A 143,119-nucleotide genomic window follows, 5' to 3' on the forward strand; every position below is an offset into this window, starting at 1 on the left:
AAGATTTATTTTTGGCAGGCTGTTAATAAATAAAAGGACAGTGAAAATACAGGTCACAGAATTCAACAGTATCCACCCCTGTTCTTCTCCTCTGGGCTCAGTGGAGTGATGCTAATCCGGCCTCTTTCTCCTTCCTCTGCAGTCTTCCATCTCCAAACCAGTTTTGCTCACGTTCAGGTTGTATGTAGGGATGTGGGAGCTCAATTTGCTCACTTGGCAGCTCTGAAACCTGACAACCCCTTCAGAACCAGAACCGAAACCTCCTTCTCTGTTTCCTCCTACAGATTCCTGTTTTCAGCCATGGGGAACAAACCCCTGTGCATTTTAAAATTTTTTTTCCGCCTCACAAAAAAGACACCTTCCCTGCCCTGAAAGTCCTAATGATATTAAAGCAGGCAGGGAGCTCAGTGCCATGAGCCTGGCTGCACACACAGACCTTGACTGTGATGTCAGCCAAGCTGATCCCTGCAGCTGTGCTTCAGAGGCTTAGCTTGTTGTTATCAGGGTCCAGCAGGCAAATGGCACCCTGAACTTGGCTGCTGCTCAGCTCCATCTCTAAAATCCTCTTTCTCACCTACCTCCAAGTTAGAACAATTCCAGCTCCGTGCTAGTCAGGAGTGCAGGTAGAGGAGATGAAAAGTTTGGAGGTAGACTAGAGCTAGCCCACCTACCTACATTATTTCTTAAAATGTTTAATTGCCCTCTGGAAGTGCCCTCATTGTGCTAAGTCACATCACTGTTGTTCAGCTTTCCCATGGCACCTGGCTGATCCTTCTGCATCAGTGGCACTGTCCTTCCTTCCTTCCTGCCTCCCTCCTTTCTGCACCATGCCTCTGTGACTTCATTTGCTATCACGTATTCTGGCTGTTGCCTCTCCCTCCCAAAATCTCTCATCCTGTGGTATTTTATTATATGGTACAGTAAAAGAGGAGACAAAGTGAAGGAAGAAGTGAATTTTGGCAGCATTGTACCAGACTTTGGTAGGAAGGGGTGATGGCAAAAGCCCGGGTGGGTGGAAAACGTAGGACAAGGGGACAGAGAGAAGGAAAAGGAGAAAGTAATTGTAACCTGCCACAGAAGTGACAGATAGCAAAATCAGGCTTACAGTGCAGCCAATTATTCTGCCAGTGAAGATATGAGAGCAACTAATAGAATCTTTTGCCCCAGGGTTTATTTCTCCTTATTTATATCACCATTACCGAGAGAGACACGACATTGCAGAACAATTGCTTGCTTCATTTCATGAGCATGGAATGGTGAGCTGCTCTGAGGAGGAGGAAGAATCCTCAAGTGGGTTATGAAAAATTGGGTTTTTTCAGCCTGAATGAAGGAAAAATGTGATTAAAAGAGTCTTAAGTGGACACAATAACTAATTTGAGATAATGATGTTGAAAGAAGCACTGTTTTCCAAATAATTTTCATAATGAAGGAGGTAAATCCATGCCCAGTCCTGGAATCTCTTACTTAGAAACCTTCTAAATAATCTATTACTGACAATAATCTTGGTTTTGCTTATTTTAATGAGACATCTCCTGATGAATGGTTGGGTTTTGGTTTATTTCCTTCTTTGCTTTCATGGCAGAGTGGTCTAGATTTTCCATATCATGAGTTTTCTACAGGAAAATTATTAGTTACTTACACTTATTAAAGAAATTTCTCTGCGAATTTCGGGGTAGTAACTGAGAGCCTCTGATTTCTATTTTGAACAGGGAGGAGTCAAGAATATTTCAGATATTGCTCAGCTTCCAGGCAGGATAAAATATCAGATTAACAATGTACTGGGGATGTTAATGGAGAAGCTGGAGAGTGCCAACAAGCCCTGCACTCATTTCTAACACTGTTTGAGCATTCATCAAAACACTTTTTGCAAAAATAAATTCCTCTAGGATGTCATAGCTGGTGTCGTTCTTCCTAAAGACTGGATCTGTTGGCCACATGAGGCCATGGGGCAGCTGGACCACCCATGACTCTGCGTCCTTTCCAATCATTTTTTATTTACTAGAGGGTAAATTTTACTGTACTAGTGTGTAGGAAGTCCATTCTTCTTCAGGCAATTTTACAACTGTCTCTTTATAGAAATGATACCAGCTTTAAAGTAATTTGTTCAGATTGGAAGTAATGCCATGAAAGAGGAAGTTTTATCAGCTCTATTGCAGTGGCTGATAAACCCCTCTAAGTCAGTACAAAACCAGTTGTAAGTTAGTATGGACTGTGTAAGAAAAGTAAGAGCAATGCTGAATTGCCAGAAACCAAGTTCTCTCAGATGTCTCCTGCGCTTTGGAGACGATACCTGTCTGCCCCAAGTGCATGTCCAATTTGGGGCTTTTTTTAGGAATCCAGGATGAAACTTGATTTTTCAAATGCTGAGTCTCAGAAGCTCATGGACTCCTGGTGGACTTGCAGTCCAGACAGAACACGTTGAGTGACAAGGTTCTCTTTTTCTCACACTTTCCAAAGTTATGACACTGAAGAATGCAATAGACCACCCAGAATATCCACCAGCCCAGTGGTTAGGAAATTCATCTGGCTCCTTTGGTGTGACTCCTTTTCTCTGTTTCTGGTTTTGAGGAGAAATTCATCCTGAAGCTGGAAGCTGGAAGAATATGATCAAGTCTTACTGTGACAAACAGCATCCAAACATGGTAATGAAGAAGGGGCATGGCAAGTTTTGATGGTAGCAAGGAAATCAGAAGTTTATTTTCTGCTGGGATTGCTCAAGTTTTACCAACAGTAGTTGAAACATTGTAACTCTGCTGCAAGAGGCAGTATGTAAATGTCTTTGCAGCTGTACCACAGATCAGTGGATTTGCTGCCCAGTGTTAGTGACCAGGCTTCTGAAAACAGGTGACTCTGGAAATCAAGACACCTCAAGGTGGCCAGATTGGTATAGTGAATTAGTGCAGAGGGAAAGTTAATCCCTGTGGTCCAAGACGTGGCAGTTGGGCCAAGATTCACAGAATCACAGAATTAACCGGGTCAGAAAAGACCTTTGAGAGCATCGTGTCCAACCTGTGACCGAACACCGCCTTGCCAATAGACCGTGGCACTGAGTGCCACATCCAGGCTTTTCTGAAACACCTCCAGGGACAGTGACTCACCCACCTCCCTGGGCTGCCCATGCCAATGCCTGATCACTCTTTCTGTGGAAAACTTCTTCCCAATGTCCAGCCTAAACCTCCCCTGGTGCAGCTTAAGACTGTGTCCTCCTGTCCTGTCTCTGGTTGCCTGGGAGAAGAGACCAACCCCTCTGCACACGAGGTTCCCTGATAGAAGAACAGACAGAGGAATTAATGTTGTTATGCTGAAGTGCAGCTTTACCACCTGCAGTCCCCTACAGTGGGAGAAACCAAATGGCCTGGATCACTACCAGGATTTGTAAGGAGCAGTCATGTGTTGTGTTGGAGATTATCTATACTGGTTTCTACACTCTTCTTCCCTTTCTCCAGCTCTCCTTCCTGTAAATCACTCCTGCACACATTTCACAGCTACCCAACATATATGGAAATAATTGAAACTTTGGAGAGGAAGTGTTTCTTGTGATAAATTGGTACTTGAGCGCTGTGGAAAATTGACAACAAATTGCCTCTGACGGGATTAGGGATCCCTGGTGAGGGATTGCGTGGAATCTTGAGAGACACCTGCCACCCCTGCAGTGCTCCTCTGCTGCCCCTGCCCCTAGCAGCACTGCCTGCTTCCTCCTGTGGAGCAGCATGGAAACAGCTTAGCAGGACAGAATGAATGTTGTGTGAGGCTGCAAGGACTTGCTGAGCACCAGCCAGTGTCAGAGCAGGGTCATTGCTGGCTGTGCCAGTGCAGGTCGAGGTGCTGGCCAGTGCTGTTGGACAGGAATATTGCTTTTGCAGAGATTGAGTAAAAAAAAAAAGCGCCATTGATTCATGCTTTCTAAACCTATAGCAGTGACAGACTTTCCTTTTTTTTTTTTTTTTTTTTTACTTTCTAAGTCAGAGTGTTGGGAACCTGAAGGAAATAACATGAAGACCAATAATGCTATATGTGGGGAGGGGGAGAGCAGTTAATTTTATCACAGAGCCAGCCTCCAGGTCTGGCTTTATGTACTTGTGTTCAGCCTTCTCTAACCAGAAGTGCTGGATTTGGATTTTTAAGCATTTTTTCCCCTTCTCTCCTCAGCACCAAGCTCTTCCAGAACAAAATCCCACTGTTTGTGTTGGATTAATCTCCTTTATGAAGTGAGACAGGCTGTAGCAAAATTTATTAGACTGCAACATAGAGGGGGTGATTCCCTTGGTAGATTTGAGTTCATATAACCAGGAAAGAGCTGGAAGGCAGTGGCACTATCTGCAGCTTAATAGCAGCCACCTGAACCTTGGAATCACTAGCCACATGAGGCTGGCAGGGAAATAAAGGCTGGTTGCCCATCCCTGTGACAGCTGTGAGAAGCCAAGGTGTTTCAGGCCAGCAGAGCTGGGAAACACTGGGTTGCTCATCCTTGACTCTTTGCAGCATCTCAGTGCTGGAGCTGGTGACCAAAGGCAGTGAGCAGTTTGATCTGAGTGAAACTTACTGCTCATGCCAAGTAAGATTTTTTTTAATGTTATGGGCTTCTTTTAGTCCTGATGTTTTCAAACCTGCTGGTGCATCCATGCTCTTTTATCCCAGCAGAAAATACCCAGGGAAAGGCCTCTGTCTTCTGCAGTGGTTATCTCAAACCAAAGTCTGCTCATTTTGGCTGGGTTTTACCTCTGCAGCCAGAGAGGTTCTTGAGTGCTGGCCTGACTGTGGGAGGGCAGTAAGTGGTGTTGGGAGGGGGTTGATTCCTGCAGTCCATTTGGGCCTGGAGAGTGAAGCTGGGACTGGCATCCTGATGTGGAAATAGTTACTGTGTGTGATGGCTTTGTGATACAATGCCCTATTACAAACCATTTTCTCCTTGCATTGTAGTTTCTAAAGGCTTAAAGCTTTAAAGGCTTAAGGTTTGTTGCTATTATGTTTGACTGGATACATGCCTAATGTCTTAGAAAACTTGGGGACAAAATTACATCTGCAGAGGCTTCGCCTGCTGAGTCTCTGTTTTAGATGTTTAGTGTAAGCTGCTGGGGCATGGGTAGCCAAATCTGGGGCTTTGTTTTCTCTCAACAGTGCCAAACTAATGCATTTGAGTGTGTTATGTGTGAACTGTGGTCATTTGCTTCTGCTGAACAGATTGTGCCTTGCTTTCCTTGCTCTGTAATTCTTCTGTCTTGTTTAATTAGGAAACCAAAGTCACCTTGGGTGCAGTGTAAGTAACCCAATCCATGTAGGATTTGGGTTGACAAATCTGACAGGTTTTCCTGGGATTAGTAACTGCTTGGTTTTAAAGTTTGATAGAGAAAGATGTTACTAATAATTTTAAATAATTGTCAGTACTAACCTTTTTGCTTTCACCTGTGAGAGCTAGAGGCACCCTGATGGCAATGGAGGCTGCTCTGAGGGTCCTAAGTTTGTGGTTTCTCCTTGATCCAACTCTTATTGAAATAATAATAAATAGTAATTAAACAAAATGAAAAAAAACTAAAATCAAAGCATCTCCTGAAAGATATCAGTGCAGTGGACTAAATCTGGTGTTTGGGCCTTGTGTCTTTGTTCTCTGGTAGATACCAGAGAACTGGTGTCTACCTGGGCATGGATGCCAAATGTGGGGTTTCCTTGACAGGGACTGTATCCTGTCACTGGTGGATTCTTCTGGGGTCTGCTGAAGGTTGATCTTGCTCTGCCTTTGGCTCAATGAAGGCTGAGTATGCCTTTTGCTCTTCCCTTCTTCCCTCCCTCCAATATAGATTTTTAAAATTTTTTTTATTTTTTAATTTTTTTTTACTGAAGGCTGCTGGGGCTTAGAATTTCTGGGAGCATTTCACTTGTTTATAAATATTTGATGGGTTCAAGACTGACTGCTGGCAACACGAAATGGGTTGAAAACTGACTATGCGAAAATACAGAAGAGTAGAAAGTAAGGGAAGTAAGAAAAACTAAAAATTATATTAAGGTGCTATTGGGTACCAGTGAGAGGTGATATCAGAGGGTCACTTGTACTTTTGCATTGCAGAAGTCCCAGCAGAAATACACTGACCTCTGTAGTGAGGAGCTGGATTTGCTGGTGTCGGCCCCTGCGATGAGTGTGTGTCAAGGAGGAAGACTCTGCAGATAAATCTCCTGTAAGTTAATTTTTGTTGGGGTGTTTTGGAGCTCTTGTCAGGTCCTGGATCCAGTAAGTCCTCACTGAGCAGTGGGTATAGATGTGCAATGGATCTGTGTGCCATTAAACCAAAACCCATGAAATAAGCATTTTGGGAGAGGGCCACAAACCCAGGGCTGGGGTTAGAGAGGATGCCTTCTTGTGGTGAGGGATCAGAGGTGGAGGGGAGGCCTGGGGGCAGTGGTGGATGGTAACTGGGGGGAAGCAATGAGGAGAAGGTAGAATAGAGGCCAGTACCTGGCAGCTGAATTCAGCAGAGTGGACATCAGGCACAAAGAGATAAGAAAGCAGTTGGCCACTGGGATCAGCTGCCATGGAAATTGTGGACATTTTATCTTGTTCTCAAATCATGAGTACCTGCCTAGCTGGAGGATGAATTTTAGCTTAATCTGTCTTTGGAGATCAAAATCAGTGTATCTGTTGGTGAAGTCTGAGAATTTGTTATAGGCTTGAGGTAAATGCCATGAGCTGATAGCACAGCTGGGTTATGACAGGCAATTATTCCATAATAACACATCTCCTGTGTTCTGCTGTTTGCATGGGGTGGCTGCAGCTATTCCAGAGTCTGGTTCATGGTAGCAGGATGTTTATGGGCCATGGAGTGGGACATCTTCCACAGCAAAAAACACTGCCATGGTTTAAAATCTGACTATTTTTGCAGGATAATACCTTTTGTACTCACAGCACATGAAGCTTTAGCTAGTCAGTTGAGTCTGCCAAAAATCTGTATTTATGAATTACAAGCTTGTAGCCTTATGATCAAATTTTCAATTAGAACAATGCAGACTTTTGAGAGTGTTTTGCATCTGAAAGTCCTTATGTCTGGAGGAGGAAGATGAAGACCAGAAAAGCACAAGCACTCAGGTCAATTCATCATGTAGCTCTTGCTTCTCTTCCCAAAAGAAAAATGGGAAAATTGAAAACATGTTAACATTTGCAAAGGATTTCTGGTTTTGTTTTTCTTGCTTTGAAAATACATGTTCACTGCAATTTAAAAGAATTAACTTGTCTCCAGTAAAACTTTCCTTTTGGTGTTTTGTAAACCTTTCATTTCATCTGGAGATTAGGATTTCTGTTTTAATAGCTTTATCTGAGGAAAGTATTAAACTATTGTTTGGAGGGGGAGTGTATCTGGATCTTGAAAATGGAGAAATCAGATTTTTGAACTGCTTTATGTCCAGTTGTCATTTTAATTGATGGCAATTTCTTTAAACAATTCCTTAAGCCTTTTTTCTTTTCCAAAAATAAAACTATTATTGAGGAAAGGACCTGATAGGAAGGATATTTGTCTTGGCATAGGCTACTATTGATTCTGAAGTGCTGAAAAGTTACTTTGCAAGGCTTTGTTGCATTTTCACAAAACTGAGATGAAATGTGATCCAAGTACTGGTATGTTGTGCTCTCAGATGGGTTTACTTTAATTGCAACATCTTTTTTCCCCTAGTTTAATCAGAAAAGAGATGATAAAGAACATCTTGGAGTAGATCAAAGTCTGTCGTGCTACACAGCCTGGAAGAAACATAAATAAGGCAATTAAGGTCTGTTAGTACTGGCTTTTTAATAGTTTGGCAGGAAAGCTTATTTACATGGAGAATGAGGTTCATGGTGTTGGATTGAAATGGCTTTCCTGCCACCTGTGATGATTCAGTCTCAGTAGGCTGCTCTTGGAGTAGTAAAGGTTGGTTTGATTGTGTGCCTTGGTCATGGCAGCAGCAGAGTTGATCGAGTCCATGTGAAACCCTGGGTGGATTTGAACAGGGAACATCCCATGGCCTTTGGCAAAGCTGGCTTCCCTTCAGGCAGGACTGAGAAAAGGCAGGGCTTGTAGGTGAGCTGTAGCCCTGGAGAAAAGGGTCTGTGTGCATCAGGCTCTGGCTTCAGATTAAATATCCTTCTGTTGCTGAAGTTCCTTTGCTCAGTGTAGGCTTCATCAGCAAGGAAACTGTCCACCATAAACCTCCTGCAATCCTGATTTCAGATGGTGGCAGGTGGTGAAATGGAAGACGGTGCCAGTGGAGACCATGGTTAGAAACAGCCACTATTAAACTCCCATGGCTGGCAGGACGGAGTTTGCCCTTGGTCAAGAGGAATCAAATTAGGTTGTAAAATACTGAAGCAAATAAACTGAGTGTACAGAGCCTTTCCCCAGAATGATGTGTCCTGTGCTGTACAGTGTTGTTGCCCCCTGGACCTTGCTCCCATCTGCCTGCTGAGGAACTGCCCTCTGTGGGCACCTGGTATCAGTGCTATTGAGTGATTAACCTGGGAGTCTGTCCATCACTCCTCCATAGGCCCAGAAACCCCTGGCCTCAGGCTGTCCTTCCTGGTATGGTGAAGAACAGCTGTAAGCACAGCCTGACCTTAAATCAAAATGAAAAGCTTCTCAGTTTAAAATAAGGGCAAAGGGCTGAGTGATGGATCCATCCTTTGCTACCAGGTTCGTGCCAGGGCTCTCTGTCCTTTGTGTTTCAGTCAGTGCCTCGGTGTGTTGTATAACCGGGCACTAGTGTGCTGCTAGAAATTACAAGAGGCTGGTAGCACTGCTGGGTGGAAAAACATGACATTAAAAGAAAGGTGACAGCAGCTGGTGACAAACCACAGCAGGCAGAGTATTTAGCGACCCGGGCCCCCGCTGTGCAAAGGGGTTAAGAGGCGGGAGAGATCATTCATAAAAGAGCAAGAAGGTCTTGCTTGCTGGTAAGTCATTTCTGTCAGATTGTTTCACACAGAGCATGCTAGAGAGCATAGCCAAACCACAGTGGAAACAGTAGATGAGTGTGGGGTGACTGTGCAGACCAGGTACTTATTAGTCTCTCTTCCTCTCCCCACTTAGTTGTGTCTCTGAGGAATGTACACATCTACTAAAACAATGCAACTGATAACTTCATTTTTAGTAGTTAACTGCACTAAGTGCCAGTGATATACACTGTGTTCTGTCATTCCATTTATTTGAGCAGGGTTTGAAGGTTTTTTGCATCAAGGCTGTAGTTACCAACTGCATTTAAGATCACATCATAAAGCTGGAAGAAAAATTCTTCATTGCTGTACCTGTGTTTTCACCTGCCAGACAGGTTTATCTCCTAAGGCACAGCCTTTGTGTCCTATTCTGAAAGCAATCAATTTGTGGTTACACCTATCCCTTCCCTGTGCTTTTGGTAAAATGAGTGCCCTGGGTGTCAAGTAGCTTGGAGGTAACAAAAACACCAGGCTAACTGAAGCAGCTTTGTCAGTGGCTATAGCATTTTGAGGCTTAAATCCATAATTGTCATGCTTAGAGCTCAGCACTAGAGTGCTCTGTGCAGTGAGGGGTTCAGAAGTGTCCCTTTCAGGATGTGCATTATGACTTCTGTCTCGAACCACCTGGTGAATGGTGCTCTGGGGATGAATCACAGTGAGTTCCCCGTGTGGGTTCCCTGTGTGGGTCTCTCTGTGGCATGGGGTGAACCAAGCAGGATATTAGGGGGTAAAAAGCCCCTGTAACACCCACCAAAGGGCTCTTGAAAATACTTCAAAGAGCAAGCTAGGAAGTGGTAAGTTGCTTAGCAAAAAGTTGAAAGTGTAGTTGGATGCTTCTGTTCAGCTGAGTAAAAAGTCACAGTTGTAAAGGAAGATGCTTGTGCTGAACACAATTCTACCCTTTGCACGCGTGCTGATTGGTTAAAATCCCTCCACAGCACGTATGGAAAACTTTGGAGTGGCAGTAGCCAGCCCTGATAGTAGTGTCCTTCCACAATATGAATGTGTTTGTGGTGGAGGCTTCTTTTGTGTTACCCTGTTTCTCAGTGTTCATGCCATCTTTTTTTCTGCTTCCAGTCCTTTGTGCTTTGTTTTTATTCTCCACTTACACTCCCCTTGGTCCTGTCCTAAGTTCACCTCCCTTGAAGTGGAGATTTGTCCTTGGATATTGCTTGACCTGTTTGCCAAGGTGTTTATCTTCTGCAATGCAGATACCAAACTTCAGTTTAATGTTTCCCCAGGCAGTTTGTTGGCTGAGGCAAGGCGTGGGGAGGTTCCTTGGGCAAGTGTGTTTGCCTTCCCTCCTGACCCCTCCAGAAATTTGGATAGAAAGGTGCAGCAAAGTGGACCAGGAGGTGAGGAGAGGGAAGAAACAAGCAACTTTGTACTACCAACAGGCATTGTGAGTGCTGCTGCTTCGTGAGGCTTAACATGAATTCAAGTGGGCATCTATTACTGGTGAATAGAAAGCCAAGAAATACTTAAAAAAAAAAAAAAATAAGAAAAGGATTTTTTTTGCTCTTGGGTTGTGAAATTCCATGATCACTTAGAAGAAATTGAAACATTTTCATCCAGTGGTGACTTTGAACTGGAAGGGGAGCTTCATATTTCATGGGCTGGGGTTGTGAAAGCATCTTGCAGCCAAGCAGTCAACTCCTTGTAGGAGCTTTTAGCTTTATGCCAGAGCCCCCTGCTCCGTAATGTTGCTTCTCCTCATGGAGAAAGATTACAGAGGAATGGTAGTAAGTGATGTGGTGTGTCTGCAAATCACTGGTTTCAGGGGCAGTTGTTCCCATTCCAGTCACTATTCCATTGCTCAGCCCTTCATGTTGCATAATTCCTGTTTCATTTACTGCTGCTTATAATAGGGGAGCTCAGCCCAGCAGTCAAGGATGGTGCCAAGAGTACCTAATCAAATCTGGTCATGCAGATCCCTGTCCACGGGCTGGGCAGAGCACAAAGCATTCCAGGGCTGCAGCAAAACTGGACTTGCTGTCCTCTTCCTGGCTTCAATAGCAGCTGAAGGAAACGGATGCCCAGGGCCATTGCCTCTGCTGGTACACCACCTCCCTCCCTCTGTCCCTTTTTTACTGGATAGTGGTAGCCCAAGTACAGCATCTCTGCTGTGGGGCTGTTTTTCCTAATTATTCTCCCCACAACAGGGTGTGCAGACAGTGAGAGGCTGCTCAGACCCTGATGTCTGGGAAGCCTGCTGCAGGCAAGACTCCCTGGAGAATTCTAGTGACCAAAGAAAGAAAAGGGATGCTCTTTGCTTTTGGAGGTCTATGTGGTTTTGTGACTGTCCCTTTCCAGTGCACAGGATGCCAGTAGGAACTAAAGCTTGGGTGACCTGTATCTCATTGCTCAAACTCCTGGAGAAGGAGCTGAGCCACTGCCATGCCATCAGTGTCTGAATTACATTCCTTTGTTGGCCTCCTATACTGTTGGAGTGAATACATCTTCTAGCTGGTCATTCTCCATTTATTTTTGGAGTGGGTTGGGAAGAGGGCTGGTATGAGTGTGTGTCTGAGCCACTGAAGTGCAGCAGTGACAAGCTAAAGAGACCAGAAGCCTTCACAAAGCCCTGATCTCTCACTGCACTCTTGGCTGACCAGGAGAAAACCCTTTGGGCTCTGTGGCATTTGTGAGTTGTCTTCAAGTCATGGCTCCAGACTGCAGTCTTGGAGGTTGGGTTCTCCTCCAAACCTGACCTTGAGTCCCCTACAAGGGAGCTGATCCGTAGGAAGTGCTGGGTGCTGTGAGCAGAGCAGCGCATGCAGCAGGCGGGAGATGAAAAGGGATGCGCCCGGCTCTGGGCTGTGCTTGTGACGCACACTTTGCCTAACCACAGCTGCTTTGTTCTCAAGGCCACTGCTGCAAGTTTAACCCAGTCTATTCACAGCTTCTTCTGCTCATGTGTCCTTCTGAACGCTGTTGTCTGTGCTCTGCCCCAGCCCCAGCTGCTTTGTACCTTCCTGTTTCTCCCCAAAAGCTGGCAAGAGAAGGTGGTGCTGAGAAGGGCATTGGGGGTAGAGTTAGGAGCTGCAGAATTGTGTGTTAGCTGTCCTAAGTGTTTTCCTGAGGCAGGTGCCAAAGAAGATAAATCCTTGTCAGCTGGTGCCCCTCCCTGGGAATATCAGAGCTTTGGTCTGTCTTGGTAAGCTGGGCAGTGGAATGGAATTGGAAAGGGGCATCTCTATCGCAAAAGTATGATACCCCAGCAGGGAGTCATCATATGCACTTGCCCCTTCTGCTCCAGACTATTTCCCTGGCTGCAGAAATATTGCCCCTCTCCTACCACCCATCATTGTCTTCCCAGATCTTGTCAAGCCTCTGCAATGAGGGCTTCTTGAGCAAATGTTTTTTTGTCCTTTCACATCCTTCCAGCAGTGCAGCTCTATAGCACTGCAAACACTCACTGAGAGCACCTGGGAGTGACAAACTGCTGCTGTGTGAGGCTGGCCAGGAAGAGAATGATGCCCTTCAGAGAGGAGAACTAATAAAAGTTTTGAAAGAAAAGGTTCAGGTGGGAGAGTTTGTCAGAGCTTGGGAGTAGAAACCAAATCTACCTTTCACATGGGGATTCTCTTCAAAATTATTCTGGCTTGCACTGGTTTGTTTTACATGAATGGAGGATGCTTTGACTTTACAAATTAATTTTTATCTCTGTGACCTTCGGTTGTGTCCTTACAACTGAACTTACCGCAGTGTTTTTGCTTGTATTTGAGGATCATGGCTCCAGGGTGCCAGGCACTGCAGGATAAGCCCCATCAGCAAAATTCTGCAGGAAAAACCAGCTGCCTTAGCTGGCAGCTGCTGGGGGAGCTACCTACGGACTACATGTGAAGGAGAAGCAGCCAAGCCATCAGGCTCATTTTGTAGCACAGCTTACAGCAGATGTTGGAGCTGTGGTGTGCAATATGGTATCTCACCTCCAACACAAACTGCACCTGCTGCCTGGAGAAAGGTGGAGAAGGTGTAGTTGCCAGACTTGCTATTCATAGAAGGTATGGTAGTCCCATATATGATGACGCTCAGAAAAACTTCTACACAGAAAAAATGCTTTCTGACCTTGTGCCTGCAGGTGCAGTTTTAGGCTTTAAGGCATATTTTAATTTAAGGATATGTACTTCTAGAGAAAGAACTTGGCACGCATTTTAAAGGCACAAACATAAGAGCTCTCAGACAAAGTACATGATCCTGTGCTGTCTGCTTCGGCATTCATATCTGCTTCATCTGTTTCATGCTGCCAAATTCATTTGTTGTCTTTTGCTGTCAGTGGAGATAAACCAGTGCTAATTTAGTCCACAATATTGTTTTTGTTCAGTCCTATGCTATGGAGCCAAATGCTCTGCTGAGATAAATCAGCACCCACCTTGGTTGTTGGCCTGGGAAGCAATGGAATAAACCAGCTACTGCCATGCTGGGAATTATGGTTCTTCTGCACCCATGCCATGTTTGGCCTGGGAAAGTAGAAAGGGAGGCAGGAAATTAGCAGCTGCTGGACTTGTTGGTCATTCTGCTGACAGGAGTGTTGTATGATTTTGTGTGGGTCCTGAAGAACCTGAAGATCCTTTTCTGGTTTAACAATGAGGGTTGGGATTACAAAACACTGAAGAAGCAGCACAGCAAAGTGTGACCTTGTGACTGGGCTCCCGCACAGTATCAAAGATAACTTAGGTGTTTTTAGAGAGAAGCCAACAAAAAATTGAAAAAAGCAACCTAAATCAACAAAACCAAACCATGCTCTTGTGCACAGACACAGGTTTGCTTTATTACCAAATCCAATTGGAAATTGTAACCTTTTAGTATGAAATTTCTTTGCTATGGAAAAATATTTCAGTCCAAACTTTTTTTTCAGCTGAGTGTGTATTGTGAAGGAAGGCCCCTAAGAGATGGGGAATAATTTCCACTCCACTAGGTAGGTGGAGAGGCCGGAGCATGGAGGAGAGGGAGCTGGCTTCTTCCATGGTCACACAGCAGCCACAGCTGCAGTTGGAAAGTAGACCCAGACCTCTTGATTCTGTTTTCTTGCCTTTCTGTTTTGATGTTTTCTGTCACTTCCTAATAATTACCATCCAGTCCTGCTGTTTCAACAGAGATGATCTTTTAGAAGCCACAGTAAAAAGTAGATGGGGAAGGCATTAAAGGTGCCAGGTGGAGTTTCCCCGTGTTCTTTCGGATGCAGTTCATAGAACAGGGATGAGGTTCCTGACACTGGAGTTTCCCCTGCTGTGTGTATGCTTACCCTACTACCATCCCAGGGACCAAAATATGGTTGGGTGGCATTTTTGTGTCACCAGGTATCTATGAAAAGAAAAATAACTAAGTGAAGACAATGTGGGAAAAAAACACAACACAACAACCCAAGGGCAAGAAATAACCAAAAAAAAAATATAGAAATAACCCAATCCAAACAAACTGGGGGTAGTGGAAAGCAATTTCATGTTAGACAGGTTGCTTTGCTTCTCAGTGGATTTTGTTCAGGAGTTGAACTAGTTGCAATTACAAATTTTAAGAAAAGGAAAGAAGATAAATATCTTATGGGTATGGAAATAAATGAAAACAAACGCTGAACTTGAAGATGACTGTGAGAGGTGTGGGGGATTGGTGAGAGCAGTGGTATTTTAGGTCAGGAGTCATGGAAATTGAGGCCTTCCCTAAAGTTGTTGGTCCTTTTGGTTTTGTTCTCTGCATCCTTCACCAAACTGAAAAATTTCATGTTTTGCATGACTGTAACAGTCTTGGTTTGGAGGTGATTTGTACTAGTAAGTGTTTGTCAGAGGAAAATGAGAAGCTGTGACATTCTTGACTTACACTAGGGCTTCACCTGCCCTCCAGCTTGGAAGATGATGGATGTTTCTTCCTGTAATTTCTGAAGGTGAATCTTCCACCACCTGCCTCTGATATCTGAAGTCTCTGAGATCATATAAGAATATGATTTATCCAGGCTCTTGATTAAGTGTTCAGGCTGGGCAAGTATTGATATTGATGAGCAGCTAGCTTTAGTTTGTGTGTATATATATATAAACAGATAGGCATATTATATTGAAATAGAATTATTATTAACTCATATGCTTTTTCATTAATACAGTAATAAAGTCTATATTTTTAAAACATAAATCTTCCCCTCTCAGGCATGGGAAACTAATGCTTTTGAATATATTACAGAAAGTTTCAGGAGTTACTGAGGTGGTTTCTCCTCAGATCAATAAACAGATAAATGGATCTTGCCCTCTTTGCTCTTGAATTTTTGAAATTGATTAGCAATATCCCTCTTTCTAATCTGGCCCCTTAATTCAAGCTCATCACTCTGCTTCAGACTGGCTTCTGATTCTTTGAATGATCAAATAGGCTTCCTCTTTTTGTTCCCCTGCTAAGAATACAAACTGTTCAACAAAGCTGCAATTAATTTTTTCCAGTAGTCATGTCTTTTTCTTTATCAAGGCTTCAGATGAAACATGAGTACTAAGACATGAAGATGTTTCATGATTTTACCCTTTTGGTTTGGTGGCAGTTGGGTAGGAAAAAAAAAAAGGTATCCAAAAGGGGAAAACTCAGCAATGACATAGCGTTAGCAAACCTTTTGATTAATTTAATTAATTAATTTAATGTTTTCTGAGCTTTTTAAAAATCAGAAATATGAACTTCTGGAGGCTTTCATTTCTGAGGATGATTCTGAGGAGGTGATTCCTCCTCAGTGTAGCTTTTCAATTTGCTGGTCTGAGCCCTTTAATAATGTTACTGTATCCTAATTGTAAGTCACTTTAAGGCAGACTTACTAAGGCAGATTGTGATTGATTTAAGAGATACTCATTGTACCTGGTCTTGAGAAACGTATCTTACCTCGGTGTGAAGCCATTAATATGCTCTGCTGAATATTGCTGGTCCTTGGAGGGGGTGGAGGTACAGTCCTCATGATTTAATTTGGCTCTGTTGTGTCTTGTGGTGGTTTATTCTGAAGCTGGGTGCTGTCCTGGAGGAGAGGGCAAAGGTTTGTTCTATGGGAAATCCTTGTGGGGCCAGGAACCACAATGCCAGCAGCCACTGCTCCGTGACCTGGGATCTGGGGGCCTCAGAGCTGCAGCCTCCTGTTGCTCTATCACTAGGGCTGGATTTGCTTATTTGGGGTGAACCTCAATGGGCTATTGTGCAGCCAGGACCCTCTGAAGATATCTTTTGAGACATGCTTAGCTGGTATTTTTCCTCTTCCAGGCCTTTTTGGATTTCTTAGTACATCTGTAGATTTTCCTTGGACACTTTCCACTAGCAGCAATGCAGTTGGCTTTACAGCCATTTAGAAAGGGTCAGAATTTGGCCCATTTGCTGTGTACAGAAAGAAAGTAGGAGTTACTCAGCTTCCCTTTCTTCACACCCTACCAGAGCACAGAACATTACTGTTCACTGGCTCAGTTTAGCTGCAGCCTAACTCTGAGCTGCATTAATTTTAGTTTATGATGGGAGTCTGAGTGCTGTGATCTCTGATGGGCTCACCTTTTGAGGCTTAAGACTAAGACATCTTTTCAGAAACTCCATTACTCCATTCAGCAGCAATGGATATTAAAATGCCAATCTGCTTCTTTTAATTATGTCTGTAGCAACCTGGGGCAGCTACTGATTTAGTTTTGAGAATGCTGAGGCTTTGACAGGTTAGAAAGAAGCCTGTGCTGGCAGGATGCCTGACCTGCAGAGGCACCAAGGTGAGGGCAGGCTTGGTGGGATAAACTGGCCCTTGCCCATTGTAGTCCACTGCTCCTGGCCCAAATCTGGAGTGGCTGTTACCTGAGCCAGCACAGTCTAATGGTAAAGACATGTGTTACCTTTTGTGCCTTGTGAGGACAGGGATGACCCAAGAGCCCCTTTTCTTGGGGTGACCAAACGTGGCTGACCTCAGGAGATGCCACCCACACACTGTGGAGCAGCTCTGACCGTGGGTGTGATTCCCAGAGACCTGAACTTTCCCTCATGTGGCATGGGACACACTGTTTCAGGCTTGTACGTGCTGCCAGGCCCCATGAGCTTGTTGTTCATCTGCCAGCTCCCTTAACAGCTTGCTAAAGCTCATTCTGTTTTATTTTCCAAGCAAGGGAGTTTGCTTTCTCATGATGTCAGAGAGCAAACAAGTTGTGTGAGGATCCTGGTCCTTACCTACAGATCAAGGAGCACGTCCTGGTCCTCAGGAGCCTTAACCAGGTTCTTCAGTGGATGTGAGATTCATGTGTCTGAGCTCTGATGCACTTCATGCTGGCAGATGCAGAGAGATTTCCCTCGCACACATCATGAGTTTACGCTGCTTGGCTACACATCACTTGCAGTCGTTCCTCTTCCAGCTGTCACAGAGCTCTTGTGCTGTGCCAGGGGTACCAGCTCCTTGGTGTACTTCTCCAGCTTTGGAGAGGCTCGCATCTGTCTGCCCCACTTTTTGCACTGGCTCTTTTGTAATGGCACTAAATGAAAAATGTAGAGTGCTGAGTCACAGGATAATGGTGACAAAAATGCTGTTTGTGCTGGACAAATTGATCCTGTGTTGCCTGTAGCACGATGACTGACCTCCTGCTCCAAGGTCTGTCAAAGGCAGTGAGTGTTCTGCATGCTGACGTGGTTTCCTTGCCCCAAAGCAGGTCCTGCAGCATCACACTGCTGCCTGTGTGCCCGAGGTGGTCACAACCAGCATGACCAGCTGGCTCAGGAGCTGAGGCTGCTCCCTGGGGCTTGCTGCTGTGGCGCTTGCTCAGCCCCTGACAAAGGGTCCTGGCCACCTCTGCCACATCTGTGCTTGCCCTCTTCTGCCTCTCTCCTGGGAGCTGTCTCTGCTGCCCTGGAGAGGAGTTTCATGGTGAATCACAGGACTTTGTGTCCATGATTCTGGCTGGGTGCAGAGTGGGAAGATGCTGCGAGTTCACCAGCAGCATTATGGTTTGTTTTCTGTGAAAACAGTGACTGGCTTCAGATGCTCCCTACCAGCTTGGTGCAGATGCAGCATCTCAAAACACTGATCTCTGTGTCCTTGGGGGTGGTGTCACCTCTAGTCCAGCTCGTTCCCTGGTACTAGATAATCAGATGACTCATGATGGAGAGCTGATTTTGCAGCTAGAGAGCACTGGGATACTCAGCCATGGACCATCCTGTGCTTGCATAGCATTGCTCCAGCTGCTTGCTTGGAGCCACAGTGACTCAGTCAGTGTGTCTGATGGTGCAGGAGAGCCAGGAGCCCCATTGCCACTGTGTGACCCCACAGATGTGGCACAGATGTCCACAGGAAACCTTGGAACGTGAGAGTTTGGGGATGTAGAGGTTAAGGGCAGGGAATCAGGGAAGGCTGAGATGTTAGCAGTAAGGGAATGTGTCATGGGAATGGTCAGAACGAGAGTGATGATGTGCATCCCTACTGACAGAAGTTCAGCCTCAGAAAAGGTGCAGGGAGAGGGAGCTGGCAGACCTTGCCCAGCCACAGGAAATGCAGGTGAGGTGAAGTGATTAGACCTGGTGAAAGAAGGATGCTTGGGAAAAACTAATGTGTCTAAGGACGAGAGTTGGCTAAAGGTGGTGCTGTGACATGTGGCACAAGGGCCAGGCCCTGCCCCACCCTGCATGGCCCTAGTGCAGCAGCCTGGGCACGGGTATCCTGAGCCTGCAGCTGGGTGGGACAGGCAGCCAGGTGGACACCGTGGCTGCCCTCAGCACTGGCATGGCAGGCAGGACACGGAGAGCTCCTGGGGACATCCTGCAGCAGGGCTGGGGGTGAGGCAGCAGTGTGTGTTGCTCATCCCCATGGCTCCTTCTCCCTTTCTGTGGGTCTCTGCTGGGCTTGTTCAGCTGACTTACTTGGAAGGCTTCCTCCAGGACTGGGATGTGACCTGGTGAAAGAGACATTGCTGACATCACCGCAGCCAGGAGCAGACAGTGACAATTCAGTCATGTTCTTTGGAATGAGGTGCCAGGGAGCACTTGTTGGGTTTGCTGTCTGTATTTGTGCTATTAAACACAGCTGGCATTTGAAGGTCAAGCAAAAAAAACCCAAAAACTACAGTGGTGCACTGTATAGGTATTCACACAGAGGAAACAGCACTAGAAAGAAGTTCCTGCAAATGGTTGGAGTGCCAAAATGTTCATGTGAACCAGCAGAAGTTTAAGATGGACTGAAATGAAGAGTTTGTTCCTCTCATGCTTGGAACAATTCTCTAAATGTAACAGGAGTGCCTGTATACTGTATATTTGTCAGCAACAAAACCAAAATCTTCACCTTCTAGTTAAACGAGGAGTCAAAATCTTTCTGCTTTTCCAAGTTTTAACCTCCTTTGCCAGAGACACGCTGGGTCACCACCATCACGTTCTGTGCAAGCACCTGAGCTTCAGGAGCATCTTCTCTTCCCAGGAGAAACATCTTTGAGGATGTAAAATCCCTGAAGGTCTTTAGTTTTTATTCTTTTTTTTCTTTTGTTTGGTTCTGTGTTTGTTTTTTTTTGTGCAGGCTTACTTTGCAGTTATGGGCTGTGACTTTCAGCATGGCTGTGCCCTGGATTGCCCAGTGCTGGGGGGAGGTTTTCTACATGAATTGCTCTGTATAAATAAACCCATGACAACAATGATGAAAAATGCAGGCTTTTGCTGTAAAAGTGCATCAGCTGCTACTTATTCTTAAAGAATCCTTCCACCAAATCATCACAAATCACAGTAAAGAGGAAGGAATGATGTAGTCTGACAATAGAATTTTTTTAGACGGACAAAAAGATGTTGTGCAGAGAAAAGCAGTAACTATACAGGATTCTAAAAGTCTGTTGAGCAATTGCCCTCTGGAAAGAATAGCTTTACAGCATATGCACAGAAGTTTTAACTCTTGGCTGCCCTTTAAACTAAGATAGTGTATTTGGTGTCACTCTGGCTTCTTTTGCCTTTTTCTAGGATGCTGAAGATCTGCTTTTATCCTCCCATGATGTACATTGGCACAGGCTGCTTCGTTGCACCATGATGCCTTAGAGCCAGAGGGGAAAACTGAGGATGAGAGGGTGTTAGGCTGAGGCTAGAAATAAAGGTTGTGTTGGTAGCTTGGGGTATAAGGTCTGGAGCAGGATCCTGGTGCAAAGTAAAATACCCAGCATGCAAAGAGGATCTCCATGGCTGCAGGTTGGGAAAGGGCCTCAGCCAGGTCCCCTGGTCCAAATGCCTGGCACCTGGGAAGCAGCTAGGTGAGGGTTTGGTGTTTTCTGTGTCTGTCTGTGCATGTAGCACAGTTATATTTCACTGCTGAGGGCTGAGACAACTTTAAGGGTACTTGGCAAGAGGTGCTTATGCCTTGCCTGGATCCAGCATTCTTCATCAGCCCTGTCTTAAACCCTGGAGGATGCTGTCACACTGCACCCCTCCTCTGTTCAAGTGCTGCAAGATTTACTGGCTTTCCAGCTGCTGCTAATAAAGATGCAATGTGCTGTTTAATTAGCACAGAGCATGAATCACAATGAAGAGAAGTGAGGTACATGTCAGTTGATTATACCATGTTATAACAATGTCTCTGCAAACATAAAATAGCTCCATATTCCAGCCATGCAATACAAGAGTCGCTGTTACTTCAGCCTATGGCTGAATAAACACAGGGAGAGCAAGGCTTCCTTTTCCCTGCAGGCACAAAGAGCAATGGATTACCTGACCTTGGAGGGATGGATTTCTTTTTTCCCCCTCTAGACTTGACACCTGCCTGACATTTGATACCTGTTATCACAGGAGGACAAACAAAAAGCTCATTGCCTGTCTTGCAGAACCAAAGCCAAGGGCAAAGCCTGCCATCATCTTCCTTGATGTGTGTTGGCAGTGCTTGACGCCGGCTGGATTAGCTTGTTTAATTTGCTCCCTGTGTGGCTTTCAAAGCGATAACCGCATGAAAATGACTGAACTTTGGTTAATACCGAAGGGCTCCTTATTCTGCCATGTTGATTTGGGATACAGCTGCTCTGAGGGGTGCACATCAAGCCCCTGTTAGATGTTTGGCTTGCTGCTGATTGCAGATTCGGTCAGAGATTGTCCCTGCCTGATGTTCTTCAGGTAAAGATGAGCAAACATTGCATCCCTGTGCTTCAGAGATGATGGGATGAGCCAAGTGCCCTGATGTCACATGGCAGATCTGTGGCAGCTGTCTCCTGAATCCCAGATGGGCCCGTGGTTATTTTCTGTCCAGGCACCTGGCAAGCCAAGTGATGTGGATGTCTTGTGGCTTGACTTTGACTTGTCACTGTACACAGAGCCCTGCAGTCTTCCTTCTCCCTGCTTACAGCACCCAGCTCAGAGCTCCTGTCTGTGCCTCCTCCCTTTCCAAAGTGCCAGGTCAGCTATGAGAGAAAAACTCCTTGGCACAACAGCTGAGGAGCCAAGTTCTTGGTGGTCTTTGTGCTGGGATGTGTCAATTCAATACTAGAAAAGAAATAAACTCCCCAAAATGTTCATGTGAGGGTTGTGTTGAGCTTTGCAGTGCTGATGACTGGTATGTTAGCTGGTGCCTGCAGTTTTGCCTGCACCTGAAAAACCTTGGGTTTTGCACAGAGGATGGATTTGCATAAAAAGAAGTAACAAGGCTGCTGCCAAACTGTGGGTTTCAAATGGCTTTAGGAAACATTGTCTTTTAAAATGATGGACAAATATTGTGGGTAAACTGGTGATATTTAAAAAGGTGTCTGAGTGAAAGACCTAAATGTTTTTCAAAGTATTTGGTGGAGCAATCTTCTCTTATAATTAAAGCATTGTAGTTCTGAAGACATAATACTGAATTGGTAGAGGCTAAAATGTTGTCTTTTCAAGGAATCAGTAGGCTCTGGTGTGGCTGCACCTAGTTTTGTACTCAGTTTTAGGTCACTCACTACAGGAAAGACATTGAGGGGCCGAAGAGAATCCAGAGAAGGGCAATGGAGCTGATGAAGGGTTTAGAACACAAGTTCTGAGAGGAACAGCTGAGGGAGCTCAGGGTATTTAACCTGGAGAAAAGAAAGTTCTTGGGGGGACCTTATCTCTCTCTACAACTGCCTAAAAGGAGCTTGTAGCCAGGTGGGGGTTGGTTTCTTCTCCCAGGTAATGAGCAATAGGACAAGAGCAAACAGTTTCAAACTGTGCCAGGGGACATTTAGATTGGATATTGGGAAAACTTGCATCATGAAAAGTTGAGTCACCATTCCTGCAGGTTTTTAAGAGATGTGTAGATCTGACACCTGGGGATATGGTTTAGCAGTAGCTTGGTAGTGCTGGGTTAGTGGTTGGACTTGATGATCTTGGAGGTGTTTTCCAACTCAAATGATTCTATGATTCTCATTCAAATCCTGCCCTCTGTCTTAGCCCTGTCACTCTAGCTACTTATCTCAGTACAATTAATCCCCGATTAACTTTGTGCTGAAGGGTTGGAGACTTCTGAGATGTGTCACCACCTTGGGGAGAAGTAAGGAGTGACTTCACTGGATGCCATTGTGGCACTCCGTGTGTGCCACCTTCCTTGTTGGCTGGTATGTGCAAAGCAGATCAGTAGTTGCTTTCTGTCTCTCAGGAAAAGGGTGGTGTGCTAAAGTTATTTTTCTTATCCTTTAGCTTCATTCATTCAAGACCTGATAACCTTATGCTAGTGTAAATTTGATTGCACAAAGAATATCAGAGAGCCTTTGTTAACTCTTTGCCCACTGCAGCTTTTCCCTCTGAGGAGGCAGCTCTTGGGTCTTGCTCGGCCCAGATTCAGGTCAGGTTCCTGCCAGTGCTGCTGTGTCCTGGACAGAGGAGGAGCCCTTGCCCAGGGCCCTCCAAAACAGAAGCACCTTTAGCCATGGGGCTTTGCTTGTGGGCCACCCAGGGAGGCTGAACTGCCCATCTTCTGGTGGGGGTGCATGGACAAAGTCATAGGTCAGCTCCTTGTTTTGGGACTTGATGTCCTGCCAGCTGCAATTAGGGAGCTCAGCAGGTAGTGCCAGGATGGGACATTTGGTCTTTGTGCTGTGGTGCTCATGGGATGCCTGGTGCATAGAGACAATGTTCTCTGCACATTGTGGTGGTGCTGGTAAACACTGAACCCAGCCTGAACAGTCCAAATACTGTAGCACATTGCAGAGCACTTGAAAAATGACATCACATGCAAAGCAGTGGCCAAATTGGGAAGTTAGACTTGCTTTTGGCAGGCAAAGAGGGCAATGAAACAAAGCACAGAAATGAGCTTTTAAATAATTTTCTAAGCAAGACTGGCTTGGGTAACCAGTTTTGTCAGGGAAGATCCTTTCATGTGTTTCTAGCTGGAATATTAAATAATCTGATTTTAGGATGAAATTGCTTCCTTCTCTGCATCATGTTCTGTTTTGGTCCTTTTAATGCCGTCAGGAGTGGGAGAAGGGAAAAGCTTCATCATAAGTTCTTTATTTAGGCTGTCTGGTCTCCTCCGCAGGGGTGGGCTGGCACTGTCCTGACTGCTGGTCTGTGCCCATGTAATGACTTGCTGAAGGATGTCAAAGACAAGCTCTGTTCATAGCTCCCTTGGGGCTGCTACATCCCACCCCTGAGGACTGCACAAATGGACAGAATTACCAGTGAGTAGGTGGCTTACAGAATCCTCTTGCTTCTAATTCTCTAGTCAGTGCTCAACAGTGAGCCAGAGGAAGATGCAACCTGTCCCACTCTTCTAAGAGGAAGATGGTTTTATCATTTATGCTGCATTTTTTGTGTTTTGTCTCTCGTGTGGAAGAAGTTTGGATATATTCTTTCATAAAGCTTTCTTTCTGAGCCACAATCAGGCACAAAGCTAAATTTCTGGAGAGAAGTAATTGATGTGAGGGTTGGAGGGGATGTGCACTTCAGATTGACAGAATTTCCTGGACCCTGGTGCAGGCTGGCTGGATAATCATGTTTGGTGATGGCACATTTCTTTCTTGGAAGTTGTGATTTTCATGTGCTTTCTTTTCCAACATACTTTCATTTATCGTTATTCATAGGTAACACACGCAAACTCCATAATGGTTTTTGTTTAACGGCATCAATTGTTAGAAACAACATGACTAAATGCCCATATTTTTTCATTGCAATAACCTATTACCCTCTAATTTTTTCTACTGTGTAAGAGATTTGGAGCAGGGGCCCACTGTTTTTCACTGGTCTTAGAGGAGCTTCATGAATTTTCATATCCGGTATAAATTAAACCATGCTCATGCAAGATACGGCTAAACACAGTCATTCAGAGAAAGAAGGGTTGAAAACCCCTCACTTCTCTAGCAGAGAATTTGCAGTCCCTGTAAGCAAACTCCAGTGAAAAGGAAACTAAGCTGTGTGAAAAGCCATGAGTGGGATGGGGCATAAACCACTCAGTCTATTACAATCCCAGTGCTTTACGAGAGCTGATTGCCAGATCAAACCTGCTCAAGAACAAAACAAACAATGAAAACAAAAAGATGAAAAATGTCTATTGCACATTCAGCTGCCCCACAGCTCTTAGTTGCTGTAAAACCTGCCAAACTCTACCCAAAGAGACCATATAGTCCCTTCCAGTAGCTCGAGAAAGCTGAAAAGGGACTTTTTACAAGGGCAGGTAGGAATAGGACAATGGGGAAAGGTTTGATACTGAAAGACAGTGGGTTTAGATTAGGTATTGGGAAGCAATTCTTGACTGTGAGGGTGATGACACACTGGAACAGGTCACCCAGAGGACCTGTGGGTGCCCCATGCCTGGAAGTGTTCAAGGCCAGGCTGCATGGGGCTTTGAGCAACCTAGTCTAGTGGAAGGTGTCTCTAGACTTGCACAACTTTCTTGGAAGTCTTGGAACTAGACAGTCTTTAGAGTCCTTTTCAATCCAAACTGTCTTCTGTGATTCTGTGTTTGTGCTAGGGGCTGTACCTGGGATCTGTTGCTGTTAAAAATGAAACAACCCCAGACAACACTGGAAAAAAAATCACAACTAAACAAAAGTAACTTTTTTTCTTGATCAAAATTGTATTCCTTCCTTTCATTGTTGTCTTTTGTGTGGCCAGGCCAAGAGCTACTCCATGAGTCATGCCTGCCCCGTTGGAAACAGCAAAGGGAATACGTGATGTCTGTCAAAGGCACCGTGAGAAGGCATGGGAGGGTGGTGCAGTGATAAGCGACGTGGTGACCTCTGATCTCTTACGTAGGTCCCAGTTTGTCATGCAGCATTAAAAGCTCCTTCATGGGAGTCCTGGACTGGCCACAAACCCTCCCGGGGCATTAAAGCGCCTGTGGAGAGATTAAAGGAAGAGTCTGACAGGGATATATATTACTGTGGGAAAAGTTATGAGCCAAAATTAGCGCTAGAGTTAGGCATCCTACGAGAGTTTCACAAATTCAAATGACCATCTTCCCACTCTGCAGGCTCTCTTTAGCTCGTGATCACAGGCGTGGTAGGTGAGAGATGCTATATTTATAGCTTGAAAGTCAATTACTTGGGGATGTGCCTCACAAATGGCACATCTGCTGAAAGATTTGTGTTCTTAAGCTGAAAATGTAAATACTTTAATAAAAGGGACATAAAAAGAAATGCATGGATGTTTACAGGGTTTTGTAGCCACTCTGAGTGTAACTTATGTTTTCACTCATTTGCTGGAGCTTTGCATCAAGCAGGTAGTCTAGAGCTTGAAGATTGCTGAAGTCCCTGATGTGTTACCCATATTCCTTCTCTCCCAGACTTGCTCTTCAAGCCTGCCCTTTCATCTCAAAGGCAAAATAAAGTAGGTGTTCAGAGGCTGAAGAAGGTGCTTAGAAACTTCCACATTGACAGGGTTGTAGCTGCAGCAGGCAGCTGCAAAGGGAGGTTTTGGGTCACTCATCCAGGATGTGATGAGTGACCCAACTCGGGGTCCAGCCAGGCAGGAGAGGGATCATGGAGCCACCTCTCTGCTTCTGGGCTGATAAACGTAGGAGAGCAGTTGGTGTCCTTGTAAAATGTCTGGGATCTCTGTACAGGCAGCACCGTTGGCACTGGTGGTGATTTGGCTGTCAAGACTTTGGGGTTCCTTTTGGCACAGCATCTTCACCCTGCCGTAGCCAGCCCTGTGGTCCCTGTGGCCATCGTGGCCATGCTCCCAGCAGAGCTGCCAGGATAGCTCACCACATATTTTGCCTGGGGCATGGCTGGCAGAGCATGGTGTTGAGGGAAACCCACAGCCCTCCTCCTCCTACAGAGCTCATCTCCTATATGTCACTCTGTCACTTTCCCAACAGCATTGCTTTTTCTAAAAGTAGTATAAATCTGTTTATAGTCTGTATTTAAAAAAAGAAAAAAAGGCAACGGAAAATACAGTGAATTCATGGTCTGTAATCTTACACATTTTTTGGGTTTGTGATAGTGTCTGTGGAAGCACCCATCCTACGACGAGTCCAACACTGCCCTCTCCTCCTGGGCAGTCCTTTACTGGGTAACAGGTTTCACTGTGAGGTGCTTCTTGAGGACAGATGTGCCTCTGAAGTAAGTTCCTCTCATAAGGTCTTCTCAGCCATCTCTCCTCCCAAAACAAAAGAAAAAAAATTTAAAACCTCCATCTTTTCACTTGATATTACAGGGAGAAAAGGGGAAAGGATAGATCCTCAGCAGATATCAGGGATTCTGGAACCATGTGATAGGGCAGCCCTGGTGGTTCCTTAGCTGTTGCTCCTGTGCTAGCCTTATGCAAGTGTGACTGCTCCGGAAGACAGAAGATCACATATTCATGGCAGTGCCATCATATTTAAAAATAATGGTGTAAAATTGTGTATTGAGCTTGAGAGCTCAGGCTTATTCTCTTTTTATATAGCATTTTGCTTTTTATGATTTCATGGATCATATAGCAAATGTAGTTTGACTCCCTGGTAAATATAAGTAGGCCTGTAGGAATTGTACTATTTGATTGTGTTGACTATATTTCAAAGAGATTTTTGAAAATAAAGTGCTTAGGCCTAATGTGGTTCCTGCTGACATCAACAGCAGAAGCCCTCTCTGGATTTCAGCTGTGGAGGGTAAGAGACATTTTTGCATTTGCAAATCCAGTTTTTAAAACATTGATGGAGAGTAAATATCCACAAATATGCTTAAACTAATGCTTCTCCCACGTTTGTGCCATGAGCACTGTAGCTCACTCGCAAGAACTTGCAACAAAGTGCTTCTGTTCTCCAGCCTTAAGTGTTATAGGTCTCCCTTTCTTTTCTCCCCCACCTTAACCCATGCCTTGTTCTTTAAGTCACACAGGTTTTTTCTCACCACGTGGCTGCCATACTGGTTGAGTGACTTTTTTGTTTTCCCATATTTGCTCTGATGATTTCACTGAGGGGCTGAGTAGCTGACACCTCATATATGGCACTGCTTTGCCAGGTGTTGCTCAATAAATGCAAATGCAGCTCAGAGGTCAAAGTGAAGCAAGGTTCTTGTGGCTTAAATCAATAGAACTTGGGAGGTATGTGGCATGTGTCATAACTCTTCAGGGTCCTTTATTTCTCCTTCATGAATTTCTGAGCAATAATGCTAGAAATAAATTTAGGGATTTCCTCTCTATTTTCAAGTTAAGCAAATACCACTTTAGACACAGCACTGTGGATCTGGGCTGCAGGTTTGAAAAGGAAGTGGGTGTAGATTTGGATTTTTCTTAGTTAATACTAAGATATTTTTTTGTTTTATCCTGCAGAAATATCTGTGCTGGCCATCTAGCCCAGCATTTGGTTTCTGACAACAGCAACAGGAGAGGTTGCCTAGGGAGAATAAGAGTTTGGCTGCTGCTCACATTCCCAGCCCTTGTACCCTCCCAAGGGTCACAACTTCTGGGTTAGAGCTGTTGAGCCTGGTAATCTGTTTAGGAGCTAATACCCTTGGCTCTGTGAAACCAGCCTCAGGTACCTGGGCATCACAGGCTTCATTTTGCACAGTCATGCCTCGAGTGGCTGGTTTGAAACTCTCTGATGTAGAAGCCAGAGCCACGTTTTTGCATTCAAAGCTCACATCTTATGTGAAGTGTAGCTGCACAGCAAGTGCTCTTGGTGTTAACAGTCCACTTCTTTCTTGCACTGTGAGCTGCTGACAAGTCCTCCTGCTGGTCTTTCAAGGGAAATGGAAGAGATTAAAGCTTAAGTATTGAAAAAAACCCACAGTCTTGGAATATATGAGAGGTGGCAGTGTTATTGCAGAGCGTGAATTCAGCTGCTGTGAAAGAGTGATGAGCTAATGCTCTTACTTTCTGGTCTGGGAGGTGACAAGGAGTGAGACAAGTGTTATTTGAAAACACTTGTGAAGATGGAACTGGCATAGCTCCTGTTTTGTTGCTCCTGTTTCGTATCTCCTGGGTGATGAATGAAACTGCTTACAAGTATTTGTCTTCCTTTTGCACATGTTTGTGGGGTTCTTCTGTCCTCTACAAAGACGGTCCATAAACCATTCTGGGGGCAGCTCTGGGAGCAATGCTGCTTAAAATACTGGTTGAGGTACCTAGGGGAGCAGAGTTTTGCATCCAGCACAAAGTTTTATGTGAACAAATAACATGTATCTTGAAGAAGCATTTGCTCAGGACCTGAACTGCTCCTCGTGGTCCCTGGACTTGAGCACTGGTTCAGTGCTCCCAGGTGGGCAGAGTTGAGGTATGTGACTCAAGTTTAAAGCAGAATAAAAACTTACCTGCGGCTTGGGCTTTGTTAAAGACTCTTTAGAGTTCAAAGGGGAGGTTAGATATGTTAAGTATTTTTCTTGTCAGATCAAAAGGGATTAGAAATGATAATGTGTTGTTTTTGTCATTCTTAGATAATTGTTTCTTTAATCTTCATTTGGGCTTTCTTAAAAAGACCCTTTTAAAGTCCTTTTGCCTTTGGCTGATTTTGGATTTACTTTGTAATGCTCTCTTAGTGAAATGGGAACCAGAACATTCACAAGATCCATGAATGTGCTGGCGGCCCCACTGAGCACTTGTACATAAATGTGTAACAAAAGGCCACCAGAAGCTCCAAAAGCCAATAATTGAAACACATAATCCTGGGAATTCTGCTGCCCTTTGCCATCTGGGAGTGAGAAGTGGTACCAGCGTATGTAGGTCTGTGACAAAGTTGTGGTTAGCCATAGTTATCCTGAGCCTCATTTTCATTTGGAGAAGGATTATTTTGCAAATTGGCAGCCTTACTTCTTGTGACAACTCACTCCATGGGGTCTATTCTGTTTGGGCCCTCACATCTTGAACAACTACCATCTAGTGAGTCCTGCTCACATTAATCTAAGAGTAGAGGAGGGTTTCTCATCAGCACTCCTTAGCAGAATGTTTTTCTCCTCCAGGTTGATCAAGTGGTAAAAGGAAGGAAATATGCTAATTGGGAATAGAGAAAGGAAGAGGAAAAAGAGTTCTACAACACCTTACAAAATCAGTTTTTCTGCCCACAGAATACACTTTTGCTGGAAGCAATGATGAGGGATTAGTGATTCATGGCCTGGTCTGATCCTTATGTTATCCCCTGGGTGATGCAGTTATGTGTGTCAAAACACATGCCTGATTAGCATCTTTCTTCAAGCTAGGAAAATTCAGAATGACTCTGATGAGGATTTTATTTGAAAATAAAAAGTTAGCTGCTTTCTTCCCTGAGTCTTGAGATACTGGTAGGGTTGACACTAAGCATCACTGAACAATACACTGATTTATAACTTAAGTATTATCACACCAGCTACACTGAAATGCAATACAAGACTAACTGACACAACTTGCAAGAATCTTAATGAGCAGGCAGCACTAGAAGGGTAAACAGAAACAAATAGTGTAGGATTTCTCACTCTGGAAACAAGCATCATCACTTGCTGATGGTCCACAGAATTGGCTGAGTTTCTTGAGCTGGCTCAGCTCCTTGTCACCAGCTGCTAAACTACCTTGAAAACAGATTAAAAAGATGTTGAAGATATTTCTTATGTTAGTTTCCATATAAACAATGGCTTTTCCAGCTTGCTAGGGAAAAGCTACAGATGGTACAAAGATCGGTAGAGGGGCAAGTGATGGAGCTCTGGAGAAAAGTGATCCTTTTTCATAGAGGACCAGGACTTCAAAATTTGTTGTAGGTTACAGCTGGAACACTCTGAATTGAAATAAAATGCATAACTTTTTACATTTCTCGTGCAGGAAAGCAGGGATGAAGACCCCTCTAAGGCCTGTGGTTCCCATTTCCACAATATTGTGCCTGGTTTCTATTACAACTTTGCTGGAATCAAGCTGTTTTCCCAAAACATTTCAATTATGGAAACTCCATATTCCAGTTCAACATTCTTTTCCTGACTAGTACTGGTGAATTATGCTAAGGATTTTTTAGCTACACTGAGTAGTGTGAATTAGCTTTTTACTGTGCCCCAATGAAACAAAGGATGTTTTTGCAACCATTTTCAAAGTAATGAACACAGAGAAATGTAGACAAACCTTACAGAATGACTAATAATATTGTGGAAAGCAGCAAGCTTTAAAAGGATTTAAGGGGTAAGTGAACACAAGCTCCAATCTGATAATGTGGCAGAAAATCAAATGAGGCTCTTGAGCATATAGATAGGGAAATTAAAGAGTGGACAGTGGCGATTTATGATCATAGAATGGTTTGAGATGGAAAGGGCCTTAAAGATCACCTAGTTCCAGCCCCCTGCCATTGCCAAGGATATCCTCCACTAGATGAGGTTGCTCAGAGCCCCACCCATGATGGCCTTGAACACTTCCAGGGATGGGGCCTCCACAGCTTCTCTGGACAACCTGACACCTTCACAGTCAAGGGCTTCCTCGTAAGATCTCACCTGAACCTGCCCTCTGCCACTGTAAAGCCATTCCCCCTTCTATCACTGCCTGCCCTTGTAAGTCCCTCTAAGGTTTCTCGTAGGCTCCTTTAGGTACTGGAAGGTGCTCCAAGGTCTCCCTGAAGCCTTCTCTGCTCCAGGCTGAGCAACCCCAACTCTCAGCCTGTCTGCACAGGAGAGGTGCTGCAGCCCCCTGAGCCTCGTTATCACCCTTCTCTGGACTCATTCCAATAGCTCTACGTTGTTCTTATGGTGATGGCCCCAGAGCTGGACACAGCACTCCAGGTGGGGTGTCAGGAGAGCACAGGGGAGGGGGAGAAGCCTCTCCTTCGACCTGCTGGTCACACCTCCTTTGATGCAGCCCAGGACATGTTTGGCTTTTTGGGCTGTGAGCACACAGTGCCAGGTCATGCTGAGCTTCTCACCAACCAACACCCCAAGTCCTCCTCAGGGCTGTTCTCCATCCATTCTCCACCCTGCCTGTATTTGTGCTTGGGATTACCCTGACACAGGTGCAGGATCCGGTCCTTGGCCTTGTTGAATGTCACAAGGCTCACACAGGCCCACCTCTCCAGCTGTCAAGGTCGCTCTGGATGGCATCCCTTCCCTACCGTGTGTTGACCACACCCCATGGCCTGGTGTCGTTAAACCTACTGAGGGTGCCCTCCATCTCATTCTCCATGTCACTGATAGAGTCATTAAACTGTGCTGGTTCCAATTCTGACTCCTGAGGAACACCACTTGTCACTGGTCTCCACTTGGCTATGAAGCTGTTGATCACAATGTCTGATCATCCAGCTAATTCCTTTTCCACTGAATGGTTCATCCATCATGTCTCACAAGTCCAGGTGGATGATGTCAGTTTCTTTCCTCTTATCCACCAACACTGTAGCTCCATAATAAAAAGTCACCAAATTTCTCAGGCACAAATTGCCCTTAACAGAGACATCTTATCTGGCAGTAAACACATCCTTATTTTCAGTGTGCTTTATGAGTTCCCAGGAGGATCTGCTCCATGAGCTTGCTGGGCACTGAGGTAAGACTGACTAGCCTGTAATTTCTTCTTTTTTTCCCATTTTAAAAATGGGAGCGTTGTATACTCTTTTCTCATCAGTGGGAACTTCAGTGGACTGTCATGACTTCTCAACTGTGATTGATAGTGGCTTGGCCACTTTATTTGTCAATTCCTGCAGGACCCACAGATTTGTCTCATTAGACTCCACAGACTTGTATTCCTTCCTCTATCCATCTTAAGGTCTCTTAGGTGTTCCTGAACCTGATCTTTTCCTCCAGTGGGTGGCTCTTTATTCTTGCAGTCCCCATTTGTGCTTTCTGTGACTTGGCTGGTGTGGGTGGAGTGCTTCCTGGCGAAGGCTGAGGCAAACATGTTACTTCAGCCCCCTCTTCATGTCTTGGATAATCAGGTTTAATCTCTTGTTTTCTTCTGGAGATGGCTTTCATTTTCCCTAGGCTTCCTTTTATCGCAGATGTACCTAGAGAAGTTATTCTTGTTGCCTTTGACATCCCTGGCCAGATTTGATTCCTTACCTAATTGTTCAGACAATTTCTCTGTATTCTTCCCAAGCTGCCTGTCCTTGCTTCCACCCTCTGTAGCCTACCTTTTTGCATTTGAATTTGTCCAGGAGCTCCTTGTTCATTTACCCTCCTACTGGTTTTCTCCGACTGCCTCTCTTTTGGGCTTCTCCTGGGCTTGGAGGAAGTGATCCTTGAATATCAGCCTACTTTCCATCCAACCCTTCTTCCATCATGGGGTTTACCCCAATGTTCTCTACCATGAGAGGGTCCCTGGTGAGGCAAAATCTGCTCTCCTGAAGTAAGGGGTCCTGCTTGCTGTGCACCATTCTTGCTGCCCTAAGGACCTTGAACTGCTCCATTTCACAGACACTGCAGCCAAAACTGCCTGGCACGAAGGGCCACTTCCAAAGCATTGGGATCGTACCTTGTTTTTGTGTAGCCTCAGTACACAGCAGACATGCTTTTGCTGGTGAGCCTCACCAGTCTGATCACCTGTTTTCATCACTGCTGGTTAGACAGGGGGCAGCGAGACAGTCAAGGACAGACAGCAGTGGGTGATGGAGATTTACCCACCGTGACCTTGAGACTTGCAAATGATCTTCTGCAAAGGGTAAGTGCTTCTGCCTCTTGGGGAAAGGACAGAGATGGCATTGTTTTATGCCTCTTGATAACTTGCCAGTGGGTTTTGTTAACACTAGTCTCACAATGAGGTCAATCAATCAATTTCCATATTTGCGGTATATTTGCCAGAAATGCCTTAAAGCATTTTCCAAAAATACAGATGTCCCTGTGAAATCTTTACATAAACAAGAGGGCTGGTGAGGGGGGAATCAATGCAACTTTTATGTGTGTATTGATATTTCATACTATACATTATCTGTAAATGGGTAGACAGATTTTATATAATAAAAATGACCTTATAAAAAGCATGCAGCTGTGATGCAGCCTTCTACTTGCCCTTTCTTTTCCACCTGCTGAAAGGTCATTGTGTAATTGCTGAACTGCACAAATCACACTTCCTCCTGGCTGGAGAAAGCAGCAGAGCTCTTACATCTCAAATGTCCTAATAATGATGCAGTAAAACAACATTTAGGTCTTTAAAAATGCTTGTCAAATGGGCAGGCTGAGGTCTCAGATAATATGCCAAATAAACCTTCATATTCAAATTATGGGTATTACCCATATTTAAAATATGGGTAGAGTGGTACCTTCCATGAAGACCATGGTGGGTCTTTAACCAAAGCAACAGTATTTTGGGAAATAAGTCAACTAGGACTTGTTAATTCAGATATGTAAAAAATTCAGATATGTAAAAAATAGTGGACTCTCATACACGAGTAAAACAAGAAACTAAAGGAAGGGCATTAGATTCAGGCACAGGAACATCCTGTTTCTTGTGAGGTCTCAGTGATATCTATCATTGTGCATATCCAGATTTCTGAAAGAGGCAGGAGATGATAATTGAGTCATATATAATAGAAACAGGGAGTTGAACAATAAATTCTATGCTCAGTCAAGCATGGCTTAGTTTCTGCCTGAGTTTCATTTTCAGCAATTGCTAGACAGTCAAGATTGAACTCCAGACAAGCAGAGGTAGGACCTGGATTGCATCAAGAATTATGTATTAGTCATGAGAATTACAGCGTGATCTATTATTAGAGCAACAGAAAATAGCCTTGTGAAGTAAAGGAGAGGCTGGGAAGCAGGGAAACAAGACCTGAGAGGTATCTCACCGTATCAAAATTAAAGGAAAATAGCAATTTTCACTTGTGGCTAAGATATTTTTAGGCTTTTCTGGTGAACTTGGCAGTGTTAGGTTTATGGTTGGACTCTGTGATCTCAGAGGTCTTTTCCAGCCTAAATGATTCCAGGGTTTTATTCTGCAAAATGCTGCCTCACAAATAGGAAGGCTCTCCTATATCCAGATGTCTCTGGATTTCCTGCCTCTTCCTGGAGGGGGATGGCCCTGAGCGTTCCAGGTTGGTGAGCATGGATTTGTTCCCTATCCTTAGAGGCATCAACTCCCTTTGCTTGGGAGTACCTCTGTAGCTTGCTGTTGCACTTGGCCAGGAGCCCTGTTGATTGAGGGCCAGATCCTCACCCCTGGGCTGGACTTTCCAGCTTGACCTCAGAACAGCCTTGTCACTCTCGACTGACTTGGTGGTCTGGACTCTCTGCAGACCCTGGTTACAGCTCCTGTGTGGTTGCTTTCAGGGCTGGAGTGCCAGGCATGTTGTCCTGTAGGCCTCAGAGCACGCATGGCTCGCTGTGTGTACAGGATGCTCCAGCACCGCGCCATGGACAACAGTGACAATGCACTGGGACATGCCGGACTCACTGTGACATAACCAGCTCTGCCAGCACTTTGGCTCCCTCAACTCATCACAGGCTACCCCCAGAGCTCCTTTCCAATTTATCTGTGCCTCTCCAAAACTCCTCCCAGTTCTAAAGTGGAACATTTTGGTGGGATCGAGTTTGGGCCTGCAGCATCGCTGTCAAGTTCATTTTCATCAAAGGCCAGATAGAAAACCTTGAGTTAAGCCACCTTTGAGTGTGTAATCACACATTTGTGTTGCTAGGCATGACATTCCAAAACTGAAGGCTGACCTAGCACAATGAACTTCTCCAGTGTCCCTTTGTGTCTAATGGCAAAAAGTGCACTCAGTTCCAGAACTGCAGGTTTGTGGGTTTTGGGGTGTTGTTTTGTTTGGGTTTTATTTTTCTTTTTAAGTATAAATGACTACAGAAATATTGTCCTTTCTTACTTCTAGAAACTTGTAAATAGATTTTGGACAACTTTTGCCTTGGAATGGGCCAGGAATTGGCAGTCTGATACGGGTGCTGTTGTAATGGGTATCTGCTATGGATTAGGAAGAAGTAATAGTTGAGGCCTTCAGACAAATGAAAGAAGCCTCATGTTCATAGGCCCTCGCCCCATGGGGGACCCACACAATAGCTGTGTGGATAGCTGGAATAATAGAGCAGGGCACAAGCAATTTGGAAGTTTCTGGAGTATCCTGATGATGTTTCTGGCACAAGTAGTCAGGGAGCCAACAGGGAAAGGTGGTGTCCTGGACCTGATACAGACAAGGAAGAACCAGACTGAGACAGAAGTCAAAGTCAGCCTTGGCTGCAGAACTGTGAGATGGTGCAGCTCAGGACTCTGAGAGGAGGGAGCAGGGCAACAAGTAGCCCTGGATTTCTGGATAGCAGACTTCAGCCTAAGAGAGCTGCTTGGAAGAATCCCATAGGACATGGTCCTGGAGAGATAAGGGGTCCAGGAGAGCTGTGTCATATTCAAGGATCCCCTCCTCCAAGCTCAAGAAGGGCCCGTTCTGAAAAGAAGGAAAACAAGCAAAGGACAGCAGATGTTTTTGCTTCAGACTTGACCAGTAAAATTATCCTTTGGGAATCCCAGGCCCTTGAGGCTAGAGGAAAAGTCTGGAATAAGGAGGACTTATTCTCAGAGGAGGAGACTCAGCCTAGGGAGCATTTAACCACACTGGACGTTCACCCCTGAGAGCTGAGGGACCTGGCTGATGTCATTGCAAGGCCATTGACTATTTTTAATATGTCAAATGGTCATTATGACTGGGACAGGTTCGTGAAGATCCTTTAGAGCTTCAGTATCAAGAAAGGCAGGAAGGATCTCTGAGAAACTGAAGGCTAATCATCCTCACCTGGATGCCTGGGAGGGTGAAGTAGAAAAACTTCCTGGAATGTATTTGCTAACACATGAAGGGACAAGGTCATTTGGGGTTGTCAACATGGATTGATTATAAAGATGAAATCACCCCTGAGCAACCAATTTGCCTTTTACAAGGTTATTACTACCTTGGTGGACAAGGGGAAAGGAGTAAATGCTTGGTTTATTTGGTTATTTTGGTTTTTTTTTTAACTGTGAGGGTACTTAAACAGTACCTGGGACAGGTTTCCCAGAAGGGTTATAGAGTTTGCATACTCCAAGATACTCCAAACCCTACTGGACACAGTCTCAGGCAACCTGCTGCAGCTGGCCCTGCTTTAGCTGGGGGCTTGGACTAGATGTTCTCACAAAGTCTCTTTCAACTTAAGCGATTTTGTGTGAATTTATTCTCCCTATGTAGATTTTGCAACTGAAAAATATCTCAGTCTATATTGTGACAGTCAGCAGCAACAATGAATTAAATAAAATAGGTTATTTTCTAAAGCTATTATACAAATTGCATTGAAGTCATTAAAAAATCCCATTGATTTCAAAGGGCTTTGGCTTAGTTCCAATAGTCCTTATTTAAATAACTATCTAAATGGCCTGATTTTCACAAATATAGGGAATGCAGCTGCTCCAGAGGGCTTCACTTGGCTTTGATCAGACTCTAATTAGTTGTACTTGTTTAAAATGTTTTTAAAAAGTTTGAAAATTTGGTTGTTTTTTTTTTTTTTCTCCTCACAGCCAACAAACTCCGTAATTCCTGGAGGGGTATAGCTTAAATTTTCCCCAGAGCTCAACCTTTTATATAAAATAACTTCATACAAAATATTGTTACAAAATACAACTCTGAGTGTGAAAAACCAGCAGCATGGTAGAGAGACTATTCTGTAATGATAGAAACAGGCCAAGGATTTTGGTGTATCAGGCTTGTAAGGGCAAAATTCTGGGGCAAAGGGAGTTGGAGGGTGTCATCCAACAATGTGTTCCATGTCAGGTATCAAGAGATGGGAATGACTGGAGACTGGGAAAGAAGCACAGGATCCCTGTTTCTTACAAGTGACAGCTGTGTGGGAGACTAATTCCAGTGACGGATGGTTTTGCCTTCTACTTAGTCAGTAGGTGCAGGATGTGTGAATGATGATGTTTCTGAAGAAGATTGGTAATATAATATTCTAGGCTGACTACAGATCTGAGATTTGTTATTGAAAAGCTCAGATGGGAATGCTGAAACTATTTTCTGAACACCAGGAAGCTGAGGTGCCAGAGGGAAAGTGATAGCAGTGACATTCTGGTGCAATGTTCATCAGCTAATGTCATGCTTTATTAAAACAAATTAATTAAATACCCTTAACAATTACAGCAGTTATTAACAGCTTAGGTATGTGAAAATCTCATCCTTAAAGAAGGTCACCTGGGCAGCGTTTTCCTGTTCTGCTACCAAAATGTGTGTAATATCTGTATAAATTATTTTGTCTTTTCTACATCTGAAATTATTCATCGGTTAAATGACTATATTAAAACCCAGGCCTTTAGCTCACAGGGATATATTGTTATGAGCCATACTGTAGTTCCTACTAAGAGGTCAACGTTTTTCTTACATAAGTACAAGATGTTATTACTTGGGGCTTTTTTAATACTTTATAGACCTATATTCTGTTTCAAATTACCACATCTTAAGGCTGATACAGCCAGAGCCTCTTGTGTGGTGTTGATTTCTTCTTTGGAAGCATTGGTGAGCATGGCTCCATCTATATTTCTTCCCTATCTCCTTCAGAAAGAATAAGAAAGGCTCTGATTGATGCATATGATTATGGAGAAAGACAAAGGGGGAATACCCAGCCTGGTTAAGTGCAAACTGGAAATATCAAACCAGACAGCTAGCTAAGCAGAGAGGCAGATAAAAAAGTTATGGATAGCCACAGAAATATACTGAGAATTACACTTAGCTCAACTGAGGAAAGATAATAAAGAGCTAATATACCTCTTGAAGATACCTGAATGTCTAGGCATGAGATAAAGGACAGTAAGATACATCTCCCCACTGCCAACCTTTTTAAATCTCCTAGTGAAAATTCACGGTGTAAAGATAACCTTAAAATAGATACTTGTGGGTTTCTATTGTAATAACAAGAAGTGGAAAAGATAACAAATGCCAGAAGAGGAAAAGGTTTGTTCTTTAAATGGTTAAAGCAGATTGTGGTGTGACTGGGACCATCCAGAAGGGTGGTGAGCAACAGTGAGTGCTTCCTTTTCCCCAGCCACCCTTGTCACTAGAGAGCCATGCTGTTATCCCACAGCAGGTAACTCATCTGAAACCCACCCTGAATCCATGTGCAGTAGCACATTGAAAATCCACGTGATTTGATGGTGTAGCTTGAGAAGTAACTTCTGAGACTTCTCAAGAGAAAGCATATTATTCTGTGAAACAATTTGTTCTTGTAGAATTAAAAAAAAAATAAAAATTCCAGCATTCATCATTTTTTACAATTGTAAACTCCAATAAAGCTATACATGTTTCAAATTTACATGAGTGTCAAGGAGGGAAAGATACATTTTTGGCTCATAGACTTTAAACTTGTTAAAAAGGCGCAGATGCAATGACTGATAAAACCAAAGCCTACGCTTTCTTGCTTTGCTGTGGAAGAGAGGAAGTGGTTTTTCATCTAAAATGCAACATACCACAAAGAACTAACTTTTTCCATGCCTGAGTTGTACAGTGTTCTTTGTAGCTAGATTCTTGGCACCTATGAAAATATGACTAATAAAAAGACTGCAGTTGAAGAGATATGTGCAGGATCGAGCTACTAAAATGAAGTAGCCATCTCGGTGGGGACGTTCCTCATCAGAGTGCTTCTAAGTTTCTTCAGATGGAGTGCTGTTCCTCCTCTCTACCTGGCTTATCTGCTGTTGAGGTGCAGCTGCAGGGTACAACTACATAAGGTAGCTGTCAATACCTTGAACTTCCAGGAATACCTGAATCCATGGGGTACCTGTCTGCTGCCATAAATTTCTGTACTTCCATTGCACCCACTCACTCCACCCCAGAAGGGCTGGTTCTAGGTGCTTGGCCTCTCTTTTCAGGAGCACCTAGGATGTCTTGTGGGGTGAAGCTCTTGGATTTAAGGAGAAAGAGGGTGCTGTGCCAGGAGTTTTTTGCTATGATCCTGTACCTGAAGGTACCAGCTTACACAGGAAAAATTTTCAGGGAGGATGGACTCTCAGATGTGGCCGTCTTTCTGCCCTTTGGCTTTGGGAAAGGGTGGTGGTTCGTGCAATTTAGGGAGGGAACCACAGATCAGGGATTGCCTGGGGGATCTCTCTTAGCTCCCAGAGCCAGCAGGATTCACCTTGACTGCTTGTAGCAATCCCCACCTGCTGTGTGCTTGTGCTACTGATCCCCCTTGAGTGATGCCTTCTTCCCACACATTGGCATGGACTGGAGAAGCTGAGCTTCTGCTCTGGCACAAGCACTTAGAGGGCCTTGGCTGAAGAGGGGGGCAGAAATGCTCAGCAGGTGCCCTGTGAGCCTGGCTGGATGGAGCATGCTGCAGCTGCCTTTGGCCTCTGATCTGTTTCATTTCACACAGAAAATAAGCTGTTGAGAGGGAGAAGGAGAGAAAATCCCACATACCTGGGCCACTTATAGTATGGAGGTGGATAATATAGCAGTCTTGCAGTTTAGTTTGAGGCCAAAGGGTAGGTAATATTGAGGTCTTTTATTTAGCTACTGAAAACCTATTAGGTCTAATTTTAATTGTAGTAAGGCCTCATTGCACTAATCAGAAGGGGTAAAAAGGTACCTTTTAATGGCATAAATTAGTTTCAGTTTTAAAGCATGACTTGAATTGTGTTGAAGAGTGAAGAATAATTGCATTGGCTTCTTGTTATCGCTGCTTGGTATATTCAGACCATCTGTGTGCATGTTATTGTAACTGGGCAGTGGCTGTAGATCTTTAGTGCATGCAGCAGATCTGTGGAGCCTGACTTGAGGCTTCCAGAAGGCACCAGGATTAGGACTTTGTCCCTGTGAACACCATTTAAATTACCTTTTAATTGATGTTTTGAAAGAGAAAGTTTTGAAAGATGCAAGTGGAAACTTTCTAGAAGCAAAAATCCCCTGAAGCCCCATACACCCGCTGTTTCTCAGGTTACCTGTGTTTTATTTATTTATTTTTATTTATTGTTCTTACACCAGCCTGCAGAAACAAGGCATTGTAAGAGCTCTCTCCCACTTTCCCTTTGCTACTCCAGCTCTTACAGGAGTCTGGTGATGTTTGGTATTTTGAAGTGCTTTAAGATCCCTGATCTTAAAGGTGCTGTATAAATGCTAGAACTCTGTGTATATTTGTAGGGAGATCTTATTCCTGTGCCCCAGCTGCCCATCTAGAATGTAAGAAAAAATGATTTCCCTCTGTGCCACTGGGCAGGGCTGGGAGAGCAGGTAGAGTCATATTGCCACAGCTGTCTGTATGATTCAAAGAGCAATAAACCTCTTTACAAACAGCACAAAACCCCACCCCCACCAGGTGCAAGGTTTGCGTGTGTAGGTGACCTGCCATGCTAGAGCCAGGTGGGAATGAAGGGCTGCTGGTGGCTGGATTGCAGCAGCCAGGTGGCTGATTTGGTCCTTAGTGATGTGCTGCAGTCTGCTTTGGCTTTGTCTCAATGCTGGGGTGACCCCCACCTGGTGTGGTGGCATCTCTGGGTGTCACTAGTTGGCACTGTAACTAACCTGCCAAATAATCAGGGAGTTCTTCCAGATGGGCAAAAATACATGTGGAAGTGCCACGTATCCAAGATGTACCATGCTAGCTGGAAACAACCCACAGGAATAACCACCCTGGCAACAGCCTGAGCGTGTGCATCAGACCTTTGTGTGCCAGAGAATGATCCTGAGGTGATGGGGAAAGGCAAAGCAGTGGGAGGTGTGCTAATTGTCTGTGTGTCATTACCAGCCCTTCATCTTTATAATCAAGAGACCCAAGTGTTCCTGAGTATCTGCTGGTATCTGGCTTTCAGGAAGTTGGGGTACTGGGATGCATAAACTGAGGACTAGGTTTGTTTCCACCAAATGGCCATGGAAAATTCATGCTCCAAGGGCATAGAGGGTATAAAATAGAGTGATTTACATGCAGGAGATTTCTCATCTCTGTCTCTTAGATTTTAGCTGACTATGTAATAGATAAGGGTGTAGGAAAAAAATAATCAGGCTTGGATTATCTACTTGCAGGGAAAGCATGAGCACCGATTTTGAAGATGAACTACACCCTGCACTATGGTTAACCACATCAACAAGCAAAAAGTCCCCTTGCTTATATTAACAGTGAGATCATGCTTAGCATCCTACTTGATAAAGGCATGTTTTGCTAAGCCTGTTTTCTATTTCAGTTTTTTACAAAGGATGTTGGGCCTTCATACATTGCTAGAGAAGCCTTGTACAGCTGCTGCTGTAGTCCTTGGCCTTTTCAAACCAGGGAGAAAAGCACAGTATGAACCCAAGTGTCCTGGGGGTGAGCCAGCTGCTGGACCATGGTTTCTTCAAAGTGGGTGGCTTTGGGTGCTCTGATAATTTTGCTGTTTGCTGTATTTTGTGTCCTTGATCCTAAACATAATAGTCATTATAACATCTGGCATGTGTAATGTGCTGTACATAGAATGCAGGAATCGTTTTCTTTTCTGCGCTGGCAAGCAGCCTTCCCTTAGGATGGAGGGACTGTTATTCAACAGCCCATAGAAATACATGTGGGAGCTGGAAAAGAAGTAAATACGAAACAGGAAGCAAAGCTTTTTCAAGAACTGAAGTGGGAGGACTATTATTTAACACTCAGGGATGCTCTCTATCCCTCGTGATGCTCCTGTGGGGTCTTCTGAATCTGGGCTAGCCTTTCTTTTCACTTTAACAATGGCTGGGTGGGTTCTGATGCAGAGAGTCCCCAAGAGAGTTTACAAAGGCTACCCCAGAGTGTCAAGAGGGAGATTGCAAAGAGGCGTTTTTAGCCTCGGTGCCTGATTTCATTCAAGCTGGCACCACACCTGTACATGGGAAGGAAAATCAGCCAGGCAGCTAAACTTGTACTTCCTTTTGATATAGCAATACATTTTGTTAGAAACAATCAGTCAGTTATAATCCTTATACAACAGCTGCAGTTTCTCCTCTCAGCCTCTCACACTGTGCCATTATAAATAGATTGTCATATTCCTTGCAGCATTAAATTGCTTTCTACATTCCCAGTCCCTGGGAGAACTGATTGACTTGGGAAACCTGCCATTTTGGTAGCCCTCCAGAAAAAGTGATTACTTATTTTTGCATCTGTTGCCAAACCCCTATAAGTATGTTACCATTAAAAAGTCAGTATTTAACCACAATTACCATAAGGGGGTATTTGATATGACAGTTGTTTCCTGCTGTGTTATGTTCCTCTGTACACAAAAAGTAAATGGGTGGTTTTAATTAGAGGAGGGGGCCTTCCTAGCTATAGCTCCACTGCTTTGAACACACAATACAGTCTTGCTTCTTTAACCAATGCAGAGATTAAGGATTTAGAAGCTCAGCCCACAAAAATCCCCCACCAAAAATCCAAACAGAAATATACCTGTTGTAGGGAACACGCAAGCAAATAAATGTGAAGTGCCTAAGGGTGGTGCTTTAAGTGGCATGGTCATGTGGCTTGGGGATGCCAGAAGAATAACAATATTCCCCATTTGCCTGTCCTGTGGCCCAATGCAGAAATGTAAGCATGGCAGTGTGCTGGGCACTCCAGAATCAGGGATGTGTCTCTGTGTTTAGCAAGATCTATTGCCATAACGACCTGATCCTGCTTTGGTGAGTCAGTGAAAACCTCCCCACTGAGGTGAATATGATACCATAACCCTTTAAAAACCTTCCAAGACAAGACAAGGTGTCTCATGCTTAGCTCTGCAAAATAGGACATTTTGTGCTGCGTGGTTCTTAATGAGGCAATGTCTGTTGCATTTTAATAGCATTCTCTTAGGCATTGGCCCAGATTGGAGCTCCTTCAGTGGCTGTTTATACACTTAATGTTGAGTGCTTATTGATTAAAACCCAAACACAGCCTCAGAAGTAGGGACCAGTCCAGCCTGACCAGGCTCTAGACTGATGCCCCCTGACTGGTTCTTTTCTCCCTCTTTCTGTCTAGTGCCATGAACAGTGGATTTTTTTACCCCAGAGGGAGAGGTGCAGAGCCGTACTTGTCTCTGTTTTGTTCACCAACTCTCTTTCAAATCTGTGTTTGGCAATTAAATGCCCCATGAGAAGTTATGAGGTGGGCTGAGAAAGGAGCTGAATCTCCCCTTCTAGACCAGCTGCTATAAAAATACAGTTAATACTCAAAGTCTGGGGGAGGAGGGGACATCCCTAAAGTGTCATTTTTGGGAGTTGATGACCTGAGAAAGCCTGCTGGACTCATCCCTCAAGAGAAGTGAAAGATGGAGGAGACATCAAGTTTATAGCTGAGGCTTAGGGTGGGTATTAGCAGGTTCCTCTGGGGCAGCTGTTATCATGCAGAGACTTTCTGGTGAACCTGATGAGCTTGTGATCTGACAGGGATCTCATAAATGTATGTTCCTCCAGGGACTGGTGGCAGGTACAGCTCTGGTTTGGGTCATGGCTTTACACTTGGATGCTTTTCCTCTTCTGAAATGCTTCATTAAAGTGAAGTCTAAACCCAGAGACTTCAGAGTGCTTTTTGGAATAGGTAAATATAGCAATTTCGTAGTTTTGGATAAGGGCAGGATTTTCTAAAGGTAGCCATATGTCTACCATCATCTGCTGTCTGTTCTTCTGTGAGGAATCCTGTTTGACATGTATTTTAGCGTTGGTTTATAGACAACAGACTGTTTCTTGATTGATGGTAGAGGAACATGGGTCAGAAATCATTTGTAATTGATGCTCACAAAAAGGTAGAGATATACATAATTCTATTCCTTTGAATTGAGTAAGAAATTAAAGTTAGTAGGCGGTAATGGTCTGAATACCATTTTACATCTGGTCTGTGGAGTGTTTTAGCAGGCTCAGCCTGTTTAGATTGAGCAGATACTTTTTGCATGCTAATCAGAATACCTGATTTAGGGCATCTAATGTTTTTCATCTAGCTAATAGAAATCTCTACAGTTGTTCTTTCCCTTCATAAATCCTTCTAATGTCCAGTGCTCTTTTTTAATATGCAAGTCCTTTCTCCTGAATGTGAAGAGCAAGATTAAATAGGATGCTTACAATATCACCTATAAAGAAGTAGCTCTATACTACTGAAAGTAGCTGGCTAGTAAGTACTGTAAAATCAGCATCCTTTTGTACTTTGAACCAGAGCATTAGAGAGCTTCATGCCTTGGTGCACCATCAAATCCAGGTCTGGGATAATATAAATGCAAAGATCCTGGGTTTTTTTTCCCAAAGCAAGGAAAATAAGAGATCACAAACCATTACATATCTACTGTATTTTCCCTGTACTACCTTATTGCTGAGCTGCAGCAGCTTATCAGCACTTCCTTCTGTCATTCCCTGTTGCCAAACCTCTACAAAATGCCTGCAAAGCCTTCAGTGTGAAGTAGGAAAGATGAAGCCTGTTTCCAAGTTATGAAGATTGTTTACAATCCAAATATTTGAAGATGTTGCTAGTTATATGGTAACCAGAACCCATGTAACTCAATGCTTTAATTAAAGGTTTCTGTTGACTGAAGCACAGATGATAGCTGATTTAAAAGCTGTTGCTGCAGCTAGGTTTTATCTACCTCTAAAGCTGATACCAGAAAACATGTAATTCAGAGCAAATATAAATTAAAAAAAAAAAAAGTGGCTGGCTGGTTGCTGTGCAAATTCAGTCAGCTATGAGTAGTCTGACATAACAGGAAGAATATCTCTGATGGTGAAAACTGCACTCTCTGAGAAAGCCTCCAGCTTTTATTTTCTTCTGTTTTGTGACTCTCTATGGTTTTAATCTCTCCCAGGACAATTTTCCCACAGAAAATACCATCTGAACAACTTTCTATGCACTGTTTGCAGCTTCTTGCCTCTTCTGTGGTTTGACCAACATTGTTGCTATTGGTGTTGGATTTGGAGACTCAGTTATTTGTGTAGTAGCAGGTAGTGAAGGAGTCGGATTGGCAGTGCAAAGACATGAGCTCAAACCTAACCAGCTTCCTAGTTTCTAATAAATGTGAGCAGAAATCTTCCCTGAGGGGGATTTTAAGAAGGCATCAGCTGCTCTGGAGATGTATCCAAACCTCTGGACCTTTTTAGGTTTGCCCATCACTTCTTACAATTGGGAAAGAAATGCATGACTCTTTGAGGAAGGTATTTTAAGCTTATTTTCTTTAATCTTCTGGGTTCTGTGGTTGTGACTCCCCTGAGGTCATACAGATATTTTTAAATGAATTCTCACTGCTTGAATAACAAGAAAATAACATCTTGGTTTTCAACTTTTTTATTCTCCAGCTTCATAACTTTGGGCACTCCTGAAGTGAAGCTGAAGTCGTTGGGCCATTTCAAGAGTCCTTTTGTATTTACACTAATAACAAACCTTCTCCCTCAAAGAACATTTGCCATACTTCAAATGTTTATTGTTCAGCTGGGCCAGTGAACAGCTGTATTGAGCAAAGCCCCATGTGACTCCCATTGCATTCCTGGGTGATTATAGAGTACTGCCAGCGACTGTTTAATGTGTATGTTGCGGTAGAATCCGCACGGCCCGAAGCACAGAGAAGGGGGGGAAAAAATCCCTTGCAATCTGAGTATGAAATTGTTACACAAGGATATGAAAAGCAAGGAAGAGGTCGTTGCACCCCTGGTAAAACGTCTTTTGTGCCTCCTTGAGCTGAATTTGTGCCTGTTTTTGACAGGAGAGCACTCAGGTCAGCCTGGGTGTTCATGTGCCTCGGCACGGAGCCTTTGGAGCCGTTTTCCCCAGAGATGGCTCAGAGCTTTTCTCCAAACCACATTTGCATTGGAAAATGGAGTCTGTCAAAATATAACATGTTGTGGGCTCACACCAGCATTCAGGGGATAGAAGGAAGAACACATGGCTGCTTTGGGCATCTTCATCTTGTTCTGAGTGGTGCCAGACTGGATTGATGTGACAAGAGGAAGGCATTTTGTTTCAACCAGCAGTGCTCCTATTGCTTTTCACTTGGTTGATTTAAGTTGAAGGGAATGTTAACATTAAAACCTAACAAAGGCAGCAGCACTTTATATTGTGGTATTGTAGAAATGATGTATTTCTGCACTTTTGAATTGATTTATTTTAAAACAATTTCTAGCTAACAGAAAAACTTAAAAATTTGGACTTTATCATGACAAAGAGTTGGAAATGCTGGAGTTGAATGTGTCTCTGAAAATACATCATTTCTTGCTCTGACCTGTGCCAGTATCTGAAAAATTAACTTTCCAGACCAAAAAGCTTAGGAGAATTTTATTCTCTGATTCACTTATAAGCCTCTTTAAAATTTTTTCCGTAAGTAAAAAAGTTACTCAGCTTTGTTAATAGGGGAAAGTTTTTATATCATCCATGGTGCTTAGATTGTTGCCCTGTCATGAGCTACTGTCTTGCTAATGTCATCCAACAGGCACAAAGGAAGAATGAACTACTGAAACTTGTTAATAAAAATAGTTTTATTGCTTGGGATTGTTTCAAACATGTTCTGCTTGGATGGATTTTTATGCTAAGAACAATGTTTTTCCTCACCCCCAAATCATCTAAAACAAAAGAAAGGGCCGTGTAGCTGTTGATTGTCTTTTAGCAGTCCCCAAGTAAAGAAGGAAATTATATTCAGGCAGGCCTTTTAAATTGATTTGGAAGTCTCATCTGGACTTGTCTTGCATGAGAGCCCTCCAATTCACTAGCCCTCTGCTGTGTGCAAGCTGGCTCTACTCCTCAGCTTGGCAAATAATAGTCTCAAACGTGGGTTAAACTGACAAGTGGCTCCTTAAAAAAACCCTTTTTTAAATGGCTCCGTGAGAATTTCCAGCAAGTCCGCAAAATGTTTCAGGAACATTGGATCCAAAATTAGCTCCTTCTGATTAACTTCCATGCAGCAGGCTATTGCGGGGCCACCTCGATTCTTCCTGTTAATAAGGCTTATTTAAGGGGCAGAATAATGATAGTCTTGCAAAATGCCTGCTTTTGCAGGATTTTTGCTACAGTTTTGATGACTCATAGTTATCAGATGTGATGCTTTTGAATTACACGTGGCCAGTAACTGTTAACACTTTTGCAGGGTATTAAAAATTTGAAACTGTTTCATGGTAGCATTTTTGTTAGGAAATAGGAAATGAGGCTTTGCAGGCTGTGCAGAAATTTAAAGCAGGTTTTGGTTTCCTTTTTTTTCTGATGCTATTTTCTACAGAATTAAATACTCCTTGAAAGAATGTTTTAGATTGTGTAACATTAAAATAGGTTTTCATTTGGAGCAAATAACTTATCCAAACCCTAGATTAGTCTGTGTCTAATGAACTTAAAGAATTGATTTTGTTGGGAGCCAGTACCCCAAGTCAGATTCTTTGGGACTCACTTTGATGAGACAGAGGAACTGGGAATGGAGCTGCTAACCATGGTACAGCCCACATCCCTGTTTTTATTCCCAAGGGGAATAAAAAAAAGTCACTTTCTGTGTACAGCTCTTGGTCTCTGTCTGCTACTACCTTGCTAAGAAACTTCTCTGAATGTTTACTCACTAGCCTGATTTAAGTGGAGGTCTGTTCAATGCCTCCCCCATATTTTCCCCCATTTTTTCGTATGAGGTGCTGACTTCAGAGGTTGTTTTCCCTGAGATAGAGGGGAGCAAGATACAGTTTTCTCTTAAATTGCTTCCTAATCCTCTTCCTACCTAGCCTTAATTAGCCCAGCAGGATCAAAGGATGGCCATTTGTGTTTCCCAGTTGGGAAAGGGTACAGCCTGGAACAGCAGGAAGGTGGTTGCCTGTGCAACTGGTGCTTCTGATGCAGAGCAGGGAGACAAGAGATGGAAAGGGCTGTGACCTTAAAATTAAGCTATGAGCCCACTGAAAGTTTAGAAGAAAGATTTTAAGCCTTTTGCTGACTCTCAGATGAACTCTTAGCTATAAATGATCCATCAGACCTCTGAGTGAGGAAAATGCCATTATTTGGAGAAAATTCTCCATTGCAATGGAGCCACAAAACGCAATTCTAGGGAAGGGAGCAGGGATGCCCTTGCAGATCCACTGGGATGCCCTGACACACCCTCCCCAAGGCTGTTGCAGGAGAGGTGTGGCTGCAGTGGAGTCTCCGCTCTGCACTGGAGCTTGCTGCATGGATAGTGCAGCCTGCACTTATTTTCTGCCTATAACCCTTAGGGGGAGGTGTGGTGCACTGATGGGAAGCAGCTAAAAATGAGCAGGCTAAATCTGTTCGGACCTGCAATGTATTTCAACTTTGACCTTTGATATCTCTGGTTGCCGCTGTCTCGCGTCTTCTTTTATCAGAGACTTCCAGTCTCATGTCAATTTTAAGACATGGGCTGAGAGCCTTGGGCAAATATTCACTGGAGATTAGGAGGAGACTTTAATGAGTGCAGCGCAGCAGAAGCGCCCACACGACAGTGGCTTTTGAAAAACCTATCTCAGGGCAGTTGAAGCAAATCTGGAGCACGCCCTGATTTTGTTCACTTGAGATGCCAGCTGCAAGGCATGTTGTTCCATGTGAATTTTCTTTCGCATTTCACCCGCTAAAAATGTCCTCTCTGCGGCTGCTGGGGGCTTGGAATGAATTTGGGAACGCGTCCAAAAAATGGTGGGTGGGTGGGTGCATTGCATGGGTGAAGGGTAGTGGATGGAAATCCTTGTCGGATGAGGGGATACAAAGAAAAGATGATGCCAGTGCACACCCTGGCCAGAGCTGGGACAGAGGGAGGGAGGGAACATTTATTTCCACGGGGTGCCTCAAGATGCTGACCCAGATTTGTGATGCCACGGTTGTGGGGTTTTCGCAGCGCTGACTGCACTGGCAGCAACTCAGCAGGAAATATCTGGTGCAGCATGAACCTTCCATCACATCCCTCCCAGGGTGCTGAACCAACTACCTGGAAGTCTCTGAAGCTTGATGGCTGGATTGGAAATTGCTTCCCGCTTCCTCCCCTCCTCTTCTCTGTAATTACTAAAACTCTGTAGAAAAGCTGAGCGGTGGGATTTGGCTGCAAAATCAGCTGTGTCTTTGAGGTGAGCCCTGCTGTGAGCAGGTGATCCCAGAGATCCCACCTGGATCACCAAAGTCACTGGGTTTGTAGTGGTATGAGTGTGGTGTCAGGTCCCTCAGGATATACACAGCAGTGCAGAGCTGACTGCAGGTGCATCCACCTGCCTGTGAACTGTTTGAGTAAGAGTTTATCCCTTTCACCTGCACCCTAATTAGTTACTCAGTGACCAACAAATGATCACAGCTTAGTCTCAGTGTTTCCCCACCATCAGTCAGGTAAAACAATGAGTATTCTTCTATGTCTCATACAGTTCTGTTGAAGGAAATGGTGTTATTCAAACACATACAAGATGCAGAATTTGGACTGACATAGAGCTTATTTAATAAAACTCTGTTGAGTTTATCGCCTTCTTCTTTCTGTTCGAGTTATAGAACCACATCCTCCTTTCCTTTTCATCTGCCTTCAGAGTTCCAAGCTCAGACCTGTAAGAAGCACCAGGGAAAAGAGGAAGGCTGGACTTGCTGGTAAGGCAAGTCTAAGGTCTAACACAGTCCTGCTGAGATCCATTTTAACTGTCATGGACTTATGCTTCCTGCTTGTGTCCCCCTTTCTCCTTCTAGAAAGTGGGAATGATTCTATTGGCCTGCCATCAAAGTATTAAACAGCTAGAGAAGCTGAGGCTTAGAAAGAACTTAGAAAGAGGCAGACAAAGCACAAACTGTGACAGCATTGTGCAGTCCTCAAGGAGATTGTATTTGCTTCGCCACAAAGCAAGGCCACTGGGAAGGTCACGGCAGTTTGGCTTCTTGCTCAAACCCCCTCCCCAGGATTTGGAGGACAACTCAGCCTGGCTGCAGCTGTGTGTGTGCCCTTGGGTCTGTGGATGTGACTGTAAGGTAGCAGTTCTTGGGATATTTCAGGGTTTTTTCAATTTCCATTTCTGATGAGGTAGCAAGAGAAGAGCTGGAGGTCTGCTCCACGTACTGAACCCCAGAAATGTCACTACTCCTCCAGTTTTGGCAGATGAGTCATGACCAATGTTGTCCTAAGTGAAAATCATCTCCTTATGTCCCATGAGGAGCTGTGATGGGTGTCTTCCTGCAGGCCCACTTCTGTAGCAACTTGGCCAAGCAGGAGTTGGGTCCCTTATGTGGGACAGCTTCAGGCTGGCAGCAGGGAGCTGAGTTTTGGCACTATTCTGGGCCCCCTCCTCATGCATGAGGTGACATTGTTTTAACCCTTTGTGCAGGGAGGTGTCAGCCTCCCTCACTGCTAAAGTCCAACAAATCACTGCTGTGTGATGCCAGCCCTGTGTCTGCCCTCAGACATATTCATTATGCCTGCCAGCATCGATTTCATTAAAGGGAAGCCCTCAATTTATTGTGCCAAGTTTTTTTTTTTTTTTGTGCCAAGATCTCCTTGGCACAGGAGAGAGGGGTATTTGTCAGGAACTGCAGCTATTCCTGAGGTTTGCTAGTAGTTTCTTGAGGTTTGCTAGTAGTTTTTTGAAGTTGCTACAGTCTGTGAATGACCATGGTGGCTGCAGTTTCCAGGTCACCCAGGAGGGACTCAGTCACCCCAGGCCACAGAGCTCTGCTGGGCTGCTCCCTCCAGCCTGCTCAGTAGGATGGATGAAGGAATAATCCTGCTAGCACTGTGCTGGATAAGACCATTCTCCATAGCAAAACACTTAATGTGGTCCCTGTGGCCAGGATAAGTGCCCTTTGCCTGGTTTGGGCTGCAGAAAAGCTGGGAGCATGGAGAAGACCTGGCTCCAATCCATGTGACTCTCCCATTTGCTGCCTCTTCAGCTGAACTTTCCCCTGCCCCTGGTAGGGGAAATGCCAACCGAGACATGTCTAATTCTTCCCTATCTTTCTCAGCCTGGACATCTTTCCTTATCAGAGTGGCCAAAAATAACCTCTGCCTCCTGTCCAAATGTTGTTCATGCAAGATTGGCCCACTACCCACATAGGAGAGTAAAGTGCACAGCTGGGGTTTTGTCCCTGGGCAAAAAAAGACAGTAGTGCAGTGAGCAGGGGATTTCCAGAGGCGAGGTTTGTCTGCAGCTACTGGGGATTTTCCAAAAAGGACGATCCAAAGCGGAAGCCTCATTGCATCTGTTTGGGTAGGTCGCATTTCACAGCCAATCTATCACAGGACATTGAAGGAAAAAAAAGTGTTTTGGATTCAGAGGGTTTTTCTTTCTTCTCTTCTGCCATAGATTTCTTCCTTTAACTGCCCTCTTATTTTGATGTGCCTCCTTGTGGTTACTAGGTAAGGGAGTGACTGAAGCACGGGTGTAGAAATGCCCTCTATGGAAACAGCGACCTTGATATGGGTAGCTAGAAAGGGGTCGGATCTTCAGCAGAAGGTAGATGGGTGCAGGGACATCTGATGGACTCAGGTCGTTCCCCTGCACAGGTGAACCTTCATGGAAATGGCTAGGGTAGCTCAGACACAACGTGTCCCATGACCATGAGCACACTGGGGAGATGTATGGGCGTGGCAGAGGTTTTACAGCAGCTGGGGCTCTGAGTAGAAGGGGGTGATGTGGCAAGAACCTGCGTGGTGCAAGTGCTGCATGTCTCTTGCATGTTTGGTGTATGAGGTATGAGGAAGCAGGGGGAAAATCCTCGAGCTTTGTAGGCAATTTTATTCATATCATATGTTATTTTTGAAGGCTGTTCAGCCATCTCCATTCAGCAGGGCACTGCTTCTCCTGGCATACCAGCATGGGGGAGAATGGAAACACTGGCTACACTTTAGGACTAACAAAACTGTCACTTGAAAATCAGGATTAGAGACAGGCTTTTGACATAGTAATTTCCCAACGTGACACTTAGTAAAATTTTATTTTTGCCTTGCTCTTGCATGATGTTCAGCTCTTCCACTTTTAGCTGGAGACCAGAGGTAAATCTTTGGCACCTTCAGTAGGGTCAGGATGTTGATTTCACTGCCAGACTTGGAATAGAGATTCCTGGATGCTGGGCACCACTTATGCACCATTAAATAACCCTTGTAATGATTTCCCAGGGCTTTTCTTCTCAGAATTCATGTAATCCAAGCATATATTAATTTTGCATGTAAACTGAAGGCAATGGCTCTGTCATCAGCTTCAGGAGGCAAGCCTGGATAGACCAGTGCTGCTGTTAATGCCCACCCCTGCTGGCTTCAGATTTGCTCCATCCATGGCAGTGGAAGTAGCTGGAGAGGGGAAAACTCTTCCCTGGGGCCAGGGTCAATGTATCAGGACATTGAAGCAATATCAGAGTCCACCCCTTGCTTCTCTGAGGCAACAAAATGTTTAACATTTGGCCCATTGGAATGGCTCGAGGGATGTACTTATATGGAGTGAAGACTTCAGTCAGCAGGTTGTTACTAATGGGTCTGGTAGAAATGGCAAAATATCTGCCTTTCTTGGGTATTATTAAAGGGATTTCTCGATAGCTTTCACTATCCCTTTGTAAAAAGGACACAAGCCCCAAATGGCATAAAAGCTACACAAAACTACCTTGGTGTCATTGCAGCCATTCTGCCCAGTGTGACTGGGGAATGTTGGCCTCACTGTTACTGTTTGCTTTGGTTACTCATTATTTCTGATTTCCACTCAGAATTACTCACACCACTTTTTCAAATGGGATGTTTGTGGTGACTAAGCAGGGTTGAATAAGTCTAGCACAGTTCATGATATCTTATGCTAACGTAAGATCTTATTTTTAATGTACTGATATATGAAAAGTATATATAATGGGGGAGGATGGGTATTATATATGAATATACTATATACAGGATCTCTCCTTGTAGTATCAACTTTCAGGCAGTTCATAGTGCTTCCTATTTTGTATGCAGCCATATAGAATTGGATTTAATGCTCCATGGAGCTATGTAAAACGATGCATTAAAGGAACTGGGACGTAAAAAGGCATTTAAATGCACTGTAATATTTAGCTCCCAATGTCTGTGCAGAAAGGAGTGGTCTGAGACATTTGCCAACACTTGTCCACAGCTGTCCCAAGAAATACTGTCCCTGGTGCTCCTACTGCGTGGTGGGTGTGCAGTACTGATGGGTTATTGTGCTCCTCTGATGCTGGAATATCAGCTTTAAACCCTTGGTGGGAGCAGATTTCTGGTATCTATTCGCCTCTGTGGACCTAAAAATCTGTGAAAAAGTTAGTCAGCAAAGAAAAAGCCTAGGAATCCTTTGTTTTTCTGCCAAAAGAGAGGTATCTTCAGATGAAAACAAAAGCAAACTGGCTGATTTTGTCACATAGATCTGAGCTGGTAAATCAAGAGCCTGATATCCTGCCTGTGAATTTGTATTTATGCATAGCATGTGCTCAGGAGGTTATGGAGCTGCAGTACTGTACCAGCAGGAAGGTGTTCTGCAGCTCATTGTTCTCAAAATCTCAAATCTCAGGGGGGATTGCAGTGTCCATAGGGAATGATTGTGTTTTATGGCACATCCTGACTGCTGATAAACTGTGGCACCATGAAACCCTTGGGTACACGTCACATCTTCCACTGGAGGTGGCATTTCAGCAAAACCTCTCCTCTCGCACCCAGAAAGGGTTATTCTTGGAAAAGAAAATCTTCTCTGTGCAAGGTGGTGGTGACCTGGCAGGGTGTGAGCTGCATGCAGGTTGGAGAATAGTCATTGAAAGTTTTCACCACCTTCCCAGTGTAATTACCACCCCGTGACAGTTTTGATTTTAAATGGTTAAAGCTTATCAGTCACCTTCTGTTTCCCTTTTCCATAGCTTGATAATGAATGTTTTTTCCTTAAAGTCTAGCCATGACTGATCAACTCCAGTCATCACTGCTGTGAATGATTGCAAATTGTGCAATATTGTCCCTTGATGAAGATTTGTCCCTTGATGAAAGGGGGTGACCTCATCGTTTAGGGCCCAGCGTGACTCTTCTCCCAGGCATTTTCTTCATTAGCAGGGGTTAAAGTCACAGAGGAGGAGGAAGCCTCCTGTAATGGGAAAGATCAAACTCAAAGATTAGGGAATGGTTCACTGAAACTGCCTGAGATTGTCACAGCCCTTTTCACGCAGTAACTAGCACGTGAATCGGGGAAGTTAACTCACCAAATTTTTATGTGCTTCTCGCAGTGTGGGAGTATCCCAGAAAAATTAAGAGGCAGTGAGTGTGTGGTGGAGTAATAACACTCTGTTTTACCCACGGCATAATTAACACGTGCAAATTCCTTTCAGAGAGAGTCTCGAGGTCAAGAGGCAGAAGAGAGGGATTTAGAGGGTGAAGGAAACGCTTAGAAGGCTAATGAGACTGCTCCTAACAGCTGTGTTAGAAGGAATCAGAAGCACTGAGGAGTTTTGCCTTCAGGAGCACTGGCCAGGGCTTGGATATTGTAGCTGTTCCTTGGTTGTCCATTGAGGGGTTCAGTCACCTTTTTGCTGGATCCCTTTGCTGTCAGAGGCTCATAACTGAGTAGCCGGTCACAGGGGTTGTCCATAATGCCAATTTGTTTGTGTAGCATGGAGGGAATCGGCCAAAGGCATTTTTGTGTGTGCAAATGTGCCTATGCACACAACATTAAGTGGACCTATTTAATATTCAGAGTTGTTCAGACCTCACTAAGTTTTACGGCCAAAAAGTCTGAAGCCATGACATTGTCAAGGAGAAATGCTGCATTTATCACCTTTTTGCTGGCAGTCTCTGTTTTATATACTGACCTCAGCAACTGTAGCAATGAAGACAGCAATATCAAGGAAAAAAATCAAAACAAAGCCTCCTGGCTGCTTACACATGCATGTTCCCAAATCCTACACTGTGCTTTTGCACAGTTTGCACAGGTTTGAGTTTTGCAAAATCTTTTCTTTATAATGGGCTGAATAAGCAATTATATTAAAACAACCTTCTTTTCCCTTCCTCTCCCCACTCCCTACCCAAATGTGCACTAAGATCCTCTCACCAAAGTTTGCTCTTTAAACCAAAATTTCTGAGCTCTTCCTGATATCTGTGTTTCTTTAGAATATCTTAGTGAAACGTGCATGTCCTAATCCTCTGAGCAGTGGCTCGAGGTCCCTGCTGTTCCCCAGCAGGCCAGGCTGCAGGACATTGAGCCAGCCAGGATGACAGAATGCTTGGAAGCTCCCATAACTCTCCTGAGCCCAAGCTGAAGTTTTATTTACACAGTTTGCCAGAAAAATGTTAGTCATGAATTAAATATCCATAAGATCACTGTCCTCCTAAGCTTTTATTTAATCTATTTTGAAAGGATGTATAACCCTATAATACAATGCAGTCTTTTAAGAAATGCTGTGGATGAGAGATAACTTGTATTTGCAGTGACAAATGGAACAGATGAAGAGACCTGTTGTTTATGGCCCATGATGGCAGTTACATACATCCTTTGCCTGATGAAGCAATTCCTTATTTGTGTATTGAGCGTTACTTGTTTGTGTTTGCTCCATGTATAACACAGAGGACATTGCTCACTCCCCTGTCATTTACAATGACTGCTAATTATGAGCAGTGGAGTCAGACTACCACAGTGAGTGGTAGACAAAGGGCTGCTGATTTTGTTAAACTTTGAGGTGGGAACATCTCTATTACCTTCATCAGGAGCAGACTTTATCCCTGCTAGGTGTCCTGTTCTATTTCAGGCCCTCCTGGGAATGAAGGTGTGAGTCAAGAGTTGGGAGGGGGCCAGCCAGAGAACAGGACAGACCTGGGATACCTGGGAACTGCAGGACGCCTCTTCTCTTCTGGTCTTGATGCCCTGATGAGAGAGCGGTGGGAGGACAAGGGTAGAGGAGAAGCAGTTCTCTGGCTGTGCTTGGGATTAAAAATGTGTTCACTGGCAGGGAAAGCTTTGGTGATTCATTATCAGAGCCTCCATGGGTCTGAAACAATTTCACCGCACATTTCTCAATCCCTGTTCTGCTCATCCTGCAGATAACTAGGCAACAGGCAAATACTTTTGAGAAAAAGAAATAAAAATCAGAAGTCAGAAGCAGCATCAGAGCAGCAGCTGGCAGAGATGCTGCAGATAAGGCTTGTGACGATTTCCATTACCCTGTTGCTCGAGTGGTTACGGTTCAACCATTAAAATCAGTTCAGAACTAAAAACTGACATAGAATTGATCATCTCTAAAACTGAACTCACAGAAGGAATGGTTTCTATAGCAAAGATCTCTCATTTTTGGCATAATTAGTAGTAAATAGACTTGCCCCCCTCTGTTAGCTGCAGGCACAGACTTATACGTATGGTTTGCAGTTATGGGGCACAGACCTTCATGGGAGATTATCCAGGTGTGGATTCAGGGCTTTGTCCTCAAAACGTGCAGGCAGCTGTATGGCAGAGTGTGGAATGCACCCCAGAGCTTCTCCCTGTGTGCCAGTGAGAGCAGCACACAAGCAGACACCAGTGGACCTAACTGTGCTTACTGCTGCTTCTGGACACTCAGCTGGGCTGGATTGTGGTATTTGCTGGCCCCTGTCCAGCCATGATGAATATTTTTTATTTGAAAGAAATATTTTTTTTTATTTGAAGATAATGCAAACCCTGTTTTATTCCTTTACGTTTTTAGATTTTGAACCTGCTTAGGTGATGAGCTCTTTATTCTTAAAAGGGTAATGGAAGACCAGTTCCCATCCCTTTCTGTCCTCCCTACAGCCCTTGAGCAGTGTTGCTGCTGCTAATAGTTGTGTTGTGAGGCTTCCCTTGTGGGCAGGGAAGTACATCTTTGGTATACAAGAAGAAAAGTCCCTTTGGAGGGCTTATTTCTGAAGAGGTCATCCTGCACTGTAGGAAGTAAAGAAATAGAGAAGAAAAATCTTGAACGTGTTGTGCCTGTACAGACACACAGGAATCTGGAAGCTGCTGTTGTCAATGTGTGTGTCTACTGCAATGCCTCTGGAAATACCTCTTGGAACAATTGTTTTTCCTTAGTGATTTTCTGTGGGGTTTCTGAAACACCAGGTGTGCTTGATCACGGGATGTGGGGTGGATTTTCTCTGGCCAAGCAGTGAAGCAGAATGAGAATGGGATGTAGCAGGGCCACCGGGATATTCAGGCTGAGAAAGTTAGGGATGTTCAGGACGGAGAAGAGAAGGTTGCATGGAGACCTCATAGCAGCCTTCCAGTATTCTGAAGTGGGGGCTCCAGGGAAGCCACAGAGGGACTCTTTGTCAGAAGTATAGTGATTGGACAAGTGAGAATGGCTTCAAGCTGAGAGAGGGTTGGTTTAGATGAGATATTTGGAAGAGGTTCTTTAGTGAATCTCTTGTGAGTGAATTGGTGAGGGTGGTGAGGCACTGGCACACATTGCCCACAGAAGCTGTGGATGCCCCATCCCTGGAAGTGTTCAACGCTAGGTTGGATGGGGTTTGGAGCCACCTGGTCTAGTGAAAGGTTTCCCTTCCCATGGCAGAGGTGTTGGAATTTGATGATCTTTAATGTCCCTTCCAACCCAAGCCATTCTGTGACACCTTACACCAGAGAAGGGTGTAATCCCCTCTGTGAGGGTGGTAGCTGCCCATCAGGGTACATTAATCTCATAATGGCTACAGGCTCAGCAGATTAGGCTGGGTCTGTTGTCCCACCTGAAGACAATAATGTAGTCCCAGCTCCCACAGGGCCTGTGTGACCATGACTTAATTAACACTCATCAAGAAAGAATCACTTCATTATATCATCACTTTTTATTTTTACACTCCTTCGATTAAAACCTTGAGTAATTACACACACTGTTGACTTTGGCATCTCCTCTTAGATCTCCAGGGATAAGCAGTGGACAGGGAGGTGACTCAGAGCACTGGAGTTATGCGGGGGTGGTGGCTAATTTAGGCAGGGACAGTTGGGTGCCTCATCTGGGTGGTGTGGCTGCTTCATCTGGATGGCATGGCTGCCTAGTAAGGAAGAGGACTAAAATCCTGAGTGAAAGTCCTGTGATAGGATTTGGAGCACACTCATATGTTATGTGGAATGACAGTGTTCACCATGGTATGGCTGCACCTGACATGGGGAAAAAAAAATAATCTGTTCTTTACTTTCTTGCTGGCCAGATAGGATTAGTCTGGAAATTAGGAAAACTGCTTTAATCAGACTAATAGTAAATGTACACCCTGATCTAGGAAAAATCCTTTTTATTTTCGAGGAAATGTGCTTGATTTGCCTGATGCAGTATGAATGATTAGCACAGCCCAGAAATATTTACACAGTGCTCTGTCTTGGTGTACAGGTGATTGTTTTACTTGCTTTTGCTATCAGAACCTTTCTCTTCTGCTAGGTTACAGCTACTTACACTGGCTTCCGCAGCATTTTAAGGCTGAGTCACCATCTCATAAATAACATACAAAGTCCTGCAAGTTTTCTGTACCCTTATTACTATATCTCTGTAATTAATTGCCTTATTTTGGAGAAGAAGGAGGGGAAGCAGTGTTCTTTGCGAATGCTTATAAAGGCAAAATTGATCAGCGTTTTAGGAGGAAGAGCAGAATTTGAACAAAAAGGTGGAAAACACCAGGCATTGTTTATGCCATCAGCCCATCTTAGCATGTTGTTGTTTCTCATAGAACTGAAATTCTGATGGGCATCCTGGCATGTTCTTGTTTGGTCTTGGGCCTGCCCTGGATTCTTCCTTCTGGGATTGCTTCTCACCCTTTTATGTCCTAAACAGTCTGGGTTTAAATCACCTGGGATCTCTGAGCTACCAATGATCCCCCACTTTGGACAGGATCTGATCTCTCAGATGATCACTTTGGAGCCTACAAGGCCACTTGTGGAGTATGGCACCCTCTGACTGGATTGCAGAGTACCAGGTTCTCTTTCCCTTGTTTCTGGCAGGCAGCACAGAAGACTGGTCAGCATGCTGACAATGCTCTTAGGATGGACAAGATCCATTGCTATGACTCCACACAAAACTGCCTTTCAGTGGTAATGGAGGCAATCCTGGGGGTCAGTGTGGTTGCCATCGTGAGGGTGGCATGGGCATTGCTGCTTCAGCCATGGAGGACTGGCACCACCACTGTTTTCATCTGCAGTGACTCATTCCAGACAGATCTCATAGGATGAGCCATGAGTTAGAGATCACCTACAAAAGGCCACCATGGTGAGGTGATGGAGCAATAAGGTATTGCAGGGTGATGATCCTTAGGGTAGTGACAGCCTGTCCCACAGCTGCCTGAATATGGCATCCATTGGTTGAGGTGCTGCTTTGAGGCAGGGAAGGGGCTGTGATTAAAGCTTGCCCATCTGGCTCCTGACATCTGCAGTTTGCTGCTGAACATAGAAACAAGGGCTGAGCTGACCAACGCCACACACAGACACTGAAGTGGAGCTGCAGCAGTGCTCACTGAGAGACTCCCATGGGCCAAGCAGAGCTGTGTAACCCAAAGCTGGGACGTAAAAATCTCACTAGGAGACGTCTTTCCAATACGTTGCACCTGCTGAAGGGCAAAATGCTTCTTCTGGGATCTGGAGCCAGTGCCACTGCTGCTGGCAGGGATTTTACAGCCAACTCAGGAATAGCCATGTGGCTGCCTAGTGAGAACAGGATACTTACAAAGACTGAAGGAGCTCATTAGAGGTCAGGAGAACTACAAGAATTGGCCTGGACCAAGAAAAAGGACTGGTCAGGTGGTGGCTACATGCCAAATTGCTTTCAGCAAGTAACAGGGGGGAAAATGATTATTGGTCCAACCAACACATTAATCTCTCAAGGAGGTATCTAAGTAGATGGTAGGTGTGGTGCTAATCTTCAGTGGGCTGGGGAAGCAAGCCCACAGTGTGTAATCTCCACTGCTGACATCTCTTGTCCCTGCACCCTGGTTTCACAATCCATCAGCTGCAGGATCGGCAGCGTGGGAAAACAGAAGTTGTGAGAAATGCCTGGGACATTAACATTAAACCTAAAGAAACTTGGGTTTATATTTAGAGCCTTGCTATATAAGAAAAGGGCACTGTGATTTCCTATTAGGAACAGTCAGCCTAACCCTAGCTGGGTAATCTCCCTGCTAAGTGAGAAAAAGCATTTTGCACAAGATCTGTATTTGTGGCCAAGTACTGCTTGCTGTGCTCTCAGAAGGGGGCACAAGGAAGCCAGCTTCCTCTTCTGCCTTGATTACATCATGTCATTTTCCTTCTACCCAGAGGGGTATAAGTCCCTTACGAAGTCCCTCAATCTCATGAGTAAACCAAGCAGGATTTGCCATAAAATGTTTAACAATTGCAACCATTGATTATACTGTTCCACTGCTGTCACTAATTTGTGTGCTAGGAGTGTAGTTTGCCTGCTTCAAGTTTGCTTGCAAGCAGGCATCACAGAGACAGGCTCATCTGGCAAGAACCAAATTGATCCATAATCTTCTCTTACCTTCTTCAACCATCAGTGTCCTTCCCTCATCTCCTGGTGGCTTTGGTACATATTGACCTCACAAAGCAAGAGGGGACATCTAAACCATGGTGAGAGAACATGCTGTTCCCCTTGGAACAACAACCTTTTTAGAGGCTCAGCCAGGCCAGAGCATCACAATAAGATAAAAGTGGTGGTGACCTACCAAGGAAAGAACTTTGCAGCAGCAACACGTGAGCTGGTGCCCTTCATTGCATCACCTCACCTGCAGGGATTAGCAGGAGCTTGGCCTCCTGTACCCCCCCAGCAAGTCTTGGCAGCCCCCAGCATCACCGTTGCTGGGCCAAAATTAAGGGGGATCCCAGGTGTGTTGTGGGATTCAGCTGGCAGCTGTTAGAGCAGAAGGAAGTGAGGAGTGGTTTTCTGGTTGGAGGGAGGCTCTTTGGAGGCAGGAGATGGTTTTGATTAAAATCTCATCCCTTTCAAAGGGAAAATTTTTTTAATGAAAGCTGTGTAAACTCCAGTGGGCTTCACTAGCCTTTGGTACAATTGACTGGCAAGAGAAGCACCCTCTGCAGTTAAACTGGTTTGTCATATCAGTGTGAGGAAAATGGTGAATGTAATTATTGCTCACTGCCTCAGGGAAGTGGAGGAGGAGGAGGGAGAAAACCTCATCCTGCGACCCAAAGCACTTTGTTTGTTCACTAACGAGTTGAAATTCTGGAGCCCATTAACATGAACTCCACTTTCCCTGTTGCCTGGCTTTGGCTACATGGGGGTGACCGCTGGTCACTTGACCGTGGTGGGAGGAATGGGATTTGTGAGACAAGCAGAAGGTGCCGAGAACTCCCTGCTGTACCTGCTTGTCCCATGCTGGTGATAAAGCAAGCTGTGGCTTGCACTGAGGTAGTCATAAGTAGAACAAGGTCAACTGCCTATTTCAGTCAACATGACAGAAATAGAGTTGATCTCAATAAGATCCCAGCTCTTTCTTCCTGTTAGCTCCTCAGTTCCAATTTTAGGATTGCTGTAATCAAGCTGAGGAAGAAGCTGTTTATCCCATGGAGGGGAAGTTGCTTGAGGCCCAGGCTGGAGAAGAAGAGTTGCTTGAAAATATACTTTAAGAAAGGTTTCACCAGCCCCTGGGGAGGGTCTGTGTGGTTCAGGAGTTGCTCCCATCACTGTAGCCATGTAGAAGGTAAGCTGGTCAGAAGAGAACCTGTTCTCCTTTCCTTCTGCCAGCAGCTGCACTGAAGGAGGGAGGTAGTTGGGCTAAGCCATCTAGTTGGCCAAGAGCAAGTTTCCAGGTTTGCAAGTCTGCACATTTGTTAAACTGTTAAAACTCTGGCTTTGCATAGAGCCTCCCCTGCCTGCTGCCAGGGAATATTGATGTTCTTTTCACTGAAGGTGAGATACTGACAGCTCTGTCTAATACAGACAGAAATGGGGTGAGGTGGAAAGTGGCGCTGAATGCTAATCTAAATGCAGCAATTCACGGTGCAAAGCATCCACCATAAACAAATGAGCGAGGATGTTCTCTTAGGAAAAATGTTTGGAGTGGTTTCGTGAGAGTTCAATTAGTTTCCTCCAAAACACCTGCAAATGCCAGAGTGCAGCGCTGCTGATGGCTGACTGAAGTGCTTTCCCTTGAAGCCTGCTTGTGTGGTCCTCCACCCCCTCCTTTCTGTGGGCTGGTGGGAGGGCTGGGAGCCCAGTGTCCTTCCACCTGGTTAATCAGGTGAATGAGCCGTGCCATTCATGCCCCAAGAGAGGCTGTGGAGGCTCAGGTGGTCTTTGAGCAAAGGAGCAGAGCTAATGATTTCCCTGCATGAGTGGTGTTTGCCTGTGGGTCTCTTCTGCTCTGTGCCCCTTTGCTGTTTTGGCACAGAGCCTGGTGCAAATTCAAGAACAGACCTGGTGCAGGGAGAGGTAGAGGAAGGGGGACGGAAGGGGGATCTATGCCTCTTCTGCTGGTTCCTGTCTTAGTGCCAGCAGAGGGTTGGCAGCGAGGCAGGAGCAGCAGCTGGAGGTGACACAGGCACAAAATGCTGGGTTAAAAAGTTGCCTGTAAATCAGAGAAGCTAATGCTTGTTATCTGGGCTGCTATTTGACCCCCAAAAGTCAGGTCATTTCTGCCAGTGAGTGAGGCTGGTGAGAGCGCAGCTCTGCTACTCTGCTATTGACAGAAATCTGCTGTCTGGAAAGGCTTCATTTGCATTGTACTTTTTCACACCCCTGACCTTCGGAGCCTGACTAGTGTTTGCCAGCAAGCAGGACCAAAACGGTGGTCCAGGTGGAAGGCCCGAAGTGAAAGCTTGCTCTGAAGGATGAGAACCAGGAGCTGCCTTTCCCAAATTAGGGCTTTACAGGGCTGCTGCTCAAGTAGCTACAGCAGCGCTTGAAACCAGCATCCCTGATGATCTGTTCTGGTACATTTCCAAGTGCAGGTAAGTCATAAAGGTCATATTCCTGTCTTCCTTCCCCTTTTGTTTCTGGGGCTGGAGGCAAAAATATGCAAGACAGAGTATTCTCACTGTTGTGGCTCAGGAGAGAGGGGCCACGTTGGTCCATGAAGGGAAAACAGGGAGAGCACACACGCCAAAGGTAGGAGTTGTCACATTTAGCAGGCAGGGAGCCATCCTCTTTGGCATGAGAAGCAAAGGCTTGCCACCTGGCTTTGCAGGGGGGTAGGAAGGCCCAGGTCTGCCCAGGATGACACCTACAGCATGTCTCAGCTGGGGTCCTGAAAGGAGCCCCAGAAGGGCCCTGTCCCACTGCATCAGCCGCAGCATGCCCTCCCTGCCCCGTGCACGTCCTCCCGCAGCTGCCCGGCTGCCAGGCCAGGACAATCGGATATTTGCCTGTGGGAAGGAGACCTTGTGCACGCAAGGCACTGTGTGCCCCCACAGCATCGATTGGGCGGGTTGGGTGTGACGGGGAGCGGAATTTGGCCCAGCTGGCTCTGCTCAATAGCTCTGCAGCACTCTCGGCTCATAGCGATTGTCATGGCAGTGACTGTCTGTGCACTTATTTTCCAACAGAGCCAATTTGAATTATTCACCTTCCCTGATCTCTTTCTGAAGCCAGGAGGGACTGGCCTTTATGACCCCAAACTGCTGAACAGAGTTATGGGAGTGACTCCAACTGGACTTTTTCCAGCCTTGCTCTACTCCTCATCACCAGTGTCTTCCCCTTTGGCTCTCCTAAGGAGAGACAGAGTGAGGGATCTCACCCAAGCTCTAAGAAAAGGAAGTAAGACTGTGTCTGGCCTGGAGGCAGTTTATAAATAAAGACCTTCAGAAAGCAGTTCTTTTTTTTCTTTTCTTACTCTTTTACTCCTTTCCTCCCAAGCACTTGTCCCCTCCTGGGCAGCACACATGTGCTTGTCCTGTCGTACTGATATGCTCCTGATGGGTTGCTTCATGCTGGTGGTGTGGAGGCTGCAGGAACACACCTGAAGACTTCTTGTAACCAGGGTCTCTTCTGCTCTCTCAGATTCAAGTACCCTGGGGAGACCAGTAACTGCCTGTTCACTCAAACAGCTGCAGTTTAAATGGGAAAATCATAATGATAAAAGGACTGTTAAGAAAATAATAATCTCTGTGTGAACTGTTGAGATTCCTTGCCAGGCTGCAGCCAGAGATGATTAGAGAACCTTAAATAAAAATGAGCAGGTTGGAACCAGGCAGGTTTAAAAAATGAGCTGACTTTACTGAAGCAAACTCCTATTTAATCATTCCTCTGTTGCTTTAAAGCTGGCATATGCAGCCAGGTAAGTGAAAATATGTTTGTTTTGAAGGCCTGGGTAAATGTCATATAGAGGAATTAAAATGTCAATCTGTAGCTGCATTTATTTAATGAAATTGTATAAACAAGACTTTGAGCACATATCATCTCACTCCAGCATCTTAAAGGTATTGAACCACTTCCCACTCTTCCCAATGTGCAGCCATCCCCACACTCTGCGGGCAGAAGAGTCAGGGGGTTGCTGATGGGGGTGCTGGAGGCAAACTCTCCCAGGTTGGATTGTCCTCTAATCATCAAACTAACTCATCCATCTGCAGCAGCTCAAGGTGTTTGCAGGGTGGTCTTGAGTTGTCATCTGCCACCAAGTATGGGAAAGGCCAGGATGTCTGCAAGGGCTGTGGGGTGAGTATCTGACCACAGTTCCACAGCAGTGGCCCAGAGCTGAACTGGAGCAGGCATGGCCAGGAGATGTGGGCTGGCTTCACCTGTCTGGCTGCCTGTGTTGTTGCTTTCTTTAAAGGATGCTGCTCACCACCATGACCTCCTTGCCCTCACTGTCCTGTGGTGTGCCCCAGGGAAGGGACACCTGGCATCACCTGTGCCTTACCAAACCCACACAGGCTGGTAACTGTGCAACAAAAACATCCACGTAGAGTTACAGTGCCAGAGCTGTTGCATTTCAGTTTCTCACTTAGGTCATTTTATAGCAGCTTCCCCACTGAGGATAAGCCATAAAAAGCAAGCAGGAGTACCAGGATGCATCTTTATGTTTACTACTGGCTCTGATTTTCCTTATAAATTCATTTTGTGCACAGTTTCAATCCCACCCCCTTGCTTAGAAGATGAACTGTTTTTCTAAAACAGGTTGTTTCCTCTCATACCAGACAATCCCTTAAAAGGAAAGCCTGTGTTTTACTAAGGCACCTTTAAAACAGGCTTCCAAAAGAAAGGCAGAAGAGGGATATCTTTTTCTTATCTTTTTCTTGCAAAAGGCTAACACAGTGGCTAACAATGGTTTCTCAGCTTTACCTGTGTAGTGAACTGACATTTCTAACAAGGACAAACAAAGGCACCATGTGATGTATTAAAACTTAACAAGAATCAAAGAGTGCTTAAAAACAAATGGGAAAACTTAAGTATTGAACACAAAGAAGTTCAGCCTAGCCCCCAAGGACACTTCTTTTAGCCAGTTCATGTGACACCTGATGAAGTGCGAGCTACGGGTTTGCAGTTGAAATACTGTGCTGGCTAACACCTTTGTTTTCCCCAGTTTCCCAATTTGCTGCTCCACCATGTAAGCTGTTGTGTCACTTTAGAGAAGTCACTCAGCCTCTTGCTTCCCATTTCTGCTGGTAAAATTGGGAACTTGCATTGCTCTGTTCAAATGACAGTCTCAGGGGGGACAAGCATCTGTCCTTTGTTGTCTTTACACACAGCCTGTTACTGTGAACTCCTGGCTTTGGTTGTTACTGTGCCCCTAAAACCAGAATAAAACCAGAGAGCAGCCAACATTGGAGTGCCCCATTCTGCAGTCATACATACAACAGGTGAAATCCTTTCTTCAGGCATGACTCCAGAGATTTGAATGTTCAGGGGATGGGACAGCACATCATCCTCTCTGCTTAGGTGCAGGGCAGGTGCTGTACATGGCTGTGTTGATGAAGGCAATTATGATCTGGGTGTTTTTCTAATCCTAAACAAGATAAAAGGTCCCTGATTGTAGAGTGGAAGAATGGTTGATGTGGAAGAAATCTTTCAATAAGAAGGAAATGTTTAGTTTGAGAGCACTTAAGGGGTGTCTGTGTTGTTGGCGAGAATTTTGATGGATTCTTTTTCACTTCTGTTAAATATTCAGATGTTCTTTTAGCAATCTTTACCCTTTCTGTGAGGTTGAACGGGTTTGATTGGATTTTATGCAATTAGTATACTGTGAGAGTTTGTGAGGATTTGCTTCAATTCTGAGATGATTTCACTTTGTCTGCTTGTGGTTTTCTTCAAATGTCTGAGCAAGTGCACCATGGTGGCAAAAGCATTTGAGGAAAATAAATGTCAAAATCCCATGTGCTGCTACTGCTGCAAGTGGGAATTTAACTAAGATCTGCCAGCTTCCATAGTAAGAATTCTTGTATGCTTTTCAGAAAATAGAAGTTTAGTTTTCAGGGAATAGATAAATCTTGTCTGCTTTGGGTGTTGAATTACAGAGAGCAAAAACATTTAGAAAGCTGTTCATTGAAAATGCTCAGAAAAAAAGTTACAGTGGGATGTGGCTTCTGAGAGCAGGAAAAAGGCCAATCTTATGTCATAGGCTAATAAAATGTATTAAGCATGAAGTCAGTAAAGTTGTGTAGGAAATCCTCTGAAAATGGGGTGGAATAGCAACTTACAGTCCACATTCTTAGAAAAATAGAAAGTTAAGTAAAATATGAGACAAAATAACACTTGGCCTCTCTTTATATTGTAAGAAAACTTGGCAAAGGCCAAGTATCCTTCAGAAGGGAGCATTGCTTGCTGTGAGTAAGCTCTGCACAGCTCTCCTGTGAGGACAGCTCCTCCACAAGCAAGTCACAAAGCATTTTCTTGGGGCACATTGTTAGTACTGTACTGAGAAGTTTGGTCAGAAAGTAAAAGGTTGCTAAATCAATGATTCCAAGTGTTTTCTAGCAAATATTTGCCTTAGGAGATATCTAGCTTTGGGAGATGCACAAACATGGTTTCCAGCTGCCCTGGTTGGAGGGACAGTTTCAGGCGGTGAATTGAACACAAGCCCATGGGGAGCTCCTTCCCCAAGCCCAAGTGTGGCCTGAAAGGGAGGTTTTGAGGGAAGTACAAGCTGCCCCCCTCTGCTGTGAGCCCAGTGCCAACCTCAGCAAGCCTCGGACAAAGAGGAATAGAGAGCATGGAAATGCTCCAGTGGTGTCTCACAGTGGCACCTCTGGGGAGCTGACCAGTGTTTGTGGAGTCTGAGACCAGTGCATTTCTCCATGTTCGCTCCCTCACTGGGGAGGGCAGCTGTTCATGCAGCAATTGCACAGCACTGTTAAAGCCTGGTTTGCAGTGATGCTGGGTAGCATGGGGACTTATAATACCTCCAGACAGTGGTCTTTGCTGGGTGAAGTCACTCTGTGACTTAATTGCTCAAAGTCTTTCCCCACATTTGCTCTCAGAGGGAGCAGATTGCTGGAGGTGAAGCTGTTACTTAAAAGTGAGAGCCTTCCCACACGTCCCCTTCCTTCCCAGCGAGCTGGGAGCTGGTGCCCTGCTGTGGTATCACAACACTGGAAACCAAAAGCCTGAGTTTGTGCTGGATAAGTTGCTGTCCTACAAGGAAAATTTAGGAGAAACAACTGATTGTTTAAAGAATGGCTGTGAGGAAAAGGATTTGACTTGCTGTTTACCTTAGAACTATTAATAGAAAAAAATCAAGTATTCAGTGCTTCTAAAATCTTGCTCTCTGTTTTTTTTTCTTTTTTTATTTTTAATCTGAGCTGCTGGATGATGATATTACTGCACTTATACTTTTTTTTTGTTTGTTTATTTTTTGGTTTTGTTTTGTTTTGCAATAGACACAGTTGGATTGGAAGTTACAACTTGAAAATGCCAGTTGAAAAATTAATTATCCACATACATCCCAGAACCAAAATCTTTGGGGACTAATTTAGATTCAATATCATGTTGAGAACTTCTTACCAGCTCTAACTTCATCTTTCCTCCTGTAGCTCAAAGTGTTGGCATTCCTGGTTGTAGGTGAAACGCTTTGTCACTCCCATGGTTAGGAAGGACATGGAAGGATGCATTGCTTTGGAGGTGCCACTTTCCCTGTCTCTAACTTGGTGGATTGATACGTGGTGGACTGGTACATGATGAGATGTGGTTACTGAACCAGGAAATGTGTAAATAGATTGCACAGTGAGGAAAGAAGGGGTGCAGAAATGCCGTGCTGCTGCCAGATACCCTCCTAGTGTGTGTGATGAGCTGATCCGTGTGGCTTGAAAATCAATTCTCACCTTGTAGTGCTCACGTAGCAAGGGTGAGAGCTCATTATTTCACCCATGTCAGCCTCTGACAGAAAGAATGGAAGGGATTCATGCTTATCCTTGTAACAAATCCTTAAAATCTTGTCCTCCAGCCTGTTCTGCCTTCCTTTTTACACTGGGAGAGTCCAGTCTAATCTGAACATTCAGGATCTTTACTGGACAATGTGCCAAAGCTGGGTTCTATCTGAGTTTCCATAACATGGAGCATCTGGATCTATCTTTAGTCAGGGGGTAAGGCAGGCAGGGGCGTCCGGTCCCGGCTGTCTCTGGGCAGTGTGGGGTGCCTCTCCCGCCTTCCCTGTCATTTACTGCTTTTGTGTGAAGAAATTACAGTTCTTCTGCTCCCCCAAGTATTTAGTGTGGACTTAATTCTTATCTGCTCCAACTTCACCCTTCCTCCTGCAGCTCAAAGCGTTTGCATGCTGGGCTGTAGGTGAAACTCTCCAGTGCTCCCACGGTCAGGGTGGACTGGTAGGAAGAATCATTCTGGAGATGCCCCTTTCCCTGTCTCTGCCTTGGTGGGTTGATGCGTGACGGACTGACCCACGAGGAGATGTGGTTGCCGGGTTTTCTGCCTCCCGAGTACCTCGGGCGGGCTTGTTTGTGACAGGGACGGACTGTTTGGAAAAGCACCTGAACAGCATCCTCTCGGGCTGGCACCGCTCGTTCCCTGCCGAGCCGCTTGCGGCGGGGCTGGGGCGGACAGGCAGTGCCCGCTGCGGCCGCGCTCCGGGAGCGGGGCTGACGCTCTCCTGGCCCCGGTGGCTGGTGCCGCTGCCCCGGTCCCGTGGCCGGACGCGGGACGCTCGCGGGCGCTCCCCGTCCTGCGGGGGGCGCTGCCGCGGGGCCGCGCGCGCGGGCCGCCCCCGCCCGTCCGCGGGGAGCAGCGGCTGCCCCGGGGCCCGGGACCGGCGCCGCGCCCTCCCCATTGGCTGCAGATGACGTCACCGCCCCGCCTCCGGGCCGGCCTCCGCGCTCCGATTGGCCGGGCGGGCCGCCCGTCGGCGCGGGCCCCGCCCCCGCCGGGCCGTACATTTACGCGGTAGCAAAAGAGAAAGTAACGAGGATGGTGCGGGCGGCGCGCGGGGCGCGGGGCGGGCGGCGCGCGGGGCAGCGGGCGCGACACGCACCGGCACCAGCGGCACCTCCCGCGGCGGCCGCCGCCACCTCCGCGCACCGGGCCGGAGCGCGACGCGCCGGTGAGTGCGGGGCAGCGGAGCCGAGCCGTGCGGGGCACGGCGCGGAGCGGGGGCCCGCGGCTGCGGGAGCCCGCGCAGGGGCTGCCGCAACGGGGGGCGCTGGCCCGCGCCGCCGCGCGATCGGCGGTAGCCCCGGCTCCTTGCGATCGGGGGCAAAACTTCAGCTTCCCGCTTTTCGTGGGCTCTTTCGTTGTTTCCCCTCGCTGGGGGAGCTGAGTCGTCTCCCTCGTTTATTTAAAAAAATTTAACTGCGTCAGGCGAAGGCGCTCAGGGCGCCCTTATCCTAGTTCTTATCCTAAAATAGGACGAGGGAAAGGTTGGGAAAAGAAAGGGCTGAGAAAGCCTCCCGAACGAGCCGCCGCTGTCCCCGCTCTGCCCGGCCGCGGCACCTCCGCCGTGCCCCGGGCGGGCGGGTCGCGGCACCTTTCGGCGCTCCGGAGGTGCCCGAGGGCTCGCTCCGTCGAGCGGCGGCGGGTGGCAGTGCCCCCCGGCCACCCCCCTTTTCGGGATGGACATCTCCGTGCCACTTCCTAGCAGAGCCAGCTGGGCGGCAAACGGGAGCTGCGAGTGCTCGCCCCGCTCCGGGGGCTTGGTGGAGTTGGTGAAGTTGGTGCTGGGATGGGATTTTCAGAGAGAGCTGTGGCTGCTCCCAAAGTTGCTGGTGAGGGGCACCCACTGTCAGGGCTGGCTTTGGGTATTTTGTTCTTGTCTTGTCTGCCGAGTAGAAACGGGGGGATTCAAATCCTGCGTGCTGCGTCTTAGCAAATGGGAAGGCAAAAGTTGGGCAGGCAGTGTGACCTTGGCTGGGGCGGAGGGGACCACTTTTTGTAGAAGCTGTGAAATGTGATGGGGAGTGGGGGATTTGCCTCACGGACTGCTGGAGAACAGCAGCCTTCCCGAGCCTGGAGTTAGGGGCTTAACTGGGACTGGATTCACCTCTAACCAGGGGGAGGGAAGTGCAAGGTGCACGCTTATAAGGATCTCCAGAAGCTAATTTTTCTGTTTTCTTCTGGGTATTTTTTGTTTAGCCTTACGTGTTCAAGTTTGTAACTGTCTCAGAAAATTTATTCGCAGGCTAATTTTATTCCAGCATGCTGGAAAAGTTGCATATCACCCCTGACACATTCAGCTCTTATGTGTTCCTCCCTGTAGCAGACTCAGCCCAGTAGTTGCTTCCTTTTCAATGAGCAACGGGATGAGGGAATGTGCCTCTGTCATTATCAGTGGTGAGCCTTGCAGCCTGGGGTTTTGGAATAGCTCAGCACCATCTGCATGTATCTAAATGCCTCTTCCTGAGTGTCACTGCACAGTCCAGGCTGCTCGTGTGGATTCTGTGTGCCATGGGCGCACATGCAGATAGCTGAAGTGTTCTCTGCAGTGCTGGAAAGGCTTTGTAGCAGCTACTGTGTGCTGGTAACTGTCAGAAGGGGTTGTTAGCTTAGGGATAACGGGTATTGGCAAAACAAGTTTTTCAATCTGTAGGTTTATGTGATTTCATGATCTGTTTTCATCACCTTTTTTCTTCTTTCCCTCCTGCTTTTTCTTTTTCAGGATGATCTTGAGTTCTTCTTAACTTGCTAGTGCTCAGCCTCCTCATGCCTCCATCTCCTTTAGACGACAGGGTAGTAGTGGCACTTTCCAGGCCAGTGAGACCTCAGGATCTCAACCTGTGTTTAGACTCTAGCTTCCTTGAATCTGCCTCTTCTGCTGCTGAGAGCCACTCCAGTCTGCTTGGTGCAGCTGCCGTGTCCCTAAAGACTGCTAATCTCACGTATATGCCCTCATCCAACGGCTCTGCACGCTCCCTGAGTTGTGGATGCAGCAGTGCCAGTTGCTGCACTGTGGCAGCGTACGACAAGGACACTCAGGCCCAAACTCAAGCGAGCACCAGCAGCACCCACGCCGGAGCCTCCCCCGCCTGCCCTGCCAACCAAATGGTCAACAGCAATGAGAGCGCCGGCAGCCTGAGCCCGCTGGGCGGAGTGGGGAGCCCCGTCTCGGGCAGCGCCAAGCAACTCGCCAGCATCAAAATCATCTACCCCAATGATCTGGCCAAGAAGATGACCAAATGTAGCAAGAGCCACCAACAGAACCAAGGGCCTGTCATCATTGACTGCAGGCCCTTCATGGAGTATAATAAGAGCCACATTCAAGGGGCTGTCCACATTAACTGTTCTGACAAGATCAGCCGGAGAAGGCTCCAGCAGGGCAAGATCACTGTCTTGGACTTGATCTCCTGCCGGGAGGGCAAGGACTCCTTCAAGAGAATCTTTTCCAAAGAAATCGTAGTTTATGATGAGAATACCAATGAGCCAAGCAGAGTGATGCCTTCCCAGCCACTCCACATAGTGCTGGAGTCACTCAAGCGAGAAGGCAAGGAGCCCCTAGTCCTAAAAGGTAATCCTCCTCGTTGCCCAGGCAAAGTGTGTTGGTTTGCTTTGCAGTGTGTGCTCTCTGCCATCAACCTCACTGATGGCTGGACCTTGAAAGCATCTGATTATCTCTGGGAAGGCCTGTGTGCCTCAAGTCACCAGTGGCAAAGCAAATGCCTTCCATGGACAACTCATGGAGCTGGTGGCAGGGGAGATGCTTGCTTTCCTCTGAATGTTATCCTTGAGTAGCAGGAGGGGTGAGAAGTGGACGGAGGAGGAAATGTGCTTCCTGGTGTCTGTCTGTGCAGACAAAGAATTTCCCCCAGCCCTTATTCTGGGTATTTATAGCCCAAGGAGCGGAGGTCTAGGAGGGGATACTTCTCTTTTAGCTTGTCAGACTGACCTTTACTTAGCAGCCTTATTTTAGTCGATGTAAAACTGGACTCATAAGTGCTAGAGATGGACAGTGGGAGAGTAGAAGGAGGGGGGAGGAAAGATGAGGGAGGTCATTTGGTCTGAGGCGCTGTGTCATGGACCAGTCAGCAAAACTTGATGAGCAGTCAAGTCTTGTTTTGGTGATATGGGGTCAGAATAATGGACAGAGGGAGATTATTTGTTTAAAAAGTGATCTGAAAGTGTTGTGTTTCTGTGTATAAGTGCTTATGTATGTATATGGCTTTCCTGTAAAGGCCCCTGTTTTAATATGGAATTTGCTTTATCTCTTGATGCTTTGGTGGAGGTGAGCCTCACCAATTAAGGCATCATCCAAGGACACTTCCCTTTCTTCACTTTATTCTCAAGATCCTATTTATAACAATGCTGCCCTCTAGATTAAATTTCCTCTCCCCTGGGTGTTTATGCCATTCAGAGGCATGGTTGGCAGAGTCTGGCTATGGCAGTGGGAAACTAAGGAAGGATTTGCTGCTTAGCTCATACTGTATGTATTTAATTAGCTTATTTTTTCTGTGCAGCTTGCTACTTCCAACCTGCACAGTGTCACAGGAGAATGGAATGGGCTGGTACTTTATCCATTTTCCTCAGCTGAGTTTAATGTCTTTGTAGGACCTAAGGGTCCTGTGAGATATTTCTCTGTGGGTGTATTTTGTGGAAGCTTAAAATTGCTGAACTGTGTCCTTGCTCCTGGCAAGAGTGTGGTCATGCTGGACTTGTTCTGATACTTGCTACAGGATCCCAGTATGGTTTCATTGAGTCTCTGGGGTCATGATGATGCCCTTCATCTGTGGAAGAGGGAGATGGGGTGCTTGGCAGAGCAAGGCTGCCACTGGAGTCCTGCCTTTCTGGTGATAATCCTGCTGTAGTACAGCCTTTGCAGCTGGATATAGTAGTGGTTGTAGTCTGCAAGCCTTCCTATCCTTAGAAAAGTGGTGTGCTGAAGGTGTTCTCTGTGTTCCTCTGAAAACACCTTAGCTTCTATGTACCTCACACTGGTACTTTTTCCGCACCTGGAGTGAGATCCTGGTTGGGATGAAGCTGCAGAGCAGTAATTGGGCAGCGCTGGGCTGTGGGTGGGTTGTGGCAGCCCCTTCTCCCACCTTCCAGCTCTGTGTGCTGCCCTGGGTTTAACCAGGTGCTCGTGGGAGTCCTTGGCCATTTTTCAGGCACTGAGAAAGGTTACCTGAAAGCCCTGCTTAGGAGAAATCCCGTCCCCAAACTGGCCTGTCAGCAGATCTGGAAGTGTGCCAGAAGACAGAAAGCCCAAATCCTTTGCTTTTTCGATATAGTGATGAGCTGGGCTGGAGCAAACCTCACCTCGGGGAGCCTGTAGTGAGGAGCTCCCCCCATCACCGTAACTCACCTCCTGTTCTTTGAAGCGGGGCTCCAGCTGGGATGGAGTTGAGCATGAGATAAAGAAGCGTTTAGGAAGGCTGTGGCTAAGTTTCCGAGCGGGGGGAGTGGCGCTGGAAGCACTCATTATTTAGTTTCACTTGACAGATAGCGTTTTTTCCATCGTGCTTCAGCAGCCGCGGAGCTGGCGCATCCCCATCCCTGGGTTCAGGCGCTAAAACGAAACTGGGGGGTGGCCGGGGAGCCCTCTTTGCCTGCGTTTGTTACTTCGAGTGGTTCCTCTCGCACTTCGCTGCCCGGCCCTAATTTATTGCCGGCCCATCTGATTCCCCCGTGTTGTGTTTGCAAACACTGGTTGCTAGCCGGGCCGTCCAAGCTGCCGTCCCCCTGATCCGGTGCCACCTTCTCCATGTTTGGTGCTGCCTGTCGGCCGCGGCCCCGCTGCCGCTCCCGGGCTCGCTGGCACAGGGGCTCAGCCCCATGGCCGGGGCCGGGCTTGGGTTACCGCCCTGCCTGGGCCTGCGGGTCTGAGGTGCCCCGGGCTTTTTAAGCGGCACAGAAACCCTGTGCTGTTTTACAAGGCCGGGCCGTGATCTATAGATAAATGTATGTATGGTGCACCTTATTAGGCGCGAGTTAAAAAAGAGGTGGTCTGGTTTATTTTTAATGTAGCAGACCGGTATATAAACTAGCGCTGTGACAAGAGAGGGTTTCGTGTGCGCTGTGGCATGGAGGATTTTAAGACCTCTGTTCCTCCCTTTCTATCTGTGTCTCTCCTTGCTGCTTCCTTTAACATTTTCTTGGTCATAAACATAACATATGCATAATTTTGATTTAAGCTCTTAAGAAGAAAGATCTGCTCGTTTCTTTTGCCACAAGGCACGACAACACTTGAGACAGGCATAAATCCTCTGTTTTTACAAAAAATAAACCATTTAGAATCCTGTATTTCACAGTCGTGCTACATGGGCTGTAGCAGCCTGAGCTGTCAGAGCTGAAGCTGCTGCTCAGTCTGTTTATAAAAAAATAGGAAGCAGTCACATTTCCCCCAATGCCCCTAGGCCATGATATTCCATGTTTGCTGAAATCTAAAGGCCTCACTTTTTGTGGATGCTTTATTTTTTAAAAATTTATATTGTTTTCCTTAGCGTTGGAAGGGAGAGGGAGCAAAACTGGAGATACGAGCCCGGTGTCCCTTCTGCTTGAGGCTAGTGTCAAAGCTGAATTTAGAGAGGGGGAGAGCGTGGTGCTGTGACCCTGGGCTGGGTCAGCAGCCCTGGCACTCCTTTGTAGGGTTGTACCCCTTTCCCTCCTGCAAACCCAACACTGAGGCTTCTCTGCCTTCCCTGAGCGCCTCAGCTCATAGCCAAGTGGCCTGGAGTCTTGGGGACATGTGTGCTTGAGTTGGCTACTGGAACCTAAAAATTGAAAATGGGAGCTTCATTTGCATTCAGATGAAAAGTACTCTTTTTCCCTGACTGAGACATTTAGGCTTGAAGTTCAGCTTTTTTGTTTTTTTTTTATGAGTTAAATTAACTTTATAAAGGAAACAAAAATTAAAAATTGAAGCATCTGTGCTAGCACATCTTGACAGCTTTTAACACAAGAGGAGTTGCCTTTGTCTCCCTTACCAGGGTCTACCTATGGCATTATCTCCATCCTGCTTTCTTCCTCTTCCTTCAAGATCCAGCAGTGGGATCCTTGTGAACCTGCTTAAATCTTGTGTTTAGTTTGTAAAGGTTTCTGTGTTTGAGTTTGAGGAAGCAAAGGTATTCAAAAACAGAGGTGAAAAATATGATTTGGCTTTTTTTTTTTTTTAATTCCCAGTATATGCTGTAAACTCATGGCTGGACTACTGCAAAGGAGATGGGGAGGAACCAGCTGATTCCTCCACAAAAACTGGTTCCTTCTCTGTTCTTTTTCACAGTCTGTGGAGCTTATTTATGCTCTGGCTTTCAGTCTTCTCTCTGCTCATCTGACAGGGAAATAAACGAAGTGACTTGCTCTCATTATAGTGCGGAGTGTAAGACCTGCCAACAAACCACTTCATGCTTTCTGCCATGGTCTAAGAATAGTTTCAGATCTCTTACCACATTAGAGTCACATATCAGCAAAGTTGAAACAACTACAGAGGGACTGAGATGCTTACAATATGAATAATTACTTGCTTTATGTTGTCCTATATTCATGTAAATACTGTGATCAACTGCCTTTGAAATACCTGACCTGGTCATAATCTATACAAATACATTAATTATTACTGTCATTAATTACATAATTTAACAGTGTCAGTGTTGCTTTAAACCCTAATTGGATTACACTGCACAAGTGTATTTGAAAGTAAAACTTGATGTAATGGTCAACAAATCCAGCTGACCAACAAAACATGTGCCTGGCACTTACTTCCACCAGAGATCTCCACTGAATAAGTATTAGGTCATGGCTGTAATAGGGAAATGTGTAGTTTTAAAAACATTGGATGTTTCACATGTGTTACTTAACATTTAAAAATAAAGTGTGTTCCCTTTGTGCTGCAGAGGAGAGCTGGCCCCATCAGTCACTGGGGGACTGGCTCTGTCAGGGCTGAGATTTCACCTTCAGTGTTCAGACTCTGACTGCTGGTGCTTAAAGTATCTTTCTACTGGAATAAATAATCTTCTTGGCCATCACACTATAAAATTGGTTGTATGTGTTGTTACCTTTTGCATATAGATAAATTGGCACAATAGTGTGGCTGGAGACCACAGTCTTTACCATATTTTGAGGGCATACTTCTGCAGATGAGAGGTACCTCTAAACTTGGAATTAAGAACTAAGAGTTAAAAAGCAAACTTACATTAGGCAAACCTCTCTGGTGCTTGTCAAGAAAAATCTTGTTCCAGTTCAGTGTAAACTGGGGTAACATTCTCTATGATGTTCCTGGTAGGTAGATGTTGGGTTATAATTAGCTGAATGCCTCATGTGCTGCCCTTACCCTTGCCCTGCCAGAGGTGAGAAATTCCGCTACTGAAATCTTTCTAGGACAGTGTGCTCATCTGTCTTCTGACGTTTTATTCTTGAGGTGGGCACAACCATTTGGAGAGGCTCAGGGTAGAAGGGCAGCTTTGTTTGAGTTTTAGGTGGTGTCTGCATCTTGGCTAATACAGATGGACTATTTAAAAAAATAAAAATTTTAAACCTATACATGGGTGGTTTCCTTCTAAAGCAGCAGCCAAAGTTTTTACTATACTTATGAGCACAGAAGTTTTCAGTGAGATTGCCTTGGCTTTATGGTGCGTTTGAAGTGGAGGTTCATCCTATGTCTTTAGGCTATGACTCTTTACTCTGTGAAAAGCCCATTATTGTTAGGGGTTGTTATTTATGTAAACAACTCAAGAGTGAAGAAATGCCATAAATATGGGCAGTGTGCACACATCTCAGTGTTTCCCTGCTTTGCAATTTCACCAGCCAGCCAGGTGGGAAACACCTCTCAAATATTCAGTATCAGTTTGCAGGGCTGTAGAAGTCATGCTGTTTAAAGTAGATTATGGTAATATGAAGATAACCTAACGCATTGTCCCTCTGTGTGTGAGATAAGATTATGCATGGTGCTTTGGCCTTGTTGGGAAGTCCCTGGTGGGCCTGGGAGAGTGCTGGCTACAGAAATCACAAGGCTGACCTGAATTACTTTAAGCAGTTGTTTTTCTGAAGCTTCGATTCTAAGTTCTCACCTGAATCTGTCTTTGGCAGTTTTTTCAACACCTCTGTACTGTAAAAGTCAATTTGTTGCTATCACAAAAGTGTTTGGTGAGATAAGGCTTAAGGAAGAGCAGTGTAAATATCATGGATGTCACCCTTCCCTTCCTTACCTAAAAGTTAAGGCTGCAAAGAGTCCCGTTGAGAGGAGACTGGATCAAGGTGCTGTCTTGAACACTGCATTTACTTCAGCTTCCCCTGGCAGGCCTTTCACCTGTTGTTGATCCATTGAGTGTCGGGGGTTGTGGGAAAGCTGAAATGTGCACTAGTGCCCTTGGCTTCAGCCACCAGTCCTGGCTGTGCCAGTCAGGACACCCTGTGAGGAGGCAAAGTGGGGACTGCTGTGGGCAAGAGGCACAGAGGGGTTCAGGGGACATGTTTCTGCAGCTGGAAAGTCCAGGGGTGCTCGTGGTCTCTGCACAGTGAATGCTCTGTGGTTCAGTAGTGAAGCTTGGGGGTTTTGTTGTTTCATTTTGTTTAAACACCTTGTGGCTTTTTAGTACAGGAAACGGTGCTTCAATTAGTATCTCTGGTGAAGGCAGCCTTGCATAAGGGAGCACTCTGAAGGTTGTTTTTGGTGTGTCCTCCACTGCTTAGAAAGATGTTGATTCCCCAGGTGCCTGTGTCCTACCAGGAGGTGGTCTCTGACCTAGTTCTGGAGCAGCATTTTGGGGCTGGAAGGACAGGGGGAGAGATGGAGAAGTAAGTCAGTCCACCGTGTGGTGCAAAAAGGGAGTAACTGGACTAGAGAGATAAATCTGGGCCTAGAGTGCAGGGTGGTCTTGTGGCCAGGGGAGCTCTGACTAAGCCCACATGATAGACTTGCCATGAGGCATAGTGAAGTTATTTTCATCTATTATTTTTTTTTCTTGTTTTGATGTCCCTTGCACCCTTTGTAACACTGAGCTTATTTCTCTTGCTGCCCTTGGTGTGAAGTGTGGTTGGCCCAAGTTCATCCACAGTCACAGTGGTGCCCTGGGACAACACAGCTGCCTGCTGCAGAAAGTGGGAGATGGATTTAGGAGCACACTCTTCCCTTGACAGTGCATTTTTGCTAAATTTTAGGCTCTGATTTGCCTCCAGGTGTTTTTTGTGCTTTAAAAAAGTTGAGGTGCGTATTCATGCATTTCTCTGCTTGGGTGAGGGGGTTGCCTCCTTTTCAAAGGAATGCTCTGCTCCCAGTGAAGAGAGCAAGATCCAGAAGGGGCACAAGCTTCTGATCTTCTGGCACTTGGTTTCAGTAAGCCTGTCCCAGGAGAGTGCATGCAGAGAGACCCAAACTGGCAAGTCCACAGGGAGCAACTAGGACCTTGCAGGTCTAGGTACTGCCTAGTCCCTCTGACTTGAAGGGATGAGTTTCTGATTGCTGCTGCCTGGGGCAGTGCCACCCTTGTCTAGCTCAGCTGCACCAATACCTCCTGCAGTGGGAGCTTCTGCACTGGGCTGTCCCCACTGGAGGGGATGGTGGGGTCGGGAGGGAACTGTAAATCTGTCATTACCTGCTGCTGGAGGGACAGGAATGGTCCCACTGGGTGGGAGGGGCTTGGGAGCCACTGCTTCTGCCAGGGTTGAGTGCTGCTTTGTGTGCTTGCAGCACCCTGCTTCCAAGATCAGGGCTTTGAAGGAGTAAGTTGGAAAAAATAAATTAAGAAAATAGTAATAGAAATGTGAACACATTGGCTCCAACTATTTTACTATGCCCTAGCTTTAAAAAGTCTGCAGCATGCCTGGATAAATTCCCACTTGATTCACTGCAACAGAGAAGAGCTGCTTCTAATTAAAGGTAATAAAAAGAACAAATGTTATTCCTTGTCCACACATGAATTATCATATATTTTATTTCTTTTTTTTTTACAATGGCTTAAAGAGACTTGGAAAATAGAAGATAACTTGCAAGCTTCTGTCACATCAGTTGAATTGGTTGTCTCCAGTTCATTATGCCAGAGTGTGATATTAAGCCTTATTTAAGCAGTTGAACACAATGTTTTAAAGCAAAAGCTATTGGTGGAGCAGTTGACCCATACTCTGTTGGTGCTGGGCTCTTAATTCTCTTGTTCTCTGTTCAGGTAATGGATATGTCCAGTTGGTGAGAGCTAAGAATAAGACTTTTGCTGCTGCTTAAAATTTGCTGGCATATTTTAGGTACAAAACCACTCTGATTGTTTAAAATGAAATTAATCTTAAATTCATAGGTGTTAGTCCAGCAAGGCAAAGGAACATCTCTATTTAGGGATAACACAGTTTTTATGTTTCCTGGGAAATATTAGTGTTAACTCACCTGTGGAGACAAGGGATTATTTTATTTGGACACAAGGGCTGATTTTCATCTGGCTGGAGATAGTCTTTGTTTAGCTCTGGATTCTATAAATATGTCTTTTTCTCTTCCTCCTCTCCCTGCTTCTTTCTGGCCTTGATTTTGGAGAATATGGATGCAATCTGGGTCAACTTTCTCTTGCCCTGTGGGGTTTTTGGGGGCTAGTTCCTGGACCATTTAGACTGGGATAAATGTGCCAGCAGAGCTGGCCCAGAAGCTTTTGTCAAAGTGGGGGCTGGCATGCACCATGCTGATTCCAGTAGTCTGCTGTTTTTATTTTGGACTGTGTGACACTGGGATATGTCAAGACAGCATCTTTGCTTTCTCTGTTTTTCTTTCATATGCTTAGGAATACGTTGCTGGAAGATGTCAAATGAGAGCCGGCTATTGTTATTTCTAGATAAGAGGGTAGAAACTTTTCAGTCTAAAAAGAGTTTAATTTCATCAGGAATGGATGGTACTCTGAAATGGGGGTGTGGTATATCAGCACCCTGATTTCCTTTCATGTTAATGTGCATGGTGCTGGTGTTTCTGATGTAGAGGAGCAGTGGTTTGGACTGGAAAAGAGCCTGTGTCATCCTCAGGAGAAACAAAGCAGCCTATTCTCTCTTTGGAAAGCAGCTGTCCTGGAGAGGTTGCCCTTAAAAGGGGAAAGAGAATAAATGGATGGCTGAAGCATGAAAAAGTCAGCATTCTCTAAAACACGCAGATGAAACAGAAAGGTTCACTCCTACGCAACCAGGATTACGGATGTCTGACACAGTGCTGGGACCCTTCTCCCTCCTCAGACGTGCTGAGCCACAGCTGCCCGCATCCTGCTCCTGTGCTGGCTCTTTCCAGGCCACTTGCTTGAGAGATGCATATGGTGATGGCCAGGGAGGGAACTGGTAATAGATTAAAAAACAAATGAAATGTGGTGTTCTGGGCAAGTCTGCTCAGCTCTACCTCTGTCTGGGAAAACAGACCCATAGCTCTTTGTCAATATAAAACCATTTGTGGTATTTTATTGCATTAAAATAGTTTCTGTTCCCTCCCCCCTCACTTCCCCTGCCTCCTTCGTACATAGCTTTAGCTTTTCATGATGACCTTTTTGTTAATATGATTTCCAGTGGGAGCATTTCACAGTAGAAGTATGTATTCCTTCAGGGTTTATGCTGACATTTCCAGTGATTATTTAATTGGACTTCATGTTAGCCTTCATCCCCATGGGAACACATACTTTTGCCATGAGAAGTTGTAATGTGACTAATTTTGAGTTTCTGCTATAAACGCTTGCCCTCCAGGGAGGGTAAGTCCAGTCCTCCTTGGTGGCTGCAGAGTTGTCACCATAGCGTGTTTGGGATGTGGGGTTTCTTGCCTTAGTCCTGTTTACATTCTTGTATAGTTTAGTCCTTGTACCAAAATTCAGGCCTTCTCCTCTTTCAGCTTCCTGACTGCTCCCCAAGGATAACACAGTGTTTTGGAGGATGCTGGCTTATTTTCCCATGAATACTTGAGTTTTTAGTTTGAAATAAGCAGACTCAGCACTCCTACAGCATAGGGCAGATTTCCAGGTACAAGCTGGAACCACTGTCTCGAATGCAGAGGTGGTCCCAAAGTATTCAGGGTAGCTTCTGGACAGGCTGGTGAGTAGTTCAAAGGTTAGTAGTAATTCTTGGAAAAACTGACAGGTAAAGGGACAGTATGGATGAAATGTGTGGGTTTGCATGGGTGTCCAGGGTCTGAGAAAAATATGAAATTTAAGACAAAAAAGTATAAAGGAAAAAAAAAATAATTAAACTGAAATCCAAGAAAGGTTTTCTAGTTACAGGTCAAGGAAAAAAGATTGTTTCTTTCTAATTGGAATGAATTTTGATGATCTAGTAGTCATGAGGAGAGGAAAAGTGAAGGGGTGAAAGCTGATGGTGGAAAAAAGCAAGTCATGTGTTGAGGTGTGGGAAGCTCCTGGGGGTGATGGTGTGGTTGAAAATGGGTGGTGGTGGGATGGGAGGAGCCAAGACTGGAGATGGGCAGAGCCAACAACTCTGGCAGGGCCTGGTAGGGGAAGGGGCTTTGGATGACCTCTCGCCTGCCTCCCTAGGGTGTGGCCCTAGGAGAGCCACCTTTGCTGTGCCTGGTGTCAGAGGAAAAAAATAATAAAAGTAGATGAGGCCAAGGACCTCAAGAGCCAGTGTGAGGGGTATTAACCGTAGTGAGATAAAATTAGAAATAACATGCAAACGTGTGTGCATGCCCCTCGATGCTGAGGGGAAACCTTTCCTCTTCATCTGGCGTCACACTCTTGACTTCTAAAGGGACCTCAAAGCCATTGTGTCAAGGATGTGCTTGTGACTCCTCTAGGCCAGAATTTGTGTACAAACTGACCTCTCAGGATAGTTCCCACATGGAAAAAACCTGACCTTGCAAGTTCTTCGGAATGCAAAGTTTTGCCTTTTTTTTGAAGTGCTGTTGGCAGCTCAGTTCAAGGGAGAGACTAGATTAGATTGAGTGTATCAAGGTGGAAACTGTTCTTTGTGTGTGCTATTTACTTTTACTTTTTTATGTTTGCTCAAAGCTTAATCTTTTGCAGCACAGCTGGTGCTGAATGCTGTGTGGGTGACAGGGAAAGCCCCATGGCAGGGTTGCCTTGGAGCATCTCACAGACAGGTGAGGAGTTCACTAATGTCACGTGGCTGAGTGTGGTCAGCCTTAGCTCCTGTGCGCTATGGATGCGACCTGAGTGCCTCCATGCCCTCCCTGACAGTTTCCTTGGTGCTCAGCAGAGCTACACCTGCAGCCATAGCTGTGTTGGTGGTATGAAGAGATGGTCTAGGTGGTTGTCCATATCCTGGGAGTGGATTGGGCCTATAATGGCAGAATTCTGCTGTACAGCAGCATCTTCCTTGGTAGAAGGCCCGTGGTATGGGAGCAGCCCACATGGTGGCATTGCAGTGGTGGTGGCTCAGCACGAGTGTGCCAGCCTGCAGCAGGACCTCTAGACACTGGTGGCAGCATGGTAGGGGGTGCCCATGAGATCTGGACCCTCCTGCTCAGGAGGCTGAGGAAGGGGGAGAACACTGGGTGGGTGAAGCATCTGGACAATACCTAACTTCTATTTTTACATGCTGGAGTCACGTTTGCTTAACCTTGAGGCATCCTGTGCTTTGAATCAACTTGACACAAAGTCATCTGTTCATTAATAACACAGGAGCAGTTTAATTGTTGTGTTAGTGGAAAAATACATGAGACTGTCATCAGCTGTTGCTTCTGGCAGTGCTTTTCTGCAGTAATGTAAATAAATGAGGTCACAGGTTTAAAGGAACAGGCTGTACTTGCACAAATTCAAAGCGTCGTCTTAAACAGATACGCACCAATTGTCTGAGTGTCTTTGTCCTGCACCCCAAATGTTGCCTGTGACATTTCAGCCCTAAACTCACTCAAACACAGCCACAGGGTTTGCTGTGGTGGTACTGACAGGGCACACGCTGAGTGGGTATTTTAAAGCTTGGCTTAATTCTTGGGTGAGTAAAGCCTGTGGTGGCCAGAACTGTGGTATCGCCAGATTCTCTGCTGCATGCCCTACAAGAGCCCAGCAACATAAGAGGAGTGGAATTTACAGACTGAACATCTCTTCTGCTGATACTTCCCAGTGTCCTAGGATTTCTATTGTTCTTGTGGTTGTGTGTGCATTGCTTTTCTTTTTTTTTTTCTTTCTTTCTTTTTTTATTTCTGAGATGGCTTTGTGGTATTGTAATCGAGGATGAGCAGATCCAGAAATCTGCCTGGACAGCTTTGAAAGCTGTATAAAAGCTCTGGTTGTCTCCCGAGACCACGTGCTTAGTCTGAATGTGGCTGCCACATCTGCAGTCTGTCATGTATAAAGGTATGTTCCTGTTTGCAGTGGGAGCAGGAACACCCAGTACCTGCCACACTCAGAACAAAGTATATCCACCCCGATGAGGTAATGCAAAGGTGCTGCTTTGTGGGGAGGGTATTTCATTGTAGCTGCCTCTCTCTAAGCTCTCCCACTGGAGAGGTAACAAGGTCATTTACTCTCTTAACTGTGGGATAAGAGCCTGTTTCCAGATAGGAAACATATTGCAAATGTGCCAAAGCATATTGTAAACCCAAATCCTAGTTTGCATATAGTCACACAGCCAGAGAGCAGCACTGGTGGCTGAAGGAGATGCCAACGGAGAGACAGAGGAGGAGGGCAGCTGTTACTGCAGGTCTGTACTTAAATTCTCAATAGTCTTGAATTCTTCAATATTCTTAAATTTTTCAATATTCTTGAATAACAAACAACAAAACAACAAAAACCCTAAACTAAAAAGCTGCAATGGCACAAACAAACAAACAACACCCCCAAACAAAACAAACAAATCCCCAACCAATCCCCAATCCACTTTTATAAATTTGTGCAGGTAAGGTTTGTTTTTCTGTATTTCTTTGAAACTGATGCTATTGTAAGGCCATAGTCTCATAAAAAGCTGGGTGCATCATTCCTGCTGTACCTTTTGTGCCTGTTTTGCATCAAATTTGCCCTCTTCTAATGGCAAATGACAGACACTTTTAAGCATGACTTTTATGCCAGCACCAAGATGCTTTTGTCTTTTTTTATTTGTTCAGAGCTGCTTTGGCTGCTGTCCAGCTGCTCACCTGGTCTTGCAGTGCTGGTGTGAGCCCTGGGCTCCTGGGTGGCATTGGAGCTGGGAAATCTGTGTGCAGCTGCTGCTCAGGTGAGGGATTTTGAAGAGCATTAAGTGAGATATTTAGGGGCAGATGGCTGCAGAGAACTTGAACAAATGAATGGGAATAGCTGAAGCATGTACAATGCTGACTTAAAACTTCCCAAAAGTTTTGAGGTCTCAGACACTCCAAAGTCTGTTGTCACTTATTAACTGTTCTGGCAGGGCAGGATGTTGGCAAATGTCATGCAGTTGAAACTGCAAAAATGGTTCTGCAGCCTGGGTCTTGCATCAGTAGTGAGCAAAGAGCCGTTGGTGTTCTGTTGTATTCTGCTAGATACCACAAAAGGCCGTCCGCCAGCAAAGGTTCTACTTCATTCATTGATTTCCTCATGGAAGAAATACCTCAGGTTCCCCAAAGTGCTGAACATCCTTGTATGTCCATCTTTGGGTTTGGGTAGATTCAGCCTTCTGAACACCCATCCAGCAGCCGTTCTGGAACAGAGCAAAAGCACTTGGGGTGTTCTCTGTGTCCATGCACAGGCTGCATCACACTGGCTGGGCATACTTGCCCATGCTTTGGTCATTACAAGCTCTGTGGAGTGTTTAAAGCCAGGAGAGGTGGGCTGCAGGCAGGACAGTCTGTTGAAGTGCACGTCTATTGGTGGCTAATCTGCCTTGCCGGCATTTCGGCTTGTCACTGGAGGTGGCTACACTCATGAGTCCAGGCTCCATGGTGGTGGTTCCAACAGCACTGCCATGTGTTCCCATGGGCTTCCTTGGTGGATTTATTGTATTGCCTCTCTGCTTTGGCTGTCTCTATATGATGAAGGCTTTTCCCATATTGCAAATAGCATCTGAAAAGCTGCTTTTAAAATACAGCTTCTATGCTAGTGAGAGGCTTCTGCTGAGTTATGCTTCTTGGCCACAGGTGCTGTTACTGCCCTCTGTAATGCTTCTTTCATTCCCCTGGTTTGGGTAGGCTTGGACAGGGTCAGACACAAAACAGCTTTTGTTACAGCCCCAAGTGGAGTCTCTGCATCCATGCTTGAGCTTCTTTGTGATCTGGAGTTGTAGTCAGTAGCAGTGATGTCTTGCATTTTACTGAGTTTAATGAATCAGCTCTTAGACCAGGCTTGCAAGAGCTTTGTGTTGGTCTCTGCTGTGAGTACAGCCTCTTCTCTCCCTCCTCTTCTACCCTTGCTACATGAAGACTTTAAATGCTGAAATAGCAGGTGCTTGACAAGGGACTACAGATGTATTTGAATACTTTGTATGTTGTATTTACCTTCATGTGGAAAACCCATCCCTTTCTGACTGATCATTATTAACTTTGCTTGGACCTGTTTTGGGAGGTAGTCTCAAACTTAAGTAAAGCCTGAGCATTATGCATGCATGAGCTCCACTTAAATTCCCTAGTGCTTCATAAATCAGTTTGTGCAAGGATCATGTGTGTTGAGGATGGAACAACAGCACTCAGGAGGTGTCTGGGTCCTGTTTTGGGACCTGCATGACTCATATGGCAGCACAGATCCAAGCTAAGCTCCTGCTGTTGGATTAGGGTTCAGCTTCCCTCCATGACTGCATTGTGCTGCATCTTTTCTGGGCACCAGTGTTGTTGTCCAGTCATCCCTTGCTGGTGTGTCTGAGCCAGTTAAGGTTAGTAATCCTCTCCCCAGTAATGTGTTCTTTCAGGAGCATTTGCTCTGAGAGTTGCTTTAAATATTGCTTGAACTGACTTTTTAACTCTCACATGAAGAGGTGAACAAGGAGAATGGGGGATGTGAACTGACATTAGGAATGGTGAGACTGGCAAACGTCTATAAAAAAAAATTGTGGATGAAGGTAATATATGACTGGCTACTCCACTTGTTAGGGCATCTTCCACATGTTGTATTTGGGGGGCATATTCTACATGTTGTATTTGGGGTCCCTTCCCATCCTTTGCCCTGATGCTCTGATGTGTCTTACAAGACAGCTCGTGAAGCAAGCTGGTGTCTGCCACACCATCAGTGTCCCCACCTGATGTCCCCACCTGATGAACCAGTGGGGTCCCACCTCCACCTGAGACTGCTTATTCCCAGAAGTCAGCAGGAGAGGTGGAAAATGAGCCTTGGCTCTGGGGTCACTAAAACAACTTTTTCAGGGGTTTTCTTGGGAATCCTAGCATGCTGTGGCTATTGTTTAAAGAGCCATATTCAAGCTGAATGGATTGCTTGCCCATTCAGAAAGATGGAAATACGGGTTAGGGTTTAGCCTGTAGCCTAACCTATAGGCTGGGCCTATTGGTTTAGATGAGACTTCAAACATCTCCAGCTTGGGGACTGTCATCTTGTTTGTTTTCTTGAGTGGACTGAGAAGACTTTTCAGGCCCTGTTGAGGCCAGGTGGTGCAGTTGAGCTCAGATTTTTGTCCTTGCTCTTCTTTCTATCCTGATGCCCTGCTGCTACAACTTTGAGAATAGAGATCTTTAAAGCAAATCTGTTTGCCTCTGTGTCCTGTAAACTGCAGGACTTGCTGAAGACAAGCACATTTGTGAGGCAGGGGAAATATTCTGCATTTTGTAGGCATTTCAGGTTTTCTGAGAAATTATGTTACTAGCAGTATGTGAAGGACATGAGTTTGGATGTGAAAAAGGGCACTTGCACTAGAGGGGCTTAGATGGTTGTAATCTAGTCAGGGTGCCTTGTGTCCTTGGAATACAGCACAGGGCATGGAAATGGGCTTGGGTGGGTGCCACCCTATGGGTGGGTACGTCACAGGCACTTGAATAGGACATTTGAGTTGCAGCACTCAACAGCAGGCATTTTCTGTGTCTGTTTTGCTGTGTCTGATCCAGAGCCCGAGTGGCAGTGTGTTTTGCTTCACTTAAAAACCTTAACTGGATCACTGTGAAAGAGCATGGAAAAGACAAATAGCCTCTCTTTTATTTGTTTTATTTTTCTTTTTAAATAGCATTATTGAGAGGGTGACATTCCGCATTTATTTTGGCTAGTGTGGCTCTTTCTAGTAACTTCAGAGTCGTTCTCCCCCCTCATGGGGTTTTTTTGGCTTGCAGTTAACAAAGTGCAATTGAGCCTGAGCACTTGGCTCATTTCGATGGCGAGCATGACTTCAAGTATCCCAGTACAAGAGCAACGTGTGTGAGGTGGGAGGGGGGGAATGCATCCTTGCATTTCTCCTCTTTCCGCCTTTTTCTTTCGAAGGAGCCACCTGTTACATTACATCAGCGGCTCCCAGGAACGCCGCCTCCTACCAAGGCCTCGCACAAAGTAGTAGTTCTTGTATTGTTTGCACTCAAAGAGCTGATGTAGTGCCAGCTGATGTCATTGTGTGCTTTGTGGGATCGCCATGGAAACTGGGCAGGTGGGGAGCCTGCCGCTGATGTCAGTGCCGAATGAGGTGTAGAAAGAAGGTCCACTTTGCTTGCCCCAGCTCTGTGAAGCCGCCCTCCTTGGGAAATAAAAAATGGACGGGAAGAGAAATGGTGCTTGAAAAAGGGAAGGCACGAGCTTCCTTCACTGAGAAAGCGACTTCTCCTCCCCCCTCGGATCCATTTCCCAATCTATTTTAATGTCCTAAAAATAACTCTCGCTAGATATTTTCAGGTGGCCGGGGCAGCAAAAGGAGAGCTGTTTGCCACATGTTAAGCAAGCACCTCGGTCACTGTTAGGTTACAAGGAGTGGTTTTCTTTTGTTCGAGTGCGCAGACGGGTACATGCTGTTCCCTGGAGCGATGCCGGGGTGAGCTGCTCCATCCTCCTCAGAGCTCTTGGGTGGGGGGATGCTCTGCAGGGCAGGTAAAGCTAAGACTGTCCCAGCTGGCTTGCTGCTCTGCTTTAGTGTGTTGATAGCCCCTTGGCCCCTAGTTTTGGTGATGTTTTCCTTCTTGGAAAAACACCTTCCTTGTGGCTCAGGCCAGTAGGTGAGGCAGCCCCAGCAGGCCGATGTTGCACAGAGGCGTGTTTGTCCGTGAGCCTGTTTCTTGGCACCGTCCGCCGTGCAGAGGGAGGACAATGCCTGCTGCTGATTCATGCCACCCTTGCTGTTGACAGCCCAGTGACACTGTTACAGTGGTGGTGGGGACAGGAGAGCCAGCTCCAGCCCTCGTGGCCCCACTGTGTGCTCTGAGGAAATCTTGGGGTGTCTAACCAAAGTATCTGCTTGGTCTCCCTTCCCAGGAGGACTCAGCGGTTTCAAGCAGAACCACGAAAACCTCTGCGACAATTCCCTCCAGCTGCAAGAGTGCCCCGAGGGGGGAGGAGGGGGTGGCGCCTCCGCTGTGCCCCCCGTGCTACCTCAGTCCATCCCCACCACGCCAGACATCGAGAACGCTGAGCTCACCCCCATCCTGCCCTTCCTCTTCCTCGGAAATGAGCACGATGCTCAGGACTTGGAGAAAATGCAGAGGATGAACATCGGCTACGTCATCAACGTGACCACCCACCTGCCCCTGTACCATTACGAGAAAGGCATGTTCAACTACAAGCGGCTCCCGGCCACTGACAGCAACAAGCAGAATCTCAGGCAGTATTTTGAAGAGGCTTTTGAGTTCATTGGTAATTGCCCTTTCCTGGAAATACTCCTGTTTGTTTTTTTATTTTTATTTTTTTTACCCACTGTAACAATTTAGAGTGAACTTTATGCTTTGCCAACAACTCTGAAGGCTGGTTAAGGCCCTATTTCCTTTAGTTTGAGTTGTTAGAAATGCTGAACACATCATATTTCTGTCCTTTCTCATCTCTGGCACATCTGGTTAAGTAGCCCGAGGTTACAGTTTTTATCCAGTGATAGTGACGCCTACCTCCAGGCTTCTAAATTCAGGAAGCCCCACAAAATTGAGACTTTCGTCATCCTATCTTTTTGATTCCCTTGCATTCCTAGTTTCCACACAGTGGCTTCCAGCCAGTTTTTCATAGTGAATATGCTTAATGGTGTCTCAGTCTTTGCTAACTTAATGAGAAAACTGACAAACTTTCACACTTGGCTTGTTCCACCATTAAATTTGTAGCTTCAGAGTGTATGTGTGGTTGAGTGGATAGTGGTGAAAACTTGCATTAATAAGCCTCTAAACCCTGTAGGCTGTGTGAGAGAGCTCACCATAGACATGCAGCTTGTTGTGGAGATTGCTGAAGAAGTGACCCAGCAGCATTGTTCTGGACCTCATTATGATCAACACAGCACAGCCCTCAGCCAAGTTTAGGGCCATGCTCAGCTAGGCTAAAGCCAGATGGCCACTTCAAGCAGGGCTGGTCAGAGAGGTCTTCAGCATGTGCTACTGAAAGCTTTTGAGGACCTTTCCTTGTCCTTCTAGATGTCTTTGTGGACACTGCTTTTGTGGCATAGTAAAAGTGATTCCCTAGCACAAGTATGTGTCCTGAGAGGTTTTCTGCAATATGCTGGGGATATTTTACTGACATAAAATTCCATTTTCTTGTGCTGAGACTGAGCTAATACCAATACTTCAGGCTTGATGGAGAAGTACTAGACAAAGGAGGAAGTGTGCTTGTATGCAGCACTGCAGCATAGGTCCTTGACTGACCCTGTACTGGAGTGGGTGTTCCTCCCTGCCCTCCTTTGTGCTGGCTCTGCACTCAGGTGCACTCAGGCTCGGCAAGGATTTAGCCCCAGCTGTAGGACTGGGTACCAGGGCAGGAGGGCCAGGCTCAGCATGTTGCTGTGAGCCCATCTGCCCCTGCTGCGTGCTGGCCAGGGCTGGCAGCTCGGAAGCAGACGGCTCCTCATCCTCGCCTGGCTGTGTCTTGGCAGGGAGTCCTGGTGTGCTGATGCCTGTGCTCTGTAGCCACACCCCTTAGTGAAGTGACTAGAGAAATCACTGCTTATGCAGGGCAGTTCAGGTGAGTTTTGCCACTCTGAGCCTTTGGGCTTGTCTTCTACAGTGTGAAGAACCAAAGGATCTCTAACTCAAATTTTCCCTTGTGTTCCTAACTCAGCCCCAGTGGTAGAAGTAGTGCTGTCAGCTCCCTAAGCTGCTGGCTATTGTGTGCCTGGGAAGGTGATGCTTGTTTGGGTGAAGGGCAGGTAAAAGGGAGCCTTGCTTTGATCCTCTGGGAAAACAGCTGTGTCAAGAAATCCAGTAAAACCTTAAACTTTGAGTTGAGCAAGACGGGGGGAGATGCAATAGGCTAAGCTTAGGTAAAGAGACTGTGGAGCTTCATTGAGGTCCTTCTGTGGTAGAAGAGAGAGACTTTTGCTTCCCTCATCCCCATGAATTGCAGGATTAGAGTTCTCAAAACTACTGAAAGATTGTGTTTGGATTGTGATCTTACCAAGAGCAGAGAAAGCAGAAACCTTTCTCTGTAAAGGTTAGAAAACGTTTTGAAACCCATTTTACTTTCCTTTTTAATAATTACAACTTGAGGGTCTGTCTTTGTTTTCAATAAACAAATATTTCTCCATTGAGAGTTTTTCTTCTGTATCAAATTAACCAGCTGGGGAAGTAACTTGTCAAAGCTTTCCCTTCCTCAGGGTAGACTTTAAATTTTGTTTGAGAAGATTTGGAAATGTTTAAACAGCATATTGTTGGCCTATGTTTCTTTAAATATGTCGTCAAAAAAACCACAACCAACCCCAGGTTTAGCTAAGACTAAAGCCATAGGAAGTGAAATCATCAGAAACTCTCTGGGAATGTGTGTCAAAATGTGTTAGAGAGTTTCAGCTTTCTGAAATACTAACTGGCAAAAATGTCTAGAGGGAAGTTGGCTTCATTTGTGCTTTCACAGTACAGGTTGAACATGTGGGGTGGGTTGAACCGTACTCATGGTGGGATTGGATTAATGCCAAAACCTGCAAACTAAATTCACATTCCTCCTGTGGAATGAAACAAAAGAGGTAGTTTGAAGTGTCACTTTGTGAAAGTTCCATCTCCTGTTTTAAAAGCAAGCTGTGTCAGATGAGGATGGTATGGCAGTGACTCTCCTCTCTCATGTCCTGTTAGTATGTGGTTAGAAGGACTGTCTCCCCTAAATGCTGCCCAGGGTGCCTCCCTCTGTGTGATGAATCTTGCTGGAGTGGAGTGTGTGTATCCAGCTTCTCCTTTTGCACAGAGGCACCACAGCAGAGAGCCCCACTGAAGCTCATTTCAAGAATAGCTTTGTAAAGCTTCAGAGGACAGGGCTTTGAAACAGATGTATTGTTATGGACTGAATCTGAAAATACCTGGTTTTTAGAAGAGTGGTTCCCTGTTTTGAAAAACAGGGAGGTTGAGATGCTGACATAACGCAATGGCATTGCAACTGAAGTGGAAATGGAGCTCGAGATTCCTCGTCATGGGCCTTGCCCTCCTTAAGAAATGCTCCCTGGCAGTGAAGCAGCGTCTCTCAATGTATGGTTCCATCCACTAATTAAGAGTAGAGAGTGGATGTGGGGATTTTCAGTGGCAGACTGGACTGAGGATTTCACATTGAGTAGCTCTGAAACCTCGGGGGAAGATGTGCTGGAGGGGAAGGGGAAGAGACGGTGCTGTGCTTGCAGTCAAATCAAGGGACTTGTCACATGAAGTTGCTCTTAATTGCACTGAGCTTGTTCTAATTTGCAAACTGGCAAAAAGTCTTATTTTCTTCTGTCTGTCTCGTTTGCAGAGGAAGCTCATCAGTGTGGGAAAGGTCTCCTCATCCACTGCCAGGCCGGTGTCTCTCGATCTGCCACCATCGTTATCGCGTACTTAATGAAGCACACACGCATGACCATGACGGATGCCTATAAATTTGTCAAAGGCAAACGACCAATCATTTCCCCCAACCTTAACTTTATGGGGCAGTTACTGGAGTTCGAAGAAGATCTGAACAATGGAGTCACCCCACGAATCCTCACACCGAAGCTGATTGGCGTAGAGACTGTCGTGTGACAGCTGAGCTGCGAGGGGGCTGAACCTGTTCTTCACCTGATTTGGGGCAGTGATGGGTGGGTTGTGGGGTTTTCTTTTTAGCTTTCAAAGGGGAGTTTTGTGGCAAACTTTTTGTGAATAAAAACCTTTTTTTGTAAGGAAAGGTTTTTAAAAGATCCAAGAACTTTGCTGGGTTTGGGATGCTGTTATGATTTCCTTCTCAGACACCAGCAGAGCAGGGAGGCTTCAGAGCAAAAGGAGTACTTTCTAAAATAAAAACAACAAGAAGAAGAAACATTGGGCTTTTTTTCTTTTAATTTTTATTTTTCCCCTCCTCTCTGGCTACTTGTAGAGTTTATGGCTAAGTAGTCTGTGCAGGTTCATAGACTGAAGAAACCTAAGTTGAAGACAAAACACAAATAGCCAAAACAAAGCAGAAAAAAACTTCCCTGAAACAGAAGGGCCTTCGTTCTGCAAAGGCTTTGCTAAAGATAACCTAGCAAAATGCTCACCGATGCAAAGGAAATCAGAGCAGCTTAAAAGTCTGCAAGGCACTTTTCACACTCCTGACTCAAAACTAAAGAAGAAAACAAAGTTCATTTGGCGTGTTTCATGTTCCAGTTCTATTTTTCTATTTTGGGGTGTAAGGTTTTAACAGTAAGGGACTTCGATCATTCTATGCCATATGCCTTCACTGGCTTCGTGTGCAATAATAATTTGGGGTTTGTTTTGAGTGTTCAAACCAATTAAGAGTTGGCTGCCCACTAATAATAAGATAATAATTTTTAAAGTGTAATAGTGCAACAGCAGCCAGCTTGGTTCAGAAAGGATAAATGAGAGCAGTTATTTTGTTCCTTTATATGATTTTGAATCCTGGTTACAGTGCCATAAACCTTGTTACATATGTATATCAGAATGTACAAAAATCTAGAACAAGCAAAGTTTATTTAAAAATATTTTTCGCACAAAATATTGGTATGTTTCAGTTGTCTATGTAAAAGAAATTTGATTATAAAACAAAAAATCTTTTGGAAAGTGTGTGTCCTTTTATTTCTTTAGCCATTTTCCATTTTCTTTCTATGGGATGGGGTTTTTGTTTTGTTCCCTTCGGTTTGTTTTTTTTGTGGCATTGTCCCTCTCACATTGACAAAATTGATCTCTTGTTTGGCATCTCCCCTTCAGTGTTGCGTTCCTGTCCTCTGCTGGTGGAACATGTTTTCTTTGCTTTCTGCTGTACTCTTGCATCTCTCTGTAACCAGATTTTTCTCTCTGGTTCGACTGAATTAGCACTTACTGGTGAGGGCTTTTTGGAACAGACCTGTTATTTTTACAGCTCAGTAGCTGTTTGGAAAAATAAGAAATAAACAATCTCCACTGATTCCTTTCCATATTCCTGTAGTTAACTTATCTTCTATGTTACAAAATTGTCCGGTTTTTAGACATATGTTGGTCATGTGTGCTTTTCCCTGGCCTCTCTATAGCCCCCTTGTTTTGTAGTTCCACAGTTCCTGGGAATCATCCTCCTGGGATTTTTCCCTTCCCTCTTGCCCTTCTTCCCCCTCCTTTTCCAGCTGTGTCAGTGTTGTGTGGTGTGTATTGTAGGGCTGATGTCTTTGCCTGACAGTGTCCCTTGGGTGGCTGACTTTCGCTTTCCTTGTTTGTGTTCACTTTTTTTTTAATGATATGGTATAACCTGATCTGTTCTGGACTGTTACCACCTCTAAAATTTATTTGTGTGAGCCTAAAATTAATTAGAAAACATTTCTCATATGATTCTGTTGTGGAAATTGATCTGTCCCAGGAAGGCTGATAGCAGTGAAGGCTTTTCCTAGATGAAAACCTACATGGACTGAACCAAGTGTAAAACAGGACCTGTTGGAAAACTTAATGTATAATCACATTAGACATGTATATTTTTGTGGACATTTTACTTAAAATGTTGTTACTATACAGATATTTTCTTGAAACTTATCCCTTTATTAAATTATTTTTCTACTGGAGTTGATTTTTTTAAATTTTCTTTTCTTTTCTATGATTATTATTTGACCTTTCATTGAAAACACCCTTGGCAGTGATTACTGCCCAGGAAGCAAAATCTCTTGGACTGTGATTGCTCCTGGAGCTAAGGAGAGAGTGGCTGGGCAGAAAAGGTGGCATTTGCTTGTTGGGGGTCTTTGTGCTTTGGGAAGGAAGGAAAGCTGCTCTGCTTCCCACCCTTGTCCCTTTCCTCGTGTTTGGGCCCAACCTGTTCCAGCTATTCTCCATGATCTGCAGGTGCCTCTCGTTAGGTAGGAGGGAGGAGGTTAGAAAACCTCCTTTTTATCAGAGAACCAAAAGCAGCAGTGGGGCTGAGGGCTGGCTGAAAAGATGGTTTTTGCAGCCTATTTGTGGTCGTAAATGCTGTGTAATAATGCTGATGCTCTGCCAGGGAAATGGATTATTCACCAAAAGGAGCATGCAGGCTACATACCTGGGGCCCAGCAAGAAGGGAAGGAGGACTTGAATCAAAGTTGTTCTTCCATTTTACTGCTTTTCTTGTTCCTGTTCAAATACCTTGAGAGGGAGGAAGGTTGTGCTGCACCAACACGACTCACAGCATCCTTTCTCTGGTTCAGCCTCGGCCACTGCACGCTGCGTGCATTAGGATGAAGTTTGCAGCCAAGTAAGTACTGGTGTTTAGTTCTTATGGGAGCCAATGAGTAGCTCTTGCAGCCTTGAGTGAGTTACTGGCTGTAGAGGATTCGATGTGTTTACCTCAGTCAGGCTCAGCAGTTTGGCTGCTGCTGCTCCGTGCATGGGTGTGGAGCTGGAGTTTCTGCTGCAGGAACCCTGTCAGCCTGTGCTCGTCACTGCGAGGAGCAATGGTTGATTTTATTCTCCAGTGTAATGGTCTTGGAAATGATGGGGCAGGGCACTGCAGGGCTGTGAGTGAGTGGAGTTTGCTGGGGGTTTGTTGATAGTGGAGATGGGCTGATCAAACCCTCCTTTGTGCAGACCATTCCTTAGAGGGGACCTCTGCAGGGTTGTGTCCCACTGAGGGCAGTGCTGGGAGGTGGCAGCCTGGGAATTGCTTCACCAGGGAACAAGTTAGAGGGTAATGCTGATTTTTTTAAAGGCAGAATTTACTGAATCTAGTAAATGATCACTTAGCACCTTTATGCTAAGGGCAGGAGAAAGTCAGTGAGGGTTTGAGGAGTCCTGCCTGTGTGCACTTTTTGCATCCTTTTCTGCTACCCAGTATGATGCACTGTGAATATGTGCATGTGTGTCAGTATGAAGCCCCTGCCTGAGCACTCTGTGTGCTCCTAGCCAGAAAAAAATGAAAGATGTGCCCTCATTTCTGGGAGGGAGCAGGGATGAAGAGAAAGGGGCCAGAATTGTGATGGGATTTAAACAGGTATTGTTACTGCTGTGGCACAGGAACACCAAAAAGGTTATTTATGTCTTTAAAGACAGAATTGAGGCTTGATCACCTATCCCCTGCTCTTACTGCTGGCTGTGACACCCCCATCAGCCACTCCAAGATGAAGCACAGTTAAAAAAATGGGAAAATCACTTAGTAGCCTTTTATTCACACGTGGGTGTCAGTAAGACCAAGACCTGCTTTTCACTGCTCTGTGTCAGCATTGTGCTCTTGTGTGAGGTGTGCTAAAACAGGCACAATCCTGGAAAATTGATTCCCTCATAACTCATTTTCCATTTCTCCCCCGAGTTCTTGTTTCTGAGAATATTGCCCAGGTTCTGTGAGTGGCTCCCTGAGATCCACCTTGCAAAGCAAGGCATTGTGAGCTAGTGCCACTTCTGGTTGGCAATTTACTTTCTCTTTACAAATGGTGACCTACCATGTGTGAGACCTGTAAAGCTCTGTTAAAGCTGGAATTGTTCAATTCATCCATCTTGCAAGCTATTCTGACTTCAGGGTTGGACTTCCAGAGCCAAGAGATAGTTCAACTTTCCATGCTAAGCAGCTCATATGCTTTGTTCTTCTTGGTCATGCTGGGGATAACTGAATCCCCCTTCTTGTCTTGGCAGATGATTTCCTGAGACTTCCTATGGCTTTACCTTTCACAGATGTGCCAGCATCCTTTGGAAAAAGGCAGATGGAAGGTCCCTCCCCTACCCTCTTGACAGATACGGACTCAGAGTGTTTTCAGCTGCAATTGTGTGGGAAGCACATTGGTGCCTTATAGTCACAAGCTCTGCCAAGGGCTCCTTCCAGGGAGGTGTGTTCCAAAGCACAGGCAGGACCTGACTAGACTGAGGAACCTCCAGGGGTGTGGGAAAAGGCAGATGGGGGTGTGTTTTGGCCTCCAGTCCTGCTTAGCTGTGGTGAAGCTGGCTCCTGCCATGCGTGCTACCAGCTGCAGGAAGGCCTCTGGGAACTGAAGATGCTGATGCAGTAGGGAGGACAAAAAAGCCTCTGGGAACAGAAGATGCTGACTCAGTGAGGAGGACAAAAATAAAGTCTATCTCTCGACTGAGCTAAGGAGGGAATCAAAGAGAGATAAGAAGTAGTTGAGGATTGGGTCATTAGCAGGTATCTGCTTTCCTGTGGCCTGTTTGTCTGCTGTTCCTGTAGGCCCCACAGAGGAGTTACTGATGAGCAGGTTTCAAATGGTTTGAGCCAGCCTGAGATGAGTAGCCTATAATTGGAGCCATTTGTTTTCCCAGTGAGTGTGCAGCTGCTGGAAACAAAGTTCAGGTCCTACGGCGTTGCCAGGAGTGATACAGGGTGCTGCCAGCCCCCATCTTCCTCCCACTACTTGGTGCAGTATTAATCTCTTTGCTCAGTCCAGTGCTCCTTTTGCTGAGGGGTTTCTTGCCTCTCCTGCCCCCATCCTCCTGTTAAGCACTTGCCCCAGTGGAGCATGAGCAGGAAGAGTAGGCTCCTTGTCTTGCTCTAACTGTCTTCTGCATCTTTTCCAGTCTTGTCATTCCACAGACTGGGGGAAAGCAACTTAAAGTCAGTAATTTTTGAGGCATATTGCAGCCAGACAAATGTTTGCAATGATCTTGATGGGCTTCTGGTGTGATTTGGTTACTTCAGGCAGAAACTCTCCTTGAGAGCCCAGAGCCCAAGACATCCTGCAGCAATTCCAGCTTGCAACTGCCTCCTTACTAGAAATAAGGGGCACACTAGGGATGGCGAAATTGCACATTTCAATCACCTGCTGAGCATCTCTAGTTGGCGCTGCCCAGGTGGAGAGGCCTCTCAGGTGAGCTGTGAGCCAGAACGAGGAACAGTAGCAGAACTTACCCAAGGTGCAGCCAGAAATCCTACTGCTGGCTCGGTGACCGAGCTGCCCTGCTCTTTGTGCCTTTATGGAGTCAGTATCCTGTATCCTACAGTATGTAGAGATGCCTGGCCTTGGAAGCTGTCTGAGGTCCTGTTGAATTTGGCTGGATCCAGTCTGGCTTAAATCCTGCCCTGTGAGATGCCCATCTGTTCAGCGTCTTCCCGGGATGTGACGGGAGTTTGTCAGACTGAGCCAAGAGCCTGTGAGCTCCTGATTCAGGGCTGGGTTCATTTCAGTGGCAAGAAAAAATAACCTAAAGGTTTATTCCTGAGGATAAGAATGGCTGTATCTTGGAGGGGAAGAGTTCAGCATGGTACAGAAACACTTGAAAAACCTTCATGTGAACCAGGGAGTAAAATTAAAAATGTAACAAACTATTTCTGTTAGATCACTAAGTGAGAGGTTAAATATAATTTGACTCATATGCCTTGTCTTCACACTTCTGCACCTTAGCTTCTTTGATTGTCTATATATAAGAAGTGACATTGGAGAGCGTGGATTTGTCCTGAAGTTTTATTTTGCATGGAGAGATGAAGGCACTGTCTGGCACTTGTGAGTTTCATATCAAGTTGCGCTTCTGGCAGACGCCAGTGGAGCATTTAAAGAAGATCACATTGTAGAGCAGCATAGTAAGTTGCTATAAGGATAGCCAGAGGTTTGTCTGTGATGCAGGGCCTCTGGATAGAGGGCTGCTGGGTTGTAGAATCTCTCTGGTCCAGGACACATGCAGGTACAAAATATCTAGTCAGAGATGTTGGCAGTAGCTTCAATGAGAGCATGTTGCTTGTTAAAATCCACTGGGGTAATGGAATAGGATGCTGATGTGAAAAACTGAGATGCTAGCAGGTGGCTAAGGAGCTGTTCATATTTTCAGAGATCTGAACAAGGTCTGTCAGTCCTGAACCAAGCTTTGCCCTGCTAGCATCCATTTCAAAGATCTTTTCAAGTCATCCAGCTTTAATGCAGTGCTGTGCATGTGCCTCAATGCTTTGCTCTGTCTTGTAGCTCTTCAACACCTGGGACTGAACTTTTGCAGTTCCTTGTAGGGACTGGTTTCCAGTGTGAGGCAAGCAGGGGCACAGTAATGGTTTATTTCCCTCCTCAGTTTTCAGCTGTGCCTTTGAGTGGTGAGGGCTGTGGTGACCATCAGGATATGGCCTGGAGTCCAGCTGTTGACCTGCTGGAGTACAACCTGTCAGGGAAACTCTTCTGGGCTGGGGTCTGTCACAGTACCTGGAAGGGAAACTACAGTGCCCTGGGTGAGCTCTTCCAGCTGACTTAGCTGAACTCTTATGTGTGTAGCAAGGGTAACAACCTCAGAAAGTTTGAAGAGTCCAGTTCCTGTTCTCAATTTTGAAGCATATTGACAGCTTGATGCAGGGTCACAAATTCCTTTGGAGTCAGGGAATCTAGGCAGATAAAATGTTTACTGCTCCATAGGAGATGTATGCAACAGCCTGTTTGGACATAAGAAAAGATTTGGTTTATTTGGAAGTCCTCTCTGCCTCAAAGTATCACCCACACTTGTAAATAACAACATAGAAGCAGCAGGTAAGACCTCATCCTTTAGACAGGTATTGTCTCTCCCATTTTTGCAACTGGGGCAGATGAGCGGGATCTCCGTGGTCACAGGTCAGAGTGAGGAATGGAGCCCAGGAGCTAGAATTCCTCCTTCTTTACTAATGTCACAAAACCATTTATTTTGATGATAAATGTGGTGATTCACTACAGCTCCAGACACTGAGGGCCTTCTCTTTGCAGCTGAAGCAAATTGGGTGCTCATTGTGTCCGCACAAAAATGAGCACTGAAAATGCCAGAGGAATTTTACCCAAAAGTGACACTGAAGGCTCATTAGTGCCTTTCACCAAACCCCTTTTTCTGCTGTATGAGCATTAGCAAGTGGTCCTCCACACCTTAGCTCCAGGGGCTATGTGTACCTCCGGCTGTTACCCTCCTATATTTAACAAAGCCGTGATCACATGCAGATACAGAAGGGGCTGATAAGCTGTTTGAGTGCTCAGCAGAGAAATGGCACCAAAATAGTTGTAGTGTTGTTTCTAATTGCAACAGATGAGCAGCCTGGCTCATTAATCCTCCCTATCAGCAGCACATAGCCTGTCTGCACCAGAATAGCCCTGATCTCAGCAAACCTGCATCCAGCCCTGGCCTTCTGTTTTCGACGTATTTGGAAAAGACGAGCTTCCAGCACAGCCCCAAAGGGACTTCCACTTGGCTGGGCTGACCATCCATGGCAGAGATGACCCAGGGCGTGAGGGGTTCTGCGGCGTTTCGGGAGGCTGCCAGGGTGTGCACACATCTGTGCAGCCCTGACCTTAGGCTGAGCAAGAGCGCTGCTTTGGCAGGTGCTGCGGTGCAGGCACTCAGATAATCACGCAATTGCTACGGTCGGAAAAGTGCTCTAAGATAGAGTCTGACCATTAAACACCTCTGGCAGGGGCTGAACCATTGCCCCAGCATCTCCCATGGCTGAGAGTGTGGTGTGCAGGTCACTAAATGTTGTGCAGGCAGGAGGTGTGCTTTGGGGACAGGCTAATAATGCCTGTTGAAAGAGAGTTTTTCCTCACCTTTTTCCCTTCATTTTAATTGTGCTTCTTGTACTTTGCAAGCAGCTTTGAAGGCTGCAGAGTTAGGAGCATCCTACGGCCCACTGCTGAGGTGGGGACGTGTCAGCTGAGTGTTGGCAGCTGGCTGGGGCCATTTGGTCAGTGCCAGCTCATCTCAAGATGGGCAGCTGGAGAGCTGAGCCCTTTTCCACTCACCACCTAACAAAGAGCATCTTGCAAGCTGTCCAGTCCAGGGTCTGCTCTGCCTAATGGCACTCCCAGCTGAATTCCTGAGGTGGCTGGGCTAGATGTGGCTGGATAAACCACTGGGGAATTAAGTAAATAAACTCTTGCTACCTTTTGCCTGCTTTTGCTGGGGTGACTGCATGTTGTACATGAGGAAGCAGAGGAACCATGGCTTGGTGCAATCTGTCAGAGTAAGGGTCATGTATGAGGAAACTGGGAAAAAGGATTTCTGGATCATCCTAACATCTCAAGGAAGTTTACTGTAGTATTTTTGCTTCTTCAGCCTCTCCTATTCTATGTTTTTGTCTGTGAGGTGCCTCCAGTAGCATTCCAGGCACATGTTGTACACACCACAGAATAATAATGATTTGCCTATTGAAATCTTCCTTTCTGTTTCAGCTGGAAATGGTGGTTCTCTTTTCTCCCTTTTTCACCCTTAAGGTGAAAAAAAAAAACAAAATCAGGCTTTTAATGATGGAAGTGTGGAAAAGATACAACCACCTTGCTGAAAAGTAAGGGAGATGTGAAGAAACAAAGGATGGCACAGAGAGAGAAAATTGGACACAGAAGTGAGAGTCCTCCCTCACCCAGATTTAAGGACAATGACAGGTCTCTTCCAAGTGATGGGGATTTGGGAGTACCACCTCTGGCAGTTGATAGCAGGACCTCTTGAGGTGAGCTGCTGACCAGGGGTAGAAATGAGTCCTGGGAGCTGGGCTGGAGAAAACCCCACTACTTTTGCTTCACTCATTTGTTGATGATATTGGCCTGGTTCAGAGAGATGGAAACAGTGACCAGATAGGCAGGGAGTTTCTGTGTGGCCAAAAGTCCACCTTAGTCCCTGCTCTGGGCTGTGGGGACAGCTGGGCTGAGATCAGGTACCTGCAGAAGGCAGTGGAGTAATTGTGTGCCCATCCAAGGGTTTGAGAGCCCAGCGGATCCCCACTTTCCCAGGATGGACCTGGGGCCAGCTGGCTTAAAGCTGGTTGGGTCCAACTGGCATCCTAATGCTGGGAAACAAGGCTGTGGATCCCAGCCATGGGCAGCTTTTCCCACCAGAGGCCCATCTTGTCTTCCCTGCAGCCCTTTTGCCATAAAGGTTAAATTCTGTATCCTCATGGAGGGGACTTGGCCCTTTGTCATCGCTCAGTCATTGCTGGCTCTGTCTCACTGTGGTTTCCTTGCACGTATGAGAAGGGTCAGGTTTCAGTTCCTCATAATTTGACTGAATCTGAGCTATTTGAGGCTAAAATTTTCCACGCTGGCTAGGTGCCAAGGCTGAGCACCCCTTTATGAACATTTAAGACTGATTTAATCTATTTCCATTGTATTCTTAGGTGATTCACTTTTAGCTTGAACTAATGAGAGTGCTTGGAATAAGATGCTTTGATTTTATTCATGAGGAAGATTAAAATAATTTAAATTTCATTAGGAAAACTATTAATTTCATTAACAGGAAGACATTGCATAGAATGCATAATTCTCCTAAGGGTTTTGTTTAGAAAATAATTGGAAAGAAACCTTTTGATAAGGTCAGAGTGTATCACTTTAACCTTTTTAGTGATTAAACTGTTCAATTGCTCACCCCCTAAAAGGGCTTCATCTTCTGAATGCATGTGTGAAATGAAATAACATTGCTGGTCAAAAGAAGTGCTTTGGCTTTCCTCAAAACTTTTTAGTCATCTGGGAAGGAACTGTTTTTTAAATGGATGGGTCTAGGTAATTTTTGAAACAATGCTGTTTCTTCCAATAAGGAATGTTAATATTTCCCAGTGGATAATAATCCCAAATAGTAAATGTGAGGGAGAGGGGAGCTTTGTCTGCCTGCCTTGGTTGTTTCACAGTCTCTGAAGCCCCCTGAGGGTGTGGAGGTGCCTCGCAGGGGCTGGCGGGGGTCACCAGCAGGAACAGAGGTGTGTAGCCCCTGCCTCCCCTGCCCGTGTCATGAGTGTGACCCAGGCCTGTAAATGATGTCAGAGTGGGGTGCTGACACCCTGAAATGTGGCTGCTGCTCTGCCAGAGGAATCCAAGGTTTCCCTTGTGGTTGGAACTAGATAGAAATGTCTAGCCTGGCCATGGTCGGAGGGAAAACACAGAAAGGGGCTTCTGTGTTGGGTTTGTATTGTCTTCAGGCAATTCATTCCACAGCATGGGGTCTGCAGTTGTGCTGCTGCTAAACCAGATTTCATGGGGCTATGGGTGGGAAAGGAAAATGGGAAAATGGCTGTGTCAGTGGTGAACAGCACTTGCAAGGCTGCTGTGCCGTGCCTGGAGGATGCTGGCAGCGTATTTGTTCTGCCAAGACTATCTGGCAGCATAGGGGGGTACAAATAGACACCTATCTCTGAATTGGGTCTTAATGTGAAGGCAAAATTCTCTTTACAGAAAATAATGGTGTGTTCTCATGCTCATGAGAGATCTTAAAAAAACATACTGACTTACAGAGGCTCTGCAGAGTTTCAGGCTTTCCCAAACAAAAGTTCAGTCTCCTCAGCCTGCCAGACTTTGAGGGAAGTGAAGCTTCCCTTCTAGATGACAGGGAAGTTGAATTAAATACCTGCATAGAACAAACTCTATGCAGGTATTTCTTTTCTTCCTTCCTTCCTTCCTTGTCTGTTCCCCTCTGAGGGAGCACTCAGACTAGAAGCACTCAGCCATGTTTACAGGGAAAATCCTTCACCTGATACCCTGAAAGGGCAAGAGAAGGACTTAGAGGGGGGTTTTGTGTTTGTAGTCCTGACAAGTGGACTGCTCACTCGCTGTTGAGCTGAGAGTTTGAGCTGGCCATTCCCTATTGGATATCCCTGTGAGGATCCAGCCCAGCTGGATCCCCTGGAAACTGTCAACTCCAAGCCAATATCAAGAGTAAACCACGGAGCCAGTGGTGCTGCTATGGTTGTAGCAATGCTGTACCCACGCTCTGAGGGATGTGAGCTCCTGAAGCACATCCTGCCACCAGCTGGGACAGTGGTTACAGCAAGGGCTGATCTCCCTGACCTGAGGATCTCACCTTGCACCCATGTCACGTGAGGTTTTCTTGTTTTTGCTCCTCTTTCTGGGCAGGCAGGCACATATGTGCTAAAGTGTGGTCTTAATTCTCTCTCTCAGCATTCCATCTGTACAACGAGGGAAGGGAATTGTATCTCAGGGCTCAGTTCTGCTTGCAGAAAATGTGGATAGAAGAAGATGGGTTGAAAGCCCTTCAAGAGAAACTGTGGCCTAAGGAGCAAATCATGGAACCACAGAATGGTTTTGGGTTGAAAGGGGCATTAAAGATCATCTATTTCCACTCCTGCCTCGGTGTACCTCTCTGGATTCACCCTGAAAGCACTTGATGATGTGCTGCATGTGGTATCAGGGTGGGAGTGCTTGTTAGAGCAGGAGCATTCAGAGATGCAGCAAAGGGGTTTAAGTACTCACTAGGGATGATTGGAATTAAGGGAAAATTGATGTTTAACATAGGCCAGAGGGAAAGGAAGCAACACTAAAAATTTGGTTTCTCTGTGATAAAGGAGAACAAGCAGTAAAAGCTGGTAGAAAGACGCATAATACACTGTCAGAAAATCAGCCCAAAATGTGCTGGAAAGAGCAAAATGGTTCATAATCATGATAAGACCATTCTCCTGTGATAAACTGCTGTCTAAGGTCAAGTTAGAAGCAAGCAAATTTTGCCTCAAAGGGATTTTAATATTTCGGTAATTTAGAGATCTATATTATTTAGTTGGTAATTTACCTCTTTTACCTTATAAAAGCATCAGATTTTTGCAGGACAGGTGTCAAGGACATTGGTTGCATTTCATGCAGATGATTCCACTGATGAGGTAAATGAAATAACATTTCAGTAACTTTTCTTTATTGAAATGAGAATTTCAGAATTTTGTGCCTTGTACATGCAGTTTTAGCTCTGCATGGACAATACGAGGGTTGGCTCCTCAGAATCATTTTGTAGAGGTTTGTAACATATTCTGAAAACTGCTAGCAAAAAATTACAGACTTGTGATCACAGCATTTAAGCAATCCATTTTACTCAAAAGCATCCTTGCAATTAGCAGTTTGAGTAATTTTTTAAGAATAAATCTACTTTAAAATGTCTTCTTTTTCTTTTTACTGCCTTGGGGCTGAAGTCCCCAAAGCTTCAAAGCTTCTGCAAAGTGAAACTGTCTCCAGTGTCTGATCTCAAAAGCCCTGTGAGTGCTGCCTGAAGCTGAAATTCTCAAGGCCCTGGAAGCTTTGATTCTCTTTCCACACACCTGGTCCCTCTTGCTCCTCTCCCCAGGTTCTGTGTTCTCTAAATGGAAATTCTGAGAGAAGAATCTTTCCCCTTTCCCCTCCTTATTATGTTTTGACCACTTGATTATCCTGTTCCAGGCAGGATGCAATATTTCTCAGAAAAGGTGGTCCTTTCCTCTTCCTTATCAGCTCCACTATAACCCAGAAAATAAATCAGTGAAAGTTCAAATTCCAATCTAGTTATCAAAATCACAGTGTTGGAGTTATTACAAAATATATCTTCATCTCTGTACCCATGCTTTCAAAATTACTCACTAATGTTGGCAGTTTGAGCAAAAAATCTGTGTGTCTGTTTGAAAGTGGCTATTAATAAATCCAGATTTAAGCCTTACTATGTTTAGTACCAGCTTTTTATCACTTTCTTGTAGTCCCTGACTCCATGGATGGTGGCGAGCATCAGTCGTGCTCATTGACCCACTTCAATCCACTGACAATGTATTTTTCCCACTATTGGAAGTTCATCCTATTTATTTTCTACTTGCCTAGCTTTCTTTCTCCATCATCTTCTCCTTACCTGACCCTGAGGTTGAATGCCACAGAAATAATCCTCCAGAAACACTTAGCCAGTCTGTTTTCTGTCCTCCTAATCACAGACTAGCTGGCTGATTGACTAATTTTATTTATATTATTTAGTTTTATTCAGTAAGCCTTTAAAGGATTTATTTTTTAATGCAAATAAGAGGATAATTATTTAATGTACTTACTTTATTAACATACTTTACAGCATTTTTTACCTTAATTGTTTTAAGGTTTTTATATACTTACTGCATTACAGTCCTGATGGCAACAATGGGTTTTGAAATTCCAACTAATAACTTAAATTAACTTCTAATCAGAAAGAAGTAAACCTTATGCCTGAATTCTAAGCTACACTGACCTGACAAATTCAATTTCTGGAGCACCTTGTTCCTGTGATCTCCTTCCTCCCTAGTGGACAGCACTGGTTAAAATTCCTCCTCAAGAAACTAACTTGATGTTGAGTTTGAATGTTAACTCTGGATCTCCTGTCGAGTGTGCGGCCCAGCAGAAGGGTGACAAGGTAAGTCCAGCTGTGTTGTCAGGTCAATTGTCTCATTGTCTCAGATCCAGTCCAGCCAGGTAGTTTCCCAAAAGCTGAGAGGTACCTGTGGCATATGAAAAATGTGCCAGCAGCAAATGGATTTCAGCATCACTAAATCTCAGCTAGTCCTCTATTATTAGAGGACTAATCCTTGCAGCCCTATATTCAAATATGCCTTTTCTTTTTTTTCTTTTTTTTTTTTTTTTTAACGTGTAAGGAATTTAATGATTGGCACCTCAGTCTTCTCAGTTTCGATTTAAAGGCATTGCTGTTCTTGGTCTATGTGCATGAGCAAGGAAACTGAGCTATTGCCAGCCTGAAGGAAGTTCTTTTGCAGTAACACTCTTGCAGTGATCACTTGCAGTCTATGAGTATTCCATAGAAATAACAAACAAATCTGCTGCCAGAATCTATAGAAGCCTTTTCATAAATCCTGGAGCAAACTGGGGCCATAGTAATTGCTGCCAGGCAGGGCTGAATAGTGTTTCTTTGTAGCATAAAATTTGGGGTAAGGAAAGTTGAATTAAATACCTTGAAAGAAGAAAATTTAAGACATTTGAAGAGTAAGTGGCATTCTGGATAATAAGCAGAACCTCTCTCCACATCTGTCCCCTGTTGATAACCAAGGGGGGACTTGGTTACGAGGACATAGGTTATGGCTGAGATTGGTCAAGAAATAACATTTTCTAACTGATAGGAACGAGTGGAAGTGGGCAGTTGTGAATGAAAATTTCCACCAGAGAAAATGATGGGTTTATAGAATGTTGCACAGAGCTTAAAAAGTGACTCGGAAGCAACCTTGGGTCTGGGACACCTGTACCTTGCCCAAAAATGTCTGCACCAGATACTGTGATAAAAGTTCCAGTTCATTGTAATGTAATGGTGGGTTTCCTGACGTTCCTGCTGCTTTCCCTCTTAAAGGGGGGTGCTCAGTGAGGATGAGACACTGCTTCACACACATATGAAATGCCACTATGGAGTTACTGGAGTCTGTGTCACCATGTCCTCATCCTGTTGTCCCCTGCCAAGTTAGCAGACACTCCTGACTTGAACCTTGGTGACAGAGTGGTGAGATGTGGCTGCTGCACTGCCTCTGCTCTCAGGGGACTGTGTTCCCCAGGCCTACAGACTGGCAGCCCCAAAGGCAGACAGGAATCCAGCCTTTCATTAGAAATGTGATACAAACTTGGAGTAAGGCTGAAATTAAGTGGGAATTAAAATGCTTAAAATGCTGGATGCACGTAAAACTAAATAGTCATCGAGTGGTGTGAGTTACAGTTTCATCATAAGCCCCTGTCTTATCTAATTAGATGTAACAGGATCAAAACACAACAATATTAAATTACAATAATTGCAGGAAAGTGTGAATCATAGAACAGCTAAAGCTCATGAAACCTGGTGTCATTTTTCATGCATTCATTGCTGGAAGTGGCTAAAGCAGCAGCTGTGGTGAAACACTCCTGACAGTGAGGGGTGGGTGGCTTATGTGGGGCTGGGTTTGGGTTTTGATTATACACCAGAAAACAAGGAGCTGGCTACCTCAGGAGGATCGCCAAACTGACTTTTTCTCTTTCATTTGCTCTTTTTCTGGCTGTAGCTGGGCAGAGCTGGGAGCATTGTCACCGTCCTTCAGGTTCTCATGATCCCAAGTCCACATCTTCCCCTGCTTGGTGGAGACCAAATAGGTAAATATGCAAGGTGAAGGTCCCCTGAGCTTGTACTGGATTTTCCTGGAGGGTTACAACAAGGTATGAGCAGGATGGGGAGTCCTCACCTTCCTCTTCCCCTTCCCTTTGAGGGAGGAGATTCTGCTGTTTCCAGCTGGAATGCTGAGGGTGCTGCTGTGAACAGGACATGTCAGGACTGATGGTACAGGCATTTCCCACCCCTGGACGGGTGAGGCAGATGCTGGTCTGTGTGGAAGTCATTAAAGCAAAATTTGGGTGGTGACTGCTGCCTGATGAAGAGGCAGGGAGACCTTCTGACCAACACCAAGTCATGGGGCAGAAAGGTCAGGACATTATCTTTTAATTTTGATAATTGGTAGCAAAGCGTCCAGCTTGGTACCAAGGTTTCCAAAGCTGAGAACATTTAGATACTTTTTGGTGAATATTTCTCTTTTGGCTTGCTTTGGTGGATGTGTTGTTCAGTTCCTTCCTGCTGTCTGTGGTCCTAAAGTCTTGTAGGGCCTGACTAAGGAGGAACGAGACAGATTTTTGGTTGCTGGGACTTTTTCATGACACGCTGGTGTACTTGTGGAGTAATAACTTTGGACAGAGCAGATGTCAGCATTTGGCCTTGGAAATTATGTGCCTGTGTGTGAAAAATGCAACATTCCTAGGAAAAGAGGAGTGAGAGAACCAGGAGTTGTAAAGGAGATCCACAAAGCCAGTAACCAGCATGACGAGATCATTGTGTCTGAGGGTAATGCCATTCCTGGGAAAGGTTTTAACAACTGATTACTTTTCTGCTTATGCAGAGACTGTTTTTGGGTCCTGCCAATGGTTGATAAAAATACATCCATTGCTTCATGAAGCCAAAGCTTACCAAGTCCCTGAGTGGGACTGACGTGTGTTGGGACATATGGGGCTTGGTCCACATGTGTTCCTGCTGATCAAGAGACCCTACATTTTGTACACTCAGGCTGTCTTACTTCCTCAAAGACACTCTCTTTGCCCTTCTTCAGAAGGGCACTCTCACAGCAGGTAAGGAGGCAGCTCTGAGAACTGGTGACTGAATTACTCAACGCCTCTGAAGTGCTTGTGGGTAGAGGGAAGGATGGAAAAGCGGAGGAGATAATGACTGTGCTGTCTTGGCAAGAGCAGGGAAGGCACAAGGATGCAGAGGAAGATTGACTTGTCTCTAGGATACATTAAGACACTACATCCTGATCTGTAGAATGTTTGAGCTTCAACAACACAGAAATTAGGGGGATGATGTCCCTAATAGCAGCCACTGGCATGCTTTCGTTTCATTATGACCATTAAAACGTGGCACGTCAAGAAAGCCGTGCCTCTCCATCTGCCTGTGCACAGACATCCAGTTAGACACAGCAGTTATTGATGAGCAAAGGCAATAAATGCCTGCAGGGGGATGTGTGTGCCTTCCTGTGTATTAGTAAATACTCTGCTGTTGTCTTACAGAAAATTAATGAAATCTGAGCAGTGGGAAATCAATGTTGTGTTTTGGCTGGCAAGCAGCAGTGTGTCGATTTTCCTCTCCTCCCCCCCGCCCTCTGCAAATTATGAGGTGCCTGGATTAGTGACATAAGAATGAGTAAGGTTTTTCTGAGTTTGCTTACATAAAATCTAGTCCAAGTACATTTACTGAGGGGATACAGTTTTTCCTAGCATTAAATCACAGCCTGCTCTGGCAGTGATTCCCAAGCCTTTCCAATAGGCAAAAGCTCCCTTTCCTACCTACCACCAAGAAGGGCAGGCTCAGCCCCATTTACCCCCAGCCCTCATAATGAGTCCCAGGGGGAAAGTGTATGTATTTTATGGATGATAAGTAGATTCTGTGGAGACACAATCCTAATCTTGCTCCAGGCAGTTCTTATGAAAGTGCTGCTGCAACTAAATACAGATGTCCTTTTTGTTTTTTTGTCGTAGTGTGAGAACTGCTCATCCGTGCGGTGTGAACAGGCCCCACCACCCAGTAAGAAGGGGACACAGGCCTGCTCCCCAGACTTTGTTAGTCCACCAGCTGCATCTGAACAGCCTCTTTTAAAATAGTTAAAGATTTTGACATCCTTAGGTCCAAACAGATAGTGTTATCTCAGATTTGCATAAAGGAACCCTGTGTGTTTCATGCCAGTGAAGCTGACAGCCAGGTCTCTGAGCCATCTGAGACCCCCTCTGGGGCAAGGCACAAAAAATCTAAAGGAAAGATTTCCTCTGACACAGAGGGAAGCTATTGCTTGTGGTCACCTAGATGAAGAGGAAATAGCTAAGGCCAAGCTAAGGTTAGCTTGGCCATGTGCCATATGTCCTATAACATGGAAAGATGCACTGCTGTTTTGGTATCTGCATGGCAGTGCCCCGTGTCCCCAGGCAGAACCTGGGCTCTGGCACAGCAGCAGAAGAAAATAGCGGGAGGGCTTGGGGTGCTGCCACCATCCCCCAGCAAGGACAAACAGGTCTCAACTTCCCACCAAACAAGACAAGAGAGATATTAATTAACCCAGGATGTTAATTTCATGAGGATGTGAAAAGCCCCTCACCCATCCTGGCCTCTAGCGCAGCTCTCTGCGATGAGGCAGCCGCTGTCCCCCGGGAGAGGGAAGGACAGGAGCTGTGGAGCACATAGGTAATACCCAGCACTTGAGCCTAACTGAACCTGCCAGGGGACGTCACACTGATGTGCAGGGACACACCCGAGGGAACATTTATCTGGCAGCCTTGGATTCGGCTTGTGGAGGCGCCTCTGCACGCCAAGTTCAGGTAGTTCAGCGCACGGCATTTCCCACGCATCCCGGAGAGGAGCTGGAGATGTGCTTGTGTGCGTCCCTGGCACCACAGCATTCCCTGCCTGTTTACAAACTGCGTGCCCTGTGATTTTGTGTACACTAATGCTTGGCAGCTTACATAAACAGGCTTGCTGCTGATGCACGAGCAGCAGCGGGCTCCAGCTCTCCTGACTGTGACTGCTCTGCTCACAGAAATAGAAGGCGTTTTTTGACTCCTTCTGACTTTGAACACTGCACTGTGAGACAGTCTTTTATATTAAAAATAACACTTCCTTACAGAGTCTCTTTTGGAGTGCCTGTGTATCTCCACTTTCCTTCCCTCTTCTGTGATTAATTAATCAGGCTTTTCTCTGCATAAATGATGAGGATCTCTGGCAAGCAATGTGATACTGCCTTCTTCATGCTGTCCATTGAAATCTAGGGAAAGAAAACTACTTGCAAATCACTGTCAGTGGTGCAAGACAGTGCTGTAGGTTTTGAGCAGGGGAAATCATGCATAAAGTATTAGATAAGGGCTTTATTTGAATGAATCTGATTTTTTAAAGGACTGGATAACAAAGTGTTAAACCTGACCAAAGCAACATGGAAATTTTCAACTGCAAAGCTGAATTTTACGTTTTTATTTTACAAGGATTGTACACCATTTCATTTTTGTTTATGACTTGAGGAGGGTCCCTTTTTCTTGGTTTATTTTACTTGGTTGTGGGGTTTTTGACCTCCATACCAACAGGAATTTTTTTTGGAAGCTTTTGGAGCTCACTCCTGCAGAAAGCTCTGCCTAGGAAGATAAAGAGGAAGGATTGTTTGATAGATCAGTAAAAAATTAGATCTTCTTATCAGTGTGACTTATCTAATAAGAGCCCAGTTTGGTGTCAGGAAGTGTGTGCTATGTTCTTATTTCTGTACTGACGTAGTAGCCAGCCTTGCTAATAATTTTGTCTCCTCCTGCCTCTTCTTTCTTACTTGTAAATTGAGTCTGATGATGCTTTCCTCCCTTCATAATGTGCTTTAAAATCCACAGAAGGAGATTGCTGTGGATGATCAAAGGGGAGCCTGATTGCACTGTTCAGTACATCAGAAATGGGGTTTATTACATGAGTTCTACTACTGGAAAGCTTGAATTTACATTTACAGTGGTATGAGTCTGACTGAAAGCTCAGTGACGTCAATGCGGGGCTTTGCATTGGTTCCAAAGGACATTAAATGAAGCTTTATATAAAAATGCATGCTTCATCCTTTTTGCTGACTGCCCTATTTTCCATTTGTAAAATGGGACTTAATTTGCTTGAACTAGCAGAGGATATACAATGCATATTTTGCAGCCAGAACAGGGAGAAGGACTCCACAAAAATTTGGAGCAGAGTTCTGTTTGTGGTGATCTTAGAAAGTCATATAGCTCTTTCTCATCTCCGAAAATAGCAGAAGCACCACTATAAAATGGGGATTGGAATCCTGATCTTCTGCCTCTTCAGACTACAGAAATGTCTGCTGGGTCTATCCTGGCAAATCCCTCCCAGTGACTAAATGGCAGGCATTCAACCTACTAAAAGAAGAAACAACATATGTGGGCATAGAAAATAGATAGAGGCACTTCATTAAGAAAAACCAACATAATGTGTGCTCTTGAATTAGTAGTGCAAGAAGAGATCAGTGATTACTTATCCACTGTCCCTTTCCCTTTGTTTGCAGTGTCCAAGGAGACCTTTCTGCAGTGGGCCAAGTGTGTACATGAAATTTCTGCCCATACCTGAGCCATGGTAGCAGTGACTTGTACTTGTCAGTGAACACACCCCTGTTAAACTGGCAGCCTTTAAAGACACTGCTCTCCCCTCCACACATGGAATTTAAGCATCTAGAGTCTTCTTTTCTAGATTATTCCTCCTGCCAGCCAAGTGTTGATTTTTAAGATCTACAATTATCCCTTTAGAAGCAAGTAAAAATCCAGGGTTTTTTTTATTCTTTTTACTGATTACAATTATATGGTAGCTTTAACCTCCTATTTTCTGCAGCAACCCAAAGCCAAATGCTCAGCTGAGTTCTTTCAGCATAGAATCAGGCCCAAAGAGGTAAACGGTCTGGGACTTGGTCTGCCATGGACAGAGGTATGGACAAATTTGCCATGGACAAATCCATAACTGTGAAACAATACTGTCTTGTCCAATGTCCTTGTGGCACTTTTGGAGATAGATGCTCACCAGCTTGGTTTCTTTTGGTGCTTTTGCTAGCTCTTGACTCTAACCTGAATCTCTGCCTGCCTGGAATTGCAAAATGATCCTCATTTCCCTGTACCTTTCTCAGAGCCAGTCCACCTGCAGCAGGCTGGTGGTGAGCCTTTTTCCTCCTGAAAGGTAGTTTATCCACCCATTCCTTAGAATCACTGCACTTAGGGACAGTGGAGATTACGGATAAGGTTTGATAAACTTCTGCAGCATTTTCTCAAGCTCTAAAACCAAATTGCTCTTTTCATCATCACACTGAGGAAGATCATAGGTTATAGCCTGGCTTTCAGGTGTATGTCTTCTACTTCCAAGAAAAAACTCTTTCAGCAATCAGCATAACAGATGTACAAACAAATATCCATATGGAGCTACTGTGAGGTCATGGGATGACAGAAGCCTTAAAATGAATGAAAAGTATGTACTTGGGGCAACAATACCAATTTCCATTTTAAGAGTTTAGGTTTACAAGCAGAATTGTTTGGAGAAAAACAGGGATACAAGAAGTGATTAGCTCTGGTGTTGCAAAGCTCAGAAGAATTCCCCGTATTTAACTATAAGACAAAGTCTACTTCAGAACTGGTCTAGAACATAGCTTTCAGATGATAAGGGTTTTTTTCCTCAGCTGAAGCTCGATCACAAGGTATGGGTTACATGATCCTAATGCCAGTCATTCCACCCTTGCTATGTGTTTTATTTCTAGGATGAATTGGCCTAGATTCATCTTTCATCAGTCAATTCCCACTATATTTTTTTTTGGGTGAATGTAAAAGCCGTTAGTTATGACAGTTGTGGAAATTGGTGATTAAACTGTGAAGAAAACATTTTGTAATATTTTTTTTTCCATTAATGCTCCAGACCAAATTGTTTACATCCTTCCATCTTTAACTGTTTTCATTATCCACCAAACCCATCACAGTTTCCCAAATGCTTTCTAGGCATGTGGATACCAGAATGCAGTGCAGCAGTACCTGCAACAGAGCTAAATGAGAGGTTATTTGTCTTCTTGGTATTCCCCTGTTTTCATGCTTTGATTATGCTGATCACAGTAAATCACAGAGGATTGATAAATGCCATCAGCAAAAGCCTTTTTCAGTAGTTGCTGGTTCCCTGTGAGCGTGGCCTGGGTCCCTCCCTCAAGGGTACAGAGCCACTCAGTCACCTCTCCCAGAGCAGGGGATTGTTCCTGGCTCACCAGCAATTCAGGCCATCAGCCATTACTCCTCCTTCCTCCCTGATCTTCAGATCTCTGTCACTTTTTTAACCCTGGAATGAGAGTGATTTAATTTGTGCTGCAGCTGACAAATAACAGTGATAAATAACAGTGGGTGAGGACCATTTGTTCAGAATGCCACAGAAACCCACCTGTGTTTGGAAGAGATGTTTTGCTGCCTGCTGGAGATCTGGTGTCTGCCCAGGTCCAGAACCACTTGGTGAGTGCCACATGGGTCAGTACTGTTGTCATTCTTTTGTCCGGGAGGGAATTTATCGCAGAAGGGTTAAAACTGTGACCTCTGTTCCTGTCCCTCACCAGCCATCCTCTTGTCCTGGTCAAAACTGTGCTTTTCTAGTACAATATATGAGTTCTTGCCCTCTCCTGGAGCTTCAAAGGTTTCAAGATTCAGCTTCAGTGATCTAAACAACTCTTTGGACAACTATTTTTAAAACTTGAATCCACATTAGTTTTTGTTAACCTTCGCCTGTTATTTTTATAACACAGGGTATTTCATCACCATATGATACCATATTTCATCACCATATGATAGGAGCTGGTGCTCTCTTACCTATTTCTGTAGCAGAGAAATATCTGTCAACTACTACTATATTTTCTTAATTTCACAGATAGGTCTGCTGTTTCTGCATTGTTTTCCTTTCTTAACATCCTCAGAAAAACCAAATCCCCTTTATTTAGTGTTAAATTTAATTTTTTTTTAATAATCTCTTATTTCAGATTTAAATTTGTATTATTAGCTAACAACTTCTGCAGTTGGCCATGTGTTACAGCTTGGGGTTTTGATGTTGTTTCAAGTGTAGAGTTGCTTGCCTCTCCTCTTGAAGCTAGGGGCTTTTAGGATTTTTAATTATTTTTTTTTAATGTGGACTCTTCATTACTAGCTACTCAGTAAAATGCTATTAAACAATGATAGCTCATAATTTTATGTGCCTTTGGTTTTTTTGTGTCACTGTCAAATATTTTTAGCCGTGTGAAATCACAGGAAGTAGATTTAGATCAGCAGTTTGGGCTGTCCATTTGTGGTGTTCAAAATGAAGAGTCAAACATGACCAAAGTGTCACCACTTGGTTTCTGTTTTGATTTTCTTTCTCCTTGCTATCTGCTACATTGAGCCAAGATACAGCCTCCTTGAGTCAGGAAATGGTTGAAACTGTTGCTGATAATGTAAAAAAATATGGGCATATTTTAGTTGTGGCAGTTTGACACCTCTGAGACAAGATCCTAGCGCTGAAATGATGGTCATGATGCTGCAGGAGAAAGCTGTGTTAGAGAACATGCCTCAAGAGCTCATCTTCTCTGATCACTGGCATGATTTTGGAGGTCTGTAGAAGATAATGACACATTAGTCTGCCTTGCATTTTTTCAGAGCATTGACTCATGCATTTGTATTTGTTGGTGGGATGTCAATGACAACACAGCACTGTATTTGACAGAAAAAGCTACTTCTTCCAATTAAAACCTCTGTATACACAGTTGTAGCCAAGAACAGATTTTACTGGTTTCCCCCCGCTGTCTCAATTTTTTGTTCCATCTTTCTTTATTCCTTGCTTTCTCTCTAATATCCTGTTTCTGTCTTGTGGTATTTACATGCTGCTCCAAATAACATCTATAATTTATGAGCCTTACTTTTGGTGCACTGAAAGAACAAAACAAGGTCCAAAGAGCATGACGCAGTAGTCTCAGCTTTGATATTACTTTATTTTTAGTTGTTCTCCCTACACAGAGCAGCATGACATTTTCTGTCAGCTCCTGCTACAAATTTTCTAGACTGAATTGCCTGAGGCCCAAATGATTATAAATTTGTATTTTTGAGGTGGACTGTTTTAGATTTCACTGAGATGTTAGCAACAATCACTCCTGAAACAGCTGGGGGTTTTTCCCACTAAATATTTTAGCTGCAGATCAAGGCAACGATTTTGGTTCAGTCTTTTTGTGTCTTTTTCAAGGTGTGAGATGAGGAACCTTGAAAGCAACAGGGCAAAATAATAATGAAAAAAATACTTCTCCCTTCCTTCCCTTCCTTCCCTTCCTTCCCTTCCTTCCCTTCCTTCCCTTCCTTCCCTTCCTTCCCTTCCTTCCCTTCCTTCCCTTCCTTCCCTTCCTTCCCTTCCTTCCCTTCCTTCCCTTCCTTCCCTTCCTTCCCTTCCTTCCCTTCCTTCCCTTCCTTCCCTTCCTTCCCTTCCTTCCCTTCCTTCCCTTCCTTCCCTTCCTTCCCTTCCTTCCCTTCCTTCCCTTCCTTCCCTTCCTTCCCTTCCTTCCCTTCCTTCCCTTCCTTCCCTTCCTTCCCTTCCTTCCCTTCCTTCCCTTCCTTCCCTTCCTTCCCTTCCTTCCCTTCCTGGTACTTGTTCCAGTGTGTTAGCACCACACTGGCTCTCATTGCATGCTCTTATCAGCACTCAAGGGCTTTCCAGAGACAAGAGAAATGTCAGCAGTGGGGAAAGCAAGTCACAACTTTAGACAGCAGATGAGTGGCAGAACTGGAAACAGGGCCAAGTTTTTGAATCCCAGGGTCTGAAATACTGCTTGGTTGAGCAGGATAAAAGGTATTTTTTAACCTGTCATGTGCCCCATGATTTCAGTATCTTCAGCTCCTCATTTTGCTTTCCAGTGAGCTACAGGAGGGAGGGAAAGATCCACTGGGGGATCTGCTTGGCTGCTTCCAGAAGGAAAAGCTAGGAAAACTAGGGTAAAAAACACTACCTGCTCCATTCTAACCTTTCCAAAATCTGCTTTGTGTTATAGTTCCACAGTTCCCAGTCCCAGTTTGTACTGTCTGTGCAGTAACTGAATGAGTAGCTCAGGCTGCTGAAGGGCAGCATTTATCACAAGACGCTGCAGGTGCTATTTCCATGGGAAGGGCTGGGGCTTGTTTGTGTATTTCTATACTTACATTCTGTATGAAACCTAATCTGAAGCACTTTAGTGACAGCTGGAACTGCCAGAAGATTTCTTTGAAAACTTTCATGAGATCAGGTGTTTTTTATAGATAAAACACCTTATGACTCCATTGGAAATGAGAAGTCGTAACGATTGTGCCGTGCACTCTGGATTCCCAGGGGGAGGTATTTTTAGGCCTGCCATTAGCACCACCAGCTCTAGCCTGTCAGCTCTCCAGCAGGCATTTAAGCTTTTCTGGAAGCCAGTTGTGTGTTGGCTCCATGAGCACAGTGATGCACTCGGCTTGGTGTGCCCAGCTCCCGGGCTGGCCGGCCAAGAATTCCCACTTGAGGCACGGCTCCTTTGGGCACCCTCACAGCATCCAATGCCAGGCTGTGCTCCATCTCCTCCAACACAGCCTGTGACACGCTGCCCAGGCTGGTAGGTGACTCAAAATGCTCAATAAAAGTATTATGGCCTTCAGTAAGCAGGGGCAGCTGGGTTGGAGTGGACAAGAGAAGAGAAGGCTCTGGGGAGACCTTACAGCACCTTCCAGTACCTGAAAGGACCTGCAAGGGAGATGGAGAGGGTCCTTTTACAAGGAAAAGTACTGATAAGACAAGGGGGAATGGATTTAAACTGAAAGAGAGTAGGTTTGGATTGAATATTAGGAAGAAATTCTGAACTGTGAGGGTGGTGAGGCACTGGAAAAGGTTTCCCAGAGAAGCTGTGGATGCCCCATCCCTGGAATTGTTCAGCTTTGAGCAGCCTGGTCTGGTGGAAGGTGTCCTAGCCCATGGCAGTGGGCTGGAAATGGATGATCTTTACAGTCCCTTTCAATCCAGACCTCTTTGAGATTTCCATGTGTGGTGGGGTTTTTGGAAGCTGAAAGTAGTAGATTCATTGAGAGGAAAAACATTTCAGAGACTGCCAGGAGGGAGTAGGAAAAGAAAGATAAAGAGTGAGGATCGTGTGTTTGCTCCTGAATTTGAAGTAGAAAGAGAAATAGGATAGTATAGTGCTGGGATGATCCAGAGAATGGTAAAAGGATTAACTCTGAGCAAGGAGGGTTGTGGAGAAGAAGGGATTTTACACTGAAATAGGGAAAAAAGGCAGAAAAAAACCTCATGCCAACAAAAAACCCAACAAACCAAACAAAAGCCCCCAGAAAAGCTGGGGTCTGGGGAGGGAGCATGCTTTCCATTGAATGGAAAAAAAAAGCACGATGTCTCTGTTAGCCTGGGAGTGTGAGACTGGCTTGTTTCTTAACCTCTTTAATATTTGACTAGATGTGAAACCAAGAATTTGTTTTATTTTTTTTTAAGATACTGTCCATTGTAGGCCACTTCCTGCTAAAGGAGGGACTTTCACTCAAGAATTTGGGATAATAAAGAAAAGGGATGAGGCTGCATATGCAGGGTAGAAGACCCATGATTCCATAAAATGCAATACAAATATTTAGCAAATAGGAAGGTTCTGAAATGTGTTGTCTGTGAGTCAGTAAGGCCCGTAATCTTAGAGAAGCTCAAGTACCCTTATCCTCCATTTCCAGTGCTGTTATGCAAGGCTTATGGGAAATCTCTGCAACCCAGCTATCTATAGTTCCTACGTAATATGTAAAATTTAAATGCCTAAGGAAGACTTCCTTAGAAACCAGAGTATACTTGCCATACTATTTAGACAACCAGTATTTCAGGGTAAGAATATAGAGATATGGACTACAGCCAGGAGGATAAATAAATAAATATATATATATATATATATGGCAGCAGCACAATGTGACTGAATCCCATCTGAGAGTTCCCAGCTCAATGTCAGTACAAATGTCTGCTTCCCTCAGTCAGAGTTGGCTTCGAGGGATGTATCCCATGAAGGGAAAATGCTACTGCAAACTCTTGGAGCTAGGAAGGTGTTAAAACCTCAGCCAAAATATGAGGCTGTATTACATAAGGTTTGAAAAAGTCCAGATTGCCTCTCCTTGGCTAATCTGTCATAGCCATCTGCTGGCTTGCTGTTTGTCTCACAGCAAATACAAGCTGGTTTAAGTTAGTTTAGTGGGGTTTGGGGTTGTGGTTGGTGTTTTTTGTACTAGTTCAGTCACTGTGTACTGTTTCAGGTGAGAACAGGCCTGAGGAAAGTTAACGTGACACACTGCACTGTGTTGGAGCCCACAGGCTGCTAGGAACAGCTTACCAGGTAAAAAAATAATCTTTATTTTGGCAGATAATAAACTCTGAAATGTGAAAATAATGGTATTTGAAATGACTTTCTGTTCTTACCTTTCTGTCAAAAAAACCCCAAAAACCCAACTAATGCAGTGGTTGCAGTTGTTGCCCATCTGATGACTCTGTGAGCAAACAAACCAATCGATGAGAGTAGGTGGCTTCCTGTCCAACAAACCCCTCCAGGCACAGAGGATGGGCTTGCTCTGCCAGCCCAGCCATCACACAGTGGGTGACAAACGTGCTTCTCCCAGGAATGTCTGAAGTGGGGTACTGAGCTGTGATTTAGGGAACATGCACCCTGGGCATGAGGTGTGGGTTTTTATGGTGAAAACGTGGTTAAAACTATGGGGAAATCACTTCCCCCCCACCCCTGTTTTTTTAATTAAATTACTTATGAGGAGGCGTCAGAACCATTTGCACAGGCAGAAGAGATGAGGATTGGATTGAGCAAATAGATCAAACGCCTTCGTTTTCTGTCCATGTTGCTCTTGGATCTATTTCACTGCACTGCTTTCTGTGGATGAAGAGTTTAGGCTTTGCACACAGGTGTATGCTGGGAATGAAACATCCCCTGAAAGTGGACCATTTTAGATAAAATAACTTTCCCCTCTCCACATGGCTTTGATTTGGTTTGTACGTGTTCCACCAAGCTTCCTTGACTGGATGTGCCTGTTGCTGTCTTGCTTTCTCTGCCGGCACTCGGAGGGAAGCTGCTGCTGCCCACTCTGCAGAGCCAGTTATTTCCAGCCATCAAACCAGCTGCAGCCAGAAACTTCATAAATGTCATTAATTTGGAGTCCTGCTCTGCAGCTACAAGTCACTCCAGCTATGTAGGTCCTGCACCTATTTATAACCTAGCAATCTGTCTCTGGGGGCTTTGTGCAGTTCTTTGCTCCGTGCCACGTGGGTGGTAATGTAATAGCTGTGTATATTATAAGATTTCCTCTACCACTTTTTAGAAGCAGCAGGTGCAGTGTCAGCAGACTGCTCTGGTAAAAGAGCACAGGTAAGGTGGGAGCTGCTTTGTGGAACGCTCCCTTCTGTCTCTGCTGCACCATCTGATGTTTAGACAGTGGTTTGTTTCCTGTTCCTCTGTGTCAGTGAGCTCCCAGCTGGAACAGACTACAAAAGATGAAATTTATTGATGGAGAGGTGTCTCTTTTGCAGCAGTGAGCAGCTGCAATGTTCCCTGAGAGTTTTTCCATGGAAAACCTGGGGGGAAGATGCAATGTCACTGTCTGCATCCTACCCAGAGCATGGCAGTGCTGTATGCTGTGTAGATGAACACCCACCTCCAAGAAACTCCACAGAGTGAAACAAAATGGTTCAAGATATGCAGGAGACCACAAAGAAATGTCAAAATGACAGTCAGCATCACAGACAGAGGATGTAGGGCAGCCAGCAACCTCCAAGCCATCAGGTTGTCTGGGTAAACTGACAAGAGAGCACTGCAATGGAGACACTTGGTGGATGTTTATAGGAGTTCCTCAAAAAGAAAAAAGTTTTTCTCAAGACACTATAGCCTACAGGGACTACACTAGGGGCTTTGGGAATTAAATCCCCAAATAAAATCAGTCTTGGGAAAATAAACCAAACCAACATGGACTGTTTGCTTATGGATGCTCTTGCTTGTGTGTTTTATCCAGGAGCTGGTGAAACTGGAGCTTGGAGAAGTGAGGTCTTTTATCTCTACCTGGACAGGGAAACCACGTGGAGGGAGAGAGGAAAGGATATGTTCTGGCCATTTAAGTGAAATTCTCTGTTGTCTGTAGCGATATGCTCCTTCTGTAGGAAATAAATCCTAAATTACGAATTTAAACAAGTTACATAATACAGTTGGAATAATTGTCATAAGCATCAATAATTGTCATAAGTATCAATAATGTTAACTACTTACCTGTTGTAAATGTATTTTAATTCCATTTAGTGTTGTTAAGCAAAGATTTTGCCATGTCCTTGTTTAGTGAGTTCGTTCTCCTTCAGTATGTCACTGTATCTTTTTTTCCATTGGGTACCACTTACCACTTCCGCTGCTCCCAAAAGCCTTTGCACCCAGGCCCATATACAAATTAAGAGATATCTAGCAACATTGGGAACAAAAGATCCTAAAGACAATGGGCCACTGTAAAAACTAGGGACTGAAAATAATAGTCCTGGGTTGGCACAGCAAATAACAACAGATCATCGACCAGAGCTAGTCTCCGTCTTGTCACCATACTCTCAACAGCACTCAGACAAAATAATTCCCCTAGACTTCAAGCCATTAGGGACTTCCTAGGGAGTCCTGTGAGGAAGGAAGCCCCAGCTCTGCCCAAGTGACAAAGCTGCACTGATCCTCCTCCTTCACGGCTCCAGTGGGAGCAGCGGCGCTGTGCGTGACCCCTCGGGCCCCCACCCCAGAGCTGTTCTTCAATCAAGGCCTTTAAGAAAGGAGCTGGTCTCCTGGCCCTGCTCATAACACTTCTACTCCTCAGCTGCTTCTTTCATATTGTGTCTGTGGGTCTGAACAAACGCCTGATGTGTGGGCTTGCTTCAGCCAGATGCCTTCACAGCTGCTTAGCCACTCCTGAAATGCTTGAAAATGTTTAGTTGGAAATGCAATATTTCATATGTTTCTTGGGTGAGATATGCCATAGTCACAAATTAGAAAACACTCAGGTTTTGTGTGTGGGCACAGGTTCCCCAAAGGCTCAGCATTTTCCCAGCAGCACATAGCTCGTGTGGGTTGGCACATGGGGTGCAGAGCACGTGCTCTGGGTGTTGGTGGTTGTGCTCTGGGAGCCCCTCTGGTCTGGGAACAGCTGAACTCGGATCCACCTCTCCTGTTGTGGGTACAGCCCTGGGAAAGGGAATACATTACACCTATTATTGGCAGTGACTTGAAGGGAAGCCAGGCTATCCCACATGTGAACCTTTGAGGATAAAGGGAAGGCTATTTCATGCCGTGCTGGCTGAGGGACAGCTGCAGCTGCCTGTGCTTGCTACATTACCTAAGAAAAGCTTCTCAAAAAAAGCACCCCAAACCAACACTTCTTGTTTTATCTTTTCATAAGCCAAAACTTTAGGATAAGTGTCAGTTCAAGAGAAGGCAAAGGCTTCTTCTAAGAAGAACGGTTGAGGTAGACTGGGACATGGACCTAGTGGGGAAAGCACTGAGACAGAGATGCTTCTGGGGGAGGAGGACAATGGCGCAGGAATGGTGAACTTAGAGAAAAGGGAGGAGCTTGGGAGGGAGCCAAGTGCATTGGGGGAAAACTGAGACTGGAAAAAGAGCCAACATAAGCAAAGAGTCAGCAAGCGAGGGACAGAGAGTAAAGAAACCTGCTCTAGGATGGGTCTAGAAAAGAACAGGGCAGGACCTGAGCACAAAAGCATGTCCTGTGCAGGGTCTAAAATAGAGCTGAGCATTTGTCCTACACTGCCAGAAAGCAGCTGCAAGGCCTGGAGTGAGGACCTGGGCCTCAGCATCCTCTACTTGCTGAATGGCACAGCCCACTGAGCCCCTCTGCAGCTGAAGGGCAGAGATCTCCTTTTTGGGTCCCTGCCTCCTGCCAAATCTCACTGAAGGGACCTGATGCAGGGCCCACAGGAAAACAGTCACAGCATTTAGGACCTGGGACATCCAGTGTGTGGGAGAAAAGGAAGGTTTGCCTCAAAATCTTCTTCAATAAAATGGAGGCTTGGGGAGAAAAAGTAGTATGACATCATGTAATTAAAGATTCTTGTAATAGACAAGATCACCTTAATTTCTTCCTCCCACCAACTTTTTGAGTACTTGACTTTGTAGCCTCAATGCCTTTTGGCGGATATCTGGGGATGTAATGTAGCTATGGAATTCCATGCAACAGAAGAGACAACTTTTTCCCACCTTGTAAAGTGTTCATGGGATTCACAAAAGTCTCTAGTTAGTAACCCTATGTCTTGGCATTTGAATCCCCTGGTGATTATTTTCTAGTATGATGTAATTTCAGTGCAAAAAGGGAAACCCAGGCTTTGAACCAGGCCGACAGATTTTGCCTTTATCTGCCATTATGTCTTTTCCAGGTGAATATTCTTAGTGTTTGGCCTTTCCAGTTAGACAAAGGAATCACTGAAAATGTAATGCTTCTCAGGGGCGTGACATCATTCACACTGTGTCATAACATGTCATAAAAGGGCAGTAGTTCATGGGGCCCTGCCTGCTGCTACAATGATGGGGAATCCCACTGTATTTTCCAGGTGAATATTCTTAGTGTTTGGCCTTTCCAATTAGACAAAGGAATCACTGAAAATGTAATGCTTCTCAGGGGCGTGACATCATTCACACTGTGTCATAACATGTCATAAAAGGGCAGTAGTTCATGGGGCCCTGCCTGCTGCTACAATGATGGGGGCTCCTCTTGCCTGCAGAATGTGTCTGGGGATGTTGAAGCTGTTGCAGGGCTGGATGCTATGGAAAGGGGACACAGGCAAAAATTTTCATGAGCTTTAATACTGTCCTTATGCTCAGCTCTGGTATTCTCACTGTTTTTCCTGGTCTGCTGGTACCTGAACATTTTATCCTTTAGAAAATGGTCAAAAGCTGTTCCTGGGGCTGAACACTGAGGAATGAGCGTGCAGGCACGACATGGATTGCTGTATGCAGGGTCTTGCCTGCAAATTTTGGGGGAATGGATTTTGATGAAGAAGTGGCTGACTGGAACACAGGAGAAGTGGTTTGATCCAGCACATGTGCCTGCTGTATTTAATCAGCATTACAGAGAGATTGAACCAAGATCCCCACGGGATGCTGCTCAGACAGGCTTTCACAAATGGAGGGATGTCCACGGTGAGGTTACGTGGCAGGCAGGAACAGTGGAAACAGTGCCCTGTAATCCCACCTCTGCCCACACTTCCACCCACAATCCTGGCACAAGAAACCTTCCCAGCCATCCAAACAATTGCCATGCCTGAAATGGGCTGTGTTGTTTCCAAAAACTGGCTGAAACACTTTTATTTGTACACAGGATGATTTACATCAAGGTCGTCATGCAATCCTGTAGCTGTTAAATTCCCTACCAGGACAGCAGCAACCCACACGGAGTCTCAGGCTACAGGGTCCTACATGTGAGTGTTTCCATAACCCATCATCCAGAAGGGAAGTTAGAGTTCAACAACAATAACCAGGAAAAGGGCTAAGGGCTTACAGGGAGGTCTTGCTGCCTTCCTCCAGCCAGATCCACTGCTCAGCAGCCAGCAGCAGCACCAGGCTCATGGTACAGGGATATGCTGTGGGTTAGAGCTATGCTCTCTGCTTGTTTCCATACACAGGACAGAGCAAAATGAAAGAACTGCATAAAATGAACCGGCATTAAGCTTGTATGTTTTTACAGAACTTACTCTGAAATCCTGGGCAATGAAACAAAATTGGGCTTTCACAGGCAGTTGCTAGTGTCCTTTCCATACTGATTCCTAAGCCTGCTAATTGGAATTGAAATTACCAGCATGCTTAAAGATGCTATGGGTTTACTGCTGCCCTATAACTTCCAAAGGCAGAAATCTAGGGGGTACCAAATAAAACTAGATAGGTCTTTGGTCTCACCCAAAATGGTTGCTTTTGCTATCATTCTCTGTCTCCTCCCTGGGGAAACGGGGCTAATGGCAGTGTCTGTTCTGCAGCTGAGGCTGTGGCTCCAGCCATCCCACAGGAAGCATCTGGGACTGGGTAACCCACACCTTCACTCCTTGTCCCAGGTCCAGGCTTGTCCCAGGACCTGCTTGTTCTCCTATATGACCTGGTGGCCTATTTCTAACCTTATAGACCAATCTCAAGGCAAAATATAAAGGAGGGAGTAGTACAGAGCCTCTCTGAATTACACAAATGACAATGGATAGCCACATTGCACCAACCTTACCTGAAGAAAAGTCAGATTTGTGTCTCTCATCTGTGATGAGTGACCCCCTCTTGTGAGACTTTTGTAAAGGACTGCACTTTCTATAGAAGGGAAAATGCTCTACTTAGAACTGACAAATTTTGTGTAACCTTCCCATAGGCTTGCTCTTTGTGTTCTGGACTTGTGAAAATATGCTCTTAGTTACAAATAAAAAACTTTATGTCTGATCATCCCCCATTAGCTGCTCAAAGGCAATCCAAGGTGAGTTCTAGTTCTCCTGACCATCCTGCTCTAGCCCTTCCCACCACATTTCACTGTTTCAAAGAGAGCACTTGGTCTTTTCCTTCCTGTCCTGGCTCTGGGAGTGTGGCAAAGCAGCAGTGACTCCTTCCCTGGCCAGGGAAGGCCACACTTGGAGCTGGCTGTTCAGAGCCTGCATTGGAGCCTGTCTGTCCAAGTGCTACCAAAGACATGACCTCCAACACTGCATCAAACTTCAGCTGAAATGCAGGTCTGACAATATGTGAAAGTACAGTAACATAAATAAGATGTTGGCCGTAGATCTCCTGACGACAGATGTAAGTATGAAGTATCCTTTCTAAAAATAGCCTGCATGGACAAGGTGTTGGAAATGCTGGCTATTGGAGAGGCTTAAAAATAGGTCATAGATGACCAAAAGAGTAAAATAGCAACATTCATTGTGCAAGTTCAACATTTCAGGGCACCTGGACACTTGGGATCAGCTGGGGATGAAGTGGCACCTGTGTGTGGTAGATCTTTCTGCAAAGGCAAGATAAGGGATGGAAAGAAAAATTGGGTTGGCATCTGAGGTGCACATCCATTGTCCATTTAATGAAGAGGAATCTTCTTAAGAAGATTTCCCCCTTTAATTCCATATAAAAGAGTTTCCCCAAGATTTCCCACTTTCTTTCCTACTCTTCTCTTTTGAGACAGTCCTTCATTTGCTACTGGCTTGTTCCTGCCCTGGGGAGTGCTGTAGATGTGTGTGCCCAGTGATTACTCTGGGGGAAGATATGACAAGCTGTCTCGGTGGCATATGCCTGCTCTTTACAGCTAAATCCAGCTCTTTGCAGCTACATCCAGGGCAATCCCACAGGTTTTGGTGGCTGTACAGAGTACAGGCTCAGCAGAAATGGTGAGACCCTGTGTCAGGGAGTGCTGTGTCTGTGCCAGCTCTGCCCTCACTGCAGAGGTCCTGATAGGGTGATGGCACACCAGAGGTGCATGAGTGTGCCTGGAGTAGCCTGAGAGTCTGAGCGACCTGGGCTTGTGCAAACCTCTCAGCTAAAATCTGCACAGAGTGAAAATAGAAGCTGAAGCAGACTAAGAACTGAACTGAACCTGACAGTATTTGATATGTAATTTTACCTTACAGTGGAAAGTATGAGAGGAAGGAGTCCAACCTTCAAAATGAACCCCAATAACCCCTTCATGCTCCCCAGTGATCTTCCCATAATGAATACTTGGAAAATAGACATGATCATGTTCTGCAGCTTGCACTCCTCTCTGGTACTTACTGAATTGATGTGTAACACACAGACCTGTCACTGGAATGAGTGAGCATGTTCCAGTGCTGTCCCCTGTTATTTCAACTACAATAAATTAGATTTTTACACAATTATTTTGTGCAAACTGCCCATTTTACTTTGCTTCTGTATTGAGACATCTGTAGGCAGTGTAAGAATTCTTCCATTCCCTCTCACACCTCCAGTGAGATCTTCAATCTATGAGAAACTCCAAACAAATTATTTTCTACCTGCTTGTATTGGTGGTTTCACTAAGCAAGAGCTGCATCATTTCCCTCAGCAAGAAGGGGCTGAACTGTTTATTAAAATAGGAAATCCTTCATTATTTAAAATCATAAAAGGAGAAAATAGGACCTATGTTTTTGGACCTTACTGTGCTCTAAGATCAGTCCTCTGATATGGGTGTGGTATGCAAAGAAAGCATGAATGGAGGTTTCTTTTGTGGTCTTTTGGGAATTTCTAGATCAAATAGTGTTTCTTGGTAGATAGACAAATAAGTTTTATTTTTATAATCAAATTTTGATTTAAAACACTGAAAATTTGTTTTAAAACACTGATTAACAGGCCTACAGTGACTGAGGGCTGAGTAAGAATAGACATTGGGTTGCTTTTTTTAGGGCACAGCAGCACTTCGATTAACTCTTTCAGCACCCTTCTGCCACACATTAGCTCAAAGTAAATGACTGTAATGGAGCAAAGAATTTCTGGGCTGACACGTGGTGATTGTGTGCTGGCTGGAGATGACAGACTGTCAGGTGTTTGCTCCCAGTCCCCCACATCTCAGTCTGCCAGGGCAGAGCATGTGGGTCCCTCTGCAGAGGCTCAATGACTCTGCAGTCACTGTGCTTCTGCTTACAAAGGTGATGAGCTTGGGAGTACTCATTTTTCCAATGATAAATCCTGCCTGGCTCTGAGGTTCTCCTTCTTCTCTGAGGTATATGAGAGCATATAAGAGAATATGGCTGTGCTGAGTGCATTTGTGTAGATGTCTGTCTGTCTGCATAAATTATTCATGTAAAATGGGAGTATTTTGATGTTTCTCCACAGAACAGCCAAGCTGCTGTAAAACAAGTATTGTCTTCTCTACAACACCCTTTTGCAGTCCTCTTCAGGCTTAAATAATGTTGCAAGGCATGAGCTGGCTGCCTTGGCAGCAATGCACTCTTGGGGTTACTGAGAAAAAAATAATACAAGGAAGTGCAAGTAACAGCTGAACTGAGGAGAAGATTTTGTGATGTTTTTCACTAACTTGTTTAGAATGGTGTTGTTAGGGAAGATCCTGCCAGTGGAAGGGTTTTTCTGTTTGCAGTTGTGAGACATCACATTCATTCATAGTCACTTTAACCACTACTGTTGTAAGTCTTGAAAAAATGAAGTGTTGCTTAGTGATTCAGCTGCGGGTAATGGTGTATTTCATACACAGCATGGCCAACATTTCCCTAGGTGGGTCTTTAAACCCATCTCATAGTGCTGCTGCACAACTCTGGAGCTTCTGGAGAGATATGAAAGGCTGCAGATAGAATTATTTGTCCCAGGCACTCAATGTTCAGTGGTGATTTTGCAACAAAGGTGTAAAACGAGAAATCTGAGTTTTCTTGAGCTTGCTCAGCTGTGTGTTTAGCTAGCAAAACAGGAAGTGATGTCTGTTGTATGACTCTTCAGTGACCAGCTTGACAAATGAGGGCAGGAGGGCCACATGTGATGGAAGGCAGCATCCTGTAGTTTGAATAGCACTGGCCAAATCCAGGGTCTCTTGTTTCCCCTTCAGCAGGTGTTGGAACACTTGGCCACATGGCTGCTCTGTGTGGGTGCAGAGCTACAGCTAAACTCTCCTTTCTACAGAGTTCAGGTGTAGTGGAACAAGGGGAAGTGCTTCTTCACGTGACCTATCAGGTTCCCACATCAGTAGGTTGACCGAGTCCTCCTGAGGCTCACCATCAATAAATGCCCATCATCCCTCAGTTTGAAGGAGAAGGGACAACAAAAAACCTGCACAGTTTAGCACTGACCTCTGTTTCAGACTTCACTTTTTTTGTCTCTTTTAAGTTAAGGGGATAGAGGAGGGAGGACTGGGAGAGGAAGTTGAGATGAGGAATCCTCCTTCAGGCTCTTGGAGAGCTGCAACGTTTGCACCTCTTTTTTGAGGTCAAAAACTTGTCTGTCGTTGGTGTTAGAGAGAGACCAAGCTGCAAACACAACGGGGAGTGCCTCTGCTGCAGGGTTTTGCAGTCTAGAGCAACAATTACCCCTACATTTCTCTAGTACTCAGCTTTCTGAAGATTGCTTGCTTTAAACAGTTTTGAAATATCAGATGGTATAGTAGTGCTGCAGCTGATACTTTGATCTGCAGGGGAGTGATGCTCAGCCATCACTGGAGTATTTTTTCTGCGGGAAAGCTCCAGTTTAGGAAAATGTCATAGCAGGCTATCAGTTCTGGCATGAAACTGCTAGCAGGTGGATGACGTGATGGGAAGTGTTAAGAGGGTTTTGCTGGCTCACTGGTGCAGCTGGCTTGTTCTCTTGCTTATATAAAAGAGAAGTGGGACCTGCCCTCAGGCTAGAGTGAGAATGTGGTTTTGGTGTGAGGTGGAGAACATGGGACACAGACAACAAAGCCTGAAGTGAAGCCTGAGGCTGTTTTACACATTGTGTTGAGAGAAGTTAGGGCAATGTTATTTTAGCTTCCCAGGCCTGATCCTTAGCCTGTGTGACTGGTTTCAGTGCAGCTGTTGCAGAAAGTGTAATAAAGGGGGTGGAAGGAACCCCAAAATGTCACATGCTGCCACAACCTGGAACTGGCTTTTTAAGACCATCTTTGAAAAACAATTGTCTTATCTGCTTTTGAATTCTGATGCAGCCAGCTGCTGCCATCCTTGTAATGCTGCATTGGGCTTGGCCTTAGAGGTCTTCTTCTCTTTCCCTGCAGTTTTAGACTGCCAGTTCTTGGCCTGGCCTGGTCTGGGGAAGTAGCTCTCCTCTCCCCCTTTGCAGTGACTCTTTACATTCAAATGGCTTTCATCCTGAATTCTCCCATTTTTCTTGGCAGAAGAGGGGTTAGTCTGGAGTTTTGAGGGGCATTTTTGCTTTCCCCAATTGAGTCAATACTCCCACATATGTGATATTAAGAGAGGCATATTGGAATTAAGGGAGTTTTTGTGCAGAGTGTAGCTGCTTCTTACTGAAGTATTTTGCAAAAGTGACAAGATTTATGATGGGGAAATAATGAACAACAGCTTTGGCTTAGGAAGAAAAGCAGTACAGCTTTGGATCCATCCTGGAGAAACTCTTGGCTGTGCTGCAATAGAAAGTCTACAGTAGGAAGATTCCAGTCTTTCTGCTCAGAGTAAAGGAGATAAAACGATGTTCAGAGCCATAGGTTTTATCTAAACCATGCCCTTACTATAAGCAAACAAAAAGGAAACATTAGAATATTGTGTTTAATTTGGTATAAGTGCTTTACTATTTATCTATTTCTGTTTCCTCCATTCCTCTGGGCATCCTTGTAAATTAAAACCCAGGGATTTCCCCACAGCTATAATTTAATTTGACCTTCTTGTGAAGGAATTTTAAAGTGACATTGCACTTCAAATGTGAACATATTCCCTTCAGCATTGCCCCTGAACTGGCTGGAGTGGGAAATCCTGGCTGCCCAATATCCACCAGCCACGTGTGCCTGTCCTGTTCCTAACCCAGCTGCAGGGTCAGTTCCTTTGCAGTGACCACTGCTCTGCCTTCTTCCCTGCTGTTCCCATCCTCGCTGTTTCCCACTGCAGCTTTAGGGAAGCACTGGCAGGGCCTTCCCTGTGGATGTAGATAGGGGAGTACAAAAGCTGAACCAGGCCGTGGTGGGGGCTCCTGGCTACCTGCCCTGCTTCTTCCACAGACTTTGGGCACTCCTTTGGACTGTTTTATAAACACTTGATCACTTCAGACATAAGGACCAAATGCTCTCGGCAATATATTAAAATGGTCATGCCTAATCTTGGACCTGACACATACATAGCTCTTCACACATTTGAAAGCAAGGCTATTAATTAGTTCTCACAGCTCCAGCTATGAAAGATGATCACTTTGCTGTTGAAAAGAGCATACTAAATTAAATAAACCATCAGACAAAGCAAGGGCACTTTTCCTACAGCCTTTTGAAAACATAAATAAGTTCTGACATTTCTGTTTTATGGGGGAACTTGAGGTCCAGAGAGGTCAAAAAAGCCCGTAGGTACTGAAGTCCCATTCACCTTCTACTGTAGGTACCAAGTCCACACTGGAAGTCTCTGCAAAACTGTACACTACCAGAAAACAATCTTGCTTTCACACCAGTTTATTTTTGAAAATATCTCTAGCAGAATAATCTTGTGTGTAACCAGACAAACCCAGTTTATAATAAAAATTAGTCTTGAGTCTTTGTGCACTGTATACATAATTCCCTCTTTGACATTGTTTTTTTCAATTTGCTTCCCTTTTTTTTGTCACAATCCAGTGAGGGAAAAGTAAGAATGGAGTTGCTAGTCCTAAAACAAGGTGTTAGACAAGGCTGAATACAGGAAGCAAGTTGTAGGGACAGAGTGTAGCTCAGCCTTCCTGAAGGAATGAAAGCATGGTTGAGGAAGGCATGACAGTCATCCACTGCCTTGTTCCTCTGTGTGAGGTGTTAGTCACTGTTCCAGCCTCTGGTGCTCTCTGCCTGTGCAGACTCTCCAGGGTGTACAGAAGGAGCTTTGTATTCACCTCTGTTTGCAAGGAGAATGGTGTCTTACACTCCTGGCAAGTGAAATGGTATGAGTGAGGAAAGCAAGACCTGCCACTGTAATTTTAGGGTTCTTGCCTGTGTTTCCATAGCAGGCATGAAAGCATGGGATAAAGCTCAGGCCACACTCAGGATGGTAATTCCAGCCCACTGGAAAAATTCTGTACCCAGGCAGAGCAGCTTATGCCCCTTTCCTCACTCACTGTAGCTTCAGTGCTGTGAATTCATGGAGGCAATTTGAATTAATCTTGGTTTATGGCAGTGCTCTGGGAGAAAGGCACACATAGGCTAAATTCTGGTCTGCTCTTGAGTGCTGGGGTGCTGCCACACACAGCATTTAGATGCAAAACAAGAACAGAGATGCTGACAGGTTTCCCTCAGTCTGTGGATGGTGGTGGGGGTCACTGAGCTGCCATGTCCCCCTGCAGTGGAGCAATTGCACTGGAAAGGGGAGTTCAAATGGGATAACTCATACAAGTTTTGTTGAGAAAGTGGAGGGTATGTCAGACCCATGTCTTCCACAGTTTCTCAGAACTGTGAATACCCCAAGGACACAGAACCTTAACTAGGTTCCTCTGCCACAGCTGGAGAGGTGTCACCAGTGTCCTGCTGGGAGGCTTTCTGACACCTGGGTCCCACTTGCAGCAGCATGGCAGGGCCTTAGGAAGTCTGTGGTAGAGGCATAAGCAAAGGAAATTTGAGTTGCATTTTTATTCAAATGAGTGCAATGTGATGGGTGTGTTTGGCTTAACAGTTGCTTATATCTCATAGGATGGGTTTCAAAAGCAGGTTGTATTTTCTGTCCATTAAGGCAATAAACAGTGCTTATTCAAGTGGCAGAAGGAGAACATAAGCTTGTTCCATTCACTCACATTCAAAAATGAGTGAATGACACATGGCTGAAGAGATGGGTGATGTATCTTGCCCATCCTGTGCTGCATTAACTCACTCATTTATGGCTCTTGGCTGGAGCTGGGCTGACCAAACTGGGTGAACCAGAAGAGATGACAGGGAGAGCCCTGTCAACATTTTGTCCTTCCTACAGAACTATGACCTCACTGCAAAGCAGACTTCAGTGTGAATATGGCTCTTTTCCCCCCAGCACTTCCATGAGTGTGGGTTGACAGGTTAATCCTTTCTGTCCGCACACAGGTTATGCAGCTAAGGAGTGGGAGTGAGCAGAGGATTGCCTCCAGGTTAGAGCAGAATGTCCTGCCTTTCTGGAGCCTTGATTACACTAAAAAATGTACTAATTGGAAAATGGAGGCTAATATTTTGAAGGTGGTGGCTTCCACATCCTACAGAAACAATATTTGCATTGGAGGGACATGTGCTCAAACTTATTTTACTTCCCCATTTAAAACAAGTATTTTCTAATAGCCTGCACTCTAAATAAGTCAGGTTCCCAGAGCAATAAAATGCCTTTAAAATGAATACCTTTGGGCTTAATTACAATATTTTTTTGATAAGCACACGGCTGGCAGAGCGCATTTCCCAGCCAAGTAATTCAAATTTCTCCTTGAAAAAGTCACAATGCCAAAATGACCAAAGCATCCACTGTTTGGAACAAATTAGCAAAAATCTCTGTCTTTCTTTCAGTTGCCTGTTGCCATTCCATATTTGAAGGTGACCCTTTACAACCCTTTTCCCAAGTATTATAATGGAGCAGGAAAAGACAAAAGTGTTTTGCTCCAGGGGGATGGGTTTTGAGGCATCTTTAGCCCCCAGTGAGTTACCTGTTCCCAAAACTGCTGGCAGTGCACCTCCCACCCAGGAGCCTGGCATCCGGTGCTCCATCATCATTTGCTGTTAGTGAGCCTCCAACGTGTCTGTGACCTAGAAAGATAAAAACACCCTGATAACAATAACAGAGCTTTTGTGAGGTGACAGGCTGTGCCACTAGCAAGAGACAGTTTTGGTGGGGACCTGAATGAGGAGTCTTGTAGGGTCTATAGCACCACTGAAATGAGAAGTGGGAGTCATGGTGTGGTTCTATATCCCAAATTGTTCCGTGAATCCACCCAAACTCTTATTGTTCCCCGCTGTTGTACAAGACCTAGCCAAGATCAAATGCCTCTTTGTGAAGGTCCCTGTTCACTGCTAAGAAATGTCTTGTAAAATATCACAGTAATCCAAATGGCCCGTCTGGCAGATCTTCTCACCTGGCTCAAGCTACTAGCTATTCAGAAAAAGTTGGAAGGAGATAATGCTGTGCGTGGAAAAGCAAATCTGATTTCTCATCGATCAATCAATCAACAAGTATCTATCAAGAGGAGGGTGGGTAATACCTGCAGCCCAGCCCTACAAGGCATTTTGCTCTCAGGAGGTTGCTTTAAGCGGTAGTATTGCATCCTAGACTTACTTTTAAAGTTAAAATGATATTGCTGCTGATTTCAGTAGAGAAGAAAATGGTGCCGCCTTCTTCCATAAATTTCGTAGGAAGATGTCTTCTACCTGTGTACCACACTGATGCTCCTGCAGTGTTCTTTTAGGGACTGCACGGAGGTACAACCTCCAAAAGCAGAGAATCATTTCTCTGTCAATGCACTCTGGTAAGATACAAGCACAGGAGGAGGGGAGATCTACCCTGAAGAGAGGATCTTTGACCTTTAGGATGCGTCTTCATAATTGCGTATAAAAAGCTAAGCAAAAAAATTACTATTAAGATCAGGAGCATCTTAACCTCATAACGTGCAATAGGAGCAGGAAATGATTCTCACAGGAAAAAAACAAGCAGGTCCTCTCTCTGGAAGGTGTGTTTCAGGAGAGGGTGAACAGAAAGTCATGGATAACCAAAATAAGTTTTCATTCTCCCAAGGCTGTAGTCAGTTTGGATTTGGATCAGTTAGAGAAACTGTGAGAGTGTTTCATCTGTTGTACACATCATCTCCTGCAAAACTTGTTTTCTAGCCATGTTCCCTTGCAAAACCTGGAAAAGGTATCTTCCTTTGTATAAAGCCATCACCAATAAACTAACTTTTCCCAGAGAAACTCTTCTCCCTGAGAAGAGAGAAAGCCACCAGTCTTCATTCCACATTTCTCTTTTGATCTAGTTTTCCTTTTGCTCCTTTCAACCTCAAATTCACTTGTCATTACTCTTTTGTGAGTTTTTAAAATACTGTCTTGGTATATGGAATGAGGCTTGAGACTGCTGCCTTCTCTTGCCTTTTCACTTGTCACTTCTGAAGCTATGCTCATTATCAATTACATTTAATAGAGGAGATAGCTGTCACGAATTTTATTCCCTAAATAAATTAAGTTTTATGAGAAATAGAATCTGGGGAAGTACTAACGAAGAGAAAGTAGCTCTTGGACATTTTGTCACTTTGTTTGCAGGGAACAACTGGCCAGTCAACATTTTAAATGTATATTCTTTCAAGCCATGATGTATTGTGTTTGTTTACTAAGGAATAAGGAATATATACCATTTTTCTCTTCCCCCAGTGAGAGCTACACGACAAAGGACAAACAATTGGGAACTGGACTTTTGCACTAGCCCCTCTTCTTTTTCTTTTGTTCTCTGGCTTCTCAAAATGTTGTTTTCATATGCTTTGAGCTCTCTGTTACCAGAAAGATTTCCAGAAACTTTGTTAGTAATGGATGACTCAAGAAGAAGCAACTGGAACCTGACTGAGCTGTCCACTCTTTTCTCTTAGAATTTTGGATCTAAGCTGTTCCTTGGTAGTGTTAGGAGGCCAACGACTGGAGAATCCTCATTAAATGCATTTTGAAAAGGTCACATGTCCTTTACAGGCCTTTAAAAAATATTGTTTCTTGTTTTAACTGAAAGGAAAGAGAACTTTTGAAGGATATGTATTTCAGGTTAAAAATTCTGAATGTTTTACTAAGGAAAGCTACATGTTTCACAGGAAACATGTGAAGATATTTTCCAGTAAATGATTCAGTAAATTGAGCTCAAGTTGATGCAGAATTGCTAAACTTGCTCCCAAGTTCATGAAAGGAAAGATTTCCTCAAAGCTCTTGCCACAAAAAATGTCTCTGGTCACATATGACCCTGATGGTCATTTCCCTAATGGTGTCATGTTTTCTAGATGGTGAATTAATCCTGAGACTAGCAGCCAAGAGTTCACAAGTCTGTTTCTGACCTTAATCTTTGCAGGGAGCAAGGCTGGCCACTTGCATGAAGTCGCAATCCTGCTGAGGATCTGTCAAGATTTAATCACCGGGATAAAGATGTCCATTGATGGGTGTGGGACTTACACTTGTGCTCTTAGATTGCAATTTTAACCAATTTTGAATAACAACTGTGAACTTTTGGAAATATTGTTCTTGCAGTCAGGAGATTTTAGGCTTTGGTACTGACTGAGGATACACTCTATTTCCCACTCTGCCCAGGCATTCTCTCTAGTTTTAACAGGGTACTCAAACCTTGAGTACTTCAGGAACATCACATATACTTTTTTGCGTTGTCTTTTGAGGACTAAACCATTTATTGTACGGTGATGATAACACACCACCAATTTTTCCATGCTGCTGTCCAAGTTCCACATATGTATTTGAACTGTGCCAAGAAACTGGTAGCACAGGAGCTTTTGTTTGGTTGTCTTGGTTTGAAAAGGCAGGTATCTGCTAAGGAAGGCAGAAACCTCCCTTGAAATGGAAAAATGTAAACCACCCCACCTCTCTGAATGATTATAATCTTGAAACCAAGGGGCTCTCAGGCAAAGATAAGGAAACAGTTCTTTACTAGGAAAATTAAAATAAAAATGCAGTCCTCCTATAGGGACAGATGTGGTTCTGATCCTCTAGAAGGGTGTAGTTTTTCTCTGAAGGTCTGGTGGTTTAGATGGGTCCAGTCTCTCTCCTCTGGGAATTCAGTGGAGAAAGGCTGGTGTGGTGTTCCCAGTCTCCAAAGATATTCAGGTTTAGATGCTTGGCTCCTCCCCCTGGGTGGAGCTTCTCCCAATGGGATGATGTAATTTTATCAGTCATGCAGTGAGACCCAATGGCCCATTAACAGCAGATATCCCCCTGGAGGGAGGATGGGTCCCATAAAGAAGACATAAAGAACACTGCCCCACCTGGTTTCAACAGATAGTAATAAAATACATACTTTTGGTTACATCTTGCATTGCAGCCCAAGACACTGGTGATTCCCAATTCCTCATTCAAACAGATACTGAGTGAGTGGTGCAGGTGGCTCCTTCTGCTCTTCCAGTCTCAGCTTTTGCCCTGACCTGCCAGGAGAGGAGACCACACCTGAAGCAGTGGTCTGCAAGAGGGAGGTTGAGGCACGTAGTTCCAAAGATATGTTGGAAGCAGCACTGCACAAATTGGGAACAAACAGTTTGTTTGCAGCTGCTGAGGCTTGCTGAAGTACAGCATGAGATCAGTGACTTCATCCGTTTTTAGGATAGACTATCTGCAGCCACTCCTAAACCAGTCAGTTGTGTGAGTCCTGAACTCGCAGCCTCATTGAGGCTTTGAAACCAGATCATGTGATCCAGACAACCGATTTACATCAGATGTTGAGAGGGCTGGGTCATACACAACTCATAGTCTGAGTATTTTCCATCAGAATTTGTTGATGAAATGTTGCAACTAATGAAAGAAGAATTCTCGTGTAAAGCAGAGTCAGGAAAAACTCGATTTTCTAGATGTAGCTGGTTGGAAATGGGGATATGGAAAGAATCAGAAGAGCCCCACAGCTCAGTAAATGAAAAAAATGTCTGTTCACAAGCAGCTGTGGAGGGCCAGGGACCTTGTTACTGTGTAGGAGGACATGCTGGAAAACTTCCTGAAAAGTTCAGGCACTTTGAAAGAGACACATGTATCAGAAGAGGTGAGATCAAGCTGCAGCTGGAAACGCTGTGTAGTCAAGGTGTCTGCACTTAATTGGAGGGATTTCAGAAAGACCGGTAAAACAGTGTAAAGCTCTAGGGATGTTCCTTATAGCAAGGAAGCAGAGTTTCCACTCTACTAGACTTCTCTAAGAAGAGAGGGAAAGGCAAGTTGTTACTGGTCTTTTTTTCTATTTTTTTTTCTAGTCAACACCTTATATCATTTAACAGGGGAAAAAAAAAATAAAAGGAGGCCATCTAGTTGGGGAATATTGAAATCAAAAGCAAACAAGAAAAGAAATTCAGCCTTTAAGGCCAGAAAGGTCTGGAATACTTTCTGAAGAGAAATCGGCTGGATGGACACTCTTGGAGCGGAAACTCAAGTCCTGAAAGACAAATGGCCCTTAATGGGCTTAATGTTGCTCATTCATGTAGTTAGGAAGGAGGATAGTTGTGTGGTGAAGTCATATGGCCTGCTAAAAGAATCAGAGTGGGCAGTTATAGCCATATTTCTCAATATTCTTCACCAGTGTATTAAATTCCCCATTGACTGAACTCTGCACAGCTCTGCAGGCACATCACTGTTGTTTGTATTGATCTGTGGTGCTCAGCTGGAGTTTATTTCAGGAGTTATTTCTCTTGCACAGTTGTGAAGTGTTGATTCGTCTTTTTGCTGCAAAAATGACTAATAACAAATGCTTTCCAGGAACCAGCCCCAGTAAATCAGCCATAGACATGTAGCTGAGATTCAATTGAATTGATAGGGCACACAGTTGAGCTCCAATTAAATTATTTCTCATTTTATGCAAATGAGATTTCTTATTGCAGTGAAACAAATTATTATTTTCTCATGACAGTGCCTCATTTGCATGCTTTACTCCTTATTCTGCCCTTAGTTTAACCTGAAAACAAAACAAAAGGTTCCTCAAAATTCAGAGGCTGAATTGAAGAGCTAATCTTTCGTTAGCATTCTGGAGACAGTAATTCCTTTGTGATCTGGTTGTGCTTAGCCTTCCTATAACATTGCCTGATTAAAGCTGTGTGTCTGACAAAATGGATTAAGCATGACATCTGCCAGATATATAACCCCAGAGGTAAATTTGGGAATTTTCATCCAAAAATCTTAATTTGGACAAATTTGCAGTTAAATTAGGATCCCGCTGCTTGAACAATATCTGATTTATATTTCAGGAATGAAAACATATATTTTTTCAATCTACTGCCTACCTACCTTCTACCATGAGTAATGCTCATTCAATTTGGGAGTAAGCACAAAAACAAGTGGAAGCTGCAAAAGTTTTTCATGCCACTATTTTTCTCTGGGACTCAATCCCAATGAATTTGTCTCTACAGGACCCCTGTGACTGGTGTCAGGGCAGCTTCCCACAGACAGGGAGCTGGAGCACACCAAGAGTAAAGGAATTGCTTCAAGGCACAGACAATGCCAATAGTCAGGAATGAAATTCCACCCTCTTGCATCTTAAGCCAGTGCCTAAGCCACAGATCTGTTCCATTCTTCACGTAGATGATATTTCTTCAGGATGCAAAGCTGCTTGCCTGCTAGCTCCTGTGTGGAACAGAGATGATGTTTTGTTTTTCCAGCCATGTATGTGAAGTCCTGTGAACTGGGCATAGCCTGTTTTACTTTGAGAAAAAGATAATGGAAGAAACTCAGTGCAGGCAGTGAAAAAAATCCTGTCCCTCACACATACCTGAGCAAGATTTCCACTGGGAAAGACAAAAACCATTCTGGGGTTATCTGCCTATCCAGCCCTCGTAATGTAAAGTTTTTACTGATGTTAAATTCAGAAAAGTAAGCAAGATGCCATATTGATCATCAGTACCTTGTTATTGATCATCACTACCTTGTTCTTCTGTTAGGAAGCGGAGACAAATAAATTGTCAGGTGTCTCTTCAGGCCACACTGACCACCGTAATAGCTGTGAAAAATAGAATACTTCTAAAATACCCAAATGGAGTGTGTGCTTTCACACAGAAAGAATAAATCAGCCTTTCTTTTCCTGGGCTTTCGTTCTGCAGTAATTTTTCACACTTCCTCACACTAAGCCATGACTGCTAAAGTTCATCCTGAAGTGGTTTTACAACTAATGGGGATGGCTTAATGAAGCACTATCACTCTAAATATCTGTCCCCACTGCTTAGGTTTGTTGTTGAATTCCTTGCTGGTTTAGCAGCTTGGACACAAGCTTTCTCGGGATCTGATGCTGACAGTGTCCTGGAGCCCTCTGGGAGGAGAAAAAATAATTTAGTTCTGGCAGTCCCAACATTTGAGACAATTTAACTGTTATGGCAGCATACACACAGAGTCAGAGATGCAAATGAGTCACTGTGAAGTGCAGGGTCTGTGCTGGTCCCCGTAGAAGCCTGAAAGCTCCAACCAGGCATGGGCCAGGCTCTGCCCGAGCTGGCAGGGATGGAACAGGGCTGTCAGCTGAAGGGGAGCAGAGGATGGCCGTGCCTCCTTGTCTCTGATGTTTTGCTGAGGGCCATTCACCTGAGTATCTGCCCACCTCTTACCCAAAGGCAACAGCCTCATCTCGTAGGGGTTGCATGGAATTGGTGCCATTCTCTTTATTTTTCCTTGTTCAAGGATCTGTTAGGATTAGTTACTTTTCTTTTGTGGCTGGAAAAAAGAATAGGTTGGATTAGATTTAGTTTTTCTCTTTTGCAGGCAATGGCATGAGGACTTTCAAGGTTCCTGGACTGGGGACAGCTCATTGAAAGAGGAAGGTGCTGCAAAGGCTCTTCAAGCTGGGCTGTGACTCCATTCACCCATGCCCTTCTGAGAGTCTGCTCCTTGTGAGAAATGCCTCCCCCTTTCCCAGCCATGGCCACTGCAGCAGGCTCTGACTCATGGGCACACTGACCCCAAAGGCAAGAGCTCTTCTCATGGATTATTAAGCCAAATGACAACACTCTTTTGGTCTTATCATAAGAATGGATGTCATTTGCTGTGCAGGGAAGGTGTTCTGGAGCCAGCAGCAGAAAAAACCTGTGTGGGATGGGTGTGTGTGAGGGGGCAGGATGCTTGCCAGAGGTCCCTGCTCGTGCCTTGGCAGCGGTGAGTGCAAACACAAGGCTTGGAGAAGGGGACTGGGAGATGGCAGTGCTGGTGCCTCCCCATGTCTCTGTCTTCTGAGGGAACTGTGTGACAAAGTGGGGAGCTGCTGCTGGGTTTTGGGGTGGGAAGCCCCTACAGATTGTGACCAGAGCAAAGACAGATTTTCACCTGATGGAAGGAAAAGGGAAATGTGGAGCTGCATCTACACCAGCTGCTAATCTTGCTGTTGGAAGCTTTTTTTTTTTTTTAAAGATGCTTGATGAAAATGTTTCTGCGTAATTTACATTTGTATCCTTTGTGTTCTATAATAAGTAACTCATCTGCATGTAGAGAAGAGACAATTCTTATACACAATTTTCTGCTTGGCATATGATCTGCAAAGTGAATGCAATGGTTTTCTGCTTCTGTGAGCTTTTATTAACAAATACAGGAAGAAGAGCAGAAAAAAAGAAATTTGGGGAAAATTGCATAGCTATTATGAATATTACGTTCCTGGTTGTTGTTGGGATTTGGACATAATTTAGGCCAACGCTTACTGTTTCAAAAGCTGTAACAATAGTGACTACCCTTGTTTCCAGCAGTTTATTATCTTTCATTATTTTTTTGGAAGCAAAATTAAACAGTTTATTTTTGCTTCCACAGAATCATGATTTGGGCAAAGTGTAGACAACTTGCTATCTAAACTTTGTTCAAATAAATACTGTCATATTTTTTTACCTCTTTAAACTCACTTGCTGATATGATCCAGAATAATTTCATAAGCTCCAAATGACAAAATGAGGAAAATGATGCACATATTTCTTCAACTGTATCCCAGTGCTGTCTTTATCTGTAGGATTTGCAAGCAAACTGACTTTCAGTCATATCCTTTTCTGGTATCTTCTCTGCAGCTGATGAGAGATTTGCAAGCAAATAGACCTTTTTGAAAATTTAAGGCAGATTTGGAGTTTCACAGTTTGTATCTCTTTTGCATAAATATATTTTTTCCAGAAGGCTTATAGGAAGTATTATCTGACAATCCCACTGGCCAGCTTCCTAAAGATTTTGTTTGTTCCCCAGTGATTTAAAAGCATCTACAGTCTTCCCACCCTGCCTAGCCACCTTCCCCTCCCCAGAAACCTCACTTGTGTCACTTCATGTGTTTATGATGTCTCTATCATGTAAACAGAGTGTTTAAAGGGGAGTGAAGAGTATTTAAATCCAGTTGTTTTTCCTATGGGGGTCATGCACTTATCATTAGGGCTGTTGTTGCAGCTAAATTTACCAGATGCTTTGCAGTGGAAAAACCAAATCCAGTTACTTGCAGTCTGCCAGGCTTCAGCAGTTTGGGATAAACACTTCCCTTCCAGGAGGAAACACAAAAACCACAAAATCTGTGTTTTAACTCCATGTCACATGAACATATTTGTTACATCCAATATGTTCAAGGAAAGAGATGTAAGTTCTTTGCAAAATCTAGGATATAATTAAAGACTTTATAATAATGAATGTGCAAAAAGAAGCAAAATAAAGTTTTAAATGGGCCATTTAATGCCAGCATCTTCTAGCATTAGAGAATTTGCCTTTGAAACTGAGCATCAGTTGCCTCTCCCAGATAAAAAATGACAGGATGAGAGGAAATGGCCACAAGTTGTGTCAGTGAAGGTTAGACATTAGGAATTTTTTTCCCAAATGGAGTTATCAAGCATTGGAGCAAGCTGCCTGGGGAAGTGGTGAAGTCACCATGCCTGGGAGTGGACAAAAAATGCATGGATATGGCACTTGAGGACATGGTTTAGTGCTGAACATGGTAGTGGTAATAGGTTGGCAGCTGGATTTTATGATCTTGGATGCCTTTTCCCTCCTCAATAATACTATGATTCTGTTAGATTGACTTAAGACAAACTGTAGGGAAATGGAAATTTTCCAGGATTGTTTTTATTAATAGCTAGGCCCAGATCTTTAGCTTACCATATACCCAACACTGAACAACTGTGCTTGCAGGCAGCTCCTGTAGGTGAGGAGAGAAGTTTCCTTCTTGTCTACAATCCCCACCAGTGAAATCTGCAGAGCAGTAACCCAAGGCCTACAGAATAAACTCATCTGGAAGCAAGGTGTAAAGTGTATTGCTCCTGCCAGGGGGCATCTCACCTCTTCCTTGCCTCAGAGAGCCCCAGTTCTCCTTGCCCTGACAATTCCATCCATCCTACGGCTGATCCTTATCGCGTGGGACAGCAGCCGGGGATGTGCAGGTAACAGAGCACGGATTGCACGCGCTCCATATCTCAGTGGGGAGATCAGTCTCACAGCACTCACCACAGAGCTGTCAGGGACAATCAAGGGGAAAATTATGAGATTTATGAGCCAATGGGAGTTCACCAGCATGCTGAGGTTGTGCAGCTGTAACTGGAGTGGGAAAATGAAGCATTCCCAATGGAAAGCTTCAAAGGCAGTAGGGAAGGCTAGGGAAAATATTCCTGTTTGAAAGTTTTCATGGCGTGTCTTATTTTGGAACAAAACACAGTTCCTTCTTCTTTTCTTATATCTTCATGTTTTTGGAAAGCCCCTATCTCAGTGCTGTGGCCCTACACTGGACAACTTTGTTGTTTGGTTTTTTTCCTCATAAAAGAGTAGACAGAGGTTTCCAGACAGGCCAGATTTTCCATGTTATGTGCAGGTGCATCTTGCCTGCCCCTGCCTTGGTAGTGTCTCACTATCCCACCACAGTGCTTGTGGATCCCCACTGCTGCTCAGCCCTGCATTTCCCATCTCAGGCAGCTTGGAGGAAGAGATCACAGCTTCTCAGAGAAGCCAAGAAGTGAAAGATGAACAAAGAAACTGGTTGTGTGCAAAGTTTATTGATTGATGCAATAGTTCTGCCCAGGAAAAATATCAGAAACTCATACCAGATCAGTCTTGAAAATTCTAACTGAAATACATGAAGTGAGAGAAATTAGTTTGACCTGACACCCTGACCTGAGCACAGAGCTAGCCTTCTGTGTTGGGTTGTTTTTCTGGACTACCCCAGCAGATATGGAAAGCTGATACTTCAAACCCATTGTATTTATTGATAACCTGCAAGGAATCTTTTTTGAGCAACAGAATAGGTGGTCATGCAAGTACCAGCCATCAGCAACTGATACACAAATCTACCTGCTGGCTTGATTTTAGCCAGACCACACCAGAATGTCTCCTTTCCTCAGCTGGTAAAATTAAACTTCAGAGCTACATAGATGTGTTATGGGAGTATCACTCATTGTCTTAGAGTCTGAGCAATCTTTTAGTTTTCAAGAGTGTTTTCCTGCTGAACACTACAAAAGAGGACTGGAGGAATTAATGCTGTTTCTTACTGCTAATATGCTTTCTCTAGGCAAGTGGAACCTGTTTCCCAGTGAGCATGTGTTGGGCACTGAACCTCCCCACCATCAGTAGAGGTTGGGGCTGTTCAGAGTGCTGCAGAGTGTCTCCAGTGTAGCATGGGGTTCATCCCCTGCCTCACAGAAGGATCCTCCTTGGGATATGCCAAACTCAG

General features: G+C 44.9%; 1 protein-coding gene and 1 long non-coding RNA gene across 3 annotated transcripts; both read left to right on the plus strand.

Moving 5' to 3' along the window:
- The first annotated feature begins 4,416 nt into the window (after positions 1–4,416).
- On the plus strand, positions 4,417–93,136 carry DUSP10 (dual specificity phosphatase 10). Of its 2 annotated transcripts, XM_088053570.1 has the most exons (5): positions 4,417–4,555; positions 6,062–6,170; positions 70,913–71,758; positions 88,437–88,814; positions 91,857–93,136. In XM_088053570.1, exons 3-5 carry the CDS (start codon positions 70,957–70,959, stop codon positions 92,120–92,122), a joined length of 1,446 nt encoding a protein of 481 aa, XP_087909696.1. In that variant the 5' UTR covers positions 4,417–4,555; positions 6,062–6,170; positions 70,913–70,956; the 3' UTR covers positions 92,123–93,136. The 2 variants fall into 2 exon arrangements, with proteins under 2 accessions (XP_087909696.1, XP_005523370.1); XM_005523313.2 differs by lacking the exons at positions 4,417–4,555; positions 6,062–6,170 and adding an exon at positions 69,266–69,361.
- Positions 93,137–94,461: 1,325 nt separating this feature from the next.
- Positions 94,462–120,968, plus strand: LOC148184596 (uncharacterized). The gene is made up of 5 exons (XR_015772259.1): positions 94,462–94,763; positions 105,431–105,538; positions 107,157–107,244; positions 118,471–118,550; positions 120,226–120,968. It is a non-coding gene; the product is annotated as an uncharacterized LOC148184596 (long non-coding RNA).
- Positions 120,969–143,119: the final 22,151 nt, after the last annotated feature.

The sequence above is a fragment of the Pseudopodoces humilis genome, chromosome 3 (assembly GCF_049639895.1).
Source record: "Pseudopodoces humilis isolate 2021_Gansu_Grassland_sample_001 chromosome 3, ASM4963989v1, whole genome shotgun sequence".
Taxonomy (NCBI): domain Eukaryota; kingdom Metazoa; phylum Chordata; class Aves; order Passeriformes; family Paridae; genus Pseudopodoces; species Pseudopodoces humilis.

What these genes read in the sequence shown, in the direction of transcription:
- DUSP10 (XM_088053570.1), top strand. Translation starts at nt 70,957, where the DNA reads ATGCCTCCATCTCCTTTAGACGACAGGGTAGTAGTGGCACTTTCCAGG. An exon ending in GGAGCCCCTAGTCCTAAAAG is followed by an intron (nt 71,759 to 88,436) that starts GTAATCCTCCTC and finishes CTCCCTTCCCAG; the next exon opens with GAGGACTCAGCGGTTTCAAG. An exon ending in AGAGGCTTTTGAGTTCATTG is followed by an intron (nt 88,815 to 91,856) that starts GTAATTGCCCTT and finishes TCTCGTTTGCAG; the next exon opens with AGGAAGCTCATCAGTGTGGG.